Genomic DNA, 130754 nt, shown 5'->3' with positions numbered 1-130754 from the left:
TAAGCAGCAATAGTTAACTGTTATACGAAGAACTGTGGCTGTCGGCTTACACTTGTTCGTCGTTTATAGTAGTCAGTTAAGCAGTTCGTTTCATTTGAGTGTTTGCATATTTCATTTCCATTTAACATGCATCTATTTCATAGCTAAAGCGATAGTCACGGTTATTGCGCAGAAAACGACTATGCATTGAAAATGAAATAGTCAAATTACTATTGCTGTTGCTATTTGACAGTCAGCAATGCAAACCCTGCTTACAATTAACGGAGCTAGTACGGCTACTGGCTAGAAAAATTGAAATAGAAGAGCAGCACAATAGAACTACGAAAATAAGTGCAGAAAGCTTCGAGAAAATTATCCGCGAGTGTGATGGAAGCAGTATACCAATAAAAAAGTGGTTTGACAATTTTGACATTAACGCGACAGCATACGAACTTAATCCAAAACAAAAATATGTGCAAGCGCGCGCGAAAATGACGTCGGTCGCAAAACTATTCTTAGAGACAACGCAAACAACCGAGTACGACGAGTTAAAAACGGCATTAATAGAAGAATTCGCGAAAGAATACAATAGTGCGGAAGTGCATAAGAAACTGTCGGAACGCGTAAAAAGGAACACAGAGTCGTTTCACGAGTATTTGTTACACATGCGTAAAATTGCCTCACTAAGTGATATTGACGAAACGTCTATCGTTCGCTACGTTGTCGACGGTTTGCGTATAAAAAGTGAAAACAAACATCTCCTGTACAGGTGTAAAACATATAAATCGCTACAAGAAGAATACGAAATTTTTGAACATTTTATTAAAGACGAAAGATCGTACGACGGGGAGCGCGTAAATAAGATCGGCAAACCGCAAGTCACGGACAAAAAGTCACCTATAGAAAAAAAAGAACACTGTTTCAATTGCGGATCCCCAAGTCATAAACGAAGGGACTGTCGTTCTGAGACAAAGTGCTTTAAGTGTAACAAATTCGGACATACGTCCAAGGAGTGCGAAAACAGGTCAAAATTTGTTAATGTCGTGGTTGAAAAAGAACGCGTAAAAGACGTTTTGGTGAACGGTGTCCGAATAAATGCGCTCATAGATACGGGATCAGATGTTACGATAATGTCAAAAACAACTTTCGAAAAATTGAATAGCGTCGATCTGCAAAAAAGTGATACTACGTTGTTCGGTCTCGGTAATGTAAAAACTAAACCGGTTGGACGTTTTGTAGGCGAAATATGCGTCGATGATTTATGCACAACCCAAACGACGATGGTGGTGCCAAATGGCACTATTCAATACGACATGTTGTTAGGCTGGGACTTCGTTAAAAAGTTTCGTTTTGAGTCCGGTACTGACGGATATTCGTTTATATCCTTGCGGTCGCAACAAAACATAAAAGAGCCGCCGAACGCGAACATTTACAACATAGTTGAGTCATCTAAAGAGATAATGGTTCCGTCGCGATTTGAAAAGCAAGTGCGAGAAATGATAACGGATTACAAGCCTGCAGCTGTAACGAAGGAAAGCATCATATCCCTGAGTATTGTTCCGGATACTACAATGAAACCATTCCATCATTCACCGAGCCGGTTGCCTCATCATGAACAAAAAGCTGTAAGTACACAGGTTGATGAATGGTTGCAACAAGGAATAGTGCGGAAATCCTCGTCGGACTGTGCCAGCCGAATTGTAGTAGTAAGAAAGAAAGACGGCAGCAGAAGGATCTGTATCGACTATAGAAACCTGAATTCGATGGTGCTGAAAGATCGGTTCCCGGTGCCGGTTATTGACGATGTACTTGAAAAATTGCAGAAAGCAAAGTTTTTTACAGTTATGGATCTGGAAAATGGGTTTTTTCATGTCAAGATAGACGAAGAAAGTAAAAAATATACGGCGTTCATCACCAAAGAAGGTTTATTCGAATTCAATAGAGCGCCTTTTGGGTTCTACAACTCGCCTGCAGTTTTCAGCCGTTACGTTAATCACATCTTCCAAGACTTGATTAACAAAGATATCATGGATTTGTATATCGATGACATAATCATCTACGCTTCGACGACAGAAGAATGTTTAAACAAAATAAAAATGGTCTTAGAAACAGCAGCGAGTTGGAGTTTAAATATCAAGTGGAAGAAGTGCAGTTTCTTACAGTCAAGGATAGACTTTCTTGGTCACACAGTTGAGGATGGAAGAATCTCACCAGGAGAAGAAAAGACTAGAGCCGTAAAAAAGTTTCCTACGCCGCAAAATATAAAGGCAGTCCAGTCATTTCTTGGATTGACGGGTTTCTTCCGAAAGTTTATTCCGAACTACGCACTAAAGGCTCGACCTTTGACAAATATTTTAAAGAAGAATAAGCAGTTTGAATTTGGAGTCAAAGAAATGAAAGCTGTACAAGAACTGAAGGAAGCGCTTATACAAGAACCGGTGCTACACATTTTTTGTCGAGACGCGAACACAGAACTGCATACTGACGCATCAAAAGACGGATTTGGAGCCACGTTACTACAGCAATTCGAAAATCAACTACATCCGGTGTTTTTCTGGAGTAAAAAGACGTCGCCGAGGGAATCCGCTCAACATAGCTACATTCTTGAAGTAAAAGCAGCGTATCTAGCACTAAAAAAGTTTCGACACTATTTACTGGGAACGAAATTCAAGCTTGTTACGGACTGTGCAGCGTTTAAGCAGACCCTTAAGAAAAAAGATGTGCCCCGTGAAGTTGCACAGTGGGTGCTCTATTTCCAAGAATTTGACTACGAAGCTGAACATCGAAGTGCAGACAAGATGAAACATGTTGACTGTTTAAGCCGATACCCACAGCAAGTTCTCATAATTGCTTCAGAAGTCACATCTCGCATGCGCGCTGCGCAACAACGGGATAGGCATTTCAAAGCAGTTCACGAAATCTTGAAAACCAAACCATATGAAAATTTCAAAACTAAAGGCGATATAATATACAAAGTATTAGACGGTCTGGAGTTATTAGCAGTGCCGAAATCGATGGAAACCGAAGTTATCAGAAACGCGCACGAACCAGGACATTTTGCCACGCAAAAGACAATGCACGCGATCAAACAGTTTTACTGGATACCACATCTGGAGAGCAAGGTTATACAGTTCATCAACAATTGCGTCAAGTGCATCCTGTACAACAAGAAGCTGGGAAAAAAAGAAGGTTTCCTTAATTGCATTGATAAAGGTGACCTGCCGTTGCATACGATCCACATCGATCACCTCGGTCCAATGGATGCTACTTCAAAAAGTTACCGATATATTTTTGCTGTAGTCGACGGGTTCACTAAGTTTGTGTGGCTATACCCCACAAAGTCAACAAGCTGCGAGGAGGTTATCCGGAAGCTGAGCGAGTGGTCAATGATCTTCGGCAATCCGACACGTATCATAAGTGATAGAGGTGCTGCATTCACATCTAACAATTTTAGCGAGTTTGTTACAAAGAACAACATTAACCACGTTTTGACCACCACGGGCATCCCAAGAGGCAATGGACAAGTAGAACGGGTCAACAGGGCGATCTTATCTATTATTTCGAAGCTCTCGGCAGCCGATCCTGCCAAATGGTTCAAGTTTGTACCTGAAGTTCAAAAAACAATAAACTCTTCTTTTCACAGCTCGACAAAGGCGTCGCCATTCGAAATTATGTTTGGCATCAAAATGAAAGTCGATCTTGAGAGCCAGATTCTAGATGCTTTACGAGATGAATTGGTTGACAACTTGGATATCGACAGACAGCGTATTCGTGATGACGCGAGGGCACAAATTCTGAAGACTCAAGCTACTTACAAGCGAAATTTTGACAAGGGCAGAAAAGCGGAAATAGGCTATACAGTTGGCGATCTAGTGGCGATCAAACGCATTCAGTTTGTGGCTGGTAAAAAATTGGCCAGCGAATATCTGGGTCCATATGAAATCGTCAAAGTTAAACGCAATGGTCGATACGACATACGCAAAGCAGCCAATGTAGAGGGTCCCAACAACACGTCTACCAGCTGTGACAACATGAGGCTCTGGACGTACGCCGAATGCAACGAAGAGCTCCTGTCATCCGAGGCGGATGACGATGATCAGGACGGCCGAATGTAACAGCGGCAACCGTGGTTGCAGAGCAGCAGAGAGGCAACGGAACAATTATCGCCAACCCTTAGCCATGTCAAGCAAACTATTTTCGTCACAGTCAGTAAGTCGTCGCGCCGCGGAACAGTCGAGCCATAAAAAGAACCGAACTTATTTAATAAAATTCGCACTAAAGTCTGTACTGTATTAAAATCCATTTTAGTTTTAGTTCATAAAAGTTACATACAAAATATACCAACACAAATATCTTCAATAAATAATTATTTGTTACATGTATAATATATTACTCTGTTTTAACTTTTAATTGAGGTAAACAAAGTTAAATAAAATATTAAATATAAAACATTTGGTTCAGCATGACCTCAAATAAAATAACATTGTTAAATTTGAATCCGAAGAGGAGTGTAACTTTTTTATGCAAATATGTAGACGGAGAATCACAATGCCTTGTATGTGAAAAACGTGTGGTGTGTAAGGTTTTTAAGATAAAGAGACATTATGAGCTGCACAGGAGTGATTATGATGAATATGTAGGAAAAGAAAGGAAAAGTATATACAAATCCTTAAGTCTAAATGAAGAGCCCGATTCGATGTGCCAAATTACAGAAGGTCGGAAAAATTCAAATTATTAAAATTTTTTTTTAATTTCTTAGGAAAGCGAAGATTACGTTGTAGATGCAAAGCGTGCAACTTATGAAATCGCGTTAAACCTTGTTCGTGAGAATCGTGCATTTTCGGATGGCGAATTGGTGAAGTCTTGTATATTAAAAGCAGTAGGAATTTTGTCCCTTTATCTCGTAAAACTATAAGCAGACGAGTAGATGAAATGGCGGAAATTACAGAATCGCAGTTAAAAGAGCGTATAAAATCATTCACAGCGATTTCATTGGCAATTGACAAAAGTACAGATTTATCCGACATAGCCCAATTAGCGATTTTTATCCGAGGAGTTGATGCCCACCTAAATATATGTGAATAACTTTTGGACATTATTCCAGTGACAGGGACGACTAAAGGTGAAGATTTATTTCAATGTGTTAATGAATGTACTGAACGCATGGGTGTATCATGGCGAAAAGTGGTTTGCGTTGCCACCGATGGTGCGAAATCCTTGAGCGGATGCAAACAAATTTCTCTAATCACTTTTGTGTACTTTGTCATACTGTGCGCATTGCCATATGCGTGTGATTTGAATTTGAGAGCAACTAAGTACTCACCAAGAATACCCACTCTGCTATGATAATTTCCTCAATGTTTTTTGAAAAAATCCTCTATTTTTTTTTAAGGAAACATGTATAAATTGTCCTTTTTAACAAAATAAAATGTATAACATCCATTGTTTAAATAAAACATGGCTGGTTGAGATTACTGTTGTGACCAGCATTCTTTAAAAAAAAATTCACTAACATAAAACATACGATATACAATACATAAATACAAACTTATATGTAAAAGAAGACAATTTTTTCATTCAGAAAAATATACACCGATTTGTCAGTACAAATTTATCTCCACATAGTTTAGCAACTATGAAACTTTGACATGCGAATGTTCAAACTTCTTGATTATAAATCGCCTATGGTTCTTGGTTACAAAAATTATAAAAGTAAATAAAATAGAAATTTGCAAAGATGATGTTAATATTCAAAAAAGCGTTTCCAATAAAAAAAACCAAAAGCATTTTATTATTTAATATGAACGATCAACACTTCGAAATCCCTTAACATGGAATGAAGTCCCCTTATCTGGTAACTTTGCTATTGGCAAAGCTTCACTCTCTTTTTTACAAACACATATGCGTTGCTCAGAAGTGATTAATATACGTACACGCCTATTGCTTACCCTTCTGATGTAAGTTTGTCGCCCCCCCCCCATCAAGCACTTTGCTAGCACGCTCTGCTGCGAGCGTGCCACGCTGCTGCCCGTCCCTACCATAGATTATTGAATTTTTCGTTTTAAAAAGTGGAGTGAGTAATGATCTTTTATCAATGAATCAGTACAAATAAAAGGAATAAGTGATAAAAACATGAATATTTAGTAGGCCCACCCTTTGCTTTTGATGTGTAAAAGCTTTGCACATTCGGCTGTACTTTGCGCTCCACTCGTGAATTAGAGCATTTTTCAGATCTGTTTGATTTGCTTCGCTGCATTCCTTTATCTTACATTTTAGAATAGCCAACATGTGCTATATGGGGTTAGATCTGAAGACTGCGCTGGTGAATCTAACAAAACAATGTTATTGTCGGTGAACTAACGCATCGTAGTCGCTGATTTGTGACAAGGAGCATTGTCTTGTTGGACAGAACTCGGTCCAAATTAGTGTCGCCGAAAATTCAAGTTAACGAAGGTGAGAGTACAGTTTCTAATAATTTACGTACTTGAGTGAATTTCCAGAACAAAATAATTGCAAGGGGTAAATCTATTCTTGAAGACTTTATTTCTCATATTGGAGTATTTAATTTATAATTTTAAAGGATCCTGACTATGACTGGATTAGTTTTTTTAGATAACAAATTATTTTCATGGAAGGGGTGAAATAAATTTTCTTTGAAAAAGCATTATTCAGATGATTCTAATTTTTTTGTTGGTTGGTAAAGAACTGAGCAATATGATCAATAGGTAAATTGTTTAAAGGATCTGTAGTTAAGTGGGGTGCTGTTCGCAAAAATCGTAGCCTCCATCTCCTTGAAATTATAAATTTGTAAAAATTCTTTTAAGGTAGTATACTGGCAACTTATTTTGAAAATTTCGAATTTCGGTTTTTTTCATATTTTGAAAGTGCGATATATTGGTAATATACTGTACAATGTTTAGACCGAAATTCGAAATATTGACGAAATTATAGCACATACATGAGAGCGGCTCGTACTTGCGCGGCTCAATTGCTAAAACTTTAAACGCGTTTTTCTCAAAACAACGTTTTTCCGGATGGCCGTCGTGAAAACAAATTTTCTATCGAACGGATTGAGCTGAAATTTAGATATGTTTTTCTACACATCAATAGTTCTGGCGGGTAGTAGATTTAATTTAATTCGTCCCTAACTTTCCATTTTTTAGTCCGATTTCCACTTTAAAAAAAGGCAATTTTCTTACGAAGTCCGCCATTTTGTTATTTTTTGTCAAAATCATTTGATCTTACTACCCGCCAGAACGACAAGCACACTGATTAATAAGCAATTTGTTTTTTCTGTTTCAGGTGACCACAAGTGACGAAATCACGCCGGCCAGCCACTGTTCCTCTTTTTTTTGCCGCTTGCTGCAGTGTACAAAAATAGTATCAAAACATTAAAAAAAAAAAATTTTTTTTGTACACCTTCTGATACCTTTAATAACATATCAGAAAATCAAACCGATTGAATTTTATTTTCCCTTCCAAAAAATGATCCAAACATGGCCTCAAAAAACGTGTAAGTTACCAGACTACTACCTTAACTTAAAAGACAAGGATAGGCCTTCAATAAATTTTTTTGAACTCTTGTGTGGGCAATTTACCAGCTCGCTGCAAGCCCTAAATTTGATTTTTAACGATATTGAAACAGCAATGAAATAACATGAAGGATTAGTCCACTACTGCCTTTGCAAAAAATGAATCCACTACATTATATTGGAGTTCAGATATTAAAGTAAGTAATTACGGTCCGAAATTGAGCCACTACTATTGCGATCGAGATTTAGTCCATATAAACTTTTTATCTAATTATTAGGAGTGCGGCACTTATTACATATGAGTACATATATGAAAGTTAGAAATGTCTTTAATGCATATCTTTCTTTTATGAAAACTCCGCATAATAGAAAACTTTATTTTCATAGTCAGTTATTATATTCTGTAAATTTATTTTTACAGAGGATGGAAAAACATACCAAAAAATATCGTATATCTTCAGGCATATGAATATATAAAATATGTTCGCCAAAAATCGAAAAATTTTGGTTTGCAGCGAGCTGCTCGCGCGCATGTTCATCGTTTGTGGTGTGGTGCGCGAACATTACATTGAAAATAAAAACGAAAATAACATAATTTTTTGTTGATGTTTGAAGTGTGCACATCGGCAGAAAAAAATGAGCTTGAGCCAGAAATTAATAGTGCAGTTAATTGAGTGTCCTGAAAACGAAATCGAAAAACCGGAGCAGGCATAAATGACAAACATTGCAAACGCAACATTCGCATTTCGCTATCCTTCTTTACGCTATCAGCACCATAGATAATAAGATACGAAACTTTTTCATTTTGAGAGAGAGCGCGCCCATGAGGACGTTTCAAAACTTGGCAGCACTCACACATTATGGGGTTTTGAACAGCTGATAGGCGAAATGGCAGGCTGCCAGAAGAAACGCGCCAAAAATAACTGACGAAAACAGTTCCTTTTTGCTTAATGGAGAAATGACGCGTTGAAATTTTTATAATTATTTGTCTTAAAATTAATTCAATTGAAATGAAACAGCGTAAATATACCGTACGTCAACGAGGCAAAATATCTTGGTATAACCCTTGATGCTAAACTGCGTTGGAAGGCGCATGTCAAGAAAAAGCGTGAAGAGCTGGAATTAAAAACAAAAAACCTTCTTTATCTTATTGGCAGACACTCTATTCTGTCAACGAACAACAAACTACTGCTATATAATCAAATACTCAAACCGGTCTGGACGTATGGCATTCAGCTATGGGGATGCTCAACCGAATCTTGCATGACTATTATCCAACGATTCCAAAATAAAGTGTTGCGTGACATCGTCAATGCTCCATACTATGTGAGAAATGTCGACCTCCATCGTGATCTTGGTATCTTACCCATCACTGACGTGGCGAAAAAGTACGCCATGGCTCACAGACAACGTTTAAGTACACATGTCAACGCTGAAGCATTGGCTTTGCTTCAGCCAAATACATATCGTCGGCGGCTCAAGCGTAAAACAGTTTTAGACCAGATGGGCACCCAGTAGCAGATGTACCTTATATATTTATACATTCATAATGAATTTATGAATATTGAGGCATCTTAGTTTTTTCCTTTTTTAATATATATGTTCAATAAAAATTGCTCGTTAGTATCTTTATCTCGTTGTACTAGTTGTAATTTCTAAACGTTATTCTGCTTATACTTTAAGATGCGTTAATAAAAAAAAAAAAAAAAATTTAAATGTAATAATTTGAATTGAAGTGAGGTTGTAGAATCCAAAGCTCGTTATATCCTTTTCGACTTCTACTTTTAATTAGTCTTATGCACATAATGTAATTTTATTGAAAACTGTGTGGTGGTTTATGTAAATTTGTATATACGTAATTATTCTATGGTTGAAAAGAGTAGGTAAGGGAACTGAATTTGTGTTTGAGATATTTTACAAAAATTAAAGGTAATCTGCTTTAACTTATTCTGTTTGTTGTTTGAGATTGTTTTTTTGTTACCCACTTTCTGTGTCATGTTTTTAATTATAACTTATGTTTTCGCGTTCATTACTTTATTATTATTAAATTACTTTTATATTTCAGTTTTAAATAATTTCATTTACATATAAATTTTTAAATTTTTTGCTTCATTTTTAGTATATGTAAGTGTTTACGAGCGATATAAGGCTATTGGGCAACCGCACTCTAAATACTAACCTCAATGGTGGAGTGGATACTAAAATTTCCCAATTTTTGTTTAAAAAAATACTCAATTCATGTTTCTACCGGTGTGGCAATATTGGCAAATGTTATAAAAAATTCACATTTTTCAGAGCTCTTACGAGAAAAAGAGTTTCCCATCTAGTCATCTATGATCAGCACAAAATTACATATGAGCCTCTCGTCGTCTGTGGCAAACGATAGCGAGCATGTTTGCCCTCTGTATCCTACTTTAACGGCAGAGCAGCGTTGCCGGATTTTGCGAATCGCAAAAAACTTAGCTTTAAATTAAAATTCAAAGTAAAAGTACGTTCAAATATGCAGTAATTAGCAATAAGTCCACAAAATTCAGCTACCCGCTCACATATGGCAGATTTCCTCCAAAATTAACAATCAGCTGTTAATATTGCTTTGAAAGGTTTTTCTTCATAGAAATAGGTTTGATGGAATATTTTAGAGTTTTTGGTTTGTTTAATTATTATTAACGATATGCAGAATAGACAAGGAGAAGGAATAGTAAATTTAATTGCGCGACTGGCTGCTAGTAATAAACAGTTGGAAGAAATCCGTAAACGACGTTTACTGAGGTTTAAAAAAATGGTGCCAGCAACATGCATGCGAAATTCGATATTTAATTTTAGAATTTGTAATAAGAGGACAAAGCGTTTATGGATATACCCTTTTTTCTGTAATATGAATGCATCATTAACAATACCTAACAAAAATTTGATGAGAATTATGTCTAAAAACCTGTTTTGTTTGCCGGCATCCATTTTATTTAGTTTTTACTTTGACGTTTTTCTTTACATTCGTAATAATAATTATCGATAACACAGAAAACACTGGGTTGTATGTCAAAAAGCATGGTTATTGTCTAGGATTATTTTATAATCTCAGATTTCGGGATAGAAATTTTGTATGGGTAATCTCGCTTTTTAATTACGGAAAAAGTAGATAATTTACTTATATGTGAACGTATTTTAAAAATTCCATAAAAAGTTTGACAGGCGATTCAGTGGTTGCACGTAGAAATTTATGTACACTTATGATGTTTTCTTTCTCGAAAAAATGTCCATTATAAGCCGACATTAAAAATGTTTTCATACGCCTTGTGAAAATGTTGCATACATATTTTATATTGTATTATATTAGAATAGATCAAGAAAAAATTTCACCACAAATTATATCTCTAATAAAAAATATGTATATATATTTTGAATATAATGAAACAGAAACATTTACTTAATTTTTTTGTAACAATTCAAGTTTCCTCACAATATTTTGACGAACTTGTGTACACAAATAAACAAAAATCAGCTGAGCAACTTACGCCCGCTCATTTTGTAGAGAGTACAGGGTCCGGCACTCGAAGTGTAACCAATTAAAAAGGCCATAAATTTAGTTTAGATAATTTAAATTGACTATGAGACGGTCCAGAAACCAATCGTAAGCTGCAGGTATTTTGGCCAACTCGCAGACAATGACTTTTATCACGGCCTCGAGACTGGTGAATCTTATAGTTCGGACCTTGCTCTTAAAAATGGCTCAAAGAGAATAATCCATAGGGTTCGCATCTAGTGAATTTGACAGCCTTTGTGTGGACGTTATGAAGTTCGGAACGTTGTGTTTTAGGGTTCATTCTGGGTTCACTCGAGCTTTGTGAGACGGTGCCGAGTCCTGTTGAAACGTCCATGGTCTACTACCGAAATGTTTGTCTGCCCACGGCTTCAAAACAACCTCCAGAATACTTTACCGATAATATTTCGCATTTACTTTGACGCCAGGCTCCATGAAAACGATTGGGGAGCGCCCATTTGCGGTTACAGCGGCCTATCGTTTTGGGAGTTTACGAATTACTCAATTTGAAAAATTTTCTTGTCAGAAAACACAATGTTCGGAAATTGACCGCTTTCAGCCAAGCGAAGCAACTTCTTCGCTCTCTCAAGGCTGTTGGTGTAAAATCATGCGCCTTTTGGATTTTGTAAGGCTTGACTTTAAGATCATTTTTCAGTATGCGGCGGATGCAATTCAGATATTTTCAGTTCTTCGCCATTTGATTTGCACTTCGTCGGGGATTTGATTCAAGTCACTTCTTCACTTTTTGAACCATTTCACGTGACGTTGTAGTATTTTGATGACCACCTCCATGACATTTCGCGATGCTACCAGTATCATTGTAACGAGTAATGGTGCGATAAACAAAAACTTTATTTACTTTAAGGTGCTCAAGCTCACGAGCAATAGCTGGTTATGATTTTCCAGCCAAATATAATGCAACCACACTATTACGTTTGAACTCCATTACTGATTTTCTTTTGTCGCGTTTACTCTCGGCAAAATGCTTCTACGCGGTTGTAAACAATACTCTGGAATGTCATTTAGCCAAATAACAGACGTACATTTGACGCCCGTGCATCGCTGCGCGAGCGGTCTGAAGTTGGTTACACTTCGAGTGCCGGACCCTGTAGAAAACGGCATATATTCGCAAGATTCTGGTGCAACAGTTTGAGAAAAGGAAACGAAAATTTGAAAGCTCTGCCACAGGACGAAATAAATGCGACATTATTTCGAAAAAAGAAAGGATAAATATTTACATTTAGTTTGCATATTTGCATTTAGTTCCAGTTATTAAATACGGTTCGGCCACCGTAGCCGAATAGTTGGTGCGTGACTACTATTCGGTAGTCCACAGGCAATGGCACACACGCAAGTTATTTTTTGCCGTGAAAAAGCTGATCCCTCTAGTTGTGGAAAGCACCAAGACCATAGATGACATCAAGACCATAGATGACATCAAGACTCACACCACAAATAGGAGGAGAAGCTCGGCCAAACATCCGAAAATGTTTTAAGCGTTACTTTGTTGTACATTAATTCAAGCTTTTAGGTTCAGAAACTATGATCAAAATATTTTCTGCTAAAAAGAAATATGTATGCATTAAAAATTTCCAAAAAAGTTAAATATCTGAACAATTACAAGGGTTATATTTTTCGCCTCGAGCACTCCTAGAGCTGTCAGGCGCTGTCTGACGTTTCCGTTGGTAATTTTACATTGCCATACACGTACTCAGAACATTTTGATGGGCGAGTCATAATTGTATTGTTTAAAGTGACAAATTTAAAATTTATATCGGCAAACAAATTAAACTTAACCGTGCACAGTTGCATGAACCCCACCCACAGCAGATCCATAGCTCCAGCTACCACGAGAGACCCGCGTAACTTTGGCACAATTGCGTTTTGGATACTGTAGTAGACTAAATTCTTACCTATCCCGAATTGACCCCGTCATAACAGGCATATGTCCAGCATGTGAAGGCTCCCCGCACGATACTAACCACCTTCTCATATGTGCCCATTTACACACGGAAACATTTGGAAGGGAAACATTTTGTTCGGGGGTGAAGGACGGCCGCGGAAGAGAGAAGGGAATTTGTCTCCTGTACTGGCGACACGCTTTGTGCTTCTTATTCGTATTTCCAATTGTGAAGTTGGCTGCAAAACAATTTTTGACAGTTGCTTCATTCGTTTTCTTCTTTTGTGTGAAAAAGTACTGTAATCAACCTATTCTGAAAATGGAATACAAGTGGAATCGAATAAACATTGAAAAACTAATAGTGTATATTCAAGAAAATGCTTGTTTGTACAGCATTAAATCTAGTGATTATACGAACCGAGCCAAAAAAGCGATGGCATTTGCGGAAATACAAAAAAAAAATGGAAACAGAAATGGTTGGGGTCACACAAGACGACATAAAAAAAGAAATGGAAAAACCTCCGTAGTCAATACATGAGGGAGCTACGTTTAATAAAAAACTCCAAGAAAAGTGGAAGCGGTGTAAATGAGGTATACGAAACAAAGCTTTGGTGTTTTGATCAGCTCTTGTTTCTAGAAGGCCATGTAGCAACCAGACAGAGCCTAGACAATATTGAGATAATATTAAAATGCAATGTGTTACAAATTTTAAGAAAATACAAATTGTGGTATCGTCAGACCTATACTATATAACTGATATGAAAGAATAATTAACATACGTCACAAATTTGTTTTTCAGATGCCTTCTTCTTCGAGTAGCTCAACTTATACGAATACTGAAAATAGTAGCTTTATGGGTGCAAAAAATAGTAGCTCGAGCTTTAACGACGAGCCATCGAAAATACGAAAAAAGGTACATAACATTACGATTAATAAAAAAAATATATTATATAATTTGTTTTTTTTTTTTATAGGAAAGTAACCAGTTTGGTGAAATGCAGCAGGAATTCTCTTTATTTAAAGCAATGATTCCAAAAAAGAAAAACTCCCGAGAATACGCTCGGTTGGGAACTTTGGTTGCAAATCAAATGGAGGAAATAGACCATGACAAACAACAGAGCGCTGCTATAGACGGTTATAAAAAGATATATTGATGAATCCAATCATCGCACTCCTGCATCATTAGCAACATCATCATCATCAGACAAGGACTTACTGCAGCTGTCCATGGATGGAGTTTTTGACAAGGATGATTTTTGCTAGTAAAGTAGGTGTAATTCATAAAACCTATGAGACATGTTTATGTTGACTTCCACTTTTTTCCGTTTCTAGATACTTAAGCGCCAAAAAAGTGATACTGCGTTTAAAGCCACCAAATCTGAAAACCAAAGTGCCTACGAAATATAAGACTGTGTTTCCTATAATATTTAAGTTAAGACGAAGAAATCTAAAAACCAAAGGATCTAAAAAATATGAGACTGTTTTAAGTCATAATTTTTATGTATTTTAAGTTAAATATTTATTCATGAAATATATTTTATTTAATTTTTTTTATTGAAGTACAAAAGCTTATATACATATGGGCATTTCTCCAATGTCGAATGCGACATTCGTACGCATTCAAAGTGAAAAAAAAACATATACCAAAACATTATTTTATTTTGACAAAAGGCGAAAGCTATAGCACTTGATTAGCACTATGATTGGTGCTAAGGTTGTTTTTGGGAAATTGTTCGTTTTCAAGATAATTACAAAAAATCAAGCCATTCGCATGCGACAAAAACAGAAGTCGCTTTCAAAGCAAAAAAATCAAACACTTTTTTCAGCGAAACCTGAAGAAATATATTAATGCGACTAATTTTTAAATGATATGCATTGATGTATCTTAATAATGCTTTTTATTTTATTCAAAAATATTAAGTAGTTTATTTTTTATTTAATTTTAATCACTGTCGCACGTGACATGTCGCATGCGACATTTTGTTCCATCATACTTTTTATGTTTATTTTTTTACTTTTTATGTAATTAGACATGCAAAAGATGATTATAAATGATTTTTAATATATTCAATATATTTATTTTAACAACCAAAATTATAAACTTAACAAAATATCTTCAATAAAGAAAAACACAAATAAGTATATTAATCTTATATACTATGTAAAAGCAAAGAACGGAAACTAACTTAACTGAGAATAGTATTACTAATGTCAAATAAAGTTCTTTTAATGGAATATGCAGTCCTAGCTGCTTCTAACTGTTGGCCATCGCAACAAAACGAATGCAACTAGGATATACCTGGAATATTTTTCACTTCCTTCCATTTTTCGTCCAACTTATAATGAAGAGACAAATTTTCAATTTGAGCAGATGGCATAAAATACATTATAATGGCGTCTTTCTTTCCTGAAGCTTGCACACTAATATTATCATTCTGATAAAAAGCATTGATGGCATTAATTAGGCTTTCTGGTACGGTTCTGTTGGATTGGTTAACGTTTTTCTTTTCTTCAAACTGCTTATATTTTTTTACCAGGACTTCAAGAACTTTTATCCTTCTGTGCATGTCTTTTGGCATCGCTTTCTCCACTTTTTTAACAGCTTTCGCCAAGGTTTGTCTACATTCGTAAGATGCGTTTCGGCTTTGACGTGCATATGACATTCCATTTTCTAAGAGTTTTTGGCGCCTCTCTCGTTGTCGTATGCGATTATATTTCCGTTTTTCTTGAGTTATATCTTCTTTGCCTTCAGCCAGTGCTCTCCACGTTTGTCTAGCTTTCCGCATTCTTTCCTTGTTTCTTAATTTATAGTTTTGTAATTTTGTTTCATCATCCTTTAACCTTTCTCTCCACCGTTTACAGTTCGCCTTATTTTTCTCGCCACCGTTTTTACTCATCTACATTCAAAAGTTTTATATTTTGTATTTACAGCGCTGATTATTTTCCAGCAAAGTTTTGTTTATTTAATTAGCAATAAAAATATCTATTTGCTACTAATATTTGATGCAAATTGTACAAACACCTTCGACTCACTGATAACAAATGTTCTTTTTCAATGTCGCACGCGACATCGAGTTATACGGTAAATCAAAGAAAAAATTTACCGTAATTGGCAATCGCATCGTTCCTTTTACATTTTTCTTACATTCTTTACATATAAACCGAGATTTAAAAAAGCAAATGCCACAGCATAATATATCTCATCAAGATCATTAATCAAAACAAAACATGCAACAGAAATGTTTAAAACGGAAATTTTGCACTGGTTCGATTTTGCATTCGAATATTTCAAAATGTGGTTTGTACAAATGTAAAATTTGTTTACATTAGTTACATTTAATAGATTCCCTATAAAAATATGGTAAAGCAACATAATTTTATAGACTTTGAATTTTTTGGCTTCGGTTGACATTTCTGTGGAAATGCCCATATATACATTTACGTTAATAAAAATAAAAGAAATTATTTATTATTTAACCAATCCAGTTTGCCTTCTTCATTGAAATATTTAAGAAATTTTTGACGAACATTCTTCGCTTCACCTTTTCTCGGATTATATAATATATTCGATCCAGTTGGGCAGTTATTGTTTACAGTTTCTACATTTCCGCTACCATCAGTGTATGTTTCGCCATTTTCAATTAGATAATTATGTCTTTTATCCATTGCCGCTTGGACCTCTTGATAGGCAACGATGAAGCTTTCTCGCCCAAATTTGCTAATCCTAATTGGAGTATAATTTAACAATTTAATGTGTACATTTTACAAGCATAAAGTAATTCTTCTTTAACGCTGTCGTCAGAGTCTAATTTCGTAGCCTCACCAATGCATTGCCATATGCTTTTAATCAGTTCACATTTTTGTTCGTAATCCATATTTACTCACAATAAACTAATATGTTTCTTCACAATATAAAATTCAAAAAAATCACGGCTATACGAATGAGAGAAACATTTTTGCCCGTGTGACCGCGATTGAGACATGAAAAGGGAATTTCCAGTGTCTCCCTTCCAGATGTCTCCGTGTGTTAATTCAAATACTTACCTAACACCCCTATTCCTCTGGACCCAAATTGTCGAAACAGGAAGTTCTCTGGGCCTACTGTTAGACGAGCTAGACCAAAACGGCTGGTAACTACATTGCACTATCAGGGCTTAGTAAGCTGCTATAACAATAACTACAACAACAACAGCGCTTCGACAATTGGTTCAAATATATATTAATTATGGTGGAGAATATTTTGAAAAAACAATAAAACCGCTTTCGACCACCAGTGTTAATTTTTCCACTGTCAGCCAGAAATATAAATAACAACCTTCGTATTCGTATCAGGGACCCTTGGATTAAAAGTGCAATACTTTACCAACTGAGCTACCCGTACCTCAACTAACACATAAAAAACAATGCATATTTAAAATTTTTTAAATAGTTTATTGATTTTGTTCTTTTTGAATTTTTTTAAATCTATGTTGGGTTTAGTTATCTAATGCGTTACAATAATCTTACAATATTATACCGTATTCTAATTTATATTGCGCACTAGATCCGGAGCAACTGATTTCATCTACATACATATTTCACATTATGTGTATATATATGTATATAAATTGCATTTACTTTGCTAATTTTTCCATTGAAATTGTATTCAATATTTCTCCGCTTAAAAACAGTAGATGACGTTTTTGAATAGGTTTTATTTTTTAACTATTACATTTAATTTTCTTTACATGGAATGCAGCATTCTTACTTACATACATATATAAATTGGGTTGGTATTTATATATGCTACTTTTTAAGATCTCCCTTAGACATCTTACATTGCCTTAATCATCATTATTTATACTGATATTGCAAATCTCTTATGGAACTAGTTCAGTTTTTGTAAACACAATTAAATCAAAATTATTGTATAAATAAAAAATTGTAATAGAAATAATTTGTTCTAAAATGATTTATATTATTTCGGGCATCAATCAATTTTGATCTAATTTATTTATAATTAAAACAATCTTTTCCAATTGTTTCAGATTTGCTTAGTCTAGACTGATAAGAATGCACTAACCTTTACAACAACAGGGAATAAAAAATAGCAGCCTACTTACATACAAACGTATATAATAAAAAAAAAAAAAACACAAAAAATTAAATGTGAAATTCTCAATAAAATTATTTAATTAAAACTAATTGTAGATTATAAGTAGAGTGGGATATCGCATTTTCATAAGTTTCCATACATACATGTATACATTTGTAGATTCTTAAGACAAGAATAGCATCAGAAATATTATGAAAAACATGCATGTACATCTGTATGTACATATATATTTAAGAAGTTTTTTCGAATCCGCCTCCCTTCACTTTATCTGACTAATTACTAAAGAAATCTCAGAAATGTCCTGTTTTCCCCGAATTTGTTTTTAGTTTTGTTTTGTTTATAAAATTTAGTTATTTTACTTTTATAAACCTTCTAAAATAACATGATTTCTAATTTTCATTGCGAATTTTGCTAAAAATTCTTAATTCTTTTTGCGGAAATTCTTAAAAATTCAGTGTCAACAAAAACAATAAAAACTACATACATACATAAAAAGTTGAACAGATATTTTAAATACATATGTACACAAAATTTTTCAGTGCAAAAATACAAACTGCTGAAATACAATAACAAATTTATATTAGTAATTATTCATAAACATAATCAACCAATTAACCAAATTAAGTACTTCGCCACAATTTGCAAACATCATTTGATAGAGACGTCGTCGGCTTCCCAATTTCCCAATAGACGTTCTCTGCCAATGTTCACAATGGTTCAAGACATGAGTTACATACAGAAAATTTAAAACTGATGCACAGTTTGAGAGCACTGAGTGTAGGGTGATATTTGAGAGCAACTGGTTGAGTGTTACCGCAAACCTTTAAAAAATTTGCGTCCAGTTTGAGAAGCACTGTTGTATCTCTCTACATAATACCAGATTAAACTACAATTATACTAACACAGCATTGCCATCGCTAACAAACTCGCTCGCCATTTTTCTTATTTTTCTCATCCGTGTTACTGTCCGTATGAGATTTACGGCAATAAAATAAACATATTTTTAAACAATTGGTTTGAAATTATATCACTATCGAAATTTGAATTTCTATTGTACTAAACTGCCGAGCTTGTGAGCTGAGGGCAGTGCTGTGTGTTTTCTTACATCTAATGGCTTTTCGAATACTGCTTAGAGAATATAGCGGTTTATCATACTGGACGGTTTTCGTATTTCCACGAAAAGGGAATGAAATGCAAAAGCTCCAATTCGAAGCTCTCTCATTTCATTTGAGGTACAATATATACACATTATGGAGGATTCACAAGTTTCCAAAGTAATCAAAAATCTTGTTGGAATTCTTCATTACTGACCAGTATCATAAACCTGCACGAGCTGCTTTCGGAGGAGTCGGCGATAGGCACAAACCCTTCACGAGAGCTCCTTTCATATTCATTTGAAGGCTCGTTGCTTGCTTAACACAAATCAGTTGCATTCAGAAATTATCATCGTTGTTAATTTGGTCAGCTGTCGCTAGCAGCAGCAGTAGCAGCAACCTCGGAAGCATCCACAGCTTTATTGCAACAGCAACATTAGCATCTCTCAGCAGCAATACATGTTACAACCACCAACAATTTCGTCCTTGAACTCTAGTTCTGTCGTCTCTGTGTCTTCACATAAATCTTTCTCTCCACAGAGTGGCAGTTCGGGAATTCGTTCCAGCTGTAGGCTATGCTGGCTATGATGCTGAGGCGGGTATTGGTGTAGTTGCGAATGCTGTTGCTGTTGGTATTGCTCATGTTGATGTTGTATTTGATGTTCTTGTTGTTGCTGCAATTGCTGTTGATGTTCTCTAAAGATAATTTGAGATCAGAACTCTTGCGGATATTTGACACACTCAGCATTGGAGGCAGCCGCGGAAGCGAACAGCGAATTTCCGCCGCCCGCACCGACTCCTACACCAACACCGACACCGGCACCGCCGCCCAGCGACATGCCGGCATCTTGTGCGTTTTGTGTCTGATAGCCGCCTGCTGCTACGCTGGCCGCTGCCGCCGCCTGATATGGTTCCTGATACAACTGATTGAGTCTCTAACCAGTACCCGAAAAGTGCCACGCGTCCTATGCACTCAAATGAGCAAATTGTGACGGATGAATATCGAATTGATGGTATGGATGGCCATAGGGACCCATGTGATATGGTACGATATTCATGGATGCCATTTTGTGCTCCTTTTTCCATTTCATACGTCGATTCTGGAACCAGATCTTTATCTGTCGTTCGGTGAGGCAGAGCGCGTGTGCAATTTCGATGCGTCTTCGGCGGGTCAGGTAGCGATTAAAGTGGAATTCTTTCTCTAGTTCTAACGTTTGATATCGAGTATATGAGGTCCGTTGTCGTTTCGTCTCACCATTGGCATTTACAGTACCTACAAAGAGAGTGTAAGTAAAACAAAAAATATGAGTGTGATGGTATATATTTTACACATAAATATGCATATTTAACCTAATACAATGAACAACTCATGAATGCATCATAAACTAAAGTGATTCACAAATTCGAGCTCATGTTTTCGGGACAGATTTAGTGCTTAATATCGTGGTATGCAATAAGTCATGACCCATATAAGCTCAATAAAGCGACCCCAAACAGCATTCAGACAAACGACATTTGTCAACTTTCCCAGCGTTCGCTGTAAAAATAGGACAATAGCGCGAGGGCCATCTAAACGTGATAGTGGCAGCGGCAGTGGTTATTCAGACTTGTTTGTATTGCTGACTGACTGCCACACATTTTCTAAAAACTCATATTATTCTTTAAGCTCAATCTTTTGTCTTTAACTTCAGTTTTGCTTTACTTGCCTATATTGTTTATTATTTATTGCTATTCTTGTACTTCGCATTCTGCGGTTTGCAACCATTGTCATTTGTCTTCCTCAAATACTTCCACACCTCGCTCAAAAGCCAATCTAGTGCAACAATAAATGCTCCGGTAAATGATAATTTTTCGATAATACATATGTGTGTGTGTATGTATGTATTTAAGTTCGAAATAAAATTAGAAGCAGAAGAATTGTCTGAGAACATTGCTGCACTGCACGCCCCCTCATTATAGTCGACGCGTCTTGGCTGCTTCTTATGCTATATTAACAACAATAATAACATTGCAAAAAATCGACATTATCAGCTGCGCACGAGCGGCTCCGGAGCTGGAAAACAACGCAGCAGTCAGCCTATAAGCGAATAAGTTGCCCTCTGCTTTTATTCACCAACAGTTGTGGTACGTTTGGGGTTTTGTTGTTGCTTTGGTGTATTGTGCTGTTTCACCTTCATTGATGATAGTTGGAAAACTGGAAAAACTTAAACAGCAATCAAGACTTTACGTCTAAATTGCGCCTTGACACGTGATTTTTTGTGAAAAGCGCATCGCGTTCAATGGCGAGTAAGTACGACAGCTTAAGTAAATGGGATGGATGGTGCCCCTCCTCGCGCTTGAGTTTCGACCGCTCTTTTGTGCATGCGATATACTTTTATGGCACATTGGAGTTCGATAGACAGATCAGGGAAGTGGCGGTTGAAGTGGAGAATATTTCAAATGACAGATGGGTGGAAAAGCAAAGAAGAAAGGCAAATTTTTACAATCTGCTGTATGAGAATTATGGTATGAAATTTCTTAGGATGTCAAAATGATTAGGGTTAGTTGTTGTTGCAGGTAGATATCGGTGTTGGTCTAGACGAGCAACCGCATAAAAAGTTCAAGGTCTCATTCGTTTTTATACTTTAGAGGCGTAAGTTATGAATACTTCCTATCTTGAATTGACTGAGTTGTTTGTGGTTGTCATTGATGGTAACTGCGTTGGGTTTGAGAGGGGTGTGTGGCGGCAATTTTTGTAGATAAACAAATCTAATTGTTGATTGCCTCTAATGGATGTGAACGCCTGGAAACGCCTTCGAAACACCTATAAGTACACGAATGGGCAAGTGGGCAAGTGTGTAAAATTATAAAAAAAAAAAAATACAAATAAATAATAAACAAATAAAATGCTATTAGTGTGACCAAAGTCAAAGAAAAAAACTAGTTAGTGCAAAGAAGTATTAGGTGGAAATATTAAACTCGTTGGATGATACATAGAAATAAGAAAGTATAGCCTTTGTATTTAAAATCAAAACCAAATGAAAGTCAAGTTGCTCTGCAAGTATCTCATGTTGACTTCACATCTCTAGCTTTAAAAATTAACGCTTGAGTACTTAACGATTGAGTACTTAACGATTGTATGTAATAGCGTAAAGGAATCGAATTAGATATAGAAATATATGTAACAAAATGCTCAGAATGATGAGAGGAGTCGATTCATCCAGTAGTCAGTGCGGTGTCCCAAAATTAATCATTCAATTTGATTTTTTTATAACTTTTTACTAAATTAAAGAAATGATTTTGAGAACGTACGACGAAATTTTCAAAAATTATAAACCTTCCGATAGGGGGATTAATTTTGCGCCACCTTGTATTTAAATGAAATTAAGTACACATATAGGTAACTCTTTGACTAAGGTAGTTTAGTATTGAAAATGGGTGAACTCGGTTGATAACCTCGTCCATCGCTCATATGACAATAAATTAAAAAAAAAAATAATAAAAATTGACTTCTCTGTTATAAATTAAGCAAAATTGCTAAATTTGGTTAAAGTATGAAGCTCAAGAAAATAAACCCAAAGTAAGTAACATTTTTAATGATGAGCAGTGCCAATCCCAATTTATGGTAAATGTGTGTATTTCAATGACGACTTAATAAAACTCGCCCACCCCCCCTAATTTAGGACCCACATATATATTATTGAGATCAGATAAAACCCCGCCAGTTTTTATATGTTAAGATGAAGTTACGGTCCGTCCATCTGATACCACCATCTGATTACCAGCCAACCTAAATTAAACTTCCATAAAATGCGCGCGGGTATATAAGGTTCGATCCTAACCCAATTTAGCATTTCCGTACTTGTTTTTCTATATTAATGAAGATAATACTTAGTAATTATTTTGCAACAGTTTGAAAAGAATCCTTAAGGTCGAAGGAACAAACTCACCAACAAAGAAAGATGTGAATTCAAACCCACAAACAAATAAATTCAAGACATTCATATATATGAAACGATCCGAAAATGCTATTTCATGAAAATTTGAAACTGTTTGTAATAATAAGTAATACCATTAGAACCAAATTTATTTAACGAAAATCAGTAACATCATGTTTGTGGCCAAAAGGAATAGCTACAGTCGAAAAGATGCTTCCGAAGAAGATTTTAAATTGCTATATAACAAAGAGAATTCAAATTGATTGGACAATCTTTATTATTTTTGTGTAGAACCATTGGCCGCGACTGCGCCGTAATTCGATCATCCAATTTTGAATGACTCGATGGAAGACTTCGGCCGGTATCTCGTGAATAATTTTAGTAAAGTTGGTTTCCAATGTCTTAATCGAAGCTACTTTATCAACAAAGCATTTAGAATTTGCATACCCATAAAAGTCTAAAGGTGTGATATCACACGATCTTGGTGGGCAATTCACTGGTCCGAGACGAGAGATAAATTGCTCACCGAAACGATGACGCACTAAATCCATTGTTTGACAGGCTTTTTAGCAAGTAGTGCCGTCTTGTTAGAGCCAAATGCTGTGGGGATCTCGGATTCACTGCCTCGTCTTTGAACAAATATCGGTCGATGATTCCTCCAGCCCATGGGCCGTATAAAACGGTTGTTTTGAATGGATGTAATGGTTTTTTGTAAGGCTGCTTTCAGCCCAATTACGGCGATTTTGGTTATTGACGTAGCCATTAAGCCAAAAATGGGCTGCATCGATTTGTAAATGTTATTGAAGCGTAAATCTTTCCACGATGAAATGTCAATAAATACTGAAAAAAGTATGTATTTAGTTTGACAGTAGTCACGCGTGATGTGTCAAAAAACCCTATTAGAAAAAGTATCTCTAATCTGACCACCCTTTATATTAGTTAGTAAAATATATATATATAACTAAATCCTTTAAGCAATTATTACTTTAATGTTTTTTTTTTCAAAAAATATTTTGTAATTTGTAAAAAGTGTTCGTATTTTCGTAATTTCTGCACATTTTTAAAGAGTTAAATATTACGAATTGACTACATACCGATTAACCAAACAGAAGAGACTATGAATTCAAAACATTAATATTTTCGTAGCTTTCAACCCTATTCAAGACCTACTTCTCTTTAGTGAAAGTAGTACGAAATATACTTCTGGCTTCCATTACCATTGCTGGTAGTTCAAAAGTAACTAACAAACATATGAATTTTTTCATTGAAATCTTTAATTAAGAATTGAGTCGGTATTTTTCGATTTACTACGCTGAATTGCTAAAATCAAAAAATGGCGATTCGAAATGTGGTGACTGATTCCTTTCAATGCCTTATCTATGTGTGTTGGTACTGGATATGATAAAGGCCCCCGAAATATCTGATCCCATATAGCGCAAATACACTAGTTGTCGGATACTTCACTTTTTTCAGACTTAAAAACCGAAACTTTCATAATATTATATTTCTTTCCATAGGCTTGATATAAAAATTAATTCATATTCTGTAAATATTTTAAAATCAGTTAAAAATAAATATTTTTTATGAAATTCATTATTTTTAGTTATACTCGATTTATGTAAGAATGTCAGATTGTGTTAGTAATCGGAAACTTTTTGTAGTTTTCGTATAATTCGGCTTCAGTAGTTGGACATTGGAAAAATTAACATATTTATTATTATTTATGAAACGAAAACGTTAACAAGGCTGAGTGGACATAAATTTAAACGTATTAATTAATTCATAAATCGATAAAACGAAAAAACTACAAATTCATTACATAATCCCTCAAAAAATTCAATTACCAAGACCAATGCAATTTGCACAAATAAAACATGAACTTGGGGCCTCTATATATGGAAGTTAGTTCAAGGAATTACATTTCCGTTGAAACCAAAATGTGCAAGCGTCGGAACCAATAACTTCTGCCTGACCTGCGCTTTTGAGATATTCTTCAAATTCTGAAAACTACCATAAACTGAAAACCATTCCTATATCGAAACTCTTTTACGGCTGTTCTGGCTTTAATACTTTCCCCTTCTCTACTAACCAGCATTGGATCTTTTCTGTAAAATAACTTTTATAATTTTACCTGGTCTATAATCTTTAAATGGAGTTACAGCCCACTGCGGAATAGTATATAAGTAGTTCTGTTTAATATTAAGCACATTATCCCTTTTGACTGGAAAACCGCAGGTGTGTTCTGTAATTTTCTTCGTGTTTTGGAGACAGAAAAGATTTAGGAGATCTTTTATTTTTGTCTGCCATGATTAAACCTGACACTCGATCACATAAAGTAAACTTGGGCATACTATCGTGAATTTCCTTAAGAGCAGACAACAAATTTTCTCTTGTAAATCAATTCTAAAAAATTCTATTCTAAGCTAAATAAAAGATAAAGTAAATAAAGATAAGAAATAAATAAATGAGAAATGAAAAAAAGAGAAAATAAAATTATTAATATAAATAAAGTTAAATTATTCACAAGAAAGAAACATCCGCCCGGAAAAACTAAAATATTCGTTGTTTCGTAATTTCCAGTTCATGGATATAATTTGTTTATCAATGGCTCATAATCGAATTTTATCACTTTTTATTTAAATATTGCTAAAAATCGCTTGAGCTACGCAAATTAATTGCATTGACCAATTTGCCAAAAATGCAATTTCGAAGGAATTTTAAGTTTGAATATAAACAGATCGAGCAGAAACTCCACAGAATTTATTAGTAGTTTAAAGACGATTTAAATATAACAATTTTTTTTTTTTTATTTTAAGACTACAAAGTGGACAGTGTCCGATCACTAAAATATGCCCGTCCATTTGTGCACCTATTATATTTAATTTTTTGAACGAGATTTCTGTATTTCTTTGTTAAATAAAACGGGCAAATTAATAGATATTTAAATCACACTTAGAATATAGACAGAGATGATGGTTGAAGCTAGTGAAAAACTTCCTATTACTATCATACCGATGATATTAAAGACTCTACAACGGCTACGCAATAGTCGAAAGGCATCGCTGTTAGCAGATCCGTATTTCAAAAATACTTACACCTATGTCAATGCATACTTGAATATGTACCTAAATCCATAGCTATCGAAAATTGGTTCTGTAACAACTTTAGACGAGTTTACTTACTAGCGACTTTACTGCCGATTTACACCATTAGACTAAAAGACCGCCGAACATCTAATTAATCTAATAATTCCTGTTTTCACAGCATATTTTTTACGCATCCTTCTAGTAACGGACCGAATACCAAAACAAGGAGTTGTGAAACTACTAAATTTATGTTAGACATTTATTACTTAGTTACTTATACAAAATTAATCATCCTATCAGAAGATTTATAATTCTTGCAAGTAGCGTCATACGCCAATCATATTTAAACTAGACGCCTGAAGTATACAAACCGACAAGCAATGGAGTCCGTAAAGGTCCGTTACTCAAAATCTTTTTTTATTAAGTAATCCAGTTATTTGAAAACAAATTTGGATGATTAATTTTGCACCACCTTATATATTATAAAAACTTTTGCTTTAGAACTTTACTATTCCAATGCAGCTCAGGAATCCTTCAGTACCCACCCACCATGGATTTTCACCATGAACTCTCGGTTACGTTTCTCTATCTACATATGTACATATCTATGAGTATATAATATTAATTTAGAGAATTGTTTGAATTTTAATGACTTAAAGCATTTCATTTGTTTACAATACTCTTCCATATGTTGATCAACAATCAATAACGCAATGACAATGCTAAAGGACTTCTGAGTAAGTAAACAGCCTTGAAAAGTCCACTTCTGCGCTGATGGCAGCAGACGCTGTGCGTGCCGTTGTCTCAATAGGTATACAACAGTGTTGTGTTTTGACGCCGAACCGCCAAACATGTCGAAGCGCATCAATCAAAAAGGAAATCTAAATGAAATTTCCGATTAAACTTAAAATTAATTACCACTCATTTAATTAAGGTGCATTTGACTGTGTAACCACAACATACCAACAAACAAACACACGTACGTATATGTCTACATATATTGACAGTTTCGCGCATATGCAGCGTGGGCCAAGAGAAGAAAAATATACACATAAAGCAGTAAAATTAACGCACACGCTTGCTTAGCAGTTGAAATACTCGCTTTTATGCACTACTGCGCACGTGTTCCCCGCACACATCTAACCTACATATGTACATATGTATTACTATGTGTATTCTTCAAAAGGCAGCTCACTTCAAACGTCAAAGTGCGCGCCAAATATAGTAAATGAAATATCTAAAAATAAAATATACAGAAAGTAGAGAAGAGCACAAAAATGAAAATAGAGAAACTTAAGCTTCTTCTAAGTGTGTGAGTTGTACATCACCAGCTGCCATCTGCCAACATTGAACAACCAACCGTCATCCGCTAACCACCACCCGGCATCCATAGAGTGTTGTAGCACAATCCTTGAAATCGTACAAGTACATGAACGGGTTAAAACTAATGACCAAGTCAGCAGCGTGTAGACAGTAACCAGACGCATGGCAAAACAACCGCGAAGCAGACAGGAGCAACAACAATAATATGAGTGGTCACAATCAGCAGGAGTATCTATACATACATATGTACATACATATATATACTTATATGTATTTACTTGGGGATGCGGCGTACACAAATGCCACAAGTTCATCACTCATACTCTGCGATGCGTCGGAGCTGATGAATATTCGTCTGCCGACAAATGCGTTTTAAACTTTTCTTCCAGTGACTGTTGCATATTCCATACCAAAAAGTTAAGAAAGATATAACAAATACATTATCAGTAGCGAGTAAACGCGTCCTTATTTTAATAGTTTTAATGCTCCAAAAAATAGTTAAAAGGTAAACTGATTTGCATCAAACACATACAGCACATTGCTAATATTTGTTTTCCTTGATTGGTGCTTCGAATCTTAAACTGATTTTGGTTGATTTCAATAATGCGCCAGTCGTTCTCCTTGTCATCGGCCATCGAGGAAAATAACTGCATAGAAAACGAGTGGTAACACAAATGACGTGTCAAATGTGTTCATAATTTACTTAAAGGTTTGACATTTACGAAATGGGACGCTATACGCTTGAACAATGGGCAGAAAATCGTTTGACCGAAGATGATCATTTTTACCGAAAAATCATATTTTCTGATGAAGCTCATTTTCACATCGGTGGCTACGTCAATAAGCAAAATTGTCGGATTTGGGGCTCAGAAAATTCACACGTTACTGTAGAGGAGCAAATGCATCCACAACGAGTCACTGTTTGGTGCGGTTTATGGTCTGGCGTTACCGTGACATGCTCAACGAGTTTTTGTTTTCAAAAATTGAAGAGAATGACATGGATGACATTTGGTTTCAACAGGACAGTGCAACTTGTCACACTGCCAAAGTTTCACTCGAACTTTTGGCTACCGTTTTTGAAAACCGAATAATCTGCCGAAATTCCGATATCAATTGGCCGCCTCGGAGCTGTGAATTAAGCCTGTTGGACTATTTTTTGTGGAGAGCCGTTAAGGACAAATGCTATGCGAACCATCCAGAGACGACTGATGCTTTAAAACATGAAATCGAAGTTGCCATTCATGAAATTGGAGCCCAAACAATCGAAAATATCTTACTATTGGCGCATAAAAATATTTGTGACGTTATATTGTGACTAGAGTTCTATCTATTTTTGATTTCAGATTAGGTCAGCAAGAAGCCGCCTATATGTCACGAAGTCTGAATTTGGTATCCCAGCAAAACTAAATGTTATGCAAATTAACTTTGAGCTTTACCACCAGGTTCGTCAGAATTAGAAAGGTCCTCTCCAAGTTGTTTGATACCAAACGGCGCTTCAGATAAGGCGATTTTATAACCTGGTTTTATAGAAGACGCTGTTAATTCTCCTCTTTTTTTTAGATAGAGAAGTGGTTTTGGAGCTGAAGAATCTCCTACGATCACAAAAAAAGACAGCGAATTCGCGCGTTAGTAACCCCATCACAGTTGACAGTTATGACTTTGGGAAGTATAATACTTCGTCTACTTGGGAACCAACAACAACAACGACAATAACTTCAGTCTTGAAATTCAACGGACAATATATCTGGCCAACATGTAGTACTTTGGACTAAGTAGACAAATAAGCTTTAAAGCACTCTCTAAACGAACAAAAATCACACTTTATTAACCTCTCAACATGCTTGTCCTATTGCGGCTTATTCTCTTCGTCTTGATTTAAAACGCCAGTATATATTAACTATGTTTTGCTGGGATCAAAATAAAAAGGTATGCATTTGGATTTTTTGCATTGCCTTAGTAATGATCTTATTCGGTCTTTTCATTCGGAATATGAAGCCTAACCTTTTGACGGGGGAAACAGTTAAATTTTCGTAAGTATCTACTTTTATTCTTGGACTTTGTTATTATCGCATGAAATCCATTTTAAATCTTTTTTAAATTCAAAAAAAAAAATTGCCCGTTCAAATGCCGAAATATGTTCGATGAAAAACCTAATTTTTTGGAGTGTTTTCATGACCCTGATTGTGATATAAAGACCTGGAATTCTATTGCGATCGCTGTTTCCGCCCGATTATTTTTTACACTTGATTTGGCATCGAGTAGCAAGGATACAATCATGCGTTAGCGAGACATTTTATTCCAGCCATTTTATTCCAGCCATTCCTTAAATACCTTAAAAGCAGAAAAATCAAGCTGATGGTAGGTAGGTGAAATGTCAGTCTGGCACTCCCCAAGTAGCTCGAAAGCGTCGCTTTGATACAATTATGAGACCTCCAACGGCCAGATATCTACAGCCAACCAGAGCCGTTGATATAATGGAGAAAATTGATGGGATTTAGGCTGGCGCACTGCCCCATGTTGTCACCGAAAAGGCACTGGCCCTTAATCGTCTAGCTGCCAAGCCCGGACATATACAGAGAAACAGTGTCAATCTCTCAATTTTTTTCAGTTAATAGTTTCCTTCTCTGAAAGGTCCCCACAGCTTCTGCAATGGGGGTTAAATGGTAACCCTAGTTTTTCCATGTGTGTCCCGATCGTCTAATGGTCGGTAAACACAGCTACGGCTTTGCAAATTGAATGGCGTGATGTTCCCAGGACTTTCTGGGCCCTCCGTATATTGTACTGGGGCCAAAGGGTTTTCCAAATAACACATGAAGAAATAGAGCTCCATCTTTTCTGCGCTTTCCTGAGAAATAATTTGTGCAATTTTCCTTTAACAATTGTCAGGGGGATGCCGATGAGCGGGTAGGAGGCCTCTGAGGCTGAGCCGATATAACGTAAAAATTTACTTTTCAACAGTTCTCTCTATAAGTGTGTGTCATAAGCCATAATATAAAAAATAAGGTTTGGCACCATATTAACTACCCCAATCCTCAAAAATTATTTCGTTTTGCCGCCAGCTCTGTAGGCACTTATGGAATAGAATAATTGTTTTTTTTTTGTTTTTTTTTCAGAGTAAATTTGGAAGCGTTGTTTTGGCGTTAAACGATTCATGATGACTTTTCAGACCTTACTGAACAGGAACAGCAACACAGTTTGCCATTTTAGCTGTTAAACCATAGTTATCGATATCGATAGTTTTCATGCAGCTAAAAACATTTTTAGCTATCTACAGACACATCAGCAAACGTCTGTGTGCAATGATTATTTTACTTACATTCGCAATGACTTTTATGTTAAATATTTTACGCTATTTAATTTTAATAACAGAAAGTATGTAAATCAAAGTTTGAAACTTTCAAAAAAATTCAACGAACTAAAATTATTTTCGTCAACATTTAAATTTTTTTCATCAATATTTAAAATTATTTATTTAGAACTTTTATAAAATTTTAGAGCATGCCGTTTTATAGCTCACTCAAATTCACAAAAATAAAAGTTTTAAAATAATCGTCGCTTGCAGCCACCTGCTGTCGTATATTCAACCTGGACTCACATTTCTATTTCAAATTACAAGTTTTAGTTAAAATTGCCTTTATTAATTTATTACATTGTTAATTGAGTTCACAAGGTGCAAATGTAATCGATAAATCGGCGGGCCTGTAGTGGCCTGGAAGGTGCACATGCAAATTCTTCAACAAGTACATTGTAACTAAATACTAGAAACGTTTCCATTAAATAACTGTAATCTGAAACCGCGAACACTCTCTCACTGGAGTATATGTAAAGCCAGCCAAGTAACCGACCAATCTACTAACCGCGCTGCAGGTTCCAACCAAAAACGTGGAAAGCATTAGACAAACTGTCAGTTAGGTTATCAAATATTATTGAAAAACTAATATTTCTTGTTTTCCATTAAAAGTTTTTATTCTTCACACAAACGTACCCAGCGTGTAAATATGAGCATATCTGGATTGTTGCATTGTTATATTGTTGTTATGGACACAATGGTTGGCGCAAATGGACATGACATGTAACCCGCTTGGCGGCCAACTCGCCTCTGGTTTGTGCATATGTAAGCAAGTAAAATTGTGATTATATGTATATAGGTACATATATGTACACATACATACATACACACAGTAGCAGTAAAAGTTAGCAGACGTTTATAATCTAATATTCAGCTTGATGTACCATGTGCGGATGCTTTCATTTTCCGAAAAGAATTTACTGATTCCCCATTTGTAGACCACAAATCAATAAAATATAAAAAAATTATAAACACACACACATACATATGTAGATATTTTGTTCCTATCTTTTGGGGGAATGCTTTAAAAATATGATTTACTATTTAAGTTTGATAGAAAAAATTCCAAAAGTTTTTTAAGAAGAGAAAATAAAATAAATATTTAAGAGCATGAAGCCTCGTAATATGTGTTGCAACTGGCGCTAAGTAATTTGTTGAGACCTAACGCCAATGGTTGCAACACAAATCTGTCACCAGCAATCGCAGCAGCGGCTAGGCGTAAAACTGCATACACATACAAATGTATGCACGCACAGCGCAGCATCCACTGTAGGAACACCCAACCAAAGCATCAGGGCACCTGGCTCTTCATGTCATTCGATGCGCTGGGAAAACGATTGCGCCTTTGACAGCGTCAATGTCCATTTCAAGCGCTTTACAACTTTGTCCCCATTTCATAAATGCCAGAGCAAAGAATGGGTGAGCACATCGGTTGGCTGCGAATGAATTTTGGGGCATCGCTTGTGCCATGAGTTTTGGCTTTGCTTGTTATGTTGAAAGATTCAATGCTTGTGTTTTAATTTATTTTTGTTGAAAAAATTAACGCTCGTTAGCCGTAAAATTTCAGTTTTAGCGCCCATTGCACATTAGAGCCTATGACAATATGAATGGTGTTGAACCAAAGCCGGTTCCGTTGGTGTATAAATAAATGAAAAAGGGTAAACGAAATTAATGTTTATCAAGGTCATATTTAAATAAAAAAATATATTCACTTGTCTTCCATAAAAAGAATGTTATGACTTCTGCATAAGAAATTGTGCAAGTTTCAATGCAAAAATTCACAAATATTTTCGTATGAACTTGTATGTTCTTGTATGACAAGTGGCTAGCCCAACACAAACTCCACCAAAACTGACAGCAGATTAACATATCAGTTGACATTTTTTGTTCGAAGTGACTGATCCTTTCGTAACATATGCAAAATTCTTACGTACATGAAAATTTATAAAGTGACACAAGACAATGCAAAACAGTCACAACAACAACAGCAGAAGCACTAACTTGACAACGCATAATGCCTCTCTACGTTGTATGAGCTGTGTCCAACACATACATTCACACGCACTTTAAACAAAACGATCACACAATTTCGTATCAATCCGTTCGCTCACAGATCGCATTCAAATCAAACTAGTCAGCAGATCAGCAGCATCCGTTTAGTGGTAGTGTTGTCCTGGACCAGTTTTTACTTTTAGATGCACCAGCTGTGTGGAGCGGTATTTATGAGCAAAGCTTTCGAGGAATGTATTGCGAATTATAGGAAAGGGGGGTAAGGTATGGAGAGAGGAGCGCGAATTGGCAATTCAAATTTTAAATTGTATTTTGGTATAACGTTCCATTGACAGAATTTTGCATACACTGAGGTATTTGTTATTGGTACGCAAAAAGCACAAATATTGGCAACAAAGATGATGTCTGAGACAACCGATTGAGTGACATGGAATTAGCATAGGATAAACGCTTACTTCAGCTCACTTCTTCATGCCATGGATGAGGGTATGGAGCATAATATTTGATAGCTCAAGTATGTTGAACTTTAAACATTATAGCTTGTGAAGTTTAAAGCTTCTGGGCTTTAAGGGAAATATCGAGATCCAGATGAATAATATAAGAAGCTGGTGATTTTTAGCCCTAAATAGTGATATTAATCCATTAAATCCCTGCACAAATAAAGCCTTTTTTGACATTTCTGGTTAGTAATCCACGCACCCTACATATCTCTTATGCCAAGGACCAAGCAGAGTTTCCATTGGTTGGTTGGTGAGAGTGGTGATTCATCCAGAATCCAATTAGCGCTTCCGCGCCATTTTGTTGCCACAAGAGTTTCCAAACTGTGAAAATTTTGGAACGCCAAAGCCGAGAGTCAAGCTGGATCTTCATCCAAAGAAGATCATGATATGTACAGTAGGTTCTGTTTTTATGCGGTAGATACGTTCCGCAAGAAACAGCATAAAAAAAACAGCATAAAAAAAGGTACTAGTTCTATAGTAAAACTATAGATACGTTTCAAAAGTGCTAAAACCGCATAAATCTGAAATAATGTAATAAAATCGCATAAAAAAGGGCACTAGTCCCATATTATAACTACAGATACGTTCCATAGACCGCATGAATCTGAAATAATTAAATAAAGTCGCATAAACAAAATATTGTATTTTTGAAAATTATATCTTTATTTAAGAAACGTCAGAATCGAAAAATAAATTTAAGTCAGAAAGAGAATCGGACAATACCCGCATGTTGCGCGTTCGTTTAGGATTTGGCGTAAAATCACTTTCGTCACTTGAAGAAATGTACACGTCTGATCTAGATAGTTATGCAGGCGGTTCCATACTTGTAGGGTTAGCATTTCTGATGTAATCTGTGATGAGTTTTTGCTTAGCTGGTTTAGAATCTTGTTTATATGTACAATTCCCGATAGGTCGACATGCATTTTGTAATTTAAAAAAAAACCGCACTATTTCAAAACCGCATAAAAAAAGCCGCATAAAAACAGAACCTACTGTATTTGTTGGGACTGCGAGGGCATGGTGCACTGGGAAATGATCGAAAAGAATTCCACGGTTACCAAGAAGCTCTACATTGCCCAGATACACCGCGTGAATGAGGCTATTCTACTGAAAAGACCTCATCGTCATGGTCAAACCATACTTCTTCACGATAACGCCAGGCCCCATGTTGCATAAGTCGTCAAAGCAGCACTCCAAGTGCTCGAATGGGAGATCTTTCAGCATCCGTCGTATTTTCCAAACCTTGCACCAACCGATTACCATCTTTTCCGTTCCTTGTCAAACCATATGAAGGACGTTGCCTTCGTTAACAAAGAGGTCCTTAAAAACTGGCTCAACAACTTCTTTGACACCAGACCATACAATTTTTGGCGGAATGGCATCAACAAATTGGTGGAGAGGTGGGAAGAGGTTCTAGACAGCAATGGAGATAACTTATTGATATAATTACAATATTATTTTTTGTTTAAATAAAAGTCTTCGGTAAAAACGCTGCTAATTTATTTTCCAGCCTAATATTAATATACTTGAAAAAAATTAACTACTTGCTGTGCGTCTTTTTCCTTCTCCACGTCAATATAAACTGTCCAAGTGCGAAATGTTGCCAGCAAGCCGTTGCAACAAATAGTTCGTGGAACCATCACTTTATTGGGACTAACGATCGATTAATCAATCACCACCATTCTACGAGTATACCTTCTTCTTCTTCTTGATTGGCGCGATAATCGCTTACGCGATTAGGCTGCGTTTTACAAAGCGCGCCAGTCGTTTCTTTCTCGTGCTAACAGGCGCCAGTTGGACACACTAAGTGAAACTAACGTTGTCTTGACCTGATCTTTCCAACGCTGAGGAGGGCTTCCTCTTCCTCTGCTACCATCAACTGGCGCCGCATCGAATACTTTCAGAGCTGGAGCCTTTGTACCCCCATTCGGATGACATGACCTAGCCAACGAAGTCGCTAGATCTTTATTCGCTGCGCTATGTCTATGTCGTCGTAAAACTCATACAGGTCATTCCATCGTATGCGATACTCGCCCTCTCCAACGTGCAAAGGTTCAAAAATGTTCAGCAGAATCTTTCTCTCAAACACTCCAAGGGTATATGCCTAGGACGTGTAATTTGTCTCATTTCTGTGTCAAATCACTTGTCCATGCAGACATGGAACTCATGGAAGCTGGCGACTTAGAAGCCAATATTCTGGTGCTTTCGCTATATTAGCTACCACATATAAACCATAAAACTTACAAGATGATAAATGCAAAATATTGAACATTTAATTGAATTCTTATTTAAGAAACTTTCTTTTTAGCATTGTGCATAACCTAAGCAAATTGTCTTCCATTATCATTTCATTCCTGATCTGACTGTTTCAATGTTTCTGCAATTTTTCGTGCTGTGTAATGTGGGTTTGACTTGATCAGTGCCTTTAGTGTATTATTTTTTATTAACCTCGGTTGGCCTCCTTCTTCGAGGAGTATCTTTGTTAACAAAATTACCAGAATGGAGTATCATAAACCAGTTTTGGCATGCTCCTTTACAGCGTCGAACAAGCTTGGCACACTCTCTTCCCTTTATGGAAGTAAAATAGTAAATATGATGTGACTTACACAAAATTTTACCGGCTGCCGAAGCCGAATTAGTTGGTGCGTGTCTACCATTCGGAAGTGTATAGGTTCGAGTCTCCGTGCATGAAATACCAAAATAAATGAAAAAGTTTTGCCCCACGGCAGACTATTGCAAACCTCCAAGATCCTCATAAAAAAATATCTGCCGATCAGACTCTTAAAACTGTTAGCCTCTCCATTTGTGAAACAACATAAAGCCGCACGCTACAAATAGGAGAAGTAGCTCAAAATATAAGTGTATGCGCCAATTATTTTTTTATGTAACGCTGCAATTGTCACGGCAGCTAATTCTGATGTGGATTGCAAATACACGCCCGATCGTCCGGGTGAGTGTAAGAGATTGAGGTAAGGGCCGTGTCCCACTAAAACCCAATACGGAAGCAGATATAACTGCTTCACATGGTATGAAAAATTCTTTATCATGCGCCGTCCATTGCATCAATTCGGTGGCCAGACGAATCCCATTAATGAACCGGACGAACCAGCTTCATGGCATCAAACCATAACCCTTAATACGTTTGCCGGGCCGTCATCAAAATGAGGGCTGGTTTATATGAGCCTATATCGTCCCCTTAGTATTAAAATAGCCTATAAATTTTTTGATGTTTTGAGAAAATGAATTTCAAACTTTTTGTCGAAAGTAGCACTCACTCAAATCTCGTTATGTCTGTAAATATTTATTATTTTTTGACTGACGTTTTGACCCACTTTGTGGAAATAGAATTTGACAAAATTTTGACCACACATAAAATCATCGATGGAGAATCCAAAAATTCAATAAACAAATAATAACCTATGAGCACATAGGCTATTGTTATACTAAGGGGACGATATATTACATAATATATTTCTTGAATAATGTTTTAACATTCAAAAGTAGAGAAGTGCAAATAGTTGTGTACAAAATAAGAGAGCGGAATTGATATAGGGGAAAAATCATACAGATAATAGCAGCATTCAGTGTAAAAGGTAATACAATTTTAATTAATTTTGAATTTGCATACATATGTTTTTATGTTATCTAAAAATAATTATATTCAACAACTTTTACATTTTTCAAAATATTACTTTTTATTTTCCACTGATATCCTTGACCTACGTAAAATTTTAGCAAGTCTCATGAGTAATTCTGAACAAACAATTGTATAAAAAGGTGCCACGGTGATTTTAGATTAGACATTATTGACAACTCTTCTGTTTTTATCCAAATTAACATATTGATTGCTATGTTTGGATTCGCCAACCATCGAGCGAGTACTGAACAAATCCAAAAATTTCGCTTGAGTTCGAATCTCCTGGTGCTCCTTGGCTCGACCTTTTCAAATTTCAATTTTCAACGCTGCATATGATTTTGGCAGCACTGCAGTATTTTTGCTTTGAGAATTCGCAAAGAAAAAAATTTAAAGCTATTTATTGTAATGGAAGAAAAGTAAGCAATGCAAAATGCATTTAATAATATACAAATGTACATTAAACGATTAAAATTGGTAAGAAAATATAATAAAATATACTTATTTTTGGAAACACTGGCTTAAACATATCGCTTGTGAGCGAAGAGGTTAAAAATAGAGTCGCTTGAGCATCACTAAACTGTTGTTGTTTTCACACAAACATTTTTTGTTTAGCAAGCAGCGGAATTCTGTAGAGAACAGAGAAGTGGGTAGTCGAAAGCAGGTATACATACAAATATACATATAGATAGGGCAGAGGACATACATACATGTATAAGCGCGTATAAGGGCTCACCATTCAAAGCACGTAAATAAAAGTAAGCAAATTCTGATCCTCACCTTCATAAAGTAAAAAAAGAACCCAGCTTTTCGGGTTTCGAATCCACCAGTTGGCGCAGCTTCTTTTGGTTTAAAAAGTTTTCGTAGAATTTGTTTTAGTTTCTGTTAGTTTTTGTTATTAGAAAAGCATTAAGTCCCATTAAAAACTACGCAATTATGCATGTGCCTATGTTCTAAGTGTGTTTTATATTTTTTCGTTCTCAGAATTTGCGATGACGTAAGATAGACTGCACTAAGTCAATTCTTAAATTTTGCGATTCGTGGGCATTCTTAATATGTTTTTGGTGTTTTTACATACATGCATATATTCTCGCCACTACAAAGCCATTGCAGCTCATACATATGGATGTGTGTATCTGATATGATTCACTGTATTTTGTTTGCAAATTACTTTATTTAAATGTTTGACAAATTAACTGCGTTGTGAATGCTTCGCCTTGATGTTTTTTCTTCTGAGTTTATTACTTGTCATTTTTATTGTAGCTGCTTGCTTTTTCAACAAACGCATAATGAATGGGAATGTAAGTGTATATAAGTAAAAATAACAAAAACAACAGCAACAAAAAAAGGTGCAAAACAGTCAACAACAACATCAGCAACACCGGCACATTCGTTGGTTGATCGTAAATAAAAAACTGCAGGTAGGTTGTCACTTTTACTTGTAATTGTCATTTGTCAGATGCGGTGATATCTACAAAACTTTAACATTAAGCAAAGCATCTGCGCGGCGACGTTGAAATGTAGTTGTATGTAGCTGCTGTTTACGTTGTTATTATTTTTGTGTCCGTCAACTACTTGTATGTATGTAAGTTTATGTACATATGCGTTGTTTTTGTTTTTTTTGTCATTTCGTTGTTGCAACAGCCGGCAACGTGTGCGGCCACAAGTGCATTGGGGATTACCTATGAAATGGCAAAATGCAACTATCACGCCGTTGGACAGCTAAGCACTCCTCCATCGGTGATATCTCGTAGTAAATACTTGCAATACAAGCATGAATGGAAGAGAATAATCCATTGACGTTAGAGGTGCTTGTATGAAAGTTTGTGATCATATGAAGTGTGAAAATGATGGAACTCCCATTGTCATATAGGGGGAAATTGGTCACTCAGTTGCTGAATTGTAACGAAAACATAATTTTTTCGGATTATAAGACTGTTTCGGCGTGAATGCAAGGAATTAGGAGCCGAGGAAATTGAATTGTGAGAAAAAGCAAAAGCTTTACTTAAAAAAGTAGCTATAAATGTAATTCTATACCGGCATGCACTGATGGTTATAAAAGTGATGAGAAACCTAAAACCCTAGATTTTACAGAATTTAGTTATAAATGAAAAATGAAGTCGGCTTTGAGTTAGTATATTGTATATTTTACTGCTATCTTTCAAACTTGATCATATAGGTAGATATGTAGGTGCGGCAACAGGACTTTTTTCGTAAAGTAATAAAACGGAAAAAAGTATTTTTATTAAAACAAAACTTAAAACAGTAAATGTAAACAAATTAAATCCAAATCACAATAGAAAAAATGTAGGCATTTGATTGCATGGGAATAAAAAAACTATAATTTGATTTCCTCTCGTCGCTGTTTTTTTAGAAAATTAATCGAATATTTTTGTTTCGTGGGAATTCGAGTCTCTATAGATATAAAGATGAGCTGCCCCATTCAATATGAAAATGTTATGTTGCTGCATATATGATTTTGGCAATGAAGTCTCTTCAAGTTTTATTCCAAAAAATGCTACACGTTACATGTTTTGCCCATGGATTGCATCGATTGGTAGAATTTATTCGTTGAGAGTTCCATGAAGTAAATTTGTTGATATCAAAAGTAAAGGCTACCTTCGTCAAAGCACGTATTGGTATTTTTATCTATAGTTCAAATTCTTAGGTATATCGAAAAAACAATTAAATTCTTTCACAGTCAGCAGCTCGACGACAGCTGTTTAAGCAAGCAAATCCGAACCAATTGTCACTAGATGGGGAACTTAGCTACAATCATGTGATTATTAAGCTGACAAATTTGACGTTTTAAAATCGGTTGTTGATTATTTAAATGATGCAGATTCAGAATGTATTCGAGATGCAAAAAAAGCGTTTAGAGAGTCCAATATTCGACAAGATTTGGCATTCATAAGAGCTAACTTCATGTTCATCGCAGACAAGATCAAAATATTAGAATCGAAAGGACTTGAATTGAAAAAGTGTATAGAGCTGTATGAAGAAGTGTTATCTCGGAATGTTGGATATAGTTCTTTGCTTGAAAACAACGATATTTTGAATGGAGATTTACGAGCTAGCGCTTCAAATGAATATATAACAGCATTGACACCATGTCAAATAACATTTTTTCAATTTGCTGTTGCTACATCGGTGGAATTAGAACGTTCCTTCTCAACATACAAGTCAATTTAACTGAAAAACGGCCTTGTTTCTCGTTCGATAGTCTGAAAAAACATCTTGTTTTGACTTGCAACAATGAATTACTAACTGAAATAAAAATGTTTACTAGCCCAGGAGAAAAAACTACCTTTTTTGCATTTTCGGTATTTTTTGAAAGATTTTCGAATATTTTTTTGGGCTTTTTTTGCATGTTTTCATACATATTTTCGTGCATATTTTGTCTTTTTTTGCATTTTTTGTGCATTTTCCAGAGTTTTTCATGCATTTCTGCATGCATATTTTGGTCTTTTATTTTGCATCACAGCTCTAGTCATGTCCACTTAAGACGTACAACAACAACTGGAGAAGAAGTTTGACCAAATATTTGCTAATGGTGTATGCAGCATATATTTGGTGCAATTCGATATTTTCACAGTTAGATATATGTACTTATACGGCACATTTGTTGCAAGTTTGACATAACCTACAATATTTTTTTTTTTAGATAATTATGCAGAAATTCATGGCGATATATATTAACAGTGACTCATTGGATACAAATTTTTATTTACTTTTACTTAGGGAGACATAGTAAATTGAAAACTTTGAAGCCGTTTTTCTCGACATTTCCGTTTATTATCTGGTATTATGACACCCTTGAAGCAAATGAGCGATGTGTGTATCGATGTTATTATCGTAACCCTATATTGATAAAGAAGTTTTCTTTAACGGATCTGCCCAGAATTTTGTTCTTTCGGATTTTCAAAATACTTTATAGGGTATCACTTATGAATTAAGAATCACTGAAATATATTATATTAATATACAATTTAGTTTTTTTACTTCCTCCGAAAGTTAATCTATGAGGTGTGACGCTGGGCTATATTAACACCATGGAACTTATGAATATTAATAAAAATTTGCGAATCTGCGAAAATTAATAAAACATTTGAAAAATTCTATGCAACATTGCATGTCAAGCATGCCATTAGTCCGGCAGAAGTGCATATCTTCGTTGTTTTTCACAAAGACGAAGAGGGTTATTTATCCCGTCGTACTTAAGTGTATACCAATCCGTTTCCTATAACATTTTTTACGCGTACCAAATGCTTTAAACTTTTTCGAAAAATGCTTGCTGAGGTAGAATTCTAAATGCGATAGTACTGGGTGAATTGAGCGATTGGCGGTTGGCAGTTATCATTTTGTGTTAAAACATCACCAACCACCTGAAAATGTAGTTTCTTCTAGTTCCTTGAAATATTTTCACCCACATTTGAATTGTCGACTCATTGGAATGTTTATTTCCAGCAAAGGTCGACCATTTTTATAATAAGTTTCAATAAATATAACGCGTTGTATCGTGTAAGTATCCATGGTTAAAGTTGCATATCTGTCTATTTGAAAAATATCAATGATAACATAAAAGATTGGTACCGTCTAGGAATTTTTCACTACTAACATCTAAGCATCACTTTTGAAATACCCTTTATAATCCGAGAGTCTCTTGCGCACTTAGTGTTCTACAAATAATAAACATTACTAATTTTACTTTTTACTTTTTATTAAGAAAAAGCTACTAATAATCGAACCTTCCATCTGACTAAATGTGAACGCACACTTTCAAAATTGTGATAAAAGAGTAGGAAAAAAACTTAAAGTAAGTAAAACTAAGTATATTTTATTATAACTCTAAAATTGTGTTTACTTCTCACTTTTTAAAAACGTTTACTAAAACAAAAGTGTACTTATTTTTGCTCCAGCCAAAGTTCCTGGTTTTGCCATCTTTATTTCTGAGCAAGTTTTAGCAACCGTTCGGCCGCCGTAGCCGAATGGGTTGGTGCGTGACTACCATTCGGAGTTCACAGAGAGAACGTAGGTTCAAATCTCGGTGAAACACCAAAATTAAAGAAAAACATTTTTCTAATAGCGGTCGCCCTCGGCAGGTAATGGCAAACCTCCGAGTGTATTTCTGCCATGAAAAAGCTCCTCATAAAAATATCTGCCGTTCGGAGTCGGCTTGAAACTATAGGCCCCTCCATTTGTGAAACAACATCAAGACGCACATCACAAATAGGAGGAGGAGCTCGGCCAAACACCCAAAAAGGGTTTACGCGCCAATAATGTATGTACATATATATGTATGTATGTTCGAAAAAATCGACCACTTATTGCCAAACACGCACTTATTAAATGACGAAAAAAGGAAACTTCAAAACCAACAGTTTACAGTTTTTTTTTAAATAGTGTAACGCCCAATACTCATGTGACCATATGGTCATACTGGGCATGTTCGGAAGAAATTCGCTTTTTTCGCAAATTCAAATAGTGTAAATTAACTCTTCTTAAACACTTGCAAAACTTGTGAGAGTATCCAGTAACAAAACCGCGGTATGTGAACTATAAAACTACCAATTATTATAGTTTTCCAACTCTAGTTCAACAAGTATCTCACTAGTTACACAAAATTAGTTAAACATGTTTTTGTAATTTTCGCAAATTGTAAAGTAATAGAGTAAAGTAACTTGTTAACGGATTTGATTAGCATAAAACTTTACTTCAACTGGTATAATTCTAGACGCCGTCACACTAGTACACATTTCATCACTAAATTCAGACACAAATCATTTAGTAGCTCCAATATTCTCAGAAAAATTCGAGCTCACATTGCACACAAGTATCAATAAACGCTCATTCATTCACATGTGTAAGTATTTGCAGATCATTTCTCATCTTGCTTAGCTCGATTACATTTCTCGATCATAAATCATTCCACTTCCGATCTGCACCACGCGACTACAATGCCACCACACGTCAGCCTCTGTAAACATCATTGACGGCCAGAAGAAGGCAAGTAACACAAGAATTACAAGAACAATAAGCAAATAATGAGAAATCATCTGAGGTGGTATAAATGTCACATTCAAAGCTAGTGGTCATAACTTACAGTTGAAGGAGCCAAACTGACCTGCAGAAAATGTGAAATTTTTGTTTTGGCTTTGCTTTGTTTTTAAGCTCATGTGGCAGTTCGCCTATGACAGCGATGCACAAAAAATTAAAAATATAATATACTTAGTTCTAGCGTAAATATAAACAAAAAAACAATTCGTGCATCACTAGATGATTTGTTTACACCCTCAAACTTTCTTAAAACTGAATGTTTTGTTTGATAAGGTCTTTGTTTGGTTTACTTTTGAAAATCCATAAATAAATCAGAGCACATTGTGCCGCGTTGGTATGTGGAGATGAATTGAGGAGGTTGTGGCGGCTGGAGGGGCATGTGGTATGCATTTGCGATACACATGAGCAGATTTAGATGAAATAAATCTTCAAACTGTGCACACTGGGAATCAGAGGCCCCTGCAAACAAGCCCGCAAACGGCATTAAAATAAGTATACTAAGTATAAAAGGCGTAAAGCGGCGAAAAAATTCTTTAAAGATCAGAGCGATTTGGGATGATCAGAATGCAGCGACCACTGTGGCTGCGACACAGTCGGAAGCGTGGAACGCGTACGAGTAATGTTGGCGAGTCAGCTCGATGATGTAGATTGTGTTGATGACGGTAGAATTGTGAGTTTGTTGGAGGAAAGTCGACGGTGGGGTCGACTTTGTCGATGGTGCACAAATTGGTGGCAAAAATTCAACATCGGGTTAATTTCTTTCGGAAAAAGAAAATTAATCAAGTCGTATGAGAATTCCTTGCAATGATAAATGATTCCTATAGAAGTGAGGCGACATGATGCGACAAATGATATTACGATTGCGATTGCCACAGCGATAACCATCGCGAGGGTATGCTTAAGCACATAAACCGGCGAGATACTTGAAAACTAGCTGAACGACATTCATACATGCATATGTATGTCCGATTAAGTGCCCTCAAGCATGGTGTGTCTGAGTATGTAGGCATAATTTATGTGTGTGTGTATGTCAAAAAGCATAAAATAGGCATCGGCTAGGCGAATAATAGCAACAGGTGGATGCTGCATACTGTTAGAAATGTATGTATGTACATACATACATTCATATGTGTTAGTGTATTGTAGATATGTATTGGTGATTGTTTCGTGGAAATTGTGAAAAGTTTCATTAAAATGCAATTGTGCTAAATTGGACTACCTTAAGGAAGTGGTGGTGTTGTTTAGAGAGAGAAATATTTGCGTTGTATTCAATCATTAATCAAATGCTCATGAAAAGATGTTATTACTGTCCGCAAATGGTAAATGAACTTCGCGCACACCAACCCAGCAAGTTCCAAACAACCGAAAATTTCGAGCACGACAAAAAGTGTAACAACAAGCATACAATGGACAAAGGCAACTGTGCTATCCCCCCCAATGCAAAATATTTCGCACCCACAAAATTAGGAAATTCCACAACTCCCTTCAGACCTCTACTTCCTCCCTTCAAAATGCTTTGCATTTTTGCCTATTTTAAATACTAAGAGGAACGTAAGATTTCATGTTGCACTTTGTGTTCTATTTTTGTTTTTCGAGTTGGCTTATTGTTGTGGTACTCACTTTAGAAATTTCCTTTTAGCAATGTTTTGTATTTGGTGTTGAGTTTTTGATGAAAAATGGAAATTATGTCAGAAAGTAAATTGATTATTTCGCTTTAAACCGTTTTTTCCATTTATATTACATGCTCTTTGTCAACAGCAACTTGCACCATTATACAGTTCGCACCCTGTGCCATTCCAACGTGAAATGTGGGTAAAATACTTAGGGATTGTAGGATTGCTCGATTCTTCTATTCGGATTGAATCCTACGTATATATGTCGACTTATCCTGGTACTCCAATGAAACCTCCGAGTAGTTTGTGTATATTTAATTCTTCTCCTTTCAGTTGTCTGAAATTCGGAAGAATCTTTATCGAGCGTCCTTGCTCACGTTTCGCATATTTTTGCTTTCCTCTAAGAATCTAATTAAAGCAGACGAGTTTATTTATTTATTTATTCTTAGTAAATCTGATTTCTCGTAGACTCAAATAAAAATACTTAACGATAATAGTTCATACTTATCTATGAAAAAATACTTTTCAAAAAAAAAAAAATAGTAATGTAAAAGTTTACCTTGGAGGGGGAAAATCAAAAGTCAAGGAAGTTTAAATTATTTTAACGTTCCATGTATCGGAGCATAAGAGGCTTCAACCGTTCTAACTCGGTCCAGAAGAAATAAAACATTTGTGGTATTCAAAAATGAATGTGTTCTAAAAAAAATACAGTCAATTCCACCACTGGTGATATCAAAGATAAAGCAGAGAGAATGAGGATTGTATTCTACCTTCCCACGATAGTCGGTTCTAGGTTATCGGAATGACACGGATTTATATCCGGTAAGGAATGTCACAGCATTCCCCAAGTATAAAAATATATGGGGAATGTTTATGCTGCTACAACAACAATAATACTCTATTTTACAAAGACATAACATTTATTAAGGCACATCTTGCAACACATGGAGAAAGCGGATCAACAAAATTAAGCGATTTGAGAGCGACACGAAGGAAACTCTTTTGCATCCGTTCAAGTCTATTAAAATGGCAAAGTGGATGCGGCCCAACAATGATAGAAACAAGATTGCGCCCATGAGCGAGTGCGTGACATCACATTAGCTGAGTTGTGCAGTATTGCCAACCATTTGCTCTTCGCAATAAATTTAATGCTTTTTTATACCCAAAATGCGAAAATTTTTAAGTTAAAGCTACCGAAACTGTAAGTTAAAAAAAAACTGTTTTATTAAATAAAAGAAGACTAACAAAAGTCAGATTGTAGTGCTAATGAAAACTTGTTGATTCTTATAAAAATTGATATTTTGAAATAGCAAATTTAACTTTTTACTTCTTTTAAGGTTATACAAGAATATTAAATCTTCTTTTCACAACTCTTCTTAACATTGAAAGCTTTTTCGCACACTTTAAAAAGTGTTTGAATTTACTGAATGCGAAATAAAACCATAGAGGTGTAATCGTTTCTTCTGGCCCTCAATCCTTAGTGGGTCATTGGACATTAAGAGGTGTCTTCATAGTAAAACTAACCAAAAAAAAAAAAAATACCAGAAAATAATGAAGAACACATAAGGAAATTTTACAAACAGAGCTTCTTATCTTATTAATATACATAACCTCAAATATAGCAAAAATGTCGTTCTCTTAACAAAAAATTTTTTCTTAACAAACACAATTATTAAAAAAAAAACCTACATTTTGAAGACAATTTGTCACGCATACAAAGTTCTTTAAGTAATTCAATAAACATTTGATGTTTAGTTTTCTTTAAATAGGCATTTCAGTGCGTTTTTATATCCAAAGCTAGGCAACCCTGCAGTCGTGCGAGAGAGATTTGACTGCTGGAAGGAGAAGAACACCAACAATAACCGTAATCGCGGGAAATTTGACCAGATGTTAAAAAAAGTAAAGCTAAATAAAGCTGAGTAAATTATTGAACTAATTTTTGAAAAATGTATATTTTACAAATTTATAAACATTACATTTTTATTTGAATAGGCTAGAAAAATGTCATGAAGTAGGAACTAAAACTCCGAGACTAAATAACAAAACAAAAGCCAAATCAAGTTACGAAAATGGTAGTCTGATCATACTGGTCACCAATTGTGCTAATATGACGTCACGCATTGTCAAATTCGCTGAGAGCAAAGTAATGATTTGGATTTTTAAAATCCTCTTACACCCCCTTTGAAAAATATGATTTAGAAATTACATTTAGGAATTTACAACGCTGTACCCAGATCCGAAACTTCATTCATAATGGAGAGACGGGATTCCTTAATTAAATATGAGGCAGCAAATATCTATTTAGACTTAGAAAATTATAACTGAAAGCATTTCCTGTAATTCAGATGAAAGCGATTTTTACACACTATACCGCGACATTATTGCGTTTTAACTGGAGCTTACGCGAGTCAAAAATACTTGAAATTTATTTTAAACATTTTAAAACGTCTCATGCTTGCCATTTTTGATCAAATTTGAAACACGGTGCGGAGATTGACGTGAAATGAAGCATCTAGAGGCTTTTTTCACACACATATTTGGCTGAGTTTGTGAACGTTCAGGCTTTCTGAACTAGGGCTCAAAGAAGTTTTAGCTGCTCAGTCAAGTGAAATGACATCATGTGCCAACTGTGCGGGTGCTGAAATTCGTCGGCGTGCTTTCATGTAACAGCTGATGTTGGTACGCTTGAGTGGGAGCTTCATTAAACTGTGCAATTGTGCGAGATGAATTCAAGTAGGGGAAGCTTGAGTTACTTTAAAGTTCTGCCTAATAAAATTTCTGAAGCATTGAGAGAAAAAATCGCCAGGAGATTTTAAATACACTCGTAAATATATTTTCAAAGGATATTGTCAATTAATAAGTGCTGTAGAAAAGTTCCAAATAAATTACCAATAACTTTTTTTAATAATGAATTTGTGTGTACTTTATGTATGATATTTAAAAACAAATTTGAATGAATGAATTGAATTGTATGCGCATATGTTGGCGTATACGTATTTTTTGCAGTGCACTGAAAACTTGCTTACGTGTATTTACTTACAAAGCAGCATTCACAGCTTTTAAGTTAATTTGCGAATATGAAGTAAAACTCCTTCTGCCTCCTAGTGTGGTAACAACAATACATGTTTACAACATTAAAGAAATGGCGTGCGGAGTGCGCCTGAAGGTGTTATTATAGTGGGGCTGGGTAGGAGTTGAGGTAAGGCCTCTTCACAGGCATACAATGACAGCCAACAATTGCAATTTGTTCGCAGACTCCCGTCGGCGAACGGACATGGTCACATAGGCACATAGGCACATAGGCATATAGGCGAATTATTTAGTAGTAGGTGACTGAGATAGCAATGTATTAAATGTATTAAAGCATACTAGTCAATGGAGCAAATAAACTATGAAGCTACACGAGAATGTACAGATTTTAAGCGCTTTTATTCCTCGCCCTTTGCTTTTCTGTTTTGTATGCACTCCACCGTTACACTTCCTAATTTTTTTATTACAACACAAAAGAAGACAAACTACTTTTTGGTGCAAATGGAAATCACAATCAACGACACCACCTTTTACGCACGGCCCATACCAGCTCCTACAGCTCTCTACAGCTCCATATGATCCTTCTCCAGTGGTTGGATGAACATTGATAGTGGATGCTGTAGCTGCTGAAGGGAACTAAGAGATGTCAGCACAAGCCAAGCCAAGTTAGAGTTTGAACTGTTGGTGAAGCAGCATAAGCGCGTTCGTTACACGTCACGCTTTATTAAAAGGCGGGCGGATGCGAAGAGCGTTGGTTTCTGCCATGACGTGTGTGTGTGTGTGTGTGTATTTTGTTATTACCAGCATGATGTGATGTTGCTCATCTCGTATGACAACAACAAATTTGCACATGCGCGCCTGACTTGATCAGCAAAGGCAAATCGCAAAAAGGCGAAAACAAAGAATATAAGGAAAATGAAATCAGTTTCTTAACACACAAAAAGTAAATTAAAAAATGTTCAAAGCACCTTTTGTGCCATCAAAGAAGAAGATGGGCGAGAGCCGCTGTTCTGTTCGAGGCAAACTCGTTCGAGACACAATGATCGCATATTTTGTACTTTGTGTTTTGTATTTTGTTTTATATTTTTATGATTTTTCTTATTTTAATTTTGACATTTAGCTGCTAGCGGCCATATTGGATACATTGTATTAGTTCATATGCATAAGCGTTTATATACACACAATCATATCTTCGGATATATGTACATATGTATGTGCATACCGGGATACATTGGCAATGGAATATTTGTGCTTCGCTCGTATACTAAAAAAAATTAAAAACAAACTACTTGTAATCTTTCCAATCTTGTGTGTAGTTCGCCATGTTATGAATTTATCTATTTCTGGTAATCGTTTAATGGAAGTATGTTTTATGAAAATCTAATTTGGCTACCAGCATCTATAATTTTAAAATCAACCGGATTTGGAGTGGGAGTGTGTACGAGTATTCTGCTATAAGTCGGTACATGCGACCATATACGCGTGGGTGAATATGCATTAAGTTTTATGTTAGTTTTAATTTAATCACCTTGACTTGTATTATTTTGTTTACCACTGAGTTTCAAACTTCCGGTTGATATTTTTTCAAAAAAATATGTTGTTATTTCGCTTTTGGTTTTCAATTCTCAAAATTAAGTCGGATTATACAATAAAAATATTATATTAAGTTGAAGTTTAAATATAAAATAGTTTTGTTAGTGTAGAGTGAATTAATTTAAATTATATGAAAAATGTCCCAGTCGACGTAGTCGGTTAGGTTTCGACATGACTATCATTCGATTGGCTCCATATTCGAAACCCATTGTTGCTATTGCTATATTTCATGATTGACAATCTGTGTCGTGAACATTCGATATTTGAGAAATTTAACTTGCTTGTAGCGATTTTGTCAACATATGCTCGAAATTTTTCGAAATTAAAAATAAATAAAAATAAAACGGTTAAAAAGAATTGAAAAATTTCAAATAATTTTCTTTTTCTTTATTCTAGAATAACATTCCGTTATAAAAAAAAATATTACATTGAAAATAGAAAAACGACAATATAAATAAAAAATAGGAAACTTATAGCATATCAAAAATGTCATGTCTCGACTCAGCTTGCAGTTCAACACACTCGCCATCTTTTGAGTAAGGAATCTTTCTACGCGCGTTTTGTGCGATGGTTTCAGTGCTTTATTTTGGCACCGTCATAGTTGTATGGAATTCAAAAGGTGTACCGTATACCGCAAACTCAAAACTTAACGGCTGCCTTGAGACTGCTAGGGATTCTGTTTTAATGCGGGTATTTTCATGTTGAAAGTATCTGCCGCGTTTTCGAAACTGTAAAGGAGTCATTGTGCGTTGCCTTCATTATATTTAGTATTATTGCGTCATCCGCATAGTATATCATTTTTATTTGTTCTTAGTTTGTATTCCCTAGCTGCACATTTGACCTTTGAAGCAGTAAAATTTAATTCTCGAAGAAACTGTATGAGTGTATTTATGCGTATGAATCAGCCATTTCTGAGCACACAATCGTTTTTGTTTACTAATATACGAGTACAAAATGTGGTCATCATCCAAAACTTCCCAAAAAATTACAAATTTAGCAAGATTCTTCTTATTCATTAGAAATAATAAAGACAAACGGCTCAATGTTGCGTTGCATGGCATTGACTATGAAAATGAAGTTTGATATTGGCTATAAATTGGGGGCCTTTTTTCTAGCAAACCTTCGAAAAGAAGGTTTGTAACCTGACGAAGAGATACTCCAAATCGTAGTTACAATATTGTGAATTTCGCTATAAGTAACTAAAAATAATTTTTGCTCTTAGGCAGCGATCTCGTGAGGATAGGGGATGGTTCCATATGTAGAAGTCCACGCAAGTGGAAAAAGGCTCGGATGTGAACTTCCTGTATGGATGACGACCCGTGCAAACGAACTAAGGATAACGATTTAAGGGCATGCACCTGGAATGTCCGGTCCCTTAATGGGGAAGGTGTATCTGCCCAGGTGGTTGATGACCACGTGGGAGTAAAGGCTGACACCACTGCAATTCAAGAGATGCGATGAGCGGGGCAAGGCAGGAAAAACTTAGGATTTGTTGTGGGAGAGAGACTTCGTCGCCAAATACTGTCATTCATTCCAGTGGACGAGCGTCTCGCAATAATCCGCATCAAAGCCCGATTTTTCAACATCTCGTTCATTTGCGCCCATGCCCCCACGGAAGAGAAGGACGATACGACCAAAGATTCCTTCTATGAGCGCCTGGAGCGTTCCTACGAGCGTTGCCCCCGCCACGACATAAAAGTCGTGCTTGGCGACTTCATCGCCAGGGTGGGCGAGGAAGGAATTTTTGGTCCCATAGTCGAAAAATTCAGCCTGCACAACGAAACATCCGGTAACGGACAGAGGCTGATCGACTTCGCCGGGGCCCGAAACATGGTAGTCTACAGCACCAGCATAAGAAGATACTCCAAGCTACCTGACTGTCTCCTGATCGAAAAACGCGAAACCAGATAGATCATGTTGTGTAGATGAAAGACACACTTCTAGTGTTTTAGATGTAGTTACAATACGAGGACCCAACATCGACTCGGATCATGACCTTGTTGCAAACTACGCACTCGCCTCTGTGCAGCAAAAAACGTACATCTAACTATGTAAAGAATGTTCAACATCGAAAAGCTGTAATCATAACAGACAGCCAGAAGATTCGCCACTCGACTCTCACTCCTGCTCTCAGAGAGTATTGCCCAACAATTCGGCATGCACGAGCAATGGAGTAACATTTCTCGTTCTCAACGTACCGCCGCCGAAGAAGAAATCGAACTCCGGTGCAACGCGAGCCATGTGGGATCGCTACCGAGAGCTAAGAAAAGAACAGATACGTATTATCAGAAAGAAAAATCAAGGGACCGAAATACGTGAGTGCGAGGAGCTGGAGATGCTGGCCAACAGGAACACCGCCGGAAAATACTACCAGAAAGTTCGGCGGCTTACAGAAGGTTTTAAGACCGGGGCGTTTTCCTGTAAGAATAGAAACGCCGATCTGGTGACTGACGTACAGAGCAATCTTAAATTATGGAGGGAACACTTCTCCAACCTGTTAAATAGTGACAGCTGCGCATGTCACAGAGAATGTGTTAGTTAGTTCTACCTTTTCCAAACTGGATAAAGAAGCAAAGCGAATGGGTCCGGTGGTGAACGAGGACAAAACGAAGTACCTCCTATCCTCAAACAAACAGTCAGCGCACCTGCGTATCGGCACCAACGTCATTGTTGGCAGTTATTATTTCTAGGTTGTAAAAGGTTTCGTTTATTTAGGAACTAGAATTAACACCTGTAACAATGTCAGCCTGGAAATCCAACGTAGAATCTCTCTTGCTAAAAAGTTCGACTTTGGACTAAGTAGGCAACTGAGTAGTAAAGTGCTCTCTCGACGAACAAAACTAACACTCTGCATGGCTCTCATCATGGCCGTCCTATCGAATGGCGCAGAAGCGTGACATAGCGCACTGAATAAAGATCCAGTGGCAACGCTGGGTGGGTCATGTCGTCCAAGTGGATACAAACGCTCCAGCGTTTGCGGTACCAGCTGGTGGTAGCAGAGGAAGACGAAGGCCTCCTCTGAGTTGAAAAGATCAGGTGGAGAAGGACTTGGCTTCTCTTGGTGTATCCGACTGGCGCCGGTTAGCACGAGAAAGAAACGACTTTGTTAAATTCGGCCAAAATCGCGTAAGCGATTATCGCGCCAATTAAGAAGAAGAAGAAGATCTCACAAGCATGCTCCGTGGTCCACTTATTGTTGGCTTGTGCGATGTAGGCCGACCTAATCCAGAGCTGGCTTGAGGATAAAGAGTTGCTCTCATACGGGGCAGAGTTGCTAGATTTAACATCAGTATGTTACGATATAACTAGTTGGCCTTTGTTGCATTTTCATTATTTATAACTTGTTATTTGGTATTCCTCTATGTGTTATATCAATCGGTCCAACTATTTCAAGTCTTTCGAATAAGTCAGGTAATTTTGCATTCAATATTAAATATGTGAATAGTTTATTTCACACAATTTTTTTAAATATTTTACATTGACTGTGTAGATACGTGCCTGAAACAAATTTTGCATTCGCGTGTGAAAAGCTTCATGCGGATGAATCGAGACAACAAGAGGTTTGGCAAATAGTCGATTCAATCCCAATAATTTAAGTACTCGTATGCAAACTTCCGAGTGTATTTCTGCAACGAAAAAGCTCCTTATAAAAACCATTGCGAGTTCGGAGTCGGCTTATAACTATTGTAGGTCCTTCCATTTGTGGAACAACCTCAAATAGGAGGAGGAGTTCGGCCACGCACCTAACAGAAGTGTACGCGCCAATTATTTATTTATTTTTAATTAGCTTAGTAGAAAATTTGAATAAAGGAATGCAGTATATAAAATTAGGAACAAAATAATTTTTAAAGGAAACATGTAAGACTCTTAAGTTGGATAAACTGAGGTTAAGGCTGAAAAGAGAGCCCGAAAAATACATTAACTGGAGGCAAAGAGCATAAATGTAGTTTGTATGCATCTATTTTTTATTGTTATCTTTAAAATGATCAACTTTGCCGATGTGAACATTGGCCACTTCTCAATATGTAAAAATTTCATTCGCAATAGATAAGAAACTAAGCTATAAAAACGCATTACACAAAAAAAAAAGAGAAAAAATAAATTTTGATGTGCTATCACTTTCTATGGGCTGTAAATGCGTACTTGTTTCCCTACCATAAAAGATCATTAAGTAAACAGCACTAACAAATTTATCAACAAACTGAATGCATCTCAACAGATTAATTAATAATATTTTATTCAACCTAGCACTGAAGGCTCTAGTAGCCAGTGTGCTAATTAAGTTAGGGTTATACTGTATATATCTCCTATAAATAATAATAATAATAATTTTATTTAATTAATTTTTTGATTTATGCTTGAAAATATTTAATTTAAATTTTTTCTATTTTTAGTTTTTAATTTTATATTTTTAATTTAATATTTTGGTGCGCAACTAAGTTTTCGCTGTTTGTCAATAGACGCCGCTAGCAGTGTGAGCTAGTCGATTCTGGCATAATCTAAACGTCATAAACCAAGCTTAGACATATGGTAAACAATTTGCTTCGACACATTAGTGATTTTGTTTTGGTGTCAAATAGTTTTGGTTCTGTAAAAATGTCTGATTTTGTGCTAAATAATCGTCATTTGCGGGAGGTGTTGATTTTCCTCTTTCATTCGAAAAAACACCGGCTGAAGCGCATAGAGAGCTACAAAAAGTGTATGGAGATGCTGCTTTAAGTGAAACAATGTGCCGCGATTGGTTCCGTCGCTTCAAAGATGGTGATTTTAATGTTGACTACCGTCCGCGTGAAGGAAAGCCAAAAACCTTCGAAAAAGCTGAATTGGAGGCATTGAGAAGAAGAGCTTGTTTCAGTATTAAGGGGTTAGGTGGGTTTCAAAAGCTCAAAATAGGTACATTTTTATGAATTTTTTTTTATTTAATCAACAGAATATTTCATTCCATCAATTTAACACATAAAAGATACATATTTTATAAGTAGTTTGTGAAATTTTCATTGAAAAATTTTGAAAATTAAGGCGTGGACACGTCGTCTCCTATGACCCCTCAAAAAAAAGTTCTCTCGGCGTAGTCAGGATAACTCATGACAGATTCATCTGAAATTCAAAAACAAAAAATTTTCTGTTAGTAGATGTTTCAAACTCGTGCTTGGACGAAGGGAAAAAAAAAAAAAAAAAAATTACATTTTTGGCGGCGTTGAAAACAAAAAACCCTTATTTTGAGTAGAATTTGCACCCTTCATGCCCTTGAAAAATTATTTGGAATAGAAAACAAAAAAATTCCTTCATTCAAGCACGAGATAATGTTATTTTGAAGAAGTGTGCAAAATTTGAAAGAGATCGGTTCATAAGTTTTCGAGAAATCGTGACTACCGATTTCAAAAATGTAGTTTCAAGAAAAACGCGATTGAAACGAACAATAGCTAAGCAGCTGCCTCGATATACCTGCCAATCCAAAGGCTATATCTATTAGAATATGACTCGGATCGTTTTAAAATTTTAAAGGAATATTCTCAACATATTCAATTATGAGATAAGCAAAAAAAAAAATTCGATTTTTTGAAATTTTGAAACCCACCTAACCCCTTAAGAGTTACCCGCCAATCCATTTCCAAACTATTGCATGCTTTGGGAATGATTCAGAAATAGGGAACTTGGGTTCCTCATGAGTTAAAACCATGGGATGTTGAACGTTTTCTTTATCGCATCGTGACGGGTGATGAAAAATGGACTAATTACAGCAATCCAAAGACAAAAAAGTTATGGGGACTGCTCGATCATGCTTCTACGTCGTCGCCTCAGCCGAATATTCACGCTGCGAAGTTTATGCTATGTACTTGGTGGGATGAAGTTGGTGTTATTTATTATGAATTGTTAAAACCAAGCGAAACCATCACTGGGGATCGGTATCGACTTCAGTTGATACGATTGAGCCGAGCACTGCACGAGAAGCGGCCGCAATACGCGGAGAGGCATAAAGAAGTGATTCTAAAGCATGACAACGCTCGGCCTCGCGTTGCCAAACCCGTTAAAACCTATCTGGAAACACTTAAATGAGAAATCCTACCCCACCCGCCATATTCTCCAGACATTGCGCCGTCCGATTATCACTTGTTCCGATCGATGGCACGTGGTCTAGCTGACCAGCAGATCCATTCATAAGAAGACATCAAAAAATGGCTTGATCCGTGGATAGCCTCAAAAGATGAACAGTTTTACCGCAACGGTATAAGAGATCTACCAAGAAGATAGGAAAAAGTAGTAGCCAGCGATGGGCAATACTTTCAATGATTCACTTGTAAACATTTTTTCAGAATAAAGTCGTATTTTCATAATTTTAGTTGCGCACCTATATAATATTTTTTCTTTGCAGGTACCGGTTCAACATATAACGCCAGGAAGACATGGCCTTACTATAACGTATCAAAGACCAAACAGCCGTTTGAGTACGGTCGACTCAATATCTCAAGAAAAACCACTGTATATTGGAAATTTGCTTAGTACTCTTCGAGGTTAGACATACCACACAACAAACTGTTGACTATCTTTGCAACTGTTCGGTTTTATCAAGGGCAAGATTACGAGCTTTGGAAAAACTATTCCTCAACAACATTGACGAAATTCCAGGTTTGTAATTTATGTAGGTCTATTCATTCGCGGCCGCCGTAGTCTAATGGGTTGGTGCGTGACTACCATTCGGAATTCACAGAGAGAACGTAGGTTCAAATCTCGGTGAAACACCAAAATTAAAAAGAAAAACATTTTTCTAATAGCGGTCGCCCCTTGGCAGGCAATGGCAAACCTCCGAGTGTATTTCTGCCATGAAAAAGCTCCTCATAAAAATATCTGCCGTTCGGAGTCGGTTTGAAATTGTAGGTCCCTCCATTTGTGGAACAACATCAAGACGCACACCACAAATAGGAGGAGGAGCTCGGCCAACCACCCAAAAAGGGTGTACGCGCCAATTATATATATATATATATATATTCATCTTTTTCTAGACACAACCAAGAGGCTATAGGAAGTAACTGTAGAAAATTAGAAAATCTTGACACTCAATAAATTAACATCATTTTAAAACTCCAGAATATTATATATTAGTTAATTTCTATACTATTATTTCAGCACATGATTAAATATAAAACTCTCACCAGAGAAAAAAATAATAAAAAGTTTATAGAACTGTCACCGGAGCCTAGCTTAATGATAATAAATAACTTTCAAATGATGTTGATTGGAAGTCGCTCCAAAATCTGTCGAAGTCACTAGCAATGTTAGCGCTTTTACCAGAGTCGCAGCAAAAGTACGAGTACTACATTCATTTTTGTTTGTGACGATACGAAATTTATCACAATTACTACACCCGCCAGGCAAATAATACCATCGACCATACACAAATATGTAATTTTTGTGAATATTATTAATGGTAAATCAATGAATGCGTTGACTACAGGCTTCAGTGAATGCCCGACGAAGTTCACTTCCTTCGAAGCCAGAATTTACATATAACTTTCTTATGAGTTGGTATGTGTAGTGTGCATATACATACTCGTATATGAGGGAATATATTTTTTGTGGTCAATATTTTTGCATTTGATTGATTGAATAGCGGTGCACCACGGTGGACTGTGCACTGTTGGTGGATGTGCAAATTAATGTTGCACAGCAGTAGTGGCATGGCGTTGAAGTTGATGAACATGATGTAGGTGTGTGTGTATATTTATGTGCATATAATTGTGTAACTACATACACGAACCGTATTGTGAGGTAAGAAAAGTGGACAAAGCGTAATTTTCGGTGGCTCGAAATAGGAGTAAAAAACGTACCTAATATTCTGCAGAAAAAATGGCTGCGGCGGACACCTTTCCTGCGTGGCGCTTAACGCAGGTAGTGCGGTGAGGTGGATTCTTTCAAGTTATTTCTACAGGTCGAGAGGGTACAGGACTCCCATTAAAAATACGTTACAGCCACCAACTTAATTCGCCACCAAGTTGTTATTCTCTTCTTTTTTGTTTGCTTGTCTCTTAATGCACGCTTTGCACTTTTTTGCTCGTTTGCCGGTCGAAGGCACTTCTTGTAGCGCAATTTAATTAAACAACTTGAGTAAGTAACTAAACAGGTTTCGCGCTACAAAATTCAGCCGCTTGTGAGCAAGTTAAATATCATGTTAAATGGCTTTTATACGCCGTGCAGAACAATGCAATAGTGTGTGTGCATATATTCATGTACGTGTATGGGAGAAGAGCCAACCCAGAACAGGTTGTCGGCTGCTGGTCTTTATATTGTATGGACAATGTGCTCAATGCCCTTTATGGATAAAAACACACACATGCACTTACGACTGATACGATATCAAGGTGAGTGTGCACGTTGATCTATGCATTCAAAACAACTATTGCATCCAAATAGTGAAGTGCAGCCGGAATACTTAGCTGAGCATATGAGCTCCCTACTCGGAAGCCTCGTAATTATGTGAGGTGGTCATTTAGAATAAAGTGGCCTATACAGGGTAAGTCAGCACCACTTCTTGCGAACTTCAGGATATGCACATATGAGCGTATATTGTAGTTATATATATTACTAAAGCTAAAAAGTGTATACACACCTTCAGAGTATCAAATACATTTAACTGTAATATATATATATATATATATATATACAATATATATACGCTATATATATATATTTCTTGTTTTCTTTAGTAAAATTTCGAGTTGGGTTTCTGTTTCTTCGGGGTTTGTGGCTGCGTTGATGTTCTCCTTAAATCAAAGATAAACGATAATTATCTTTGGCGTAAACGCGCACATAAATAATTTGCAAAAAATAATTCACATTAAAATCGTATGCAGATACAACCGCACTGATAAAAACAAACAAGAGTAGAAGTCAAAGAAGGTGATGCGTCCGTCATTGGACTAATTTATAGGACACACACAGATTGACGACCTTAGCCTTACGTCTTTTGGTTGATGCTTGACGGAGAGCGGCGTCGCAAATGCATTGAAATTAATTATAATTTTTTTTCAGTTGTTGTTATTTATGTCGATTGTAAGTTTTTGCTGTTTGGCCACTGTTACTGGTTTTCACTGCTTGTTTGCTTGCTCTTGTTTTTGTCCAAAGAAGAGCCATTAAAAATTAAAAGCTCATTAATTATGCCGATAATTCATTTATTATGCTTTCAACACAATTTTCACTCGTAGATAATTTGACTCAACGTTGTTTGCTACTTCGGGAAACAGCTAAATACGAGTTTGGTTTTACTATCCGGCACTTGGGCATTTGACTAATTAATTCTTATACTCATTAAGTGGTATCTTCGTTACAAGTCTTTCATCAAATCTTATTCACCTTTTCTACCCCTTCAATATGCTGCAGCGAAAGTGGATTAAAAATATTTATTATTCTTGCTTGGTGGTAGAGCTCATCTTCTGCAGGGGTTGTTTGAGTAAGTCCCAAAATTACCACGAAACTTTGACAGTTATTTTCCAACACTGAAGTTTCCTGGTGAGGTACGTAAAGCGAAATATTGTAGGTGTAAATTTTAAGGCTTTGTTGTAAATCAGATCATAAATCAAATGTAACAACTTTGCTAAAATTGAATGTTTATTATTGTTGATTAGTTTGATTTAGTGCTGTTTAGAGATTACAAATTAAAAGAATACCTCAAAAAATACTAAATAAATTCTTTGTTGTTGTGGAATTTGCTTACATTGAAACAATAAAATTACTTAAATCACTTAATCAATTCGGAAATCAATTTATTTACTATAAGGATAGCTGAATGGGGGAAATGCAGATGATTTAAGAATCCGTTACTTATTATGTACTGCCATCTTAATGAAGGAACTGATCTACAAAACAAAAATTGTGTATAAAAGTGGGCATTTGTACATAGGCAACTGTAGATATTCTGGTTAGATTAAACCGTCTAAATAAATATTGGAATCATTCAGTTGTTCCTATCAAACCATTTCCACATACGTAGAGATGGGCACCGTTCGCAAAGAAACAGTTTTCGACGCGACAGGTTTTAAAGCGTTTAAAAAACTGAATTAAAAACCTGATAAAAAACGCTCCAAAATACACACAAAAGTAAAAAACAACGATATCGAATTAAATACAAGTTTCCTTTTTAATATGTATGTAGGCAAGTATGTGTATATGTATGATATACAGGGTTTGATTGAAAAGTAATGAGCCTTTCCGCGCGGAGCGTCTCCCAAGCGATCAACCGAATCGGCTGGTGGGGGAAAATGATCGTTGGACCTTTCCCTTCCACTAGAAACCGGTCCCAGTTCGCTGGTAACAGCCGTGCAGTCAACATCGCTCTCCGCGTGAAAGCTGTTTTAAAAGTGTGTTAGGATTTTGCAGTGGCGAAAATGCAGCGATCATTGGAGCAACGTTACTCGATCAAATTTTGCGTAAAGCTAAACAAAACGAGTACCGAAACCATTGGGCTACTCAAGGAGGTTTACGGGGACCAGTCTCTGTCCAGTGCCCAGGTAAAACGGTGGCACAAGTCGTTTAAGGAAGGCCGGGAGGACGTTGAAGACGAACAGCGATCTGGAAGGCCTTCAACGACGCAAACAGACGAAGATGTGAACCGGGTTCGTGAATTTTGAACATTGACCGTCGTGCTAGTCTACGTGAAAAGAAGTGCCTTCGGCTGATAAACCGCGTCGCCCGGGTTCGGCCCGATCTCGTCAACAATTGGACCCTTCATCACGACAATGCGCCGGCGCACACTGCCTTCCTCTGCACCTCTGCATTGGCCAAGATGGGGGTTCCGGTGCTTTCCCAGCGGTGTATTGACGCTCAAGGGTCCTGTTTTGAAGAATATTAGTTGTATAAGCCAAAGGGTTTAATAAAACTACTTAAAAAAAATAAGGTTCATTACTTTTCAATCAAACCCTGTATGTACTTGATATATGAGGGTAGCAAATTACCTTTTATTTATTTATTTTTTGTTTTGTTAACTTAATTTACTTACTGCTGTGATCTCGCGAAATAACTTTAATAAATAGTTTTGAATGATCTTTTGTTCTTCTAAGAGTCAAAATAATATTAAGAAACGTTTGCGTAATAGATTGTTTTTTGTGTAAGTTCAAGAAGCGATGAACTTTGTTGTGGAAAACTGGTGAAGAGACAGATCTGTATGTGTCTGCAGCGACAGCAAAGCTCCGCTCATGGCCTTAGACGGCCCTCCAACTACTTCAAGGGTAGTTGAGTATTGTAAACCCAGGCTGAGCTATGTCGGTAGATATAATATCTCGATAGCTTGAATCAGGCTTGAGGTCTTTGATTCGAAATTAGAAAGAAAGATCGAAAAATATGATTAGCCAAATTTAAGAAATTAAGAAGTTTTCAAAAACACCGTTCATTTTTAACACAATACTTACTTTCAATAACAACATCGATAACGATTTCAGCTACCGACTAAGTGTTAGCCGTAAACTCTATGTTGTTATAATCCAAATGTAAGGGGAAAGTAGACATAATTTGGGTGCATTTTTCTGCACTCACGTATAATCGTAGTACATTTGTATTGAACAGGTCATAAAATAGGTAAGGGTGGAATACGAGATTCGTGTGCACCATTTGCGGCTGTTGTTAGTGTGTGTAATAGGAAAGTGACCGCATTTACATTGTAGCAACCACTCTAACATCAGTTTTGGGGTACTCGTACTTACAAATGTACACACATATGCACTTTGGAATACCCTGCAGGGAAAAATACAAGTTGTCAACTAGAATACTACCAGTTCACTTTTCCGTTCAACCAATTATCTTTTTTCCATGTTAGCAAGTGGTGTTTTTAACACGTCCATGACCTATGAAAGGTCAATTGTTCGAGCAAATACCAGCTCCTACGAGCCAATTTTTTTTGTAAAATATAGTTTTAGACCAGTTAAAATGTAAATGAAAACATGCCTCAATTCGTTTACCACTTTTTGAATACTCCATTTTATATTAAAAGTATGCATAGCACAGAATTTGTTTTTTCTTGTAATTAAATAAACAGTGCAATAACTAGTTAAATATTGAAAAATTGGTTCAAACTTACACCACGAGTCTTAAAGATTCTTATCTAAAAATCCAACTAATTTATAGACTAATTGATAATTTTACTACTGATATTATTCTAGTCGATGACGAACTAGTAGGATTTCTTCTATTGCATTAAATACTAGTATTTGAACTAGAGTGTTTCTACACTATTTTGGCCTTTCTCTGCAGGGTATACTAATATACACGATAAAGCCTACGCATACATACGTACAAACATGCATCAAATATATATAGGATTAAGAAGCTCGTGGGTATCCGCTGCTAGCTACCTTCTCTTGCTTGTTAATAATTCACGATTTGTTACCAATTTGAGATGGTTTCTGCTCACATTCAAGGTGCTATGAACGCACGTTTCGCCTGTCTTGTCTGCTTAGCAGTTTCTCAAAACTTGACATTAGTATAGGTACGTATAAAATTGTTGGCTGCAGCGCTGCTATTAACAAGTTTGAATGTTCTTTTTTTCGTATTTTTGAGGTCAGTTTGTGATTAAAATTCCAAGCATAATTCCGACACATCAATTTGTGCAGCACACTTAGAGAAACTTATGTATAGCTTCAGCTCACTCCGAATGGGTCGTCCTTTACAGTACAGAGGCGATTGTCACTTTGATTTGATAAATTTCCATTCAGCGTTTCACTGACACTTAGTGGAATTTATTGCTGACATTTCTTCGTCATTTACACTGCAATTACTTTATTTGCAATTGAATTTTTTACGAGCACATCCATCGCCCACCGCAAGCTTTTCACACGCTCACAAGCGTTTGTATATAGATTACGGCTGTGCAGTAAACAAATCCACCATACGAGTACATCGATATAAATATATAGTAAGCAATTTTAGTATTACAAATCTTTCATTTCGAAAGCACAACCTGACTTCCGAGGGGAGAGGCGTCGACAGAGAAACTGTGCCATCTAGTCTCGAAAATCAAAGTAGAATTTCATTTCATAGGTATTTTTTCTGTTTTGTTTAGTTGCGAGTATTTTACATATACATAAGTACTATCGCAAATGTTCTTTAAGTACATAAATACAGGGTGGTGTGCTAAATGTTTTTTCTTATTCATGTATTATTTTGACAGTGACAGCTCTTTCCCGCTAGAGAACTGAACAGAAAGTCAGTATCATATGAAATACGAAATTAATCGATTTCCGTTTGAACAACGTTGGGATATATTGCAGTCTTATTTCCAAAGTCAATTTATTGTAGTTTAGCTCAAACAGGGCGCTTATTGGAAATAAGAATATTAACAAGCAAAATTTCCGCATCTGGCTGTAGGAAACACCGTATGTGATGGTCGAGAGGCAAATGCATCTTCCGTGTGTGATAGTTCGGTGCGAATTTTGAAATAGAGGCAATTTTCCTTTGAAACAGCTGATGGAGCCTCCCTTTCGGACAACGGTGAGCATTACAGACGCTTGTGAAAAGTCTTGTTGTAACCGGAAATTAAGAGCATAGATTTGGGCAATGTTTGATTTCGGCAGAATGGACCGTCTTGCCAGAATCAATTTTTTTTGCGCCAAATTCAGTCATTGTTTTATCAACGTCTCGGTGTTGCCAATTAACCACCTCAGAGCTGCAGTTTGAGACCGTTTGACTTCTAGTGGGGTGCCATGAATGATCGTTGTTATGTGTCAAGCCCTAACGATGCAGATCCTTAAGGCGAATATATGTAGAGCAGGCTAACTGGGTTAACAGGTTGCGCTACTATGAAGCCAGCCGAGACAGCATGATTTCTCTTTCGTATTTCGTGAATAGTGGGAATGTTTGCTCTCAATACTATATCGAAACAAATTTAGTTTTGTTAATTGTTTGGAATTTTCAAAAAGAAACCACTGTATAAACCACCCTATTCAAATGTACATGTACACATATTTAAGCTTGGAAACGTATGTCATATCTTTCAACGGGTGCACGTCATCAGCCGCAGCAGTGGCGCCATTGTCAGATACCTCTTCTTAGTTTGAGTGATATTTGAATTTGTGTTTCACTTTTATGGAAGTATTGGTGAATTCGCATCCTTCATAGACATATACCAGTTGGGAATATGCAATTCCAGCTTATTGGTTGTTAGCAAAGAACTATTTTTTTTTTAATATTTTCACTAATCTGTAAAGTGAAAGTAGATAATTTCATTTGAAGCTCGTTTATCTACACTCAATAACTGTAGTTAGATATATGCAACAGATACTAAGTCACGGCGCTTCAGTTCCAGCTTTCGCCTGCTTATACTTCTTACTTCTTTCCATCACAAGTTGAAGTAGAGATTCTACCGCATCTGGTTACCAATAGTTGGGGAAACTTAATAGGATGTAAGTGAACTAGCTTTAATTAAAGTGATATAGCACGCACCCCTTAAAACATACGCAACCTAACAAATTTCTGCATTAGAAACCTGCATGATGTTCCTCGCGCCTATTGAAAAATCTTGAAACACCTTTTCATTTGCGCTCCCAACTGAAACACATTTCTTTTTCCCTTTTGTTGTTCACCATTTTCTTTTACATCTCTCATCCGCCAAAGCTGCGAGCTACGTATTTGTATAAGTAATAAAGGGAAGTTGAGATTCAGTTGCAATACCTGTGTCGATGTGGCAATGGACGCTGACTATTTGGCGGATTGGTTGAGTGGACAGCCTGTTAGCTGTTTGGCCGCTTTGCCGATGATGGGCGGTTGGCGGACTGCTGCCACAGGTACCCAATTACATTTTCATTAACTCGAAACACGACTTTCCAAATTGCTACATTTAATCATAACGATTGTTATTATTTTGCTTATAGAATCTTCGTATTTTCTATTCTCGCGTGCCCATTTCACAGAGCAATGCATCATTTTCACCATATTTGAGAGTACATTGTGGTCTTCCATTAACGGCGCGGCGCGAGAACATTAAATTCCTTACGGTGTTGGTTGTTATAAATTTCAAGGCTTTTGAAGCTATTAATGACGCAAATAAGTAGGAAAACACAGTTGAATGTAAAAAATATGTACGTGGTACGTATAAAGGTGCAAGTCGGAAAGACGTACTTGGCATATTGATAAATATGATTGAGGATAGGTAGTTGTAGAAATTACAGCATTGAAAAGTTTTTAAGGGCAAAATACTTATTAATTTGTTAGAATATTATTTGAAGCTCTTTTGTAAAGCCTTGAATTATTTTCCCCCCTCTAACCGCACCACACTAACAGCACCATAAACTCTGCTCTTCTATTTCAATTAGAAACATCAAGTGAGGATAAGTTCTTCTCCAAGTAAGTTTTCCAATGGAGGGGGTATTTCTCTTACTCTGCTACAGTCAACAATCTTTTGTGCGTTAGACAATTTTTATTCGTTCGGATGACATGGCCTTGCAAGGTGGCCGGTATCGCTTAACCTTACAATAGAATGTCTATGATGAGATACTAATATTCTTTTAAAGCGTTATTCTGTACATTTACCAAGTCTAAAGCTATCTACATTGGTAACACCAAACTATCCTTTCAACGTGGCCTCGATAGAATCTTATATCGAAAAAGCAGGAAAAGAAGACAAAACTTGTAGTTGCTATTAAAAAAAAGTTATTCCGTATCTTTTTTTAACTAAGCATGGGAGAGGATCAAAGGACCAAAATAACGTCATTACTTCAAGGTATATGATAAAATAACTGAAGAATACATTGGATGCTCAAAACTCAGAAATTGATTGGACTGAGAACTTATGGTTTATATGTATTTTACGGTTGTTCAATAAGATTGGCGGTTCGATAAAACACAATTTTATGGTTGAAATATACTTTGCTATTCAGAATAGTGTCCCTGAACATCAATATTATACACTTATTTTAACAAGATTCCAATTTAAATATTCATAAATTTCCTTTGCGGTTAAACTTTCCAAAAATACACTTACCTACACTTTTCGTATGGCCAAATTAATTTGTTTTTTTTTCATTTTTTCCGATTTTTGTGCCAAACAAATATAAATAAACAGGAAATATATTTAAAAAAATTATGTCGATTTGAAAAAAAAAATAATAATTTTTTAATTGTTAATTTACTGACATTAAGGTGGTACGTCCAGCATAGCTGTAACTAAGAACGGGGTACTTGAACCAAAAAAGAGTTTCTTCTCAAGATGAAAAATTTTTAAACTCAAGAGTGTGCACCTTGTTTTGCTTCCTTGTATAGTCTTTTGACCTGTAGCGTTCCAAATGGGAAGGGCGTCGCTGGTTAATGATAGAGCAAAGTCGGAGATAAAAATACTGGTTGTTAAGGATGATAATATGTGTTCGATGGAAGTAATTGAGGAAATGGGCTTGGGAGTAGATGTAAAATGAGTGAGAGACACAAATTAGTCCATCTCCGATTGGCAAAAAGATACAAATTTTGAAATCAGAAATAAAAACAATCGTGGGGCCGGATGGTGGGCACAAGTATTGGTGCTCTAAAAATAATTCAATAATAGTACGCGTGTGGCGTAATTTCGGTGGGGACTCGCTCATGGTCAGGAGAGGTATCGGGTATTAGGAAAATGGATTCTCTTAATTCTACACAACTGGTGGATTACCTTTTGGTCAACTTTGAGGAAGAAATTGCTACAACAGTGAAATGAAATGCACAAATCAAATGCATATTCATTAGAGCAGGTCAATTTTTTTCGATATCGTTCCTAGCAGATTCGGATGCTACATACAATTCTAAGAAAAAAAAATTGCACTAGAGCATAGCTTAAAATAGATTTCGATCACCCCAAACTTCAAAAAAGCTATCTTTAGTCAATACGAAGTTAATATTGGCATTAATAATTACTTAAGTCCTAGGAATATAATTTGTTTCTGTTTTAATACAAACTTGTGCTTGAGGATTTTTCGGTGCGAAGAGTTTAATGTTGATATAAATTTTTTATCTCAAGAATCGCAAGATTGTGTTTTAAAACACAAAGACGTCTTTCAAAAAGACGTTATTTTCTTTACTTTCGATGTTATTTGCCTCTCAATTTTCGAATTAATTATGCATTATACTACTGTGAGCAAAAAGTAAGGTGAATTTGGTTGTAAAATGAAAAATCTTTATTTATTTTTGTAAATCAATTTCATCCCCTTCAAAACAATCCCCTCTCGATGAAATACACTTATGCCAACGATTTTTCCAATCCCCGAAACATGCCAAATAGTCCATTTCCGGTATAGCCATCAGCACCTTCTTCGATTCAGCTTTTATCTCCTCAATCGCCTCGAAACGCGTTTCCCGGAGTGGTCTCTTGAGTTTTGGGAATAGCCAGAAGTCACACGGAGCCAAATCAGGCGAATACGGTGGTTGCGGAACGATATGCGTGGAATTTTTGGCGAAATGGTCACGAAGAACGAGTGCAGTGTGAGACGGTGCATTATCGTGATGCAAAAACCAAGAGATGTTGGCCCATAATTCTGGTATTTTTAGACGAATTGCTTCACGTAAATGACGCATAACGCTCAAATAATATTTCTTATTAACAGTTTGGCCAGGTGGAAGGATTTCATAGTGCACCACACCACAAAAAGCGAAAAAAACTGTCATCATGACCTTTATTTTTGAACGACTTTAACGTGCTCTTTTCGGTCCAAGTCTCATCTCCCGTAAAAAATGCATTTGAGCTTGTCCTGATAGTCTGAAAGCATTGTTTCACACACATAAACGCGACGACTTCTTTCCAAAAAATTGAGAGTTTTCGGTTCAAAACGAGATTTGACTTTTCGTAGGCCCAAATGGTCTTTCAAAATGGTTTTCACAGATCCTTCTGATATTCCGATCATATCAGTAAGGTCTTTAAGAGTCAACCGACGATTTTTGATCACCAACTCCTTCACTTTATTGACGTGTTGGTCATCTGTTGACGTCGATGGTCGTCCGGAGCGCTCCAAGACATCAACACGTTCTCGACCCTCTTTGAAGTCTTTGTACCACTTATAAACATTTTTCTGTGACATGGTCGAATCTCCAAATGCCTTCTGTAACATGCTAAACGTTTCCGCAGCCGAAATTTCATTCCGCAAACAAAATTTGATGGCACTTCTCTGCTCAATCAAATCAGACATTGTAAAAATCGAAAAATGCACTCTTGGTCGTTTGGTAAACACAAGCGTAAATATATTACTGATAATGACAATCACATGAAAGTTGGCCCAGATGTTATTAACAGTGCTTCCAACTCATGAAAAAAATAACTAGAGCGCAATTTTAATCCCGTGAAGTTTGACAAATAAATTCACCTTACTTTTTGCCCACAGTAGTATATTAAGAATTAATTATACATATACATTAATATACCTAATAAGAAACCGAATCCGCTAGGGTGAGAAAAATTGTTTTACACAAATTGACCCACCCTAACCAAACATACGTTCATACATGTGTATAATGAAAACTATACTGACTGACTTTCCTCTCTTGGTAAGTCAGTGCAACGTTCATGTTAGTAAAGCCCAATTAATTTCTTAACCCGTAGGCTTTGAATTATCGAGTACGCAAAGGAAGTCGATAGCGTTAAGAAGGTATGTATGTATGCACCTATGTGCGTGTTTTTAAGGGACTATATAACTGAAATATAATTATGTGCAAACGTTGTATGATTAACTTTCGAAACTGGTTTAGCCGGGCGAGAGTTGGTGCTAGCTGGCAACTAAGTTGCAGAATACATAACTGAGATTAGTCACAAAGATTGAAAATGAATCTTTATGTCGTAAAAAACGCATCAGCAGGAGTAGCAGCATTAATTTCAAAGGTATTGGGAGTAACACTCTGGTGCTGTATTAAAAGAAGAGGAAAATTGACAAGGACTGCACTTCGCAAGGAATTTAATTTACACTCATACCTCTACATATACTTTTATACGCTTTCTCGCTTTTCTTAAAAAAATTTCGAAATACATATTTAGCTTTACTTGGCTCTTTCTTCTTCTATAAATACATATTTTTATCCTTTTCTTATATTTCGCTAATTATGTAGCGTCCCACTAATTATGATAGTGATGCGTTTCTCGGGTAGATACAATTTGCCTATTTGCTTTGAGCGACTCTACAATGTCCGTGCGCCATTATTGTAGTCGAGCTGTAAGTCAGCTATACTGCCAGTAACTGGGGGAGTGTTAATGTAATCCATTGTTCATTACATCCATTTAGTGTTTGTCATTATTTCGTTAATTCAAGTGAGTAGCATTTAATGAGTGTTTGACGTATTCACGTCACATAAACACTCAGTTGTGACCGCCACCTGACAGCAGTGTCTGGGTGTGTTGGCGTTGAGGGACAGTCTTGACATACTTGTGAATGCTAGCAAAAATTTGGAAGCGAGCCAAACAAAAATGACAAAATATTTGAATGAAGTTCTGCTTTGCTGAGATATTGAAATAAAAGAAAGAAGCATTTGCCACATACACCAGCAAATATTAAGTAAGTATGTCAAATACAATTAGAAAAATAGAAAAAAAGCAAACAAGAAAAAAGGCTTCAAAATTTAATGCCTTTTAATTCTTCAAATATTTCACAACTAATTTTTGCACCCAGTCTATTAAGAATTCCCTACATGGCTTATTTTGATATGGGATTGACTTGAAAACTTCGATTAATTTAAGGAAGTGTATCTACAGTAGGGTTAATTGGAGTAAGGAAAAACAAGTGAATGTCCAAACAAGCGCAGAAATTATAATGAATTTATTCCGTAAACATCAAAAATGCGATTCTCGAGACTATGTCCAGCTACGGCACTTGCAGTCAATAACAAGACGGTAGTAACAAGCATAGGGTGATACCTGGCGTATCTAAACGCTGCATATATAAACATTGCTGATTGCACTGTAAATTAGCCCGGAGAGGCAACCGAGCTTCGTCGTCACAAATTTGCATAATTGCCAACATGAACCCTGAATCGGTTCTTGTAACATTGCCACTGGAGAATTTGGTTTTAACTGGCCCACAAGCGTGTCGGTTAAGTGCTCTGAGTAAACATGAAAGACCAATAATTTTCGTTAATTTTTTTGCACACACTCGCGCATGAAAATGTGGAGGCATTACTTATTTAATGGCGACACAACATGGCGTATAATTGTACCCCATCTAAACGTTGTGGAATTTTTCATTAGATATATATGTATGTGTGTATACTTTTATGCACTTATATTTACATACTGTACATAAATCAGTTAAGGGGTTATCTGCTGAAATGATTTACATAGTTTCCTTTATATTATAATTTGTAAGTGAAAAAGTGCAAAATAATTGCTTAATATACATATGCAATTGCGCACCTGTATTTGTGCACCATATTTTAGAAGCAAACGTAGAAGAAGAAATGTGTGAATAATCAATTAAAGAATAACTCAATAACACATACGGCTAAACCAACTTTTTTTCTGGGTTTTGGACCAAACTAATTTTTTTTAAAGATTGAGTCATAAGCAGGGCCGTAGAGAGCATATCCGGGCTCCGGAAAAAACCTGGCTTATTGTTGTGATATTGATTCGATGTTTGAAAAAATATGTTACCCTCATATTTCAGAGAAGTGGCGACTTTTCATCGATGCATCGGTGCACCAGTGCTTTTTGTGTACATGGGACGGTCGCAAAAGAGATCAGCATTACACTGAATTTAAGTGGAAGCCACGAACATGCTACAAAGTAGGCAAAAGTATAGAAAATCTACCATTAGTGCAGCCATCTCAAATCATTTTGCCATCACTACACATTAAGGGGGTAGTATGGTTAATTCGGTGTAAAACAAGCATATTTTTCGAAATTTTTTTTGCCGACACAGTTGATTTATTCAAAATTTTAAAATTACTTCATTATAAAGTCATATGTAAAGAATATTGTGTGAAATTTTCATTGATTTTTATGAAGAAATGAGTTGGTGGCAGCGAATCTTCGCGGACGTCTCATAAAAAAGTTTGTCCCTCAGAACTCATTACTGGATCAACTAAAATCAAAAAACCAAATTGATTTCATCAGCTAATAAAGTTTCGCAGGTAACAACGTCGAATTTTTTTTTTTTTTTTTAAATTTTTTAAAGCGCTTTGAAGTCAAAACACCGATTTTTCATAAAAAAAACTTGAAAACTTTGTTGTTTTAAAATATGACAAAATTAAAAAAAAAAAAAACTCGACGTCATTACCTCGTGAATAAAGTAAAGAAACAAAAAAACCAAATTTGAAAAGAATCGGTGCAGTAGATATGAATCTACAGTGGACACCGACCGTAAAAAAGGCAAGTGTGAGAAAAACGCGTTTAAAGATTTGTGATGCGTGAAATCCGGTTGGAGAGGTAGATACTTAATCCTTTGTGTCTTTGTCAATTTTACTCTAATGCACTTCAAACTTTCACACAATAATCTTAAGATGTTATAGAATAATTTAAAAAAAAACAAAAAAAAAAAATGAAAAAAAAAAAAATACCATACTACCCCCTTAAGCTCGGTGTCGTATCAAATTTTGTTAAAAAACTGGATCGTGAGGGCGAGGCGATTGCAAGTTTGCGCAATATTTTTCCGAAACTGAGCGGCGCAAAGATTCATGCAGGTATTTTTTTTACGAAGGCTTTTAGTAACTTTATTTTTTTAATGATGTGTATAATTTAAGGTGTTTTCAGTGGTCCGCAGATAAAAAAAATAGTTGCAAGTTATGAATTTTCATCAAAATTGAATGCTATTGAACAACGAGCATGGAAAGGCACAGTTGCCATAATTAAGCAGTTTCTTGGCAACAAACGAGCTGACAATTATAAAAATATTGTTGCAGAAATGATTTCGGCATATGGCGAAATGGGCATATTAATGACGCTAAAGAGCCATTTCCTTCACAATCATTTAGATTGTTTCCCTGGTGATTTAGGAGCTTGTAGCGATGAACATGGCGAAAGATTCCATCAGGACATTGCGGCTATTGAAAAGCGCTTTAAAAGACAAGACATTACGCATATGCTTGGCGCATACTGTTGGTCTATTTGTCGCGATACTGACACAAATACTTACAAACGCAAAAATAAAAGGCCTAAGTTTCTTTAAAAGCATTAAAATTTTTAATGTAACAATTTTTAATTTGAATATAATAAAATTTATAAAAAAATTCGGGGTTTTATATCTCTATTGTAATGCGGAGGGAAATACCTTTCTTTTGATACCCACATCGGCATATCTCATAGAATTTTTTTTTAAATTTCGAACAGGTGGCAACCCTGTGAAACATTGTCAGTGGCAACACCTAGGTGAAAAGTCTAGAAATGTGATGCACTATCTGTGTGCCCATTTTCATTCAAATCCGTTAAGCTAATCCTGAGATCGTGTGGCTATACAGATATGCATACAAGAATTGCTCGTATAAAGTTATAAAATACAAAAAAATTACTTCTTCAAAAAAATACTTCTTTTTCGAGGCGCACGCTTCGACGCTTCCATTTTGATGTGAAATTTGTTACCGAAAATAGCAATAATGATTAGTAATTGAGGTAGCACTCCAAAGACTCCACTTACAAAAGCCGCATTGTTAATTTATGTAAATCAAATGAAATTTATGTAAAATATATCAAATTATATTAACAGCATTTATTTTTGTAGGAAAATTTGATAATTAACACTAAATACGAGCGCTCACAAAAAGCTCAAAGGTCATATACAAAAATTAATCACCCTATCGGAAGATTTTTAATTTTCGCAAATGGCACTGTATGCTATTTGAATTTGAAGAGGACGAGCCAAGGAGCACCAGGAGATTTGGTGGCTCCTAAAACACTCAGGCTAAAAAGCCCATTGTATTTAAAACTCTGGAAAGGGGGTAGATAGTCAAGGAGGGAGGGAGACAAGTATCAGAGAAAGAGATAGGAAAGAATAGAGACAGAGATAGAGATAGTTAGTCCTGTGAGAATTTTCCAGATTCTTTGGCAAATCTGTAAATATCCTCCAGTTTTAGAGAACGAATATTACTCATTCCCACGACATCGGAACCCAATACTCGTAGTCGCGCTCTAGCAAAGGCAGGACACTCACAGAGAAAGTGCTCAGTGCTATCCGCCTCCTCCAAGCATGACAGGCATACCGGGTCCTCGATGATTCCAATGGTGGTCATATGCTGACCCCATGGGTTGTGTCCTGTAATGATGCCGACCATCCTTCTAAGTTTTAGTAGAAAGTTTGACAGTTTTCTGTTCGGACTTGTCACCGTATGCTCAGTCAATCATATTTGACACGTATGAACTAAACGGGTGCAGTATACAAACAGACAAGCAGTGAAGCGCGCACAGGTCAAAATAAAGATCCCATCCCTCAAAACCATTTTATTTATTTAGTATTTATTTTATTATTCAGTTATTCAAAAACAAAATTGGTGATTAATTTTCTGCCCGCCCCCTTATACATACATAACATATATACACAAAAATATTACACCTACTCAAGAAATTTTTAAGTCATTTCTATACGAAGTTTTTTGCTTGAACGATTTCACTTCGTTTCAGTTCGTTTCACTTTTGAAATTTTTTAATATATATTCATTTCGTTCAAAAAATTTGAAACGCCAACACTGGCCAGGGTGTTTCTGCATATCTGGGTTGTTATAAATTTATCAAAGTTTTGAGCAGAAGCTACGATAAATACCCTAAACATCTTCACAACTGACGTTCTGCGTTGAAGCTTAGTAAATTTTCAAGTGCCCCAATTGGTAAATTACTGTCAAGGTTGGTGACTGGCCTACCGCTAACAGTCCTAAGTAGTGGAACTGTCCACATTTTATCTTTATTTTTTCCTAAATTAGTTTTGGCCGTCGCTTATATGGGGACGTCACACTGTGCGACGGATAGACAAACATACATAGACTCGCGTGGCACTTTCTATCTCGATTTCGTTAGGTTGTTATGATGTTATGTGGAAAAAGTTACGTATACTCGTACTACATATTTTGCACTAAATACCGGGAACATAGTTTTTAAGAAGTATTTATATAATACAAATACAGTGTCTTTTCAAGAATTTTAGTTTTCAACATATAATATTTGCTTGAGCCAACTCAAAGTTCTTTGACGATTTTGTAACAAAGCACATAACTAAAATGAAATTTTAAGCAGCTGTTGAAAATGTTATACGAGTACACAAGCAAAAATAAAATTCATGCAATAACAACAGCAACCAATATTAGCGGTGATGAGACAATCGCCATGGCAGCAATGCACATGTTGTGCTGTGTTAATGTTAATGTTTTCACTGTTGGCAGTGTTGTTGCTGCTGTCAACAATGGACATACATAGCGGCTTGTTGGCGTTGCTCGAGCTGTCGTCGTTGCTGTTGTTTCTGTTGATGGCAACTTTGCAAAAAGCCAATCAATGTGTGGTGCACGAGATCTTTCAATAGCTCTGCCAATGAGCCCATTATCTGTAACAGCAACAACAATAGAAAAGCAATGAAGTGGAAACCCTTATTTATCCTTGTCTGTCAACATTGCTTGGCAACAGCAACTGGCGAATGCTGCGAATAATAATTTTAATTTTATAACGAAGTTGGGTGAATTTTATGTTCAAAACACTGTATTTCTTGATCATACTACCACATACATACATACATATGTATGAGCATAATTTTGAACGTTTTGCATTTACTGTTTGCATAATTACTTAAAAATTTAAATGGTTGTTTGTTGGGCTCCCTTCCAAAGGGTAGAAAAGAGTGCAAACAAATGAATTGGACTAAAAAATGGACGAATATTTTGTGACTTTAAAATTAATTAAAATGCAGTTTTAAAAGTGCGAGTGAATAGCAGAGGGCTGTGTTGCTACTCTTGGCATGGCCATAAGAAATGAAAAAATGATATGAATGAGCGACGACTGCGAACTGTACTCGTACATGACCACTTTTCATGCTTCGATGGTATTTAATTACTTTCCATCATAATATGTAGACCGCAATGAAATGCGAGTTAAACAGCACAATGAATTTCGAAGCATCAACAATTAGTTGCTCATTTTCTGGTGTGGATGCTTGCGTCTGCTTATAAATTAAAATACTCTTGTATGTACGAGTATGCACGTCTATCAAAGCGCATCAGTATACTGGTTGTAGCCAACGTAAAGCAAGGGAATGCACCAGTTTTATCGCTTCAAATAATGCAATTTTCTAATAATTACTTTGCTATTCTTTGGTATTAATATATTTACATGAAGTGTGTAAATACATGCGCCGACTAAATGTTTGTAAGTAATATATATGCACGTATATTTAAAAGAACATCCATTTATAAGTGCATAATTCGTGTGAGTGCAGGTACTTTTGTGTGAGCGTGTTCATGTTTTCGCGCTTTTTGCTACTCTGTGTTGTTGGGACGCATTCGTTTTGTGCTTCAGTGTAGCTTCTTGGCTTCTTGCCTTGTTGGTATCTGATTGTGGAGCACGAAATCCATTTGTAATCTTCTTAGCTGCGGAAAATTGAAAATCTTTGGATGCAGCGCTTTTTTGTTATTTGGTGCCTTTGTGAGTATTTTTTGTGTACTTAAAGCTAATTAAACTTTAATTAATTATTTTGAATAATTTATGGTAGTCATTTAGTTAGCAATTTGATATTACAAATGACAATATAATTACCGAGCATTGCTGAAGCAATAGATCATTTTTTGATTTGCTAATCGAATTTTCGAAAAACTTTAATAAAATTATTGAAGTGAGTGGTATTTGTGGAAACAATCACATAAGTAAATTCTTTTATAAGCTTAAGGGGCTTAGAACAGGATATGGAATGGATGGTAAAACGACAGATAAGAACTTAAAAAATGAATAACTAGCAAAGTTATTGTTCTAATTAATTTTTTCACCCATAGGACATGCAATGACTCTATGGAGCGCAACAAATGCCGTCTGTGATGTCGCCCTCATGCTTTGTGATACTGCCGCGCCATTTTTGTGATGGCGCTGGACGAGAGGCATGAATCGGCCTAATTAACAAAGTATTGTGGCAACTATCTGGCCAAATCCCACTCACCAGCGCTTGTGCCTCCCTAGCCAGCTGCTACCATTGCCATAGTGCGCATCACACGTTGCGCAACAGTCTTCGTTGAACACACTGACGGGATGGATTACCAGCCGCCCTATAATTCGTAGCAAGGTCTTCAAAGTCGCAACGCCACCGCATTAGGGACTTGCCGAACCAATCACAAAAAATAATGGAACAATGTGCCAGCGCTGCAGGCCGGGCGTGATGTTGAAGGCCTTGACCAATAGTCATATTTGTGTATTTAAATTTACCGATAAGTGAGCTAAACTTACTGTTAAGTAACTCGCTCGTAATCGCATCGCTGAACATTACACACTGCTCTCCTTTTTTTCTAGTTGAAGACTTTAATGCCGTCCACCAGCATTTACTTCATTTTAATTATTATACGCAACAGCTACTTTTTCTTTGGCATGCACTCTAGGAATATTTATTTTTTGGCTTAAACGAAGATTTCGGCAATATTACTTAGACGACTAAAAACGAGGAAACACTACTCGTACAAAAGGACACGTATAGAACTGCTTGCTGATAAAAACTGCGGGCTACGAAGGAGTGACATTATGGGGTTTTGAGTATTACGTCATGCTCTACTTTTAATACTTTGTTGGATTTCCTATCTCTGGACTTACCAACTCAAGGCAAATAAAACGACGGTCGACTGTATTCTTTTGGAATGTGGCCCTAAGATCAGAGTTTCGGACACAGAGATGCCCTTGGTATAATGACAACGGCCTTTCAATCGGAAGTTTTTGTAATACTTAAAGTAGCAGGCTGGTTGATTGGCGAAAGGTGGTGAGGACATAAGCTCAGGGCCCGCAGTGACAGCAAAGCTGCTTCATTGGCCTTAAAGCTGCTCTCTCTTCTCCATATACATAAATACATATATATGGGGTATTCTTTCTGAACGTGAGACCCCCTGCCCCCAGAATAGATTTTGACGAAAAGAGGTCTATGAGGGCTTAAAATGTAGGTAATTATGTTTACTTTCGAAAGCAAAGTGGCACTTCTTGAAATTCAAAATGGCGGATCCTTCCTTCCTTATACTCCACAAGCTTGCTCACAAGAAAATTTTGCTTGCGCAATTTAAGGAAGATCGTGTTCTACGACTTATACAACCTTTAGAGCCAATTTAAAGACTTAATTAAATGACAGGTGTCACTATTGCTGTCAATAATTGAAAAGTCATTTAATTAAGTCTTTAAATTGGCTCTAAAGGTTGTATAAGTCGTAGAACACGATCTTCCTTAAATTGCGCAAGCAAAATTTTCTTGTGAGCAAGCTTGTGGAGTATAAGGAAGGAAGGATCCGCCATTTTGAATTTCAAGAAGTGCCACTTTGCTTTCGAAAGTAAACATAATTACCTACATTTTAAGCCCTCATAGACCTCTTTTCGTCAAAATCTATTCTGGGGGCAGGGGGTCTCACGTTCAGAAAGAATGCCCCATATATATCTTCTCCATACATAGTTTAAAAGTATAAGGTGAGGCTGAATGCCGGTTCCAGGTGGAATGAACTTGAACTTATGTGGTTGTTGGGATACTACGGTCGTTAAGGCGACGAACTGGCTGATAAATTTGAGAACTGCGGTTCTCTGGAAAATTGAATCTCGTGAGAACCGTTGGTGCAGTACTGGCACCTGCAAAACATCCAAGTGTTGCATTCTGTACAGGCCTGGCAATTTCCTTCTGTCAAAATTATTTCTCAGACAGAGAAGCACCATAGGCGTCAGCGACGATCCAATTTGTACATTTTGTACACTGCTAGCTTTCTTAAACAAAAAGAGGAAGTTGGCAGAGGATCAATTAATATAACTTTTTCTTCACCAGTCTATTCCTATCCTTTAAGTCCTCTCCCTAGGTGAGATATTACTTGAGTGCTTGAACAAATTACGGCAATCCATAATTCAGTTCCTTTCCATGCATTTCACGGGTGCCTAGGGGAATATATAAAAAAAAACTCCGTACGTCTTTGATTCATATCATTTAATTTATTAAGTCTATGGTACAAAAGTCTAGAGGTACAAAATTACTTTAAGTAATTTGAAGGACGAAATCAAGGTCGACATTAACAAAAATTCTATTAATTTCATTAAGAAACCTAATTAATTTTTTGTGCTCATTCAGCACAAATTATTAGAAAAAATGTTTTCTCTCGTTTGCTCAGAAGTAATGGAATGTTTGACAAGATTCAATCACAATCTGAAATAGGGTTTGTCACATTTCGTAACCAAAGCATAGATTCCTCACAATACAAGGTTGCGCGCGAAGCCATTCACATCCGGCACCTTTGAAACTTAATACGCGTGAACCGTATATATATAAAATTTTTGCAGAAAACTTATTTTATTGATAGCTTGCATTGTGCAGGTTTAAATTCAAAGTTTTTCGTCTTTCATTGTTGTTAAAAGCTTTACAGCGTTTAAATTGGTCCAGCTTCGTGTTTCTGATATTTGTTATTTTTTTCTATATGCCGAAGTTCATAAGATTCAGATGCACTCACTCGCTGAAATAAAAACAAAACAGATTGTCCTTCCACCAGCACTAAACAATTTCTGGTTTATGATAATCATTGCCAAACATCCTGCTTATGTGTGGGGAAAATGTTCAACAACCACTTCCTCCAAGTAATATTTTGCGTTAATTTTTACGCTTTTGTTCTGAAAAAGAGAAAAAGCTTTCCTTCTGAGATACGGCTTCCTAAACCTCTTTTGATAAACCAACTTCTCATAAGAAAACGTAATATCAGAATTAGTGCTTCTTCTTTCTGTGCCCCTTCTCCTTTGTCGCTCCGTAATACAATGCGTCCGCTCTAAATTGTATGAATTAGCTAATACGAGATTTCGCTATTTTTGGGATTTTGTAATTTCTTACGAAGAGTAGGAAATGGAGGAGGAAAACAACACTGACTTTGGCTTCTCAGTACTACAAGGTATACCTTATCTGGGTGCCAGGCCACAGGAATATTGCAGGAAACTGTAAGGCGGATGAACTTGCACGAACCGGTACAACGCTCGATCTCGAGCCGGATAAGGCGCTGATACCCATGCCTATAGCCACTTGTAAATTACTTATAGACAGGGAAACCATCAAAAAGGTAAATACAATCTGGCAAAACCTCACAACATGCGAACTAAGCAGACAGACATGGCCGAACTGGAACAGCGGTCGATCGAAGATCTTGCTAAGATTCAACAGGGAATCTATAAGAAAAATGATAGGTGTATTAACTGGTCATTGTTTAATGAGCAGCCACGCTAGAAGGTTAGGACTCCCGTACTTCGATTTCTGTAGAAGCTATCTAAATACAGAAGAAGAGGAAACAGTCAGACACCTTTTATGTGAGTGTGAAAGCCTAGCTAGGAGAAGGCTGCGCACCCTCGATACAGCATTTCTAACCGAGAAACTAACGAAGCTCTGCTCGTTTATTAAAGCTACCGGATGGTTTGAAAAGGAACACGTAGAGTAAGGATAAGCTCCAGTGGTATCACAATGGACCTGCGAAAGGTCTAAGTGTGTCTCTATGACAACCACCCCACCTACCTACCTACCTACCTTGGCTTCTCAGGAAATATGGATACGTTTGAAAGTTTTTGTTTGAAATGAATATGTATTAAGCCCCATTATTTTCTGCTTATTTCGCTTAAATTGTACAAGATAAAAAATACCTATATGAGGTACATTCAACCAGAAAATAGGCACATCTGTTTACTTTTTCAGTTTCTTCGCATCGATCTGTTTTCGAATGTCCTTACGTTATTATACTTTACTAATATAATATAAACACGCTAATTGTTATAAAATGTATACAAATTGAACTTTTGCCTTTTGTTTTGAAATATATTAATTTTCACTTTAAATAAAGATAATATAAAGAAATATTTAAGATAAAATAAAGAAATATTTAAAACCCATTTATTTATTATTTTAAAATATAGTAGGAGGCTGCTCAAACAATATTGATGCAATTTTTTTCGAGCTAAGTCGTTGCCAAGTAATGAATATGTAAATCCCGGAACCCCGGGTTGCACAAACGGGATTCCGAAAATCCCGGGATGATAAATATTACGAATTATTATCTGAATTAAGACACCATCGAGTAAATAGACACCTGTTTTGAGCCCCACAAGAAATCGTACTACTTGGAGGCATTAAGAATTGCAGAAACATTGAATAAAGAATGCCAAGCTCAAATGAGACTAGAGGTATGTTCAAGAATAAAAATAAAATAAAATTTTCTATATAGAATATTTCTTATTTTAAATTTGAAGGAAGTAAAGAGCTCTAATTTCTTTGTGCTGTATTAATAAACCAAATGATTTCAGATTATTCACGATAATTGTTTATGCACTCAGGCATTGCTTAGGGGCTTTGTGCTGAAATCGCTGGTGAAGACGTTGGTACTTCAGTTTTATTATTTATTTGTTTATATTTATGTAGGTATACATGCACATGAACCTATGCCCACATGTTTCCAACTTTCGTAATAAGCCACCACAAAATCGGATGCCTGCATAAGATGGGAAAAAATTATTACCAATTCTGAGTCTATCTGTCTAGAATTTGCGCCAACTAAATACTTGCTCTATACATGCATCCACTTTCAATTATGTTTACGAGTGTGTATGCCTGTCCCTCTGTCTGTCAATGGGTCATGCATTTGTTACCTTCCAGTCAGCAGCTGTGCTCCAGCTATAAGCGAGTCAACCAGCTAACAAAAAACAGACGAGAACCTCATCCAAAGAAGAGTGGGACGAATTGCTAAGCGTCGACTGACACGAAGAAAAATTGTTGATCATTTTTTTCGTTCACAATTCACGCACACGATTTTTCGATTGCCTTTATATTTGAAGACTAAAATAAAACATATTTACTATGGAGAATGTAAGGGTGTATCCCTTGGGTACAACTCCCATTAAGCTGTACCAGCAGAATTCCAATTCTATAATGATTGGTAAGAGCGTGTTGGAGCGCACACGCTGCAATCAGGAGAAGTTAGTCGCACGCAGGCGAGCACTTAGAAATCTGGAAAACTCAGAAGGTGTGCGTGTGCGTGTGCATAAGTGTTAGCTCGGCGTACCTGGTAGAGGTGTAAGGAACATGTCGGGGAAGAGGAGCTTTCTGGCAACATGTCGCTTGACACTTCACCGCACAGTTGCAAGGTGCTGGGAGCGCGGGAAAGTGAAAGTGCTATGAATGTATTGTTTATTTGTTTTGACATAATGCCGCGTTGATAGTTTACTAGCTAGAGGATAGTGATATTCTCTTTTCACTCTTTTCACAGGCCTGTTTAAAAATCGAACTAAGTATTAGACAAAATTTCTAGTTATACATACGTTTCCTGATTTATTGCGTCTGAGCATTGCAGACAAACTGGTGCGAAGGTGGCGCGGACATATGAGCTGGTTAGATAGTTGCGACAACTCTACATTTCAACAAAATAATTTGTCTGTATAGATTTTTTTGTATAAACTTTGAGTATTTTGAAATATACTAATAATTCATAGAATGGCTTCACTTTAATGGATACTGGTTCTAGAAGAGAAGTATTGGTAAAACAATACAAACATACAAGTATTTTAATAACTATATGGCAAACTTACTTTGTCCTAAATGTACCCTTTTCATCCACGGATAGATCTGTGGCGGATTCTTCTTGCAATTGCCACTATTCTGACTACTGCCAGCCTCGTTACCGCTATCACTTTCCGAATCGGAGTCACCACCACCAGGACTGTGCATTGGCACGTTTACATTGACGTTGACATTCACGCCAGCATTACCGACCCCACCACCACCCCCGCTATGATTGTTTGTTATATTAGCTGCAGCTGCCGCCACTGCTAGATTGCCACCCAGTACGCCTTTGTTCAGCGACCTTGCCACACTCTCCACTACTGAGGTGGGTGACAGTTTCGGTGAGATTTCTCGCGTTGACAGATCTTGTGGACTGGCTAGAGATTGTGTGTTAGTATTGTTGTTGCTGGCGTTAGTGTTGTTATTGTTGCCGGTTGGCGTTGAGGGTTCATTGGAGTATTTACAACTAATGTTGGTCTGTTGTGGTGTTGGTTGCTGTTGCGGGTGTTGTTGCGGATGCGGTTGTTGCTGTTGTTGTTGAGCGGCATGCTGCGCCGTCGCATGTGCATGTTGTTGTTGTTGTAGGAGTAGTCGTTGCGGCTGCAATTGAGTGTAGTCCACCATGTCGGGATTCTGTTGGCCGCCGCCACCACCTCCGCCTAAGCTATAGGCCGCTTGGTTGGCGTAATGCGCTTGCGGTGTGTTGGGGTACAGGTTTGGTGAATAGGCGGCAGAAGTTGGAAAATAATCGTTGCCACCGGGAGTGCCAGGACCTGAGTTGCCTTGCCCACCAGAACCGCCTCCACCGCCCGCACCTGGACCGCCATTGCTAGTGGCAGCATTGGTACCTCCACTGGGATTCCCTGCATGATTTTGCTGCGGGTTCATTTGTTGCGGGTAACAAGAAGCGAGCGAATTAACAAACTGATAAGAAGACATTGCAAAACAGTCGGGATCCATGTTGGCTAGCGAATCCAGCGGTCTGATAATCACGTGATCTTCGAATGACTCAAGTCGTGTTTACAACTTTTTAGTATCTGAAAATAAATATAACAATTTTGTTATTCGTTGGGCTTAGACTTTGGAAGGATACAAATGTTGTGCAAAATGAAATTTATTAAAATAGGATTTAGGAAAAATAACACAGAGAGCTGAAAATAGAGAATCAGTTCAATTGAATCAATAAAATTCAGCTGAAATATGCGTGTATAATATTTTTTCGTAGTGGCGCTTCTTATTAAGCGATACGTTTTTCACATAAATAAGTTTTCGGGACTATAGATTTGCGCTAGTAAGAGCTTCAAGAGACAGTTGATCTGTAAAACCACTAACATAAATTTATTTCTTAAGATTCTTAATGAAGGGCTATACCTTTTGCACCCTTAACCGAGGAGCATTTTTGAGACTTGGTGAGAATTTTTGGTTTTCGGCTTTGCTCGTATGTTAAATAAAATGATGTTTTAGTTTGATTTTGTATATTACATGTTGTTGTTGTTGTTGTTGTTGAGGTGGTTGAACATTTCTGAGCTGAAATGCTCCTAATTAGTGACCAGCAGCGTTTTACTACCACTATCTCGTGTGATGATGATGTTTTTTTTGTTTTATTTCCAAGTCAGATCCATTTAGTGAGATCCAAGTAAAGCAGCAAATCCTTTATCTCGATGTCTGAGATCTCCTTAATTTGCTGCAGGAAAGGCTTACCGAAGGATCGGAGTCGTGCCCTGGCTAGTCCCGGACATTCACATAAATAGTGGAACAGACTTTCCTTCGCCCCTTCCGCTTGACAGCTTCTACAGATAGAATTGAAGGGTAGATTGAGTCTAGCTGCATGATCCCCTACTTTCCAATGTCCTGTAAGGGTTGCAGTGACACGTGAAATGTTTGGCCGAGAACATCCTAGCAGGTCATTCGTCCTTTGAATTTTGTATGACGGCCATGTGTTTTTTGTTGTAATACATGTAGGTATTTGCTTCCATCTTCTTTCGGCTAAAGCATGATAGTGTGACGCAATGGATGCTTTTAGTGTGTTCAGTGGGGTGGAGACTGCCACCACCTCTGCTATGTCTAGTGTCCTTTCTTTGCTAGCCCTTTCTTGCTAGCTCATCCGCTATCTCATTGCCCCGTATGTTCCTATGACCGGAGACCGGGAACCCATACGTGTTGTACATACGTTCAAATACCTTTCCAAATTCACCAACGAATAAAAAAGCCTAACAATAAAAATTAGAGGTTAAACTCTTTAAATGTTTTTCAACTTTCTGCAACTGCCGACAAACAGTTGAATTAAGTGTTGAGTGAAGTCAATCATCAATATGTATTAAATAAGCATATCTATTATTTGCACCGGTTGTATCATGGATACTGGTTGGGTGAGTGAACTGAGTTTGTTTCTCTGCCACCATTATTATTCGATGGCTTCTTGATAGCTGTGTTGATGACTGTTACGTGCTTCCAACCACAAGTACCTTGTACGAGTATTATTCGATCGTGAAGAGTAAAAATAAGCAACAGACATTCGTTTGACCTGTTGGCAACAAAAGACGAAACTTACGAAAAGCAACCAGAACAACCAAGTATGCTTAGCATCCAACCAAATTACTTAAAACAAGAATAACAAAATCAGTTTTTCAGGCGAATTTGTCCAGAATAAGGAAGTGTATGAAAAATATATTGCCAACATTTTCTGCTCGTGCTCACAACCTGATGCGGTAGAAAAGTGAATGTAAAACAAGCAGCAAAATTATCGAACACACACATATTAATCTACACAAATTTCGGAACAACATTCAGCATAAACATACGTATATCTACTACATATTTTTCACTGAAGAAGCAACGAAATTGTGGTGAAGGCTACGTACTTGCTGCAGTGCTGTATGTTGTTAGGGGTAGAGCTTGTTTTGCGTTTTTTGTTTTCCTTTACTTGTTGTATTGCGTTTATTACAACAGCCGCGCTCCGTTATTGGGAGAACCTATAATTTGAAGTCAGCGAGCAATTTATGCCAGTGGCATTATCAGAAAATTGAATGCTTGGCGCAATGTCGGTATTGGTAAGGAGCTGGTTTTTATAAAAAAGTGTAAATTGTAGTAATGGGCGGTGAAAATTGGTAAATGTTTTAAAAGCCGTATGACAACAATGGAGAATCTAGAATATATATTTTATATTAAAGAGTTGCAATACATACCTACGTCAATAGGTAACACAATAATAGTAATAATAATAATAATCGTATACATGCATATATTTAAGAGAGTTTGCGGCTTCCACCTCATAACGATTTTAAACTTCCCCTTCGCTAAAGAGCAGCGGTATTCGCGCAAAGCTTATATCATCCTATAATTGACGTGAGGCGGTCTATAAATAAATCTTACCAAAAACCCACTCATAACAAGCATTAAGGGATTAGAGTGAGATTTCTTTGACCGACGAGAGAACGTTTTAATTTTTAGTAAACTATTTTTTTTTGTCGGGACAACTAGCAAGTGCAGCACTCAGACATTAATTAAGTCCATTGTACTACACTTGGATTCCCTTTTAATTTTCTTTAAATCTATCCGATCTCCGAAGAAATCTGAGTAGATCTTGTGGTGCCAAGGAGCCAAATTGGTCGCTTCTTCACACATCAGTGCCAAAGACCTCAAACCTGATTCGAGCGAAGGCGGGGCAGACGCACATGAAGTGGTCCGCCGTCTTGTCCGAAAGTGGCCCGTCATCAGTCCAACCAGCCGTCTGCACTCCCCTCTGCTTAATGACAGAAGGATTCGCGGCAGTCGATCGGACATGACAGGTAGCATAAGTTTAGTCCATCTGCAGCCTCTCTCAGCCTGCCAAGCTCGCTTGTGGGTGGTAGTTACCCATTTGCTAACCGTGGCTTTGATGGCCGCAGAATGGAGTGGCAAAACGTAGCTAAGGAGTCAGAGGTCCCGTTACCCGCGATACCAACGTGTCCCGGGACCCATGTTAGCATCAGGCTATTATGTCTACCGACATAGTTCAGTCTGGCTTTACAGGACTCGACTACCCCTGATGTGGTTGGGGGGCTGTCTAAGGCCATAAGCGCAGCTTGGCTGTCGCTGCAGACACATATAGATCTGCTTCTCCATCGGTTTTTCATCGCACCTTGAACTGCATACACCTCCGCTTGAAACACAGATGCATGCATTCCAAGTGCAGTTTTGTCCCGCTGGATTTCACGTCGACCCCAGAGCCGGAGCCATGCTCGGTTCTGGAGCCATCCGTAAAAATGCGAAAACAGTAAACTAACTAGTCAACAATAACAAATAACTCTCCGCTTGGGGTTTTGGTAGTTCTTTACGTACTATTTCGCAATTATAACCACCAGCCGTACATATGAATTAATGTGAATGTGCCTAGGGAACCCCCCATTTTTTGGAACAACATCAAGGCATACTTAAAAAGTTAGACTATATAGATGTTCGTCCCGAGCACCTCTCACAAATACAATATAAAAATTTCTTAAAGAAATTACTCGTCCATTCAAGAGACAGCAAGACAAAACCGGCTTGTACTTATATGGGTTCCGGGACCCTCTGGTGTTCAAGGAAATGAAATTGTTGACGAATTGGCCAACCGTGGATCAGCGGTGCCCCCACAGGGGCCAGAGCCAATAATCGGAATCAGTTCCGCAGGAATCAAGAACTGGATGAGCGATTATGTAGGCAATCTATATAAAGAGCGATGGTCCGGTCTGGAACGCTGCAGAACTGCAAAGTGTTTTGTGAGAAGTCCGAACAGAAAACTGTCAAACTTTCTACTAAAACTTAGAAGGAAAAACATTCGGTTGATGGTCGGCATCATTACAGGACACAACCCATGGGGTCAGCATATGACCACCATTGGAATCATCGAGGACCCGGTATGCTTGTCATGCATGGAGGAGGCGGCTACGAGTACTGGGTTCCGATGTCATTAGAATGAGTAAGATTCGTTCTCTAAAACTGGAGGATATTTACAGATTTGCCAAAGAATCAGGAAAATTCTCACAGGACTAACTATCTCTATCTCTGTCTCTATTCTTTCCTATCTCTTTCTCTGATACTTTCCTCCCTCCCTCCTTGACTATCTACCCCCTTTCCAGAGTTTTAAATACAATGGGCTCTTTAGCCTGAGTGTTTTAGGAGCCACCAAATCTCCTGGTGCTCCTTGGCTCGACCTTTTCAAATTTCAATTTTAACCTTTTCAATGGTTTCGTGTTTCTCACAGAATTAAAATTATGAAGGAAAAAAAAATTTCTTATTTCGACTGCTAGTTAAATAAAATAAGGGATACAATGGCATTTATTACTATTACTGGCTATCCGAATGGTTTGGTGCGTAACTGTCATTCAGCAGTGCGTAGGCTCGAATCTGAAAAAGAAAAATGACAGAAAGGATTTTTTCTAATAGCGTGCCTCGGTAGGCAATGGCAAACCTCCGAATGTATTTATGGCATGAAAGAGCTCCTAATAAAAACCATTTGCCGTTCGGAGTCGGCTTTAAACTGTAAGTTCCTCCATTTGTGAAACAAATAGGTGGAGGAGCTCGTACAGAAACCTAACAGAGGTGTACGTGTCGACTAGTTATTTATTTTTATTTACATATATCATTAAAGAAACGATTGTTTTAGAAAATTATTGAGAAACTATCTAAATTGTAATAGGTATATTTGTAGTATTGAAAAGTTTTTTGATTAGAAAGGTAGCAGTATTGACTAATTCAATGAGCATATTTGGAGTAGTGTGGCCGTATTCAGATAGGGTTTTCGGATCCTACATTTATTTCATGCTTTTGTTTCGGACGCCATTGTTTGATAGGGCTTATCTACACAGATAATGTTTGTTTTAGTGGGGAGTGCAAAATTTGTTAAATTGGAAAACTGTTTCGAGATGTTTGCAAAGCAACTGATCTTTTTCTTGTTAGTGGCAGTGTTAACCGGTAGCTTAAAGTTTTTATTCGCTGTCAAAAGAAAATAACTATGGGTTCCATGAGTTTCTTTACAAATGTTTTGAAGTATTATTGCTGCTTCTGATTTGCTAGAGCTTGCTTTGGTTAATTCTCTGCATTTTCCGATTTAAACTTTGTGGTAGGAGATTTAAAGGTCTGTAATTCTCTCTGTCATCTTTTTTCAGTGATAAGACGCTTGATTTTACCGTAAGTTTTTTTCTGCCACAGGCTTTGGTGTAGCTATTACGGCGGCTGCTATAATCATATTAGAAAAGTTATATCCCGGGGTGAATTTTGAAATCTCGGAATAACTTTAAAATATCTTGAAATCCCGTGATAGAAATTTTCCGCCTATATATCCCTATTATGTACATTTGTATGCAAATACTTATATAAACATAAAAACAATTTTTAGCAGTGTATCCACAATTACGAAATACAGTAAAAAGTAAAAGAATTCGGCTTCATCTTACACTTGCGATCTACTTTACCCGAATTCATGGAAGAAGTGGAAAACAAAAGCGCGTTAGCACAATTTAGCTTATCGATTAATGTAGCAAAAAAAAGTTAAGCACAACATAAAGCAGTGAAAGAGGAGTTCCAAACACTACATGAAGGCATGTAAGTATATGTAGGCACTCGTACTTGTATAGCTAGTTAGGAGTTGGCTCGCTGGTGGGGAAAGCAGTATTGTTGATTTGGTTGTGTTTGCAGAAACCCAGGTTTGTCCGCCATGGGGCTGAGAAGAAGAGTAATGCATGTGTGGGTTTTTTAACCAAATCATGCTGTGGCAAAAAAGGCAAACAATTCAATGCACAACAAACATATTAAAAAGGAGTTTCTTGCCGTAGCTGAATTGGCGTTTTGCTAAATTATTTCTGCTTACTGGTATGAAGATAGAAGTAACTTATTCTTTATGTATTTTTATCGGCTGAATGGACTTTAATAATTGGTTAAGGTTCTTAACCTTAGATGCAATTACGTAATCTTGTACGGAGTAGAAGTTACTAAGGTTAGTAATACTTAATGAAATAAGATAGCGGATTTGAAAGGAAAAGTCATCCACCTGGCTCTATAACTATTTTTATAGCTTAGTTTTACTTTTATAAACACATTCATATATTCAATATTTCGTAATTAAAGTCACACATATAGAGCAAACACATACATATCTTTGAATACCATAACAGCTTTGTTGATAATTTCCAGATTAGGGGCGTTTAAAGTGGTTTTGCTCTTTCTTAGCACGCAACAGTCCTTGTGTAAATTTGACCACAACATAGATTAATTTTATGAATAATGTGAAGCTCAATGAAAAACTTCTGGAAAATGCTCGAAGTTATGAAAAAATTTGTGAATTGAGTAGCAAAAGCCATGACTCGCATGGCGCTGAACTGATGGTGCTAACTGAAGTAGTAAACATTGCCGGCGAAACAACGAAAATTCTATTGCAGAAAGATTGAGCGTGATTTCCAAAAGAATCTGCGGAGTCTACAGAAACAACGAACTGTGAACAACAGGCTTCGGTATTTCGGGGCACAATTTTTAGTCACCCTTAATCGGGCTGCAGATATTCATTTAAAAGAACTGATGAGATTCATCAGAGACACTGGGTAGTTCAAGGAGGAATAAATAGGTACTAAAACTATGATACGAGAGTTGTTATTTGTATTTGTGTCCTAACAAGGGAAAAAATGAACAATGATATGGAATCCTTCGATTAGAGATGCCTGAGGATGTGCATCTAATATAGTTGGACGCAGACGAAATTGCAGCAGTAATAATAACTCGAAATATTAACGAAGCCAAAGGAAGTCAAATCATGTGATGACCCGAGTACAGCAATGACGAGACGACCACGGATTAAAACTGGCGTCAGAGGAAACAGAGCTAATCCTTCTAGTCAACAGATGTGTCCATTAGAAGTAGGTTAGGTTAGTTAGGCGCTCTATACTGCCACTTTATCGACATAATACCTAGGAGTGCAAAAAAACTGAAAATTAACTTACTGGTCACACATAAACTATGCTGCCACTAGAGTTGTTGAGTAAGCGGCATGTTAAGTAAACTCATCCATCGCACACCTTGGAGGAGCAGCTCAAAGCTAGCGAAAACTTTTAATGGTCACGACGAACTCTTCTATACGGATGTGAAATATGGGCAGATCCGCTAAGGGTGAAATTCCGAAAAATGAGATGGGTAAAATTCCGATGAAAACTTTACAACCTGTGCAACGCACCTGTGCTCTCAGAGTGGCTTCTTTACATGAACAGTATGAAAAGCAGCGGTTTTAGTTATCAGCGGAACCATCCCTATTGACGCATGCCGATGATATTGACATTATCGGCCTTAACAACCGCTCTGTTAGTTCTGCCTTCTCCAAACTGGATAAAGAGGCAAAACGAATGGGTCTGGTGGTGAACGAGGACAAAACGAAGTATCAGTGGCTACGTTGGTTGGGTCATATCGTCCGAATGACTACAAGCGCTCCGGCTCTCAAAGTATTCGATGCGGTACCAGCTGGTGGTAGCAGAGGAAGAGGAAGGCGGCCTCTGCGTTAAAAAGATCAAGTGGAGAAATACTTGACTTCACTTGGTGTGTCCAACTGACGCCTGTTAGCACGAGAAAGAAACGACTGGCGCATTTTGTTAAACTCTGCCAAAATCGCGTAAGCGGTTATCGCGCCAATTAAGAAGAAGAAGGAACCATCCCTATAGATCTTCTAGCACAAAAGCGCAAACGAAGATGGCAGGCAAAAATCTCAGAAATTCTCAGGCTGGGAAGAAAGCACGGAGAAGCTAACTATTTCCTCATACAGTTTTTGCCTGGATCCGAGTCCTTTCGCAAGTATTTGTGGCGAATGCGAAAGGTGAACCTACCAAATTGCATTTATGATATACTGAATATGATGATGCGGAGCACACCATTTTAAATGTGAGAGGTGGAATACAAAGCGAACAGCTCTGTAACGAGTTGTTGTCTTGAAGAAATAATCGAGGAAATAATGATACGCGAAAGAGGCGGGGTTGGAAGAAAAATCCAAGCGAAGAGGTGGGCTGTTTTTAGTGGAATCACAACATTCGTAGTAGAGACGGTTACTATATGGTGCGAAGGCACATTTAACCCAATCTCACCGCCGCTCGTAACACAATGGGGTTACAATTTTGGCCTATATAAGAGTAACTTTGGCTCCCACGTCTTAAAAGATTCGGCATCAAAATTTCCTCCGCTAATTTTAATGGTGTGTTGATTTTTCTTATACTACCAACACAATCTTAGTTTTGTCATACGCCAATCAGCTTTTTCGGAGTTTGGCCAAGTTGGTCCTTCCATTTTTAGCTGGCGCCTAGATGTTGTTCCACAAGCCATACTTAATACAGCAAATCATCTGATTACTTCAAAATTGATGGTTAATGGTTCGATGTTGGCCACATCATCTAAATTCTTCCTATCAATGCATAACCTCACTTCGCGATCGTAAATTTCTCCATTATTGAGAGAAAGTAATCATTGTACGATTACAACCTGGGTATTCTTCGTTTCCATAAACTGCTCTGATCTCTTTTTGTATGAGTAGTGGCTTAAAAATCTTTGCAGGTGTTAAGATCGAATTTAAATTTTCCTGACAAACATCCGATAAGCCATGCAAACGCAGCTCGGACATACTTATTTATATGGGTACTCGCATATACTCACTGGAATGATATACGACCAACAACGGCCTGCGTTGAACTAAGAGCCGGCAAAATTCAATATTTTTAGTTTTGGTAAAATCAACGTCATCAAATGTAACAATAAATTTTATTTAGTATCACTTAAAATTGGCTTCGTTTAATTTACGAGTAAAAGTTCGTGCGACATGCAGTTCAATTGGTGTTAATTAAATCCATGAATAATAAATACTTCGAATGCAAATGAAAGCGAACTAGAATACATTTTTGAGACAACCCAAGGCGTTCGAGCATTTCATTAGATTGGCGCTTAAATACCGAAGCATACATACGCATATGTACGCATAAGTACAAACATATTCGCATTTAAATGTATATCAAACTGTAGAGTGATCTTCAATTCAGTTCAGCTGTAGCGACCGCCATCGAGGGAAACTATCAGCTCAAGATCTGCATTCAATACAAAGTATGTACAAACAAAAACGCGCGCAAACTTAATAGTTGCTGGCTGACTATTTGTTTTTTGGTTGGTTGGTTGGTTGGTTGCTTGGATGCTTGGTCGCTTAGTTCGTTTGACTCGAACCCGACTTTCGTCTGCGCGGATGATTGTCTACTGAGAAAGCAATAAATTATTTCAATTCATTGCTGCGACAGTTGGGCATTTACTTAATCGTATATGTTTGCTTCCTCATATTCGCAGTTCACACTTGAGGTAAGCGTACACATGCATACACACATAGACACAATATCTAGCAAATATTCAAACATACATACATGTGTGCATGATGAGCATGCCCATACACATATAAATACGTACATACTCGTATATTATATTTAAAACTCTTGATGCGCTCTGGTGAAGGACTTTTACTCCTAAAAGGGAATATTTGTTTTTATAAATATGTATGAGTATAATTGCATTTGACTTGCGGGTCGACCCTTCTCCTTTGCGCAAGTAAATATTTTTAATTATAAGATCATTATGCAATTTGATAAAAATCAAACCGCAGAACGAATTCGGAATGAAGCAGGTAAGGGCAAACATCCTTTGATGGCATTATTTTCTTTTGGGCGAACTCTGGTTGGTTGGCTCTGAAAATACAATAAATCAATAAAAATCGACGCTTAGAGAAGGTTTTTTATTGTAATGTGACATACATTTATTTATGAATGCGTAAGTGTCTTCTAGCATTTGTTTGCATCTACTCGACCTTATTACTTGCGTGAACTTGGAAAAAGAATTGAAATTTCCGTAGAAAATCTTCGAAAGGATATCTATGGCTAATTTAAATATACCACAAAAATTTCCCATCTTAAAACCTTTTTAATATATAAATAGTAAATAAATGAATAGCAGCTGCTTTCATTTCTATACCAAACTGTTTTGAAATATTATATTTAGCTCAATGCGAATAATAGCTATTGGCTGAAAAGTCAACCTGATTTATTTGAATACATGCATACTAGGGCGGGTAGATTTAAAAATCGCTCATTGCTCTGCGAAAATCGTATTCTAGTGATCAAAATAAGAAACTTTGCCGAAGGAACCATACCTCTAAAACGAATTCTGATGTCCCCCAATTTCAAAATATCACCATATTTGGCCTTTACATGAAAAAATCTGCTAAATGGCTATGTTTTTTCTTTATTTTTATTTATTTATAATAATATTTATTATTTATTTATAATAATATCTATTTTTTCTCTTAAGAAATTTATTTAGTCGGAACATATGCAAATAAAAAAATTAATTTAAGTGAGTTATAGAAAAGAAACTAAAAAGTTCGACCCAAATTGGGGGACATCAGAATTCGTTTTAGAGGTATGGTTCCTTCGGCAAAGTTTTTTATTTTGATCCCTAGAATATGATTTTCACAGAGCAATGGGCGATTTTTTTGCCGCCCCACAAAAGACACTAAAAGTTCGATCCAAATTGGGGGACATCAGAATTCGTTTAAAAGGTATGGTTCCTTCGGCAAAGTTTCTTATTTTGATCCCTAGAATATGATTTTCACAGAGTAATGGGCGATTTTTTTGCCTCCCCACAAATCGACCCGCCCTAATGCATACATTTGTACAAGTATGTATATAATGACATGTACATCGTCAGCTGTATACAGCTGTATGCTACCTCCCACAAAACTTAGTTCCAAATTCGATACCCACACACAAGTCTGTCCGGCTACGGAGCTCAAGCTTAGAACCAGAAACAATTTTAGTTAAAGGTTAACACTAATACTTCTGGATATTTTATTGATTTTTGTGAAGCTTTCAAATTTCTTTACCGGTTTATTTAATTGAAAATGTATTTGTTTTACAATATCAATATTTATAAACAATTTCGATGGAGCTCATAGAGGTTTTTGTTTTTATTTTGCAGAACTCACTTTCTTAATATAATACATCTATGTAATGTACATAGATTTTAAAACACTAAGAGAAAATAACCCTAGCTTACAACTAATCACTAACTTCGCGTTATTATTTATGCAATAAATTATAACTTTTTTACAAAAAACTGTCGTTGCATATTTATTGTCAACATAGGCGGTGTTTCGCTCTCGTATATTTGCCCACAATGTGAGCATACAGACGAATAAGACCTGGCACGTAACAACCTATACATCCGCATACAAACATCCATGCATACAAATATCATATAATAAAACGTCCAGGGCAGTTGCGCACGCGCATTTGCTGCCACCATTCAAAGTCATAGCAGCAGTACCGCTCACTCACTTTACGAGTATATGTATGAGCCGTGCCAATCCATTCAAAAATATGTGTTTGTGTGTCACTCTGTTTGTTCACAGCCCATTAAAAAGACATAAAAATTTGTAAGCACCTCATAAAAACAGTCATAAATATTTTTTCATCCATTTTTGTTTTTGCGTTATGAGTGGTTTGTTCACTGGATGTTCGGTTATTTATTTATTTCTGTTGTTGTTGGTATTCGTATTGCAAGTACTCATAATTTTCAGGGCATTAAATTGTTTTTCAATTTTCGTGTCATTATTATTGGTGGAGTGGATGGTGCCGTTTATGGTGATAACATGGTTATGAGCAATCGAAATGGCTTTTCCCATAGCAAAGTGACTCTGCATGGTGGCCATTGTTATCCTGTTTACACCATTGATGTAGAGGCTCTTTTTGGATAGGCTGAAGTGGGTGCTAATGTTTTTTGTTTTGTTGTGGTAATTGTTGTCCGTATTTGCCTTTGATTTTTTTATGTTGGTTGTCAGTGTGATATTTATGTATTTGGATTCAGCACTTTTATTGTTATTAAAAAATTATGCAAATTAGATGCAGGATATGGCAAGGATATTCTCATGTTATGTGCGCGCTGGAAGTTTGTAAGCATTCTGGGTTTGATTTGCTTGAAATTAGGCAATGGGGATTAAATTAGTTAAATTAAAATCGTTGCCTAGATATATGAGGACAGAGATCGTAAACATGGAGAAAAATCGCTTTACGTCATGAGAGTTTTAAAACATATTCACTGTTGGTCAGCGCCTTGAAATGTGTGCCTCAAACAAATACTTTAAGTTCGGCCTAAATATGTCCGATTTTAAATATTGTAAGGTCAAAAGCTGTAAACTATATAAGTAAATGATGCAGTGAGGTTGCAAAATGAAGCTCATATAGCCTTTTGAAAACGTTTTTAGAAAACATGTTCCCCTCATTTTTCTTTATACAGGCTTCCCGGTGGCAGAATTGGGAATTAGAAACTAAATTAAAAAAGAATTTGGTTTTTATAAGAATTATTTTCTCAAAATGTTGACCGTAACGCCGAATATACTCTTGGAATCAAGACTCTGTACTCTATGTCATACGCTGGATAAATGATGTGTGGATGCCATTAACCGCGCGAACGATGTTTTTTTTTGTGGTCGCTGGATTTGTTTCATAGACTTTACTTTTGAGGTGCGTAGTGAAGTTAAATCGATCTGGGTGGCAGGTTATGTCACCGAAACGACTGTCAGTTTGCAGGGAAGCGATCACGCAGTATCGCCATGGTCTCTCTGGCCGTGTGCGGTCATGCTGAAAACCATCAGTTTGTATGTACTAAAGGAAGGATGTTCTCTCATTATTGGCAGAAAAAAAATTGCTTGCCCTAGACGATTTTCAAAACAATATGGTCTAATTATTCCACTGGCCGACAATTCACAGCAAACCCTCACCTTGGGAATGTGAAGTGGCTGTTGATGTTTTAATAGTCGGTGACCAATTGCGACAATTTTGCTTATTTACACTTTCATTTAAATGAAAATGGGTTTTAACAGAAAAAATCGCAGACATTGTAATAGTTAAGCACTCGCATGATTTGAATTTGAAAGGGGTGAAACTTAAGACCCTCAATAATAATTTTTGGAAATCCCAGGTCATCTCCTCTCTGACGCGGACTGACGCGGATTATCATGAAAACTTGTAGCGACAAATTTCAGCTTTTTATATTTGTTCTCGGACTCCCACCGAACTTGTTGCTCAATTTCTAATATCCTGTGGGGCAGACTCAGGCTTATAGCCCATTGTGATGCCGATGCTTAAGCCAGCGCTCCCAATTAAAAATTGAGATATTTTTCTTATTATATTTTGCATACTTTCAGACGAAATGGTTTGAAAAGCAATGAAATTAAAATACAATTTGAACGGAGTGTGAGAGGACCAGGATGCCTGTTTTTTGACCTTTCCAAAACGGGATCAGGAGGGTTGAAAGCAACAACATTGGAATTATTCGCCAGTAAAATTATTAAAAGCCCATAAATTCCAAACCCACAACATTTTGGTGTACGTGGATCGCTAATTACAAATAAGATAATCAAGATATCAGATTTCCAGTAGGAGGAAGTTGAGATGCCTCGTTACGTATATGACGCTAGGTTTCTAAAAATTAAAATGACGATTAAAACAATAAATCATTGGCGCGTACACTTCTGGTAGGTGTTTGGCCGTGCTTCTCCTCTTATTTGCGGCCTGCGCGCTGATGTTGTTCCACAAATGGAGGGACCTACAGTTTTAAGCCGACTCCGAACGGCAGATATTTTTATGAGGAGCTTTTTCATGGCAGATATACACTCGGAGGTTTGCCATTGCCTGCCGATGGGCGATCGCTATTAGAAAAAAGTTTTCTATTGATGATCATGCAAGGAGATTCGAACCTACACACTTCCGAATGGTAGTCACGCACCAACCCATATGGCTTGCATCAATACAAGTAATTAAATTAATTCAAGAGATATTCGACACTCGTATTGACTAATTCAAGTATTTGCTTATTATTATTTCTTTATTTGAATTACTTTTGCATAATTTTTTACTTTTAGATATTATAGCTACCATAGAGGGACGCCATTTTGAAATTTTCGAAAACGTCAAAGTATCAAAGTGTTTGGTTGACCGTACGATTTGAGCCGCATCACACCTTTTTCTGTTGAGTTTGTGATCCGGTTGACGCGAAATATCCCATAATCATATATACATACATACATATATACATGTTTTATTTATCTTTTTTGTAACACTCCATTGTACACCGCGCTCAATTCATTTTATATCGAATGTATTGTATGTTATGAGCACTTTTCAACAACTATAAATATATTTTTTTTTAATTCCGTTCAGCCAGAAGCATTTTTCCTACAAGTACATATGCACATTCATATACTCGTACCACATTGCTGTGTGTAATTTACTTTTCTGCTGGATAGCATGTAAACTTCTTTTGAGCCGTTTCGCAAGTGTAAACAAATGTACACCAGCACTTATTGTACAATATGTGACTCTTGAAATTTCCTTTCGAATGTATTATAATGGAAATAGCAGTAAATATTCGCCAAAAAGTTTGCGTGATTCTGATGTCGTTTTCATTTTTGATTTATAATCATAAACGAACAAAGTTGAAATGCCCTTATGACAGTTTTTTGGTGATTATAGCAGTTGCTATTTTATTAACGTTAGCTTCTGTTATTAGCATCGAAACTGCTTTGAATCACTTGATGAGAAATGACTTATGTGCCTCAACGAGTTGAAATTCATTGAAGAGCGACAAAAAATAAAAACAAAAATAAATAAAGTAGGCATTGCGCTATGCGGCCGTCGTAGTCGAGTGTACCTGTGCGTGACTGCCATTCGGTTGGACTGGGTTCGACCCTATTATGGATATGAAACGTCAAATTATAGAAAAACGTTTTTGGTAATGGCGGTCGCCTCACGGCAGGTAATGACAAATCGAAACCTCCGAGTGTATTTTTGCCATGAAAAGGCTTCTCACAAAAATTATCTGCCATTCGGAGTCGCATAAAATTGTATGTAGGTCCCTTCACTTGTAGGACAGCACCAAAACGTACACCACAAATTAAAGGAGAAGCGCGGCCAAACACATAGTAAAATATGTGCTTTTTATGTGCTATATTTAATTTCAAAAATTCTGGACTGTACCAAAATTGTACAAATGTCAGCGCAGCGTTGCGGCAAATGAAAAAGAAAATAATAAAAAAATTCCAAATTGCAGTTCTGATTACGATTACAGCACGAAAAATTGAAATGAATTCGCTATAACGACACCATTCATGCAGTGCGGCAGAAAATACAGGAACAAACGTTTTAAAAATTAAAAAAAGGGAAGAACAAAATGTACATGCGAGTAGATCTGTTGACGTCGGAAGTTATTTCGGCAATTCTTTTGCTATTTACGAGGTTTACAAAGTGCAATTTTCGCAGCAAGCGGCTATTCATTCTGTGTATTGGTGTGTTGGTGTGTTGGTGAGCGGTGCCAGTTTGATTAGCTGCGGGTAATCGTAAATGGCATTTGTTGAGCCACATTATGCAATAGTTTGTATTGGTTGGATTGCACTACCGCAGTGCACATCCCTTTGAGTATCTATTTGCATGCCACCCGCTGGACATCTTCAAAGTGCGCAATAGGCCGAGAACAGTGAGTGGGCGCGATTTGTCTAATTGTGAGTCTGCTAAGTGTATGTGTAGATACTCGTATTTTAGCACAGACATATGGACTAAAGAGTCACTTTCACTTTCTCTCGATGGGACTATCGGGCCAGTTCTTATGTGGATAACATGTGGGTTTCTCACATTAGGTATGAAATTCAAGTGTTTCCATTTGTAGGAAAACTTTATGCGTGCATTTTCCAAGTCATCCATAACAAAGTAGCTTATGTCTTTATTGGAGTGTGCATACGCGTGGATGTGCCTGTAAATTCCCAGTATATACATATATGTATACGTTAGTACTTGCTATATATAATATAAGTAGTTGCACACCCAAATCAAGAAACTTTTCAAACTGTGATCAGCATGACTTCCTTTGTATTTCAAAAATACGAGCCGATAGAGGTGAAGTGCTCTCGTGTCTTGGTAGCCAACCCATTTTGGTCAGCTGAATCGAAATATTTTACATATTTACCAAATTGCAACACACGGCGCCACAGATAAGGACAGTTCAGTTCGAGTCTGACGGAGTTGGTAAAATAAAATATATTAGCCTCATTTGAATTGGCTTGTTATGTACTTTTTCATTTTGTTCTATGGTTGCGCCGCTTTCATAGTATTTCACTCACAATGTGTATGTGTGTGTGCCTATATACGTGTGTGTGTGTGTATATATATACAAACATATATGCGTTTTTTGTCTTTTGTTTCTTCTGACATTCGCTTCCTCGATCTTAATTATTTAGAAAACGCATGCATTCATTTTAATGAAGTGAAAATTCCTCTATTCGATAAGTGACACGCAAATTCTCCCAACAGCGAAGTTACAGTAGATGGTTGTGTAGTAAAAAAAAACATGTGCTGCATGTTATTTATTACAATACATTTGCAGCGTAGTTTTCAATTTCAGTAAAGTATGTTTTTGATGCACAAACATATTTTAGTTCGTTGAAATGCTCCTTATTTTAGATATCAATATTTTTTATGAATTAACTTCAGTTTTGAATTATTGGTATTTATTAAAGAAAATTATATTAAGTTGTACTAAACCATTCGTAAGTGTATGAATCTCCGGGCATGAAACTCCGAATGATAAAAGTGTATTTTTGCCATGAAAAAGCTCCTCATAAAAAACCATCTGCCGTTCGGAGGCGTTCAATTTATGGAAAAACATCAAAACGCACACGACAAATAGAAAGAAAATGTAGATAATGTAAGGGCAGATAATGTAGTAAAATAACCCAAGAGCTACTGTAATATAAAGATTTCAACCCTGAACCGATCATCTTCGTCGATGAGATAACAGAGTGTTGCTCATTTTACATTTTCGTAAAAATAGGCTGAAGAGCGAATCGCTATAAAATATATGTAACAGAAATCATGAAAAACAATGGAGGCGACTTATTTTTCATGATCTTTTTTATTTAAGGTTTATTTCTATTAAAAGTAGTGTGGCAAACTTATATGCTACATTTTTCATATAAAAAATCGAGAATAAAAAGGACTACCTCGATATGGCAAGATTGCATTTTAAAATGTAAAATAACGCTACACTTTAAGGGTTAAAATTTGTAATAACCTATAAGTACATAAAGCCTTTATAAAAATGGAAATTGTATTTGGCCGCACTTTGACTGGCAATTATTGTAGAGTTAAATAAATGAAACATTCCCTTACCAATAGGGGAGATCGTGAAGTAATTCATACTCAATTTCGATACTTTTCTCATTTGGATTAGTATATAAAGGATTTTGTTTTTAATAAACGGCAAAACAAATCAATAAAGGTCGATTTTTTTGTTTATTCATAACTTTTAATGTTTATAAATAATCTCGGACCTATCCATAGCTGCTTCAAATGAGAAAAGCAACATCCAGTTGGTCCATTTCTGTTTGAAGCTTAGTTAAATGTATCGAATTACTTTGATAATAAAGCGCCGAGAATCTTCAGTCCCAGTTGGTTTTATCCGAAAATACTCCAAAGTAGGTAGGTATCTAGGTGAAATGGTTGAAGTACCAGACTGGCATTCCCCAAGTAGCACTAAAGCGCCGTTTTGATACCATTATGAGGCCTCCAACGGACAGATATCCAGAGCTAACCAAAGCTGTTGATATAATGGAGATATCATGTGAATCAGGTTGGAGCACTGCCCCAGGCTATCGAAGAAAGTAGCACCCAGTGACCTTGATTGTCCGGCTGCCAAACTCGGACATTTACAGAGAAAGTGCTCAATAGTCTCCTTCTCTGATCCCCACGACTTCTGTAATGGAGATTAAATGATAAATCCAGCTTTTCTTACGTGAGTGCGGATCAACGGTAAGCACAGCTACAAGTTTGGAAGTTGAATGGCGTGGCGCCCCACAACTATCTGTGTCCTGATACTCCAAAGTAATCAAATCACAAATCTATTCGCCCTAGAAATTCAACGTGTTTAGAACTTCAACGTCTAGCGATCTGCATGGCATAAAATTCAGTTGTTAGTTAGGCAGTTAGTGCCGCTGCAAATCCGGCAATTTTGTTCATTCACTATGCCACTGTCTCAGTATGTTTTCCATGTATGGTATGTATTTTTAAAATAGATTTTCATGATTTATTAACGCAATTCGAATGTAGTCGTATTCAGGTGCAAGGTGGCGCAATATTAATCATCTAATTTTGTTTTTGAATATATTTTTTACTAAATAAAAAAATGTTTTGTAGTGATGCAAATCTTTACTTAATCCTTACGCGCTCCATTGCTTGTCTGTTTATATACTGCAGTTGTCTAATTTCGAAGTGTCAAATAAGATTTGCGTACGACGCCATGGGTTGAAATAATAATAATAAAAATTGAAATAATAAAATAATAAAGTAATAAATCTTGAATTAAATAATTTTGCGCCACCTTGTGTATACTTGGTGTGTACACCGCTTGTTGGGTGTTTGGCTGAGCTCCTGGTCTGCTCTTTTGACAGATGTCACTTCCACAAGTTTTTTATCTCTCAAAAAATCCTGCGCTGAGGATCGCTCAACAAAACACAAATTATTTATTACTAATTCAAATGTATTGTATTGCCTTCAAATTATACTCTTTCGGAAATAGCAAATTTGATTTGAAATTGAATAATCTAATCATTAAGCCATTCTTCAAATGCATTTTTCGGAATAGACTTCAGATCTCGTTCCCAATAATAGCCGTGAGAAATGGTGTGTTTTTGGCGTACAAAATCAAAGAATTGTAAATCTGGTCTTCATTGATGAATTAAATTTTTCTCAAATTATGCTCGACTTTACGTTTTCATTTTTTATTTTTATTGTTTCATTAATTTGTGTTCTATGAGAGTAGCCGATTGACACTTTTGTCAGCAGCAAACGCAGACAATGTAATAATGAGGTGCTTGAGCTTTGCGGCGGCCTAGAAATAGTGCAGCGACCGAAATCGATTCGGAATAGATGCAAAAGCTTCAGCGCTGAATATGCGATATTTGCTCGTGATAGCAGAGGAAGGACAAACCCTGCTTTACGTTAGCGTCCGTTTTGTCCGCCGGCTAGCCCGAGGAAGTAACGACTGGCGCGCTTTGTTAAACTCGGGTAAAATCGCTTTGGCGTTGCTGCGCCATTCATGAAGAAGAAAAAGAAGTAAAGAAATTGATTTATTTGGAATATATGAATTAACTAATGGACGGGACTTTGAATGCTTTAAAAAACAAGTTCCTTAGGTTTCGAAGAATCATTACGTGGTATAAGATAAAGTCCCAAAAATTTTATGTTTGCTAAGAACTATGTACTGAATGCTCTGATTTGCATAGGATGTTTTGTACTTTGAAGCTTACATATGTATGTCTATAAAACGGGCGTATTAAAAACAAAATTGTGTTAAAAAATTATAAAATAAATTTTTACCCTGCAACAAATAAAAAAAACTCAACTAATAGTAGTATTGTATTTTTGCTACATTTGCGCAAAATAAATCATCCAATTTCATCTTTGAATAACTTTTTTCTTAAATAAAAAAAATATATTGAGAGACGGAAATCTTTATTTTGACCTTTAATCGCTCCATTATTTACACAATTATTGGGCTCCATACTGCCGCTGACTTGTTCACAAGTGTCAATTATGATGGACGCACGACGCCATTTGCAAAAATTATGAATCTTCCGATAGGGTGATTAATTTGCGACGCCTTGTATAACATTTTTTTTTGTCACTGTGTATTAATCAAATTTATTAATTAATTCCTCTTACTAATATATTAAAATTTGCGCCTGGTTGCTTTGAATTTGCTTAAAGGCTTCTAGAAAAATAAGTGGCCATGTCTCGGCATCTTTCTCGAGTACTAAGGCTTCTCAATTTTCTGATTTTTCTCGCCTCGAAAATCCTTTAAATCTATCATAGCCTGTCTTCCATTTGAAAAATTAAATATTTATTTATTAAATACAGGTTAATAAGTCCATGTAACATCAAAGAGTGGAAAATCTTGTTACTAAATCCTCCTAATTAAAATGCTATTCCTTAAATGGAAATGTCTTTAATTCCGAACATCTGTTCAAAATTTGTGTGAATAAGTCGGAAATTTATTGGATTATTGGAACTCGATAATAATTTCTGGTTTTTCTTCAAAAACAAAAACAAAAAATACTACATATATACTCGTAGGTTATTAAAGTAATAATGATTCCAATATATCTACTCTACCGGTTTCCAGCAATCGCTTTCGTTCAACCTCTAACAACCTCCGAAATTTAAGCACTTAAAATTATCCGAATGTTAGGCACATTTTCTTAAACCTATTCTGGCTTCTTTATCGCCGAAATTGACAAGGAAAACTTTACTAATTTTATCCGCCGCAGGCGTCGCTGGTGTAATTGAATAGAAATGTCAAACTTTGGTTACGAGAATTTAATGAAAATTTATTCTAGACGAAAAATTTAAATACCATTTTAAGAAGCTTTGTGGAAATGAGCGCGTTGCCAAGATAAATATGTGCGAAGATTTTTGTACTTTCTTAGCCCACATTAGTTTTAATCGCTCCTTAAGAAATTTCAATAATGCTATAACCAACAACAAAATTAGTTTTTTTCCGTATTAAAAAAAAATTAAAACTATAAAATAAGCAACTAAAAGAACGGTATATGTATTAATTTCTTTGATACTAAGTTATTGCAATAGATATTTCAGTTCACATATCCCGACGAGTTGGTTCCACAGCTCAAAACCTTTTGTTTTAGGTCCAATTTAAATATTTTCTATTTTAGCGCCAGATTCTCGTCAACAGATTCACAGCTTTTAAGCAAAAAAAGAGATTTTAGCGATGGAAAAGTAGCTGGAATCAGAATTTTAACTAAATATATCACCTGTCAAAACAGTCTGCCGAAGAAATATACTAAGGATGGGGATTTTCAGGGATTTTTTAACCTGGTGTCGAAAACATCGTTAAAATTTATTTAGAGGTTTTGGCGTTGGAGTTTCAGCGATAGCGTATGCTGGAATCCGGATCGATACGTTATAAAGCTAAGATGCCAACCCACAAAAAAGTTTAGTTCTGAAATATCGAAACCAGAATCAGAATCTTATTAAGAAATACTTGTTGAGCTGACGTCACATTTCATCATGGAGTATTGTTTAAATTTGTTTGTTTGAAAGATGCCATTTTAAATAGAAATATTTATGATTTTAGTATTATTTTTTATTCTCTTGGTATTTTCTTTAATAAAAAGTAATCGCTTCGAATTTCTCAGAATTGCTAGGAATATTTAAAAGTTCAAAAGTCCTATATCGCGCGTATTGATTCGAAAGGAGCTGCAAGGCGGTTTGGTGTTAATATACGCTAAACCGACTAGAAATTTTGGTAAGGAGGTGATTAGGCGCAAATAAGGCAGATCGCATTCCAAATTTGCGCCTCATAAGGCAACCAAACTAGGCCCAAGTCCCGAAAGGTATCGCCACACATCTGCCTCATTAGGCACATGTTCGAAAAACCGAACTTCGGTAATACTGCGGATGCCCTTCTACAAAACAGTTAGGGATTCCAATGTATGTATGCCTAAGTGAGACACTGCCACAGATTTTCGTGACCACAACCAAATTTGGCATTGTTCTGGCATGCCAATCTTTGGCTTGCCTAACGTGGGCCTGGTAAGGTAATAGTGAGGCGTGCCTCAGTAAGGCCTGCCTAATTCGAGCCTAACTGATTCTTCGGCATGCCTCACTGTAATTCTAGTCGGGATTATGTTTGTATAGCAAAAAAGGATAGGGTTATTGCACCGGATTGTGGCGAAATGTGATGTGCTATGCGAAATCTGGCCAAACGGTGTCATCGACGTTTACATCAGTGCCATAGACACAAATATTCACAGTTCGAAAGTTATGCTCTGTTTTTGATGGGATTATTTCATCTACATACAGTGTGACCAGATAGCATCCTTGACTATGTTCCAGCAGCCGTCAAAATATTCAGTAAGGTTTGAAGATTCATTATGCATTGTTCCACGTTTGCCGAACGTGGGAAAATTATTAAAAAATATTATCAATTTTCAGTAATAAATACCTAACGTGAAGAAAACAAATTCTCCGACGCGGCCCATTCTTCGCGCAACGGCTATGTAAAGATTATTAGAGACAAATGCACAAGACTGACGGTTTTGTGCGGCTTATGGCATTGCGGCATAATTGGACCCTATTTCTTTCGAAATGAGGAAAGGAACCGTGACCGTTAATGGGCTTGATATAGAGGGATTGCCAGAGCTCGGAAACGTCGATATATCTAAGCTGTAGTTTCATGAATACGGTTTTATATGACATAAAATGTTGAATGAGTGTAGCTTGAAAATAAAGCACCGCTGAGTGTTTTTTTATTTATTTATTTTTCTTAACGAGGGTTAATTTAAGTTTTATAATTTAATTTAAATGAAAAGTTAATTTAATTCTTAGCAGTAAGTGGTAATTTGTTGTTCGTTTATTTTCTTTATTTAATATATGCAAAATAGCAAAATATTGTTTTATAATAAGGGGATCATTAGCTGTCGGGCGTAATTTTTTCCCTATAATTCTTATCTGGTCACTTTATATTATGAGCTTCTGAAACTAGATGAACCATAACAATTAAAAAAAAACTGAGTTAACCGAACAAGACACTCGAATTTGAGGTCATACCCTACACATTCCCTTCATGAAACCTTAGATATGCCGGTTAATGGTTGTTTCTGAACCTTGAACAAGAATAGTCAAAAAAATGACTTATTTCGCGGATTAATGAAAAAGCAGGTAATGCTTTCGACAAGTAGCTCCTAAAATGGGCTGAAAGCTTAAAGGGAGTAGTAACTAACTGTGGTGTGCCCCCTATATTTAACATTATACTATTTAAAATCCAAGCGGTGCATATCTATTTAAACTAAAAAAGAACAAAATAAGCAAAACTAAGTTCAAGCCGAAATATCCTCTATTAAAGAAACTAAGGCCAAAACAGTTAGACAAGAAGTGATCAACAGTTGCTTGTGCAGAAAAGTTGTCTTCACCTACATTATTAGCTGAATGTAAAACTAATGGTTACGCTTTTTCCAACTCCATAAAATCTTTGCGATTCCAGCGTTAGGGAAATATAATATAGTGCATAAAAAATGCATAAATTACATCCTTTTTGTGTTCTTTTAGTCTTTGTCCGATCGTTTTTAGCGAAATTTGATTAACTCAAAGTCTTAAGTCTTACTAGAAATGCAAGATGGACTGGTTTTGAATAAGTATCTACAGGTATAGGATTTAAAATTGAACTCACCTATGACAATTTATTGTTCATTTGTAGATGTGGTGAATTCAAATTAAGAAGTTCGTTTGTATATGTACTATATCCTTTTTCTTTTCTTTCTAAATCTTATAAACGTATTCGTTTGCAGTAATTCTCACTGAAGTTTTTGCACCAGGCTCAATGTTTGATACACATTCATATGACTGTAAACAACACAGATAAAATAACAATAATCTGTTAATAACAATAACAGCTCAATAAAACGCGTACAGCCATAAATCAAAAGTGGCCGTCGCACAGTCCACTGAATGCCGCCACCGACGCCCCTGCTGCTGCTGCTGCGGCAGGTTGTAATTTTCCAACAGTTGCACTGTAACGTCTACGGTAGTTATGCAGGAAAACCGGGTAGCTGATTGTTCATACCCGATACCCGCAGATGCTTTGTACAATATTTTTGCCTTCAGCCCAGATGCCGGCCGACGATAAAATGCCTAGCTAAGTAAAGAAGGCAAAAATAGTTCGATGACGACGTATGGTTAGATCCCGCCGGTGGATGGTGAACTTTAATGAACTGCGTTGAGTTGCATTGAACTTGAGTTCATTTGGTTGATCGGTCAATGTGGCATACAATTGTGCGCTGCTGCGCTCGAGCTCAACAATGCTCTCGATCTCATAAATTTTCTAAATAATGACAATGTTGACAAGTTTTACTTTTATTTATTTTTGTTTGTCTGTATTTTTCATTTATGCTCGCTCTTCCATAATTATTTTGTTAGTTGAATATATATAGCTGCCTTTAAAATAGAACAAATTGTTTTGAGTTTTGATAGTGGCCAGCTTGGTATTGTAAATTTAGCGAAATACAACAAATTGGCTATTACAAAAGGTGATTGCACACATAAGCAAAATACTTGTACTCTTAGGGTAGTGTTCGATAATACAACATTTCTCGTTGGTTTTGTAGTTATTGGAGTTTTTCTTGATGTTTTAAGTTTTTTTTTGATTGCACAGAAGTTCGAATCGTATGTACCTCACCTCACGTTTATTTAGCTTTTACACTTAATTCTATTTATTCTTCAATGGTAGTATTTAATTTTAGCCTAAGCAACACTTTATTTTCAATCACCTTTTTATTTAATTTATCTTTTCTTCCTAAAAATGTAAACATCGTTGGCCTACAAGCATTCTCGCGCGCTGTTGCACATACAATTTATGAGTAGCCATCAACGGCAATGCGAATTTAAATCGCCATCAGTTAAATACTAAACACTTTGCTAACAATTCATCATTTATTATCAGCGCGCAAGACGTTGGTGCACCTTGCACACCATCAGTCTTCCTATTTGCTACTTCACTTTACTTTGCTTAAGGAATTTAATAACGCGTTTCAAATTTTTCTGTTGCCAACTGGTTAAATTAATGAATGTGCTGGTGATCACTTTGATACTAATCGGACCGTACGGTTTAGTTAGTTTGATTAAACTTGGAATTGGTAAAACCCGCGAATACGTGCTCAAAGCGCCAATGTTTCTGTTTGACTACTTGGACATAATTCAAATCACAAATATCTGAGCATCAATAAAAAACTCTACCGCTGCTACGCCACTAGCAACGTCGCGCACAATCGAAAACGCACACATCCATTGATATTTATGAGTATATTATATATGTATGTATGTATGAAAGTACACAGTGTGCGCGTATATTGTCTCATCCGCGAGCTACCGCTGATATCCAATTGTAACAACGAGCACGCCAGTGGGTACTGAGTACAAGTATGAAAACAAGAGGTGTATAAGGGAGCGGGTCTTTGGAGGGGGTTCCGTTGAATAAAATAAAAATGCATTACATTTATAAAACCACCAGAGAGCAGAAAAAATACTAGCAAAAAAGTTGAAATCGAAAAAATAAAGAAAACCGAAGAAAAATTCGAACAGTCGGAGACGAATGTCCGACCCTCTATTGCAACCACATACAAGAAGAAGACAACAACATTGAAGCGCTGCCGCCAATGCTAACCGGCAATTCCTGCTGCCTCGCATGGTACCTCGACCATTGCTGCTCACTCGTACGAGCACAACGAGCTGCCTAGGCAATGGCTTCGGCCTATAGGTATACCAGCTGCATGGTGTGTGTATGAGTGTGCGTATGTGAGGTATGTGGTGAGCAACATTCGCCTCAATTGAAATGATTATAACTTTTTTTTGCCCTTTGTTTGAATGCATATGTGTGTGGCTAACAAATGCTGAAAAACCAGAATTGTTTTATGTGTTTTTTTTTCGAATGAAGAGTGCAAATACATATTTAGCGCTGAGTACGAATGAGAGAAAATTGGGTTCGATTCTTCGAAGTTATATTTGCCTCTCTGCGGTTTGTAGGGAGCTACATGTGTACACTCATATGAATGGTGTTTGATATTTGTTAAGAATTCGTTATGAGATATGTACTTGGTGTTGGTTTTCTCTTCGAATTCAGAACTTTCGAACATTACACACATTCTGTACATGTTTTATTCTTATTGTTCATGCATGCGACGTATACGTATACGTATAGGATTACTAAGCACATGCTTAAGTGTGAGTTACCTGATGGTGTGCGTTTGAACAAGATCACATTTAATACTTCGATACACACTAATAATAATTCTCCGCGAATGGCCTGTGAAGACTCCGAAAGGAACTGCTTCTTATCAATTAAATTATTTTCTGGAAGCTTTTGTTTCCAATTTGATGTTGTGGGACTCTTGTTCTTTAATGTGAAATTTTCAAGCACCTTTTTTTTTTCTTCTCAAATCAGGGGCTAAAAGTAGTCGTGTGAAATTGAATTGAATTTATCACATACATACATATATGCAGTTCGACAATAGTATAATGTTGTTATTTTCACAATATTGGAATTCTACAAGTTTCCATAAGAAAGTATTATAATTTATGGTGAATTCATTTTATAAATATGCATTTAATTACGGCGAAATTCCTTCGAATGAGATTCATGCGCTTAAAATTGCTGCTTGTTCTAAATAGGACCGCACTTTGAACTAAATAATTTTAACTAATTAATTTAAGTATGCAAATTTATCACTAGATTTGCTAGGTTACTTTGGGTTGACTGTGACAAAGGCGCCCTCCGCCAAAGCTCTTCATACCTTAAATAATGGAGGGGTATTATTATACAAATACATGCATATATAAATACATACATACATACATACATACATATGTATGTAAACGTGATAAGAAGTATAGAAAATTATGAGCGAAATTATTAAGTCAGCAACATTAAGAATAGAGAATTGAAGCAGGAAAAAACGTATTTATTCTTTTCAACAAGTAGAACCAGTTTTATTTAAATATTTTTTTGTTAAAGTTCTAAAAATCGCTTGGCCATAGATGCCATTCTTAAACCAAGGCACGAAAAGTAATTTTTCGCAACTCAGTAGACAATGGCAAACCTTTCAATGCATTTGTAAAGACTTCTCCTTAAACGCTTATCAGCAATTTGGAGTCAACATGGAATTGAAGCTGCCTTAGTTTGTTAATCACTTAAGCGCACACTATAAGTTGAGCGAGAATCGTCGTTGCCTATTATTATCACTGTCAAACCCAACAATTCACAACTATTCGTTCCACAGACGCGCCTTCTGTGCAGTGAATTTTTTTCGAATAAACTGCTGCAGAATAGGAAAGCTGACAAAAGCTGAAATATTTTACTGAAGCACCACACATCGGAAATTAGATGAGTTTGAGTTAATTCAAATAAACTAAAGCAGCGTTTTTAAATTATTAAACTGATTTTGTGATTTATTAAAAATACGAAATAATTGTTAACTTTTTTTACATTTCACACAGCATACCTTGCTAAATTTTAGTTCTTCTTTCTAGACACGAAAATTCAGCCAAATACAATGTTTCACACTTAAAGTGTTTCTCATTTATTCCGCAAGTAGGTTTTAAAGATATGTTGTATATAGCACTATTTTCATTGTTGATATTTATGTTAATCTTATTAGATATGTCCAATAGTAGGAAATATTCACGGCTAGAAAACGCACTCAGCGTTTAGTGAAAAAAAAATGAATAGCGTGTCTGGCACCGACCGACGAAACGACGCACGCCACCAAAAACGCTTAATCGGCAATCAACGCAATCGAATAGCGCGCAAGCTCCCCGTTCGAAATCCGCGTAGGAATTGAGCAGCAATTCTACAAGTCGCCAAAAGCGCCAAATCTATACGTGCACTTGTACAATCAGCGTTGCACCAAAGAGCACGTCTGTCAGTTGGGTTGGCAATGAATGGCGTGGAGTTTCGAAAATCGTAAATCACTGCGCCGCTATGCTGGGTCCACATTGGTGCGAGCGAGTCGGAAAGCTCCAATGGAAATTCGAAAATATTGCCTTTGCAGTTACGCTTGCGGTAGACTCCGCCTACTGAGTTTGATTTAAGAGGCAAAGGTGGAAAAAAGCCAATGGCGAGGGCAACACTACGATTGGTGTGAGTGAGAAGGTTTGATGATTCCTCGGACGTTGTTGTTGCAGTGTTACATGGGTTTGTCCGAATGGGGTTGGAAAACAGGTAGTTCTTGCAAGCAGACAGACTATGAATGAGAAGAGTTCAGTGGTAGAATTTTCCTGCTTCCTGGCAGAAAAGCTGGCGTGGTAGTACCAACGTTGCTGGAAAATTAGCCTACGCTGCTGTTGTAGCTGAACAAATGGAGGAGTCGTTGTTTGTGCACGACATTAAAGTGCCAGCAACAGTGGGAGCATCAAACAAGATTAGTACTGCTTTGAATGGAAACAATTGTGATGATGATGTTCCTCAATGAGAGCTCTTGAATATCATGATGAGTATGATTGGGAGCGTCTGCGGCTACGTGGCATTGTAATGTTTCTAGTATCTGTATTCGATAGCTGCCATTATTGCGTTAAATCACCGTCATATTATTACTTTCCATTATAATTTTATAAAGGCAATAATTTCCATTTTTATTGGCCACAACTCGCTTACCAAACTTTCATGCGTAGATGTTTGAAATCTAAAGATACTATAATTTTTAGTAAACAAAACATTAATAATAACGATAATATGTTCAAAAGTTCACGTCTGAAAGCAAATGCGACTAAACATATTTTGCATAAGTACTAGATAATTTACATACGTAAATATGTAAATAGGTATGCAAGCGAGTGCCACATAACGTTTTAATTTATTTACATGATGATATTCCGCTATTTTGGCGAATCACCTATTAATTTATTTAAATTTATTTAGATTCGAAAATATGTAGCGCGGTTTTGATTTAAAATATTTTATCTTTGTGTAATTGTGATTGAATTTTGTGTGAGGGTCGACGAATGAACCCAAACAAAGTGCGAGAAAAAAATAAAAACAGTGCAGAAATGTGTTTTGCAATAGTTTGAGCGTAAGTTATTGTTATTTGTTTCATGAGGTGTGTTTATATTCATATATGCTTAGTTCCTGGACTAGTATTAATTATTCAAAACTCTTTTTAAACATAATATTTTTTTCGTTTTTTTCCTGAGAAGTTAAACACAATTTATTATTTTCCCTTCATAGCTGAGTGTTGTTATGTGTGACTGTCATTCACTTGATTCCAAATTCGATGCTCGCTGGGGCGATGCTGCGACAAATCTGTCATGAAGAAGCTTTCACCAAAATTACCCGTTGTTCGTAGGCTTCAAAAAGTACTACCAAATTATTTGAAGGTATTTAGAAAATATAATTCGTGTATATGAATTGGGCGAATTTTGTTCTTTTTCTGATTAAATATTGCACAAAAAGATTTTTTTCATGGAAGCATAACTCAACTATAATTATACCTATACACCATATGAATAGTATTTATAATAAATCAATCTAAATTTGTATTAAAAGTGATGCAAAATAAATAATTTATTTTGCAAAATTAATCACCCACTATTGTTTTAGAATATCTTTTTACTGCTTTTGAGTGATGGAAATCTTTATTTACACTATTACGCACTTATTGCTTTGTCTTTTTCTATGCTGCTTATTTTTGCGCCACCTAGTATATATCGGGTGTTTTTTTAAGTGCTTGGGAACTTAAACTAATAATACAAAATAGAAATATTGTTGGAATGATTATTTCATTATAATCCGGTAGACCATTCTTATTCGAGTAGGCGTAGAAAGAGCATTCTCGATTTATTAATCTAATTTGTTTTTCAAATATTGGAAATTGAATAAAATTAAATAAAAATAAAAAAAAACAAAAAAACAGTGCGGTCACGTTAGAACAGTCGCTTGTGTAGTATTTTGTGTCAATCTGAAATAACACTCGATCAAGTGTAATTTTTACGTGCCAAGGTGCCACCAATTTTTAATTCAAACTCTCTTTATAACACCGGTTAAAAACTAATTTGCTTATTTGTGACAAAGCACTATGGAAGAAGACCCCGAAAGGGGCAGAAGTAACTACTTCGCCATCTTAGGCGAAGAACCAAAAACTAAACGAAAAGCCTACAATGTCAGCAATCACTCTGACTTTCCAGCGTTAAAATCTATCAAACCCGCAAGTACCCAACAAAACTTATCATGCCCAGAATTTTTATTAATAAAAAGCAAAACAGAGAAATCAATTAAAGCCTACAATATTTTCGCAGTCAACAAAGCACTAGAATCGATAACAACTGAAAAACCATTAGAAATATCATTTACTAAAGAAGGAGACTTACTTATTCTGGTTAAAACTCAACAACAGGTGAATAAATTCCTTAAAGCAACACAATTATCAAATATTTGCAATATATCTATCTCTCTTCACCCAACGCTCAATATCTCAAAAGGTGTAATATACTCCGGAGTATTAAAAGATTTAAGCGAAGATGAATTCGTAGAAGGTTTGAATCAGCAAGGTTCAGTAGAATGCAAAAAAATCAAAAAATACATAGATGGAAAACTCACCAATACCCCTCTGCACATCGTTATTAGGAAATTATAGAGTAGAATGGGGTAAGATAGGTATGGGGGCACAATAGGTAGGTGGGGTTTTCGTCGCACTGTTTTTGCAGAGGTCACTCGTCTTATGTGAATTGAATACGTGGTGGGGAACAACGTTCGCGACTGTCATTTCGGCCGTCACCATTAATTAGTTATCCTAGTTCTGGCGTCGTTTAGTTTTTTGTGAGCTTTTCTCCGACATAGCATTTTTTTTATTCTACGGTGCAGTGCATTTAATGTATGTAAATATTTGTCAGGTGAGTTTTATTGTACGTAGAAAATAATGCTGGACACGAGTAATGTGTTAGTTTTTTGATATTTTTGTTTTAAAAAAAAATATCGACACTAACATAAAACATGTGCTTGGGGGCACTATAGGTCAGCCGTCTGGGGGCATTATAGGTCACTACTTTTAATTGAATAAAATGAATTTTAATTGTTTTTGCAGCAAAATGGTGCGTAATTGTGTGCGAAAAACGCCGAAACGAAGTGAAGAGGACGTGAAAAATGCAAACGCGGAAGTCCGAGATGGCGCTAGTGTTCGATCAGCCTCTAAACAATTTAAAATTCCGTTCGAAACATTACGTGCTCGCGTGACGAATTAAAGAAAAATTCCTAACTTTTATAACATGTGCAATGCTCATACTCTATAAATAAAAGTTAAAACGTTACTTTCCAAGCCATGTACATTGTTCTTTTCCCCTCACATATAGTGACCTATCGTGCCCCCCGATTTTAAAATATCGAAAAAAAGTACCTTTGTCTTATTGAATGCAGCTTCCAAAATATTTAGCCAAACATAAGTCAGTATAACCAAAATGTTAGCAGATAAATAACCTTTCAAAATCTTGCTGATTTTTCAAAATCAATGCAAAAACACCGTAGCAAGAGCTCTCCAAAAAATAATGACCTATCTTACCCCATTCTACTCTACTCTACTAAACATATATTCACCACCAAACGAGCAATTTGCTGAGCATAATTTACACGAACTCACTTCTCAAATAAATGGACCTATGCTAATTGTAGGTGATTTAAATGCTTGGAGGCCGTTATGGGGATCTCCAAGGTTTAACAATAAGGGCAAAAATGTCACCAAATTTATTGAAAATACTAACCTCATCATCTTAAACGACAAAAGTCCTACCCATTGGTCCACTCACTTTACACTCACACACATTGATATTTCCATGTGCACTCCACCACAAAACATTGCATCCAGCTGGAAAGTGAACGAGGAACTTTGTGGGAGTGAGCATTTTCCTATCAGCATGACACTATTTAACATGACGTCAAACACGACATACCACACTCCCAAAAAATTTATATTAAAAAATGCAAACTGGGCCCAATACCAAATGCGCTTGACAAACAACCTGGAAAACTTGAGAATCGATTCAATGAATCCAAACAAAGCCGCTGCGATCCTTACCAAAAAAATTAAGCAAAGCGCATACAATCCAATTCCTATGTCTACCCATAAGAAAAGAAAATATTCAACATATTGGTGGAATGATACCTTGCATGATCTTAGAAAAAAAAAGCAAGACCTATTCATGGCATTTATTTTTTGAATATGATATCCCGCATATGTCCACCGCGACTACGAGTTACATGGCCCATTCGATCAGTCCATTACATCCAAAAGCTCAAATGGAAAAAGAGCTGTATGAACTTCGTGAACAGATTTATTTTTTTTTCAAAGTAAATTTAAACAATTTGGAAGTGCTGTTCTGGCGTTAAACGATTCATGATGGCTTACTGAAAAGTAATGTCAACACAGTTTGCCATTCTTAGCAGTCAGACATTTTTATTAGTAGGCACCAACCTGCTATTGGAACATCCTTAGCTGTCGCTCAAATTTATGAAATAATAAATATTTTGTCTTCAGAATACTTGCTTAAGTTTGAAAGTTATTTGCAAAATAAAGGCTTTACTAACTGTACCTTACGCACCTGTCGAGCTGGGTTTCTGGATCAGCAATCATCCAAATAGTCTCTATCAAAAAATAATCGAGAATTTGGGCACACACAATTCGTTTTATTTCCTCATCAAATTAAATCTTAATTGTAAATCGTATAGAGTACTGCAAAGTTGTAAAAAGCGATAGCCCGAAATTCAAGGCAACCATGGCGATGATAAGAATAATGATTCGCGCTCAAAAATTGCTGGTATACTCAATTGATACTAACAGTAGACAGCCTAAAGTGAAGATTTCAAAAAAGGAACTTAGACATTCACGAATCGTCATCACTTGAATTTGGAAATTATGCGTTTGGAACTACGCACTTGATCGGATACCTTTTATTTGTATGTTATATGTGCAACACAAAAAAAAAAATCTAAAATCAATCAATAAAATTTATTATACTCAAAACTCTTAGTCTCAAGGAATGCCTGCTAAATAGCCAATGATCGGTTATACATGCGACGGCCTTCGATACATCCTCTCTTGAGAGGCTAAGCAGTTCCTTTGTCTTTTTCTTGTTTATTTGCGGCCATAGTAACCTAGCGGTTAGGCATATGTCTTCACATCTCCACGCCACTAGTATCATTTAGGGCTGCCCGGCATTCCTGTGCAACCTTTGTTCTTAGTATAGCCGCATTCATTGGCTTGCGTATTTAGATACGTTGCCGCTTTTTTTAGAGCCTCTGCCTGATAGACGCCGCAATAGTCTGGTAGTCGAACAGATAATTCCCGTCTTAATTCCTTCTAAAATACTCCATAGCCAACCTTATCGTCTAGTTTGGAATCATCTGTATAATAGTTTAATTCCCTTTCTCTATGGCTTTGTTGTTTGCCACTCTCTTCTTGACGCCTTGTTCATCTTGAAAGTCTGTCGAAGATGAGTCTAGAAATACAATAGAATAGTTTACTTCTTGTTTGTGACTATTCATAGGCGTGACCAAACAACCCGTCTTTCCATAGCGCCATACTTTAAGTCTAAGCGCCAAGGCGTCAGCCATATTTGAATTATTAAGCCAATTTTCTGAATTTGATTTTAATAAAATTAAGTGCTAATATATGGAGGTATATAACACGATGGCTGAAAAGTCTCGGGCCTAACAAAGAACACAAAATTAGCTTTATTCATTAATGCAATTTCCATCAAGAACAAAGCAGCCATTCCAGCGTCCCTCTACGATTTCAATACCTCTTTTGTAGAACGATTTATCTTTTGCCTCAAAATAGGCATCGGTTTCAGCGACATCCATCATTCGAGCGAAATGTCTTACCGGCGAGATTTTTTTAGGTGTGGGAACTGCCAGTAGTTCCTGGCAGCCAAATCTGGCGAGTACGGTGGATTTGGAAGCAATTCGACGATTGGTGTCTCTACGACCACGTTTAAAGTCAACAAACCATCGTTTTATTGTCGTTTTTGATTGAGCGGAGTCTCCATAATTCTTTTCAAGCCATTGCTTCGCTTGAACGGTATTTTTCCCCATCAAGAAGCAGTGTAAAATTAAAAGACGAAATACTTTTTAATCCATTCTTTGAAAATAACAAAAGTATCGCCAACCTTAGCACAATAACTCACGAACTAATGAATAGAAAGGTGAGTGCAATAAAACTGGTGCCATCTATGTGTTAGACCCTGGTCTCATTATTTTTTCGCATAGAAAATAAAACATACACATATCTAAGCAATATTTCTTCTCTAGTTTTCCGGTCCCCGAACGGCAGCTAGTCTTATTGAGAGTATACTGCTTAACAGAAATGCACTCGCAAGTTTGAAAATATAGGTTGGGTCATGTAAAATTTGCTTTTTGAATCGGCTATGAAAAAAAAACTAATCAATGTTGTTTCAAACTTTTTCTTTTATTTTGAAGATTGAACATTGCCATTTATGAATGAAGAATAATATAGTTCAAATGACTGCCACGACTGGCTTTACAGTAGGTTATTCGATCAACCCAATTTTTAAGCACATTTTCCGATTGCTTGGGCCCCAATTTCATGAATGGCAACTTCGATTTCGTGTTTTAAAGCATCAATCGTCTCTGGATGGTTCGCATAGCATTTGTCCTTAACGGCTCACCACAAAAAATAATCCAACGGGCTTAAATCACAGCTCCGAGGCGACCAATTGATATCGGAATTTCGGCTGATTATTCGGTTTTCAAAAACGGTAGCCAAAAGTTCGAGTGTAACTTTGGCAGTGTGACAAGTTGCACCGTCCTGTTGAAACCAAATGTCGTCCATGTCATCCTCTTCAATTTTTGGAAACAAAAACTCGTTGAGCATGTAACGGTAACGCTCGCCATTTACTCCAACCGCGGAAGAAGAAGAAGACTCACTACTTTGGAAATAGGTTTTCAATATTTCCCAATTTTGTTGAAGCGTATAGCGTCCCATTTCGTAAATGTCAAGCCTTTAAGTAAATTATGAACACATTTCACATGTCATTTGTGTTATCATTCTCAAAAAAATAGGTGGTTCAAAAAGCAAACACTATATGACCCACCCTGTAGCTTGCAAGCACCGCTTTTGACTGCATATGCAAGTATGAAGTAGTTTCTCTTTAGGCGAAGAGAATCTATTCACCATTACTTCCCCATGATATTCGCCTAACTGTATTGCAAATAAAATCGGATGATGGCAATATACCATGAGACGTTTCCTGGATTATTCGAGATAAAAGTTCCGTGGATGAGTATAACTCATTGCGGTGATCACTGGTCACTGGGTGATCGGCACTCATGCGGAGAAGCTTGTAATTCCGTACAACCCCCATGCAGAAGCTGTGGGGATCTTGCAGAGAAAGAGACTGTGGAACACTTTCTCTGCAAATGTCCGGCTCTGGCGGCTAGGCGCTTGAGATTCCTCAGCGTCCCCTTTGGTGATGACTTGATGAAATTCTCCAGCCTAGATCCCTTTTCTCTCCTCCGCTACATCAACAGCACTGGATGGCTGTAGACGGTTTTATCTTCTCCCTTAATCCTTTCACAGGTAGTGGTCCACATTATGGTATCAAAACGGCACGTAAGTGCTACTTGTAGTGTACCTGGGGTACTCTTGCCATCTTACCTACCTACCTACCTACCGAGTTATGCTTTGTACTCACGGCACGTAGTTCGTTCTCTAGGTAATTCGCAAATTACTCTCTTTCGACGCATTCATAATCCATGGTTGCACCTCTCCTTCTTGTTCTTTGCTTTTTATTATTATTTGATGTGAAAATTCTAGATCGAGAAAAAGGAACAATTTATAAAAAAGTCTTCAACTCATCCGAAAACAATTTGTAAAGCAAAGTTCATGAGCGCGCTGCTGGTCTATCTCCCAGAAGAATATAGATCGATTCGAAATTATGTGTAATATGATATTTTATAAAAATATTCATAAGTGCATATAAACTAAAACGACTAAGGATAAAAGAACTAATTTTCTTCCATGTTATAGTATCTGAGGTTAATGATAACTCCATAGTTGTTAGAAGTTGCCGTTGCTTCAATGCGGCAATGGAAGTAGAACAGTTCCTAAGAAAAAATTTAGTCTCCTCCTCAATTCTTCAGCTGTTCAGAAACCTCCATGACGTAATAATTTTTACAAAATATAGTTTTTGCTTTCATTATTAAAATTTAAGCTTTTCTGGTTATTACTCTACGTTTGTTCATTTTGTTTCGGTTTACATTTTCGGTTTGATTTGATTGATCTAATTTTGATAAATTTCCTATAAAGATAGGAAAGACTACGATTTTTTCATAATTCACAAAGTAATTGGGATTGAATTATTTACAAATGAGAAATTCACTCTCTAAATCTTGTTTGGGGGATTACGTAAGTGGAAGGGCAATTAGGAAGTTAATTACTAATGGGAGAGCGAGTCACGTGCTTTGGGAGCATAGCATAGCATAGCCCGCTTCTGGCTTTTAGATCATATTATGCAAATATAAGCAGCAGTTATGAAGTACAATGCGCCGTAAAATTAATCACCCTATCGGAAGATCTATAGTTTTTGTAAATGGTGTTGTAGATCAATCAGATTTGACACTTATGAACTAAGCGCCTGCAGTATACAAACCCACAAGCAATGGAGCGCGTCAAGGTCAAAATAAAGATTTCCATCACTCGAAGCCTTTTTTTTTATTTAGTAAAAAGTTTTTCAAAACAAAATTGGGTGATTAATATTTGAATGTTTTACACGATTTTGAAATAACTCGGTTCATCAATACATTTTTACAGGAAATTTTCGAATCTCCCGTCCGGGAGCGATCTATAGTTGTGAAATTGATTTTTATTCCTAACTTAATCTTTGTATGAGGTATATAGATTATTATTATTAGAAGGCCATTACGCACTGCGACCAGAGCTGATCTATTGTGAAAGGCCCATTTTTGTAACCCTAGAGTTTTAGACTTTTTAAAAATTTTAGCACAATTTTGGATTTGTTGTTCCAAAGATTGCATGGAGATACTACGATATCACCAAGGTCTCTGAAGTCTCTGTCTGCCCAACGCAGGACATTCACAAAGCACATGTTCTGAGCTTTCTATGTCCATTTCGCAAAAGCGGCAGACATTGGTCTCAGATAGACCAATATTATTTAGATGATACCTCAGGCTGCAGTGACCTGTAAGATATCCTGTTAAAAGACGCAGATCTACTTTGTTTAGTGAGGGAATCTTGTCAGATATTCCTTTGTTGGGACTTAGGAATAGTTTGGCTTGACGCTGACCGGCACAGTTTAGCTAGTGTGCAGCAAGTTTTCTTTTTTCCCATTCCCTAAGGAATTCATTAATGTTTCCTTTTGTGAGTCCACAGAAAGGCTCAGGACCAGTAGGTTGCATATTTGCTCCTTGTTTTGCAAGGTCATCATTGAGGTTCCCTATTGTGTTGAGAGGGTTTAGGCAATCATTTACCAATTTGGAGGTGATAGTTGTTGATAGAAGGGCTTTTAGAGCCGCTTGGCTATCTGAAAGTATGTAGATGTGAGTACCTCTCATTTTCCTGCTAAGGCATTCTCTCACACATATTTCGATGGCATGTATTTCTGCCTGGAATATTGTTGGATAGAGTCCCATCGGAATCGATTTTTTGAATTTAGACCCATTGATTCCTGCCCCTGTTCTACCATTTTCCAATTTGGACCCATCAGTAAACCATAGCTGGGAGCCAGGTTTGAAAGTGATAGAGTTAGTTCTCCAGTCTGTTCGTTCATTAATTATAACTTGGAAGTTTCTGAAGAGTATTGGTTTGGGTGATAGTATATCATCCCTATGAAGAATGGGACTATGTAGGAAGTCTTCCAAGATTTTTAAATGTCCTTTCATATCCCCACTTTTAAGTTCAGATATACCTTTTAATCTTAAGGCACTCGAGCGAGCTTCCCTTTCAATTAGAATTGGAAGCGGTGGTATGTTCAGGAGCACACCCAATGCATCCGTGGGACATGTTTTCATAGCCCCTGTAATACCAAACATATCAGGCGATGCAGTTTGTTTAATTCCCTTACTGCTTTCCTTTGCTTGACCTTGGGCCAGCAGGCTAAGCATGCATAAGTGACTATGGGTTTCACAACTGTGGTGAATGTCCAGAAGGTCATTGTAGGGTTTAGTCCCCATGTCTTACCAAAAAGCCTTGTGCAGGCAAAGAATGCCCTTGTGGCTTTTGAAGTAACTCTCTCAATATGGGAATTCCACGTAAGCGTTTTGTCAAGACCGACGCCAAGATAGTTCGCTTCTGTCGAGAGTTGAAGTGTTGTTCCATTAAGGGTCGGACATTTGAGATTTATGTTCCTTCTCCTAGTAAACGGTACAAGTGTTGTTTTGGATGGGTTGATGGAGAGCCCTTTTTCCGTGCACCATTTGTTTATTATTGTAAGGGCTTGCTGCATGCGATCCGAAATGGTTTCCTCATGCCAGCCTAATACATAAACTACTAGGTCGTCAGCGATGCCCTGAGTGGGAAATCCTAATATAGGTTATTCAGTTTGTGGAGAAGTTCATCTATGACTAGAGTCCACAAAAGAGGAGAGAGTATGCCTCTTGTGGCTTTAATAGATTTGATTGTTCCTCCTAGTTCGGTGCTGATCGTCCTAGATTTCAGAATGGATATTATCCATCTAGTAATGGGTTCAGGTACCTCCTTTAGATATAGGGCATTATAGATTGCCTCATAGGAAGTGTTATCAAAACCCCTGATATGTCAATAAATGCACATAGAGCTATCTGTTTGGATTCAATAGCCTTTTCAATAACTGTTACCAGGCCGTGTATTGAAGTCTCAGTGGATTTTCCCTGTTGATAGGCAAATTGAAGTCGATGCAGTATGAAGTTAGCTAGATTGTTTTCCCTAATATACTGATAAACTATCTTTTCCATTGTTTTAAGGGAAAATGAGCTGAGACTAATTGGTCTGTAGGATTTAGGCAATTGTTCGGGGTTTTCCCCTACCTTGGGAATAAATACAACCTTAATACTTCCTATTTAGAGTCCTAGAGGAATATCTTAAATTGAAACAAGACATATTTTTGCAGCTGCTTCTATTATATTAAATATATTTACTATATTTCTTTTTTTTTCATTTGCAAACTATTCTAAGAACAATAAGCTTTAAAATGTATAAATATACATATCTATACAAGCACAAGCAAGATGTTGGCAGCAGCAGCTCTTCTGAATAGCATTTGGGTACGGTCCATATACCTAACATTGCCGTCATCGGTGCACATGTGGCGCATGCGCAACAAGAGATCGGCAGAGCTTAAAAGATTTCTTTGTTGCAAGTGCGATGAAGTTGGGGGAAAAAGAGAGCGCAACGACATTTTTCAATTAAACAAATAAATTAAGAACAAGGGGTACGGCCAAGTTGGCGATCAAAGCAGCAAATAAGAACTTAAAAAAATTGGAATAAGACCATTCGTTGTTGGATGCCAGCAAACTGTGGTAGCCGTTGCTTACAGTATGAACATTATCAGGCACATTGACAGCCCTAGCACTAGCACTAGCAACAACAGCAGCAGTGATATCGCCAAGAGTAAGTAACAGCAATGAAATAAGTTCAACAAGGATTGTAATTTTGCAGCAGCTAAAAGAACAGACAGACCTCTTTCAGTGGCATGCGATGAGTGGTTTATATGCAAGTATCGATGCTGTTGAAAAGAGTGCTGTGTTGCGTAGAAGCTATTTGTGTCTGTATTTGCTCACCAATGCATTCGTATCTGCCGTTTTTTGGCATCAAAGTTAGCGCAGGTTAAAATGCGTTCAATACGCTAAAGAGCGGGACTAACTTGCAATTTAGTTTGTTTTAGAATCTTCAATAATCAGTTTTAAAAACACAAAAGTGTGAGCAGATACTCGTACATACATACATTTTTTTTTCTTATTTCTCAGTAATTTTATTATGTATAATATTAATATAAAATCTAATTTAGATAAAATAAAAGGGGTTTGATTTGCTGTGGAAAATGTCTAGCAGCTTTCACTTGCGCATACGATTAATGTTACATAAAAAAGAAATGACAAAGTTTGGACGAAATCGAAATTTACATGCTCCATGTTTGTAGTCAAGTGGCATAGTTAAGTTACCTTAGGTTACGGTGGTTGCTACTCTTCATAAGAGTACAGAGGGACTTACTTAGGCCTAGATACCTATTTTGATAAAACTAGTTCCAGTTAAAGTTTTCCCTCTAATTCTCAATTATAGTGAAACCACTTCGTCTTGCGGATAGATGATAAAATACTGTGGATGACTGTGGATTCCAAGTCTGCTTGACACTCAAATAGATAAGAGTTTAAAGTGCGGTAGTTATAACCGTATACTATTTTTTGAGATATCTAAATTTTTAGTACTCGCCCTATTGCTTTGTTAGCTCTATGCGAAACCACTTTTGTTTAGAAGTGCGCGGTCTCGTCCCTATTTTAAGTAAAACTTTTTTCAAAATTATCCAATTTTAACTCTTAATCAATTTTATTAAAAACAATAAATAATAATTACTGCATAGAGCAACAGATGAACGGTGCATGAATACATGTTTAAAGTTGTCTCCAATATCAATTCTAAACATAAGAAAAAATGTATACCGAGCTTCGCTAAATACATTTTTACCCAAGTTATTCAAATATTCACTGGAAGGTGCAAGATATCGAGTTTTCAGTTACCGTGTGGAGCTGAAGTAACACTAAGCCCGTCGAATGAAGCCAAGTACTTTGGCAGAATTCTGGACTCAAAGCTTTCTTGGAAAAGGAACCCTGAGGAAAGGATGAATAAAGCTTTTAATGCCCTCTTTATCTGTTAGGGGACATTTGGCAAAAAATGGGGCCTGAAACCGTATATCAACCACTGGACTTACAATATAATCATCAGAGCCATTTTGTGTGCAGACACAATCCTACTTAAAGTATCCCATAAAAGTCCAACGATTAGCTTGTGCACGAATATCAGGTGCGCTCCTACATATTCACCCATTGATAAATATGTGTGTTAAAGGTAGAGCAACCAAATCTGCTTCCAGGATTAAAGCAGCAGGATTTGCTAAAAGAAAACATGTACGGTTATGCAATAGTTCCAGTATCTGTGGAACATTTGCAAGATGCATCGAAAACAGACTATCTGGTTCCCAGGGTAGATCTGTACAAATACTATAAAATACGAATACCCGAGAAAGGCTTGGTAGACCTGGCCGGCTCAAAGATGGACAATGACCATGAATCGGGAGTGTACTTGGAATAATTATCTTTAAATTGCTGGTTTAGTTTCTCACTCAGACTAGATGAGCGTCGATTCTTCCAAGCAGAGATCTACGCTATAGTCAAAGTAGCAAAAACTATGAGACTAATGGACTTACCTCCGGCAAACCTTACCATTTTTGTTGGTAGTCAAGCAGCGATCAAGGCACTGGCCTCAGCTCGCATCATTTCAAGATGTGTGAAAGAATGCAGAATAGGGCGGGTCGATTTAAAAATCGCCCACTGCTCTGTGAAAATCATATTGTAGGGATCAAAATAAGAAACTTTGCCGAAGGAACCACACCTCTGAAAGGAATTCTGATGTCCCTCATTTCAAAATATCACCATTTTTGGCCTTTACATGAAAGAATCAGCTAAATGGCTATGTTTTTTCTTTATTTTTATTTATTTACGGCGGCCGCCGTAGCCGAATGGGTTGGTGCGTGATTACCATTCGGAATTCACAGAGAGGTCTTTGTTTCGAATCTCGGTGAGAGCAAAATTAATAAAAACATTTTTCTAATAGCGGTCGCCCCTCGGCAGACAATGGCAAACCTCCGAGTGTATTTCTGCCATGAAAAAGCTCCTCATAAAAATATCTGCCGTTCGGAGTCGGCTTGAAGCTGTAGGCCCCTCCGTTTGTGGAAAAACATCAAGACGCACACCACAAATAGGAGGAGGAGCTCGGCCAAACACCTAACAGAAGTGTACGCGCCAATTATTTATTTATTTATTTATATACTTAATTAAAAACCAAAAATATTTCGACATTAAACTTTTGATGCATGATTGCAAAATTTAATTTAATTCAGCTTTTCGAACAGGTGGTACTTCCCTTCAAAAAGTATCCCATTTTTCAATCCTGGTTAGGAACAAGCTGTGTGCAAAGATTCATGCAAATCCGTTCAGTCGTTTTTGCTTAATTGAGTCACAATCATCCAAACTTACAAACTCACAAACATACAAACTTTCACATTCATAAGGGGATTGGTCGCAAATTTTTAAATCTCAAAATAGTTATTAAATACCTCATTTAAATTAAATGTGAATATTTCAATTGGAGATTTGTCAATATCTTAACATCAATCTTTCTGCAAATTTGACCACAACATCGATTCATGAAGCGCAATGACTATTTTTTATTTTCTATTTACTTGTATTATTCAATGTATTTTGATTTTGTTCTCTGTAAATATACAGACTTTTCTTACCTTTCTGTTTTTATTGCTAAAATTTGATATTTTGATGTTGAATCAAATTGATATTTTTTATGAATGATAAGGATGGTCTTGCTATATCAATTTTTTGCTTTTACTTCTTCGACGGGATTTGTACCAGCAGCCAACGTATTAATTAAATGTGCAAAATAGCAAATCTATGTGCATATATGTATACCCAATATAGATTTTATTGCAGCGGGGCGGAAGTGGTCACAAACCCTCTTTAAAAATAAATTTCGTATAAAATTTTCTTGTATCGGTCAGTCCATAAGTTCGTGCATATTTTACCAACAATTTCACTTTTGACGATTTTTTCATACAAGAAATTATTCGCGGAATATAACGGAACTATTTATACTTTCTTTGATATATTGTGCATTCAGCAAGTAATTTTAATCGCGGATAGAAGCACAGTGTTGTTAAAAAATAAAATGGAATCTTCGAACGCGTATAAGAGGCATATTTTGTATTTTTTTTATAAAAGTGGTAAAAATGCAAAAACCGCTGCTGCAGAAATAAACACTGTTCACGGAGAGGATACCGTGTGTGTAAGGACTGCGCAAAAATGGTTTTCAAAATTCCGAAGTGGTAACGAAGACGTGGTCGTCCTGAAGTCTTTAACTCCGACGCCTTGCTCGCACTCGTGGAAGCTGAGCCAAATTAGACAGTTGAAATGATAGCTCAGAGGTTAAATTCATCGCATGAAACAGTTCACAGGCACCTGGTTCAGTTGAGAAAGGTTTCAAAGCTGGGAAAATGGGTTCCGCATAGACTTTCCGTCGCCAACCTTCAACAGAGAGTGAATGTGTGTTCTCAGCTGCAGCAACGGCTTGAAAATGAAAGTGTTTTGAACCGTATCGTTACTGGTGATGAAAAATGGGTCCTTTGCAATAATCCTCTTCGCAAACGCTAATGGTTAGATAAAGATGAAACACCAGAACCGACCCTTAGAGATGGCCTTCACTCCAAGAAGGTTCTCCTGTCTATTTGGTGGGATATGGCCGGTATTGTTTATTATGAACTTCTGGAACCAAACCAGACGATAACTGTTAATTATTATTCCCATCAGCTATGAAACCTGAATGAGGTACTTAAAAAAAAATCGACCGTCTTTAGTGAATAGACGCAAAGTTTTGTTTCACCACGACAACGCAAGACCTCATACCGCAAGGCAAGCTGAACGAGCTAATGGGAACGGATGGGAGCTAATGCCACATCCACCATACTCTCCGGATATTGCACCTTGTGATTATCACATTTTCCGTGGACTTTAATGCCATATGAGTAACAAGAACTACTTCTCAAAAGAAGCTATAAAAAGGGATATCGAAGCGTATTTTGGCTCCAAGGACAAAAAATCTTTTGAGCAGGGAATTAAAAATTTGCCCAAACGTTGGCAAGACATTGTAAATAATGAAGGAAAATATACTTTTGATTAATAAATACTTTAAACATCTTTTTTTATTAATTTTAAACCACCTTTAAAAAACGCATGAACTTCTGGATTGCCTGATATTATATGACCCAAATGTTTGCAATTTATTTGTCCTCTTTTCAACCTTACATCTCAAGATGATTACCTATTTAATGCAGGCTTTAGATGCGTTTTTTCTTACATTTATTTGCCACCTGTTGACACAAAAAGTTTCGGGCAAATGTGATCTGGTTACGGTGCCTATATTCTAATTCTGATAGCAGCGGAGAAAATGTGTGCTAGTTAGAACAGAATTTAGTCTTAAGACACATGGAATATGTAATACATCGAGGTTTTTGGGTGGCATTTCTCCTCCAGAAGTATTCTTAAAATCGTATAATATCAAGAAACTAGCGTTATAAACTTGAAGTTGATTAATTAAGGGAGAAATCTGTTTTTTTTTTTAATTAACGATACATTTGAATGGTTTTATTTACAAACAATAATTATTTGGACCAGTGGTGGATCCACGGGGGGTTTTCGGGTCCGGACATTTTTGTCCAATTTCTAAAACGGCTACGAGTGTCTCTTGAAGTTTTTTTTGTGCTGAAAACGAATTTGATCTTGAAAATGCTCCAGCACGTCAGGACTTTTGGCAATTTGTGGTTAAATAGTCAAGAAATGCCGATTTTGGACATCTTTATGAATTTTTTTTGAGTAAGGTAAATTTTTTTTTTATTTTCCACAACGGAATCGCAAAGTAATACTCTGTAGCTTTAAAATCAATTTTTTAAAAGACTTCTAGGATGAATGAAAAGAAAGTTATACTATTTTGAATTTAAGACTTTTAGATATGCAAATTCATTTTCTTAACGCCCTCTTTAATGGCGCAACAGATTCTTAGAAAACTATGTATGTTCGACATTGGTGTCGATGATTACAAATATGATGTTAGTTTTTTAAAATTCAAAATGGCAGATCCAATAACAAGTTTCAAGCGAATTACATTAAATTTTCGAAAGATCGTCCGCCATATTGGATCAGAAATTTTATTTTATTTATTATAGAAATTTAATAAACAACATATTAAAAATAGACTATTCTTTGACTATTATCAGTTAAATGGCTGAAACTTGAATTTTTCATAGTGATTCTATTAATTTGAGCACCAACTGTACACTGACTGTTCTTGGATACAAATTTTTAACTTTACCTGTTTTTCCTTCTTTTTTATTTTTGGTTCTGATTCTGGATCAAGGCGCTCGAAATAAGAAAATAATGTTCTCTTCATGTTAGGAGGCGTATTAACAATCACATTAACTACTTGTCAACAAATGCTCGACACAATGTATTCTGCTCGTTGAAAGAAACAAAAGAATAGAAGCATGTTCATGCATGTTTAAAGATAGCCTAGTTATTCACCAAAAAAACTTAGGGAAAAATCACTCGGCGCCGTCATCGCGATTTCGTTGGCGCGCTATTTAAAATTTCGAGTTAACAGTACACAGGGTGTCGCCGTTACGATAAGGAAAATCTGCAACGGCTCTTTCATGGTAACTTTCTTGCCGTTATATAGCAACACATGTTGTTAGAGAAAAGCGCAATTATATTAAATATATAATATTATATATAAACACGACCGTTTCGTTTGAAGAACTTTATTGGAGTGAATTGAGTCACAGTAAGCATTAATACAAGAAGAAGAAGTAAAGAAGTTACAAACAGGGTTGATATTTTTTTCGTACTTAAACTATACATGGTTGAATTGCAAGTTGGCTCCAACACATGTTATAATATATTGTATCTTAAATAGGCGTAATTATTTATGAAGGTGCCCCACGATGTATTAAAACCGCCAATTATTCTTGTAATTTTGAATCAAAGTCCTTTACTATTTTTAGAATTTTTTTTACAAGATATCTAGAGCTATTAGTTTTTTCATCGGCTAGTCACGCCATGCAGCGCGAATAATGCCATATTTTATTCACGAAATTGATTTTTAATAAAAACACCCTTCTAAAATACCCCGGTTGAAAGCGGGTTAAATCCGAAAAAAGCGGAACATAATTAGATATCTAATTAATAGAATAAAATAATAAAAATGATAGCTGCTGCAGACATTTCTTTAAACTTCTGAAATTGATTTTAAATTTGCATTTGTATGTATGCCTACTTGCTTGCCTATGAATTTCGCTCAAAATGGAAATTAAAAGAAAGTAAACTCGTAAGCCACAAATATGCAAGACGAATTTAAGAATTTCTATATTCTTACCTGCACACTTTTCACGCACATGCTAATGTATATTTTTAATAGTACAATAAGAAGAAAGTTTCCAATCATTAGAAACAGGTTTGTATAATTAATTAACATAAAAAAATCATTTAAATTAAATTACGGGCGCACCAGATTTGGCTTCCAGTTTTAAATTTCGTTAACGTTGTCCGATTTCAATTTAAAAGCAGCAGACACAAATACTTTACTACTTCACACATTCGGTTAGGTTAGGTTAGGTAGTGATGGTTGCCCAGAGAGTAGGGCCCACTTGGATGAAAAAAGTTTGGTTCATCCTTTGTGATACCATTGAAAGAGGGTGAAGGAAAAAAGGGGAGAAAGGGAAGGGATGGGGAATGGTGAGTGTTTGTGGACTACGAACGGTGACTAGTCTGCGGTTGTGTTAACCTCTTTATGCTGCTGATGAAGTTCATCAGATTTTTGTTATCAACACCTGCTATATCAGCAGGCGCAGAAAAGAAGTGAGAACCAAGATGCTTGAATCTTAATCACGCGAAAGCTGGGCAGCTAAGGAGCAGGTGCTGAGATGATTCCACCTCATCCTCCATACAGCTGACGCAAAAAGGACTCGAAGTAATTCCGAGTCTCACGGCATGTATACCTCGCGGACAGTGCCCCGTGAGGATGCCCACGAAATTTGAGAGAAGACATTTTGTCGACTTCGCGACCCTACACGTTCGTGTACTTGCCCAGCGCTCGCTGAGTTGGTACTTCACACATTACATCAAACGTAAATATATATTTATTGTAGTATATATTTATTTATATCTTAGCAGCCCCCGTAGCCGAATGTTTGTGTGTGACAATCATTTGGTAAACTCCAGTTCGAAACCCACAGTCAGCATGAGACATCAAATGTGGAAGCAAATGCTCCACCTCGTTTGCAAAACAAAAAAAATTATGCGAAATCTGCACGATTCCGCAAACTTAGACTTTTATGCACCAAAATTGATTGGGATGTAAAACTGCATACTCAGAAATTTTCTAAATGTAAATTTTTTTAAACTTGTTAAGTTTTTGTGAATTTCGCATAAAGCGTCGAACTTTGATTTATAAGGTCCTATACTATATGATTGATAAGGTTTTCGAAGTATATTTGTAAAGCGTTTTTCAGTAAGAGCGCTTCATCTTTTTTGTTAAATAAAACGTAAACGGTTTGACTTTTTTAACTATTTTTTTTTTTATTATCGAGTTTGAACATATACATTTAAGTATGAAATTCGATTTCTTTTGCATGACCACCGCGTGCACGTTGAAGTCCAATCGTTGAACCCAATTTTCGACCACTCTTTTGCATAAATCGGCCGAAATTCCAGCAATTTCGCGTTCAATATTGGCTCTGAGCTCACAAATCGTCGCCGGTTTGTTACTGTAGACCAATGACTTCACATAACCCCAAAACGGGATGGCTTGTTAAATGGACCGTAAAATGGCCGTAATGCTTTTAAAGTAGCAGCAACAGAACGATTATTTTCATAAAAAATTTGCACGATTTGCAATCGTTGCTCAAGTGTGTAGCGTTCTATGATGAAATGTATACTAATGATGTTTACAAATGACAAGCGAAAAATAAAAAATATTGCGTCGTTCGCCCTCCCTATCGGAAAAAAGTTGAAGCGCACCTATTGAAAAACGCTATATAAAAGATTAACCCAAATTTGGAATGCAAAATATTGTGAATATTGTAGAGAGATAAAATAACTTAATTTTGTAAAAGTAGGCTTTGTACGAGGTTTGCTATTTATATTTCTGGCCTTGTGCGCTTCTCGTGTTATCAGACGTCATCATATTTTAACACAAATGGGCTCAGAACATTTTGATGTGTGGGTCATATCAGTGTTGCTTACAATGGCTTTCAAATGACAAAAAAAAAAAGCAATTCAATTCAGAATTATCGGCGTGGATTAACATGATAAGAATGTATTGCTGAACTAAAATCATTATATGGCGAGCAAGCACCACCTTTCGGCCGGAAAAAATTGGTACCATGAATTTTCTTGTGGTCGCTGTTCGCTCATCAGTGAATTCCGGGAAGATCGTCCAAAATCAGTGGCTTTGTTGTCGTGCTAGAAAATAACGATGATGTGCGCGAAATGATTGTGCGATCACTGGTATGACGAGCATTAATTAAGTTATTGCATGATCATCTTATGGTAAAAAAGTGTATTCACTTTGAATCCTACCACGGAAAATATTTAAAGAAATCACGTATTAAAGTGAACTACAGTAGCAAAGAATATGAGCCATATAAGGATGCCTGAAATTCAAAATATGCTAATTAAGCCAAGCCCAACTCTCCGTCATAGAGGGAGATATGGCATGCGAGTACGCCATATTCTTTACCTACCGAATATTGGTCTTTCAAAATCAGATGGAAATTTAACAGGGATTGAAAATAACAGTTACGCCGAGTTTACAAATTGAAAACGATGCCCGAATCCTGAAACTTTTTTAAACAATTGTTTCAAGGTGGAGAAAAATTAATCATCCAATTTTGTTTTTGAATATCTTTTTTTCTAATTTTTTTATTATTAGTATTTTCATTGCAACTAGTATAACATTACATATTCAGGGTTGGCCATATTAAACTGACCCATTGAGTAACCCTATAACTTTTTACTGTAATTTCAGATCAGCTAATGACATACCGCGTTGGAAGCGTCAGTCGAAGGAGATTTATACCATGAAACAGTACACCCCAATAGAACGCGCTGAAATTGTTCAGCTGTACATTCAAAATTCCTTCTCGATTGTAAAAACGCAACGTGCGTGGAGAAAAAAAAATAAAGTGAAAAGTGCGCCGTCAAAGAACGCAATCAAGCAAATGTACAAAAGATTTTTGTCTTCCGGCACTGTGGCTAATACCCGACGTCCAAATAAAAAGCGGCCAAGACGATCTAACGAAAATATCGCGGCCGTACGAACCAGTATCGAGTCATCGCCGCGAACGTCAGGTAATCGTCGTTCTGCTCAGTTGGACATCTCTCGGACCACTCTACGACGTATCATTCGTTTGGATTTGGGGATATTC

The 130754-nt window shown here is 36.5% G+C and overlaps 1 protein-coding gene across 1 annotated transcript; it reads right to left on the bottom strand.

Moving 5' to 3' along the window:
• Positions 1-17399: 17399 nt before the first annotated feature.
• Positions 17400-106722, bottom strand: LOC128871934 (homeotic protein Sex combs reduced). Its single transcript, XM_054114121.1, has 3 exons — positions 105181-106722; positions 80895-81905; positions 17400-20411 (listed from the first exon to the last, which is right to left on the bottom strand). Exons 2-3 carry the CDS (start codon positions 81826-81828, stop codon positions 20104-20106), a joined length of 1242 nt encoding a protein of 413 aa, XP_053970096.1. The 5' UTR covers positions 81829-81905; positions 105181-106722; the 3' UTR covers positions 17400-20103.
• Positions 106723-130754: the final 24032 nt, after the last annotated feature.

This window comes from Anastrepha ludens, chromosome 2 (genome assembly GCF_028408465.1).
Source record: "Anastrepha ludens isolate Willacy chromosome 2, idAnaLude1.1, whole genome shotgun sequence".
Lineage (NCBI taxonomy): Eukaryota > Metazoa > Arthropoda > Insecta > Diptera > Tephritidae > Anastrepha > Anastrepha ludens.
Note: the sequence above shows the minus strand (reverse complement) of the source record. Positions and strands in the feature narration are given on the sequence as shown.

Bases quoted from the DNA above. Each gene is read 5' to 3' on its own strand.
- LOC128871934 (XM_054114121.1), bottom strand. From the start codon at position 81,828: ATGGATCCCGACTGTTTTGCAATGTCTTCTTATCAGTTTGTTAATTCG. The intron at 20,412-80,894 runs GTAAGTTTGCCA...CTCTCTTTGTAG, and splicing joins AAGGGTACATTTAGGACAAA to GTACTGTAAATGCCAATGGT.